This window comes from Mercenaria mercenaria, chromosome 3 (genome assembly GCF_021730395.1).
Source record: "Mercenaria mercenaria strain notata chromosome 3, MADL_Memer_1, whole genome shotgun sequence".
NCBI lineage: Eukaryota > Metazoa > Mollusca > Bivalvia > Venerida > Veneridae > Mercenaria > Mercenaria mercenaria.
This window is the reverse complement of record NC_069363.1, coordinates 47,047,651-47,191,829: the sequence shown is the minus strand read 5'-3', so window position 1 is coordinate 47,191,829 and position 144,179 is coordinate 47,047,651. Positions and strand designations below refer to the sequence as shown.

General features: G+C 35.0%; 2 protein-coding genes across 2 annotated transcripts in view; both read right to left on the bottom strand.

Moving 5' to 3' along the window:
• Positions 1-28,285, bottom strand: part of LOC123524794 (helicase with zinc finger domain 2-like) — a 45,458-nt gene extending 17,173 nt beyond the window's left edge. The window contains exons 1-19 of the mRNA XM_053538373.1: positions 27,382-28,285; positions 26,865-26,960; positions 23,383-23,796; positions 21,922-22,275; positions 18,910-19,067; positions 17,978-18,178; positions 16,352-16,558; positions 15,640-15,679; positions 15,017-15,129; positions 9,729-9,944; positions 8,753-8,789; positions 8,344-8,468; positions 7,999-8,127; positions 7,285-7,339; positions 3,494-6,974; positions 2,890-2,978; positions 2,516-2,680; positions 1,744-1,881; positions 1-298 (exon numbers count right to left, since the gene is read on the bottom strand). The exon at positions 1-298 is cut by the window's left edge and continues 88 nt beyond it. Coding sequence (XP_053394348.1) covers positions 1-298; positions 1,744-1,881; positions 2,516-2,680; positions 2,890-2,978; positions 3,494-6,974; positions 7,285-7,339; positions 7,999-8,127; positions 8,344-8,468; positions 8,753-8,789; positions 9,729-9,944; positions 15,017-15,129; positions 15,640-15,679; positions 16,352-16,558; positions 17,978-18,178; positions 18,910-19,067; positions 21,922-22,275; positions 23,383-23,796; positions 26,865-26,960; positions 27,382-27,952 — 6,887 coding nt within the window. The 5' untranslated portion in view covers positions 27,953-28,285. The remainder of the gene's footprint in view (positions 299-1,743; positions 1,882-2,515; positions 2,681-2,889; positions 2,979-3,493; positions 6,975-7,284; positions 7,340-7,998; positions 8,128-8,343; positions 8,469-8,752; positions 8,790-9,728; positions 9,945-15,016; positions 15,130-15,639; positions 15,680-16,351; positions 16,559-17,977; positions 18,179-18,909; positions 19,068-21,921; positions 22,276-23,382; positions 23,797-26,864; positions 26,961-27,381) is intronic.
• Positions 28,286-59,827: 31,542 nt separating this feature from the next.
• LOC123524793 (helicase with zinc finger domain 2-like) lies at positions 59,828-131,974 on the bottom strand. The gene is made up of 17 exons (XM_053539681.1): positions 130,993-131,974; positions 109,716-109,796; positions 100,546-100,956; positions 99,962-100,234; positions 99,358-99,410; positions 99,035-99,083; positions 96,241-98,857; positions 95,016-96,122; positions 94,650-94,744; positions 89,666-89,830; positions 83,009-83,146; positions 79,862-80,253; positions 72,463-72,690; positions 70,216-70,446; positions 69,278-69,431; positions 65,878-66,045; positions 59,828-65,356 (listed from the first exon to the last, which is right to left on the bottom strand). The coding sequence occupies exons 1-17, from the start codon at positions 131,582-131,584 to the stop codon at positions 64,848-64,850; spliced, it is 7,263 nt and encodes a 2,420-aa protein (XP_053395656.1). The 5' UTR covers positions 131,585-131,974; the 3' UTR covers positions 59,828-64,847.
• Positions 131,975-144,179: the final 12,205 nt, after the last annotated feature.

Here is a 144,179-nt window from a genome sequence, read left to right as displayed (position 1 = left end):
ATCGACGCTTCCCTGACAAGGTGCACATACTTCTTTACTTGCTGTGGCATCGGAGCGTATTTGGTATCTTTAAACATTTTATCCATTTTGTTGATTTCTTCCGCATGTTTTTTTCCCTTCTGCCTGATCAGATGATGAAGAGCAACTTGATATAACACTGGAGCTGTTCTCTGATTCCTTGTACTTCTTTTGGACTGAAAAGTTCTTCCTGGTATGGGGAAGTCTATTGCTTCAATTGACCTCCCATATACCCGGACAAAATTTGGACGAAGATTTCCCATACGATTCAACATCCATACTAAAACGTAATAAAAGAAACAAACAAACTTTATTTTTTTCACTTTTTACATTCAGGATAAAATTTGACATAAGTCTGTCTTTTCAGGTTGGTTGATAAAAATGTAATAAAGGACAATGAAAAAAGAAACAAAGTATTTAGATAAAACAGTTATTGTTTATATCAAATTAAATGTTATCAATTATTTTGCTCAGATGTGACGGAATGTGACGGAATGTTACGTGCATAACATTGTAAAGCTAAATTAAATACTTCAAAAAAGAAAAATGTTTAACAACATGGCAGGTAACCTTTTATTCTAAATTAAAACTTTTTTTTTAACTTAGGAATTTGTTTTTTATAACATTGTGTTGTTAAATATGCCTGTAACTCTGCTAAATGAAAATTTACAGCAACCTTCGGCTAATATTCTGGATCAGCAATTGAAATTGTGTCCATTCTCCGTTTAGTATCTGATTATTGAAATACAACTATGAAAAATGCATACAAAAATCTTAAAGAACACATCTGAAGATGGACAAACTCTTATGTGAAAACAGTTATTAATAAAATAAATGAACATTTTTGACAATTACTTATGCATGATATATATATATATCAAGTCAATATAGAAGTCACTGGTCTGAATTTAATCATATCCCTTAATGCAAACTATCTTTATATATCCAGTATATCATCAAGATCCAGTTAACTTTCAGAGGGAGAAAGACATCTTCTCTGGTCCCATTAAAATGTCACTGCTGTTTAGTGAGATTACAGAGATTTGAGTATATATGCAAATATTGAACCAGTACGAATGTGTAGTACAATTCGGGTGTGTGTATATAAAGAAGCGTCGAAACTAATATCTTATTGGGTTAGTTGACTTGCTGTGGAATGTGCGCGCTCTACTGCTAGGCGCTTTGTCGCAATTGGTCTGGTATATTGTGGTGGTGATTTAGTTCCTATAAATTCTCTCTAACTATAAAGCAATTTAGAATGCGAGCTTGTATCCTAGAGGATCTCACGTATGAGAAAGTCAACTGCTATATATATATATAGAAAAAATAAATAACATTACATGGGTTACTTAACCCATGTAATGTTATTTAATTTTTCTTTCTAATTTACTTGCTCCGGCACAGACTTTTACATTTATATATACATGTATATTTGTGCGTGCGTGCGTGCGTGCGTGCGTGCGTGCGTGTGTATGTGTGTGTGTGTGTGACTTTAATAAAAAAAAAAGGGGGCTTGCTTAACAGACTGATGTGTTGGCAGGACAGTTCACATATCAGTAAGTATTTGTTACATACGTAATTGTATTAAGCATTTCGGATTTGTACTTCTGATTTCAATACTGCCTTTCTCCAAGTGAGCAATGATACATATAACATTTGTCATATATATCTGTCAACGAATATCAATATCCACGATGATTTGCTAGTTGTAAGTAGTATACAAACCGGCAACTAAATCTACGGACTTGTTCGATGGTCCGCAGAATAAAACTTGCTTCCTTTGCTTTCCTTCTTTATGTAAGACATCATTGATTTTGTCAAACAGATAAATCAGTTTAATCCCGGTATTTGTTTTACCCGTTCCTGAAAAATGATATTCCTTAGTCAGTGCTGTATTTTCACTAATTGTTTTTGACGTTACTATTATGTGTACTAATACTTGTGCCTTGTTTTCCCTACAAAAACATCGAACCACCAATTATACTGATAGATTAAGTATCAAAATATAATACATAATGGTTAACATTAACAACAAAAGAAAGAAGAAATACGCGCAAAAACATTCAATTAGTTAGATAGTGTATGCAGTTAAGTGCATCCAATTTCAAAAACTGCTGAAAATTTGAAAGGATCATTTACTGCAAAAAATGTTATTTGAGTTGAAAATTAAGATCCTACCCCCAATTATCTTGGAAAAAGGAGCCAACTCTAACACTTTATGTTAGGCTTAGAGGATTCAATACCATACCATTATTTCAATCCAATGCAAATTATACATTCTGTAGCACTAGGCACGAAAAATCATGATTGATTATGACAATTTATTTAACTACAAAAAAGAATGTACATGATTTAAAGAATCACAGACATTTCTGTTGCCCCTGATAAACTTTGTATAATATCAAAACAAACTAAGCTTTATTAAAAGAAAACCGTTTTGAGAATAAAATTAAATAAAAGTCAAATCTTATCTAGTAAGTAACATAATAAAATATACCAGGTGGTCCTTGTATCAGAGAGAAAGTTGACTCTAAAGCTTTGTCAATAGCTTCTTGTTGCTTAATGTTGTTTTTTGGCAGTGCTTTTTTTCGTAGATCCTCGTTAGAGGCATCATAATACAGGTCTCTTTCAATCAATCTGCCAATATGTTTACGGCTTTTGTCTGTATAATAGACAAATATAATTCAGTACATCTATCTCAACAAGTCAACACAATGTTTCTCTTCGTTTTAGACAAACTGGAATAAGTAATAAAAGAACCAATACTTTTAGCGATTTAGAAAATTCAATATAAATTGTACCAGAAATAAATCGCGTAGGTAAAGTAGTAACAAAGAAGCCTGAGTAGAGTAAGAAAAATCATCTACTCACCCAAAGGTGGCATAGGTTTATTCAGTGCTATTTTTGCGGCCAAAGTTTCCTTTATCTCTGGAAGCATCTTAATGAAACTTTCCGTTCGTCTACAATATAATAATGAGAAAATTTGTTTCAGGAATTTGTAGTTAAATTGTACCTGTATATGCTGATAAAAATTTCAAACCAGCTCTAATCTAAAGTAACAGTGTGCAAGTATCTTAAAGTAATAAAGTATGAATAATAACAAACGAAGGATTAAAAATCGTCACACTTATATGCAAATTAGATGAGAACTTCAGTTCATTATAATACTGTATAATTAATTCATATCAAAATGCTTTTTTTCGCTGCTTTCGAAGCCCACGAACTGACCGTACTTTGATCAATTCATTAATACTTTGCCGTATTAATTTTAAACAGCTTGGATATCCTAAAAGCGAATTTATTTAAACTATTTAAAGTAATGTCTATTTTAAAGACATTCATAGTGTCCTTTTTGGTGCAGTATTCGTAGTAACAACTTAAAGAATAGAGATGTTGAAACTGACACTAAATGCTCTTAAAAGCACAAAATTCGTTTACTGTTGAAGTGCTAGTAAGAAATAATTATAATCATTACCTATCAACCTCCAATTTTCTCAAAACCTCAACGCTACATTTTATACTTGCATCCGACTGATACAGGGATGGTGGCAAATTGGTTGTTTCTTTATGAAGTAAAAATGACACTTTTAGCTTTCCACTTGGTTGTGCATCTTTTTTTCGGCTGACTTTTGAAATTTCAGCATGACCAACCCATACTGAATCCAGCGATTGAGTCCTTGCCACTGATGTATAGCTTGTATTTGGTACAGTTGTCTTTAAACACAACCAATCATAACACGGCATTCCGGCCGAGTTCTCCTCCTCATCCTCATCATCGGATAGTGTTCCAGAAAATTCAATGTTTCTCACTTCACATTCTGGCAAACCAAGTGCAAACTTTCCTTTCCTTCCACTGAAACTTACAGGTACATTGTTGATGCAGAAGTTTTCTTCATTCCGAACTGCTCCAGTTGAGGATTCCATTAACATAATTGGTAACCATCTGTCTAAATAATCATGCACGTTCTTGTACTCATCACATGATGTCCGTATTGCATATCTAAACAGATGACGCACGGGATCGGCCAGGTGCTGAAGACAAAACTTTACGTTGTTCGTCATTCTGTAAAGCGTAAGCTTTGGCGAAAGCAAACCTCTATCAGGCTCTGCTGACACCTGCACTTCAACCGGCTGACCACGCGAAAATGTCATGGAAAATGTTGTATTTGGCTTTAAGTCCAACGAGTTCAAACATTCTGTGCTGACATCATCCAGTCCTTCATTATGAAAAGACACATGAGCATTTTTAATAGCTCGAGACAAGTCTTCAACACGTTCCTCAACACTGCATTTCAAAATTTTTGCCCATTCTTGTAACGGAACAAAGACAACGTTTTTGTGAGTATTTAACTCCAGCTCGTAGCCTCGATCATCTGGCATATTTGTGCGAATATGGAAATCATACAACCTCTTCTTCCACACTGTCTTCACTTTATTCCAATGTGTAATTTGGTCTTCAAGCACCTTTGGTTTTACAGCTACATCTAACAGATTAAATGCCAAATCCATTTCTTGCTTGGAAGCATTTTTAAGGAGCGAGGAACATAGGGTAACACCACTGTCAGAGACCTTGTTCACAAATGCATAAATCATCACTGGACTGTCTCGGAGTTCTGTGGCTAATTTCAATAGATAGCCAGCTTTTCTGTAATTCCGTTCTCTCATTCTCATTGAATTTGCGTGAATACAGATGCGTTCAATATCCTCCATCTGATAAGGACATGTTCTGTTATGAGCTTTTGCATGTATGAGTCTTTGCACAATGACATCTATAAATGATCGTGTTGGTGATGTAAATCTTGTGTCTGCTTTTTTGTAAAATCCAGTTGATTTTAATGTACCAGAAGATATGTATTCAGCTTCATTTTTAATAGCAAGCCATTGTATGAATGTTGTGAGCTGCATCGGATGAAGATCGTCTTCTTGGATATATTTTGCTGCTTTTTTAGGTGCCCCCAGTATTGATTTCCACACGTTTGTTGACAGACTGACATATCGGTTCGTCTTTTGGCCAACGCATTTATTAAAACTTGGAACAGTTGTGCCAATCCGTTTATTTTGTAATTTAAGAATTATATCTTTATACACGTCTGCTTTTCTATGAAAGTCTTCAATTGCCTCATCACTTGGTGGTGGAATGTACTGTAGCGGTACACAATTCCTGTAGTTTCCTAGTAAATGTTGTGTTATTTTCCTGTTGGCCGCTATTAAAATCTCTTCAACCATGCTCTGTGTTTTCACTGATTCAGTCTGAGACTCTGTGAACTCCAGTTCGTCAAAATACTCAAAATCAGATGCGTCACTTGCATATTCTGATCTGCACTGTTTCATTTTGCAAGAAACTTGGAATAGTTTATAAATGTCTCCCCTTACACCATCATCCTTTTCCTGAGAAGTTAACAATTTTTCAGCTTCTTCATATGTTAGATGCCTTTTTGATTTTATGTATGACAGCACAACTTCATAATTTCTGCCCTCCATCTGCATTTGTTTGCCATTGCTTGAAATGAGTAAAAATACCGATATAGTGAGTCTTTCTTTGTTAGGTAGGAGGCTGCATATATCTTCACTTAAAGGTTCTGGCAACATATATCTTTTCTTTCCAAACAAAGCATCAAATGTAGTTGCTCGTTGGGAGGCTTCTTCGTCCAATGGTGATCCTTTTTTTACAAACGCGGACACATCTGATACATGTAAGCCAACTTTGTAACCGTCTTCAACATCTTCGATACTAAATGCGTAATTCAAATCGACGACATCTGCTTGATTAACAGTGAAAATGTTCATTTCGGTTAGATTTGTTCTACCTTGAAGCATTTGCAATTCCAAACCTTCTCCACAACTTCGTATCAAACTTCTTACCGATTCAGTCGTAGTCCTGCTGTACAGACCAGGAATCTCGTACTGGAGGTTAAGGATTTTAAGCCCTGTTAACACACTGTTTACTTTAGGCAGAATATCTATAACTGCTCCCCTTGGATAAATATGACGTGTACCCCAGTGTATGTAGGCCACTACCAGTATATATGAACCCTGATCTGCTGGATTTATTTCTTTTGTTTGCGGATTGCAGAAACATCCTTTCCCCGCATCATATTCATACACCTCGAGCTTGTATGCTCTTTCTCTTTTAGTTTTAAATTGTTTTGCAATGTCCTTTGTGAGAATATGAATTTTGGGTACAGTCTTACACATAGGCCTTACAAGATGACTTTCCATGTCGTCTAATGTGCAAAGAAGCACAGGATGTTTGGTATCTTTGTGCCGTTTTCTATTCCAAACACCAATTACTTTTCCATACCTTTTTTCTTCCTTCTCATGAGTATCAAGTATTTCCACAACAACCTCGTCCTCGTTAAACACTTTACATCCAATCTTTGAGCGCCCGGAGATTTCAATCAAATTAATATGCTTGTTTGAATCGACAGGCTTACAATACGCCTCATGTGATGTTTCAAATTGTATGACACACTTAACGTACTTTTTTGGATTTGATAAAACCTTTCTCTCTAGATCAGCTTTTGGAAGAAGATCGTTGTAAAACTGTTTCCTGTCTAAAACATCAGGATGTTTGTCATCGAACTGCTTTAAGTAAGACGGACCGAGATGTACGCCTCCTTTTAAAAGTTTTTCAGTAGGTGACGTGTTTGTTCTGTTTTGAAGGCTCTGTTCATAGAATGACAATTCTGAGTCGACGATCCCATCATTCTCACATTCACTAGTCGATGAAGCTTCATCAATGTAAGTATAGGTGTCATTATCCGACTCTGATTCCGAGACACTGCATTCGGTCGTGTTTGTTGTTATACTACATTCACTTGAGGTTCTTGGTCTTTCGCTTAAAGATTCAATGGGTTTAGGGCGAGTTCTATCGTGACCATAGATTTTAGTCTCCTTTTCTAAAGGAACAGCTCCTCTAAAAGATTGAGTTTGTTCTGAATAGTCTCTCGCTTTAGCTATAAAATAAATACCACCGAGTACATTACATCTTACGGTTCTCAAAAATGATCAAGGTGAAAATCTAGACAAAAGAAAATAGATAACAATATCAGTCCACATTAAAACATTTCTCAAGAATGGAAGTTCATACCTTTTTCAATATTACTATTCGAAACATTATTCTTACGTTTGATTTATTTTGTACTGAAACTAACATTTACTTTTAAAAGTAGTATGCAACGTTGCTTTTCTCCTGTTAGACTATCAAACGATATTCGTGCTTATTGAATGCCGTCCATGTCAGATGATTTTACAGAAGCTACTTACGCCTTCTATGTTTCTTTTTTTGTTTTTCTGGTATTTTCGGTACGCCTGAGGTAGACTGTAAAGTGTAAAATGATACGTTAATTAATCATCAGAATTCGTGATCTGAATATTTAAAAACTCTGTTGATACGACTGTTAGAACGTATTTGCACTGAGCTTACGAGTATGAAAGAAACACAGTGTCTTTGAACTGCAGTGCAGAAACATTAAATTTTAAAGAATAACACCTTCACATTTTAATCTAACAAGCTGACTTTAAGATTTCAAATTATATGATAATTCGAATTTAGACCTTTCGTCATTATTTTCACATTATCATCTGGAAATATTTCTAAAATGTTTTCTATATATACCGTACGTCTGAATGCTAGCCAGTCTGGAAGAATAACGGTATTTCATTCGCGTTTATTTTCTCTGTGATAGATTTGAAGTGACCTCAGTTTTTAATTTTTGTATCAATTATAACTGAAAATTGATGTGCATTTCAGTTTAACGACATTATTATGTTTGTTTATTGCTTAAAGATTTATCAGTGTTCAAATATAAACTTGCAATTCATAAAGAAGACATTACCACGTATTTCTTGAATACCCTTCGTACTATTTTATTAGTTCATTCGACATTTGATGCATATATAAAACTGAGTTTAATGTGTGTTTTTCAGTTCATGTCTATTTCTTTTGAAATAGATTTCATAATAAATTTAATAACTTACCGTCGATTTAGCATGTGTACCTTGTAACCAATCTTCATCAGGTTTATTTGTTTGAGGCATCCTTTTCTCTTCTATTTTTTTCTTGATTTCTATTTGAAATGTTCGCAGCTTTCCCTCAGTAACAGCATTCTGTTATATTATTCATACGTAAATCAAATACAAGAACACTCTTTTATTCAGAATAAAACTTTATCGTAGAAGATCGTGTTTGTTTCGAAAATAGTTCTTCTGCTGAATTATTGAACTCAGAATGATATCATAGGCATATGATTCTATCTAGAAGATACTAAATGTATGTTGAAGTTATAAAACATTAAGTACAAAGGCTATAGATAAAAGCAATACCTGACAATACTTCAGGGCAAGTGCACTTTTGTCCAGTGCTAACTCAAAATCTCCAGTCTCATAGAGCGATTGTGCCCAAATTTCAAAAGCCTCTGTATCATCATATTCACACATATCTTGGAGAACTGTAACAAAAAAATCGTTCGTTTAATAAAATGCTCATAAATCGGAATTCAGTAAAAGAAAACAGTAAAAAAACATTCTCAAAAATTAGGAAACACTGATATAAAAACATATTTCAGTTCCCTTTATGTGGTTTTACTCTCGGAACTTTGCGCTAAACTATCAGGTTTTAAACTTCACAATGTATTGGTATTGAAGTAAAGTTAAACTACAATATCAAACACTTCAAATCAGATTTATCCAAGCCTATCATTCAAATATTTCAAAATATAGATATCGAACTTACTTGTTATACATGTTTTCCTTGCATCATGATGCAGACCCTGGCAAAAAATAAATTCTTATTTAATCTATATTATTAAAGATATACTTATCATGACGTAAAGTTTAAAACAATGAGGAACTAGAAAAGTCTTTAAAAAAGACAAACGGCGTAGTTGTAATAATGTTAGGCGCATGGAAAATGCAGAATTAAACAGGATGTACAGGCAGGAAAGATTTGGATATGCTTCTATGAACACACGATTCATGTGCAAAACTTTCAACTAAGCAGCAAATTTTAAAGATCTATAGGGTATCCTTTCAGTAATAGAAGGTCAAAATGATTTGACGTTCTGTGCTGATTCTGAAATAATTTCGTCATGGGGTAGAATCACCCATATGTAACCTAATATCTCGGCCCACATATAAATAGTTGGATTAGAATTAAAAATTAAACCGTAGAAGCTTTTGAATCACTTTTGACCCAAACAATCTTAATTACTCGATTCAGATTTTGTAAAACTTAAAGCGAAAAAATCAAATTGAAGTCAGTTGAACATTTGCAGGTTTGGAGAACTTCAATAACTATTAAAATCTTTTTTAATTGGGTAAAGTAATAGGTAAATACTTATATATATGATGGAATAGTGATTTTTCAATTTAATTTGCACATTTGTTTGTTGTTTGCATATAGTCATTACTTTCATGAAATTTAAGATTTTTCAGCTTACCTATGCGAGGTGCGCAACGGGGGAGGAATTATACTTTCAATTTCTCTTGCGATGATAAATTACTATTATTGGGTAACAAAACTAATAAACATTCTCTATTTAATATAAGTCTTCTGATATTCAATGTCATTTAAAACCTAGTAATAACTGGTTTATCTCTTCAGCGCGCAACTGGTCCATGCCTCGATTCCTATAAAATATAAGTCAAAATCCATGTTATGCAATAATATTATATTCTTCATAGAAAATATCCTATTCTTTCATACACACCATGTTAAGGTAACATCTTCCCATACGCCTGAAAGCGTACGTCCTTTCCGGTTGTTTGATGGTGTCAAGTGGTATCATTCGAAATCGCTTTAACTTGTTTAAGAAGTAGTAAACTGTTTCAATATCACTATCTATTGCAAGGGACACAGACCACTGTTTTCTTTCCTCGGCTAGATGCGCTAAGCCGTCTATTTCTTTCAATAAAGGTTCAACATCCTGAAAAAAATTATATTTATGATTTTCGTATCGTACCTGCAGAATGATTATTTCTCAAGTATAGAAACCCCACAAAATTGCGAATGTTTTTTTAATGGTTTCCTCGATTCTTTGTTTACCTGTTCAGAAATCTAAGCAAGGTCAATATACAATAGAAATTTATCGGTTCATACTGCCATTCAAATGTGTTCCTTCTGATCGACCTCAGTGACATATTTCAATGGTGATGCTCTGTGAAATAGTGTTGAAACTCTGATTTCTAACCCCTTGGGTGACAGTTCGAATCCAGGTTAGAGTGAAATCCAAACACAGTCTCCACTAGAATCCACTTATAGGCACCCTTATTGGTAAGACTCCGAATATGTTATTTAATATAGTTTCCAGTCATGGGTTCAGTCCACAACAAGAACACTATTTCTTTATTTTTTCTTCTGTTTTGAATTTGATTTTAATCTTTTAAACATTGTTTTTATCAGTTTGTTGTACAAATGTACAAAAATAAATCTGCTCTTTACAAACACTAATAAATAAAATAAGGATAATGAGTATGTTCGACGAAGACCAGGTATGGCAGACAAAGCGTTGCTGAATTGCATACATGATATTCTTGTTCAACATTTAACATTACTGTTGTCAAATGTTCATACTCATGTTATATGTTACACATTTTAAATATTTTTTTTGTGTTCTGTTTAACGTTTCTTTTTTACTTACGATCAGACTTAATAATTTGCATTTTTTATCTCTGATTTACATTAATACCGTCAGGTTCTTGTTGAAACTGTTCTATTTGAACAGGAAGTAAGTTTGATTCAGCGATCAAAAAACATCCCGAATGATGTTGTCTTAATACCCATAATTTCGATTGGAATGTGAGAATGTAAAACATATGATGTAGATGTATACATTTATGTTCTCCGTTTTTAACGACATTTGATTTACAGATTCTTGTTCTAAAGAGATACAGAACAAAATTAACAACAATGAACATGGATGTACAAAATTAACTATAAGAAAGTGAAACATACAACAAAAAAATATTTGTAATTAAACAAAAAGAACACATACACAATGGCGGCTTTCTTGTTTGGCTGATTTAAATAATTTAAACAATCTTAAATGGTTGAAGCTCACTCAAGGAAAACTGGTATGAGATTATTTCGAAATCGGACAAGCAGTTTCTGCCGAGAATATTTTTTAAATTTCCAGGAAAATAACAACACCCCCTGGCTGCTATATTCTTTTGACAAACTTGAAAAATTTGAATAATTTTGGTCACTGTGAAATTATTTTGAAATCTGGACAATGGTTTCTGACAGGAAGACATGTAGTGTTTTCATTTCTTTTTCCGTTGTCATGGCAACCAGATTTATGTTTTGAAACTTCTAGTAGAAAACCATCCAAGAAGTCTCCATAATATAATTTCAACTTCCATCAAATACGTTCAGAGGAGATGTCGTTTAAAAAAGTGGTTAATGGAAGGATGCCACACTACGGACGGATGAGGGACGCCGGTCGGTGAGAGATCAAATCAAGTTATGCGCAGGTAAAAGATAAAACAGACACATTAAATTTGAACCGTTTATGGTGTCGATTCTCTGATTTTCAATACTAAGGGTCTGGGTGATGGATAAACTATATCTAGAATTTGGCTTGGTGGGTGTAAAGTATTCCTATTTTGAAATTTCATATGTGAGTAAATGTGTTTTCTTTACATATATAGTTTTAAGTATTCTAAATATTGCCAATCTGGATTACATACCATAATACATTGAATACAATGGCATCTTAATACATGTACCTTTAACCAACTGTAAGCTGTTCATCATGCAGATGAATTATTAAGCCCCATATCACTTTTATTTACTACATATAGATATATCGTACTGCAATGTGATATTTTGTGTTATGACGGTATGGTTATCGGTACTGTTGTCGAATATATTGTGAGGTGTTACTACCGGGCTAATGCGGGTTCGAGTTCCAGTTCTAGCTACTAATACTTCAATTTCCAGAGGTGGTGTGGCGGTCATAAACTTTATCGCGCTCGTGTAGTCAGGTTTGCTATTATCACTCTGGGAGAACTACGTTCCAACGTAAGTCATGTCTCAACGATATCATGTGACATATCTCAACGATGTCTGGTTACGGTATCGCTCAATATCACGCGGCTTATATAATTTTCATATAATTTATAATAATTACTTTAATTATAATTTCTTGTGTCTTTGCATGAACATGTATTCAGATTTTAAAAGTAATCGCTTAAATTGATTAAAACATTTAGATTTTAAAAACAGTCGTCTGTTATTTGAGAAAAGAGAAGTCTGCAAATAGATCTTTTTGAAGCACATACGCAACGAAGCAATATATAGTGAGCATGTAATTGTAGGGTACATTTGTATTAGATTTGTATCGAGAAATATGCACGCTTCTACAGCAGAAATACTGCGTGACTTTAGAAAGAATGAATGCATATTTCTCGATGCAAATCTAATATTTTTTTTATAATTACTACACGTGTATTATTCATTAAATCAATGATATATATCTTGTTCTTTAGCCCGAGTTGAACTGAAACTGTCGTGGTTAAAGAACTTAAAATCGTGACGACGTTCATGAATCTATGAAAGTGACGTCACCATTGACGACACGCACCTGATATGAAACTGGAACGTCAATATGGAAAAATATTTGTTGCACACCGGACTGGCGGTTCCGTTGATATTACCAATGCCGGCAAAACTCATCTGGCACCCCCGTGCAAGATGGCTCTCGTTCTGTTAATGACAACTAACGCTTTATGCATGTTTATATATGGTATTGTTTATGTGAACTAAGAAATATCGGGTACCTTGAGAGCTTCTCTCCGTCCCTTTTACATGAAGTATATTTCTCGGTCCAAAAAATGTTGTTTTACGGAAAGAACATACCGTTACGCTAGAAACGATAAAACTGAAGTGGAACTTTGTTATTGTGCTTCACTGAAACGTCATGACGTCACTTCAGCTTATGAACGTAAATTTCCCGCGCTGTGCGTACATACTCTCCTATAAGAAAGAGTGCTGCAAATAAAGTCTTTATATTTGCTTTTTTTTCTTCTATCATTTGAAAAATACGATATGCAAAAATAATCTGTCAGAATAAAACGGTTATTTGTATATGATATGCACACAAAAAAAAAATTCAGTCATGTGTTTCCGAATCGGTTAAAAATATCCGTCCTGAGGGCACCTGCGCCTTGGGCGGTTACGAGTTATGACATCTCAGGTTCCTAATACATTCGCACGTAGTAATAATTTTTATGTGCGGACAAAATGAGTGATACGTCTGCACATGATGACGAAAACATTTGTTACAAAATAGCTAATTTCTGAATGTAAAACTATACGGGATTTTAGTAAAATCAAAAGTTCTCATTGTGAATTTAAAAAAGCAAAGGTATTAAACAGACCTAGTAAAATAGCGAAATGATCACGAATACATACTTGAGTGACGCGAACATATATTGGAGGGAAGAAATAAATAATGATTTAATGAGATTGTTGAAAAGCATGTTTATTTTGTTTTTTGAGAAAGGAACGCAGTAAAATGCAAATTTGTCTGAGATTAAAATAAATGCTTATATTTGCATGACTTTCAATTCAAAGAAAGGAAAGGGGCGATACAGTAAAATGACAAAGTAAAAGAGATTCGAGTAAAAGCACGACTTTTATGAATTTAGTTTGAAAAAGAAAATTAAAAAGGTAATGCAATAAACTGCGTAAATATGGCGTTTCGTAGTAAAACATAAGTTTCGTGAATTTAATAGATAAATTGGGAGATGAAAACAATGCGAAATAATGAAATTTTCAGGAAATGCGCGTGTTAAAAAGGACGAGGAAGAAAGAAATGCAGTAATGTATAAAATTATAAAATTGTAATGTTCTTCCAAGTATTAAAACCTTACATGTTCTCTACCCACTTTTAACATAAAACGTAAATATTGAAATGCATAACATGTATATACTTTTTAAAACTGAATGTATGAGTAGTGTTTTAGCTGAACACCACTATTGTGTAGGAGTCACCGACAGTGCTTACACCATTCCATAATATTTAAATTAAGTAGAAGTATATCTATAGCGAACACCGGAAGATTCTTGTTTCTATTGTAGAGCATTAACTTTACGTTTTAATTTTCATGCTGAAATTGTATGTAATTGTATGCATCTATTTCAAATAGTTTCACACCAGCCTGCGTAAGACTATAATGTGTAAAATGAGAACGATAACTGAGTCGCACCATGAGAAAACCAACATAGTGGGCTTGCGACCAGAATGGATCCAGACCAGCCTGCGCATCCGCGCAGTCTTGGTCAGGATCCATGTTGTTCGCTAACGGTTTCTCTAATTGCAATAGGCTTTGGCAGCGAACAGCATCGATCCTGATCAGACTGCGCGGATGGTCTGAATCCATGCTGGTCGCAAACGCACTATGTTGGTTTTGTCATGGCGCGGCTCAAAACATTTGCCATACTGATTAAATTGTTGTACCTTGCTCAGGCGTAAATAAAATGTACATATGAATTTTCTACAAGTTCAAATGGTAATTATAATGATGAGACTTTGCAACACCGTATGTGAGACGTTGTCACATATTGTCCGTTATCGTTGCGGCCTGTAGCTTACACAAGTTTATTTGTAGCTAGTTCGTTTTATCTTCCGAAATTCTGCAAATAGCGAATATTACTTCCACACATTAAACTAATCTTTTCAGATATGAAAACGTAGAATCAATGCTTTATTGCACATAATAAATGAATCAACAATGTCATACGGAGCGACACCGTAACATTGTCGTTGAGATATGTCACATGTTATCGATGAGACTTGACTTACGTTGGAACGTAGTTCTCCTGGAGTGATTATACACTCGCTTCGCCTGAAAAAATGTTAATAAGTAGATGACAACCGAGTCTTCTAATATCGATAATATAGTGTTTGACCTTTAAAGTTGTTCGGTGAGAAAAGTGTAGACATAATTATTCTCATTATACAAAGTATTGATATAGGTCCAATTATCATAATACCTGACATATTTCACTGGGTGTGCTCGTCCATCTTAAATAAACTAACTTTCCCCAAAGCATATCTGACAAATGCAAGTGTTCATCGTAATCCCACTCAGGATCAAAAACCATCGCTGAAAAAAAGAAATGATTCTGAATTTAGAAAGGTTTACTATTAACAGCGGAAAAGTCTTCTTTACACTCTGGTTTGAAATCAAGTTTGACATAACTTGCTTTTAAGTATTATTCCGGCCCGCCTCAACGGATTGATATTACGTTTTGAATTTTGTTTAAAACAGCGAAAAAGGCTTTTTACGTTGCTTTCTGTGCGTTTTCAAATGCATTAGCATACGTAGAACCACCTATCGCAATATATTAACCCAGAAAAACTCTTTCTAAATGAAAGTCTTTTCTCTGCAAAGCTGCTGGATGGTAAACCAGTATGTGTACTTCAAAGATTTTTCAGTCTCAGTTATGTTGACCATTAGAATAGTAAACCCCATGACAGGATGCCTCCTGGAAAATGTGATTGATTTCCTAATGGGGCGACATTTGATGAAAATGTTGACCTACGCAGACAACGAATGCAATGTTATCAACTGGACGAAGAGGAGCTGTGAAACTGCTCAAGAAACATATTTTACCTGTGTAATAGCACCTTGTGGCTACTTGGGTTTCACTAAGCTAAAAATGAAAAAAAGTGCGACTTAAACGGTAATCACGCAAAAAGTAAAACGAACAAAGAACAGAAAACGGATACATATGTAAATATCGTCCCTCCTCCTTATCTTTTAGTTATTACAAAAAGACGTTTCAGATCAATCTGAACTAAACATATATATTACTGAAAAATAATAAGGATATTGGTGATCATCAAAAGTTATTTCAATAATTTCATTTTAACAAATAGCACAGCTACATCTGTCTAATGACTACAATTCAGCTTTACTTAATTATAAGGCTATTTGACTGCAAAACATAAACAAATTCTATGAGTATGAACTACTTACACAAACTAGCAAATAACATAATTTACCCAAGTTCGAATGTACATATAAAAGTTGAGCTGATTGTTAATGTTGAACTGATGGATTGCCCTGTCAGCCCGTAATTGTATGCAATTCGTACACATCAATGTACAATGTAGTACAACAACGTTTGGAACCGTTACTTTTGCATCTACAATGCAACACTGAATCGATTGGCAGCTTTATTAAGTTTTCAGTTTAGAAATGAAACCACATACACTGACATGTTTAAAATTATGAGATTGTAAATTTCCTTCACATGCACCAGGGCTTAAAACGAAGATAAGGTATATACTTTTACATATAACGTAAGAAATAAGAACTTTACCAAATTGAGAATAGAATAACAGTCCCAATACCAGTCGGTTAACTTTTCGTCCCATGATGCTGATTCCGAATCTGTAAGCAAATTTTCCTTTTCTTTATCAATGCGACCTGTAGCTTCAATGGCTAATTTTCTAGCCTTCTCTCGATCTCCTTCGAACATTGACATTTTACTGCTGTAAATGAGTTCGTCAATGTCACACATCCGTTCCTGAAGGTAAATTCAAAGTATACACTTGTAATTGAACAAGAGGGCCAAGATGGCCCTAGGTCGCTCACCTGAGAAACACACCATAATACACCATAACAGTGTAAACATAGACCTAGTGATGGCATGGAAAAAATATTCTGACTAAGTATCATTAAAATTGGAGCAAACACAAGTATTTTTTTATTTGACCTAGTGACCTAGTTTTTAATCCAAGACGACCCATATTCTAACTTGACCTAGATTTTATCAAGGCAATCATTCTGACCAAATTTCATGAAGATCAATTGAAAAATACAGCCTCTATCACATACACAAGATTTTCCTTTGATTTGACCTAGTGACCTAGTTTTTGACCCCAGATGACCCATATTCAAACCTGACCTAGATTTCATCAAGGCAATCATTTTGACCAAATTTCATGAAGATCAATTGAAAAATACAGCCTCTATTGCATACACAAGGTTTTTCTTTGATTTGACCTAGTGACCTAGTTCTTGACCACAGATGACCAATAACCAAACTCAACCTAGATTTTATCAAGGCAATAATTCTGACCAAATTTCATAAAGATCAATTGGAAAATACAGCCTCTATTGCATACACAAGGTTTTTCTTTGATTTGACCTTGTGACCTAATTTTTCAACCAAGATGACCCATATTCAAACTTGATCAAGATTTTATCAAGGCAATCATTCTGACTGAATTTCATGAAGATCATTTGAAAAATATAGCCTCTATCGCATACACAAGGTTTTTCTTTGATTTGACCTAGTGACCTAGTGTTTGACCCCAGATGACTCATTTTCAAACTCGGCCTAGATTTCATCAAGGTTATCATTCTGACCAAAATTCATGAAGATTAATTGAAAAATACAACCTCTATCGCATACGCAAGGTTTTTCTTTGATTTGACCTATTGACCTAGTTTTTGACCCCAGATGACCCATTTTCGAACTCGGCCTAGATTTTATCAAGGTAATCATTCTGACCAAATTTCATGAAGATCAGTTGAAAAATACAGCCTCTATCGCATACACAAGCTAAATGTTGACGGACAGACAGACAACAGACAGACAGACGCCGGACATCGAGTGATCAGAAAAACTCACCTGAGCAGGTGAGCTAAAAATAATATAGTAATATTGTTTGTCAAATTGTTAGGTGTAAAGAATGCTACATTAGCACAAATATCAATACCTTCTTTCATATTTACAACCAATTTTAACGGCCTCGTCACCGAAGACAAAATATCTAGGTATAAAAGTGTAACATTATTTTGCTGGGTTGCGTTTTGTTCTTTCGAAGGATCTCCTTAAAGATTTTATTTAGTCCAGTACGCAATTCTTTGCTTTTGACTCCATATTTTGACAATATAACTGATTTTCGGCAAACAAATAGATCGAATAGAATTTAATTACATCTGACTGTATGTCGTAATCACTTTGAAATTCTTGATTTTCTGAATTGTTCTTTTGGCGTTCGTTTGTATATGTGTCTTCAGTCTCACTTGTTTCGTCTTCGACCTGGTCCAGATATGTGTGATCCACTTTTGAAGATCCGATGGTATACAAATCATCATTTTTAACTTCTTTGTGTTCATTAATGTCACTAACGTTTTCCTAAAAGCATATCAAGGCACCACATGAAGATTAGATTTCATGTATAATATAATCATGAAATAAGAGGGTCCAAAGAATGAAATGGGTTGAAACACTAAACAAAACGTTTCACATATTAATTGGACAAGGGACCTAACGTATCTACATCACGGGACAACGACTCAGTTTGAACAAATAGTTTTTTCTTCAATTACTTTACATGTAGATTCTTTTATAAATACGACCGGTCATATGGGGTTATTGTTTTACATGTAAGGCATTTTTCAAACACGATGAACTTATTGTTTTCTGTCTTTGCTAACTAACAGAACAAAGGCACCTAATTTGATAAGTACTTTTTATATTTTTCCAGGAAAATACAAATGTTATATAAAGAAATGGTGAAATATATCTGTGCCGAACTCTTTATTTACTTATATTGTTGGGTTTAACGGTCGCACCGACACAATTATAGGTCATATGGCGACTTTCCAGCTTTGATGGTGGAGGAAGACCCCAGGTGCCCCTCCGTGCATTATTTCATCACGAGCGGACACCTGGGTAGAACCAACGACCTTCCGTAAGCCAGCTGGATGGCTTCCTCACGTGAAGAATTCAACGCCCCGAATGAGGCTCGAACCCACATCGATGAGGGGCAAGTGATTTGAAGTCAGCGACTTTAACCACTCGGTCATGGAGGTCCCGCCGAACTCTTTATTGTAAAACACAAAGTTATTATGAAAGGTATTTACATCACACAGTGATTTTAAATCACTTTGCAACTCGTTCATTTCTACGTTGTTCTTTGGATGTTGATTCACATTGCCTGCAGCTTCTTCAAACTTATAAGCTATGCCTTTGTCGTCCTCGCCACTATCTAGACATGTATCCTCTACACTGGTAGACCTGCCTATTGACAATATTTCAATCCATGCAGTAAGTGTATTTAAAATGCTCATATTCAGTCATCGTTTTAATAACATACTTTTCACATAGATACATTCGGCAGTTTATAACAAAAATAATTTATAACCGCCCACACGAGATTTTCAAATACTAGTATTTAATGTAAATAAACATTCAGAATTTCTATAATTTCCATAATTTTTGTGGGATATTCACAGAACATTTTATTTCGCAGACAGCTTAATTAAGTTTTCAGTCAATCGTTCAGCCGTAACACAATGACACACAATATAAAGTAATGCGGACAAAGTATCTCACACCTCTTTTGCTGAAGTAAGAGCACAACACGATTAGGCGGAAAACACTCATATTAACCACTCAATAATATGAATGACTAGAGCGGATATAACAAGCTTAAGAAATGGACATTACAGCAGTATCTTTACAAAATCAATGCTAACAAGAGCTCATAAAACACGAAATCCCTCCATGATGCATTCAGTAACTGCACAAGGAACAGAAATTATTTGGTCACTGTGAACTGGACGTTTAATGTACTGACCTCAAATCAATAATTATGGGTCATAAGTGACCTTCGTATGAAATGTGATCTTAGACCAAAGCATTCTCGTTATTTGGCAAAAAAAGTTCTACTGTTCTGGGTCAAAGTGACCTTGACCTTTGACCTACTGACCTCAAAATCTATAGGGGTCATTTGCTGGTCATAATCAATCTCCCTATCTAGTTTTGTGATCCTAGGCCTAAGTGTTTTAAGTCATCGTCCGGAAACCGTTGAACTGTTCCAGGTCAATGTTGACCTTTACCTTAAACCTACTGACCTCAAAATCGATAGGGATAATATGCTGGTCATGATCAACCTCTTATCAACCTTCATGACCCTAGGCCCAAGAGTTCTCGAGATATCACTCGGAAACTGTTTAACTGTTCCGGGACACTGTGACCTTGACCTTTGACTTTAATGACCTCAATATCAGTAGGGGTCATCTGCTGGTCATGACCAACCTCACTATCAACTTTCATGATCCTAGGCCCAAGCTGTCCAAAGCTATCGTCGGGAAACAGTTTAACTGTTCCGGGTCAATGCTGACCTTGACCTTAAATCTACTGACCTCAAAATCAATAGAGGTCATATACTGTCAAGATCAATCTCCCTATCAACTTTCATGATCCTAGGCCCAAGCGTTCTTGAGATATCATCCGGAAACTGTTTAACAGTTCCAGGACACTATGACCTTGACCTTTGACCTTAATGACCTCAATATCAATAGGGGTCATCTGCTGGTCATGACCAACATTCCTATTTTTTAAGCTTCGTGATCCTAGGTTCAAGCGTTCTCAAGTTATCGTCTGGAAACGATTTAACTGTTCCGAGTCACTATGACCTTGACCTTTGACCTACTGACCTCAAAATCAATAGGAGTCATCTGCTGGTTATGACCAACCGCTCTATCAACTTTTATGACCCTAGATCCAAGCGTTCTTGAGTTATCATCCGGAAACCGTTTAACTGTTCCGGATCATTGTCACCTTGACCTTTAACTACTGACCTCAAAATCAATAGGGGTCATCTGCTGCTCATGATCAAACTCCCTATCAACTTTCATGATCCTAGGCCTAAGCGTTCTTGAGTTATCATCCGGAAACGGATTGGTCTACGGGCGACTGACATACCGACCGACCTACATCGTCAAACCAATATACCCCACCTTCTTCGAAGGGGGGCATAAAAAGACATGATATAAATGTAGTCTCTTGTACTGCTATTTCAGTATCATGACTTCACAATGTTTATACTGCGGAGAGCATATCTTTATGTTTTTGTTGGTATTTATATACTTTTACATATTTATTGATATATGGTTTGGAAAAATCATATTTTTTCATGTTCAAGTGTAGTGTCATAACTGTACAAGAGGGTCATGATGACCCTAGATCACTCACCTGAGTAATACAGCCAACATGTCATCAATAGCACACACACAAAAAACATTCTAACCAATTCTCATGAGTTTCAAACATACAATGCGGCCTCTAGAGTGTTAACAAGATTTTCCTTTGAACTGGCCTAGTGACCTAATTTCTGACCCCACATGACCCAGTTTTAAACTTGGCCTAGAGATCATTAAGATAAACATTCTGACCAAGTTTCATGAAAATAGGGTCATAAATGTGGCCTTTAGAGTGTTAACAAACTTGGCCAATTTTGATCAAACTTCACAGGGATGTTTTTGAAGTTTTGAAAGGAAGTCCCCTTTCAGAATTGCTCAAAAAAAATGAATTCCACTCAGAACTCTGGTTTAATATTTTTGCCAGAAGACTTTATGATTCCAACCTTGATTTCGTTCCGAAGAAGGGATTATGTCTTGACCACTAGACATTCTGGTGCCCCAGATGACCCAATATCGAACTCGTCCAAGCTTTTATTGAGGGTAACATTCTGATCAAGTTTCATTAAGACTGGGCCAAAACTTTGACCTCTAGAGTGTTAACAGTCAAAATGTTGACGACGGACGACGGACACAGGGCGATCACAAAAGCTCACCTTGAGCTAAAAAGTTATAAAATGAAAATTCCACTGTTTAAAACTGTGGCAGTTTCAAATATAACATACCGTTATATCACTACAAAACAGGAATTAAAACGTCTATAGCTTCGTCGTTTAATATTACCGCACCTCAACACCTATCAACTACCGGGTTCAAAGTTCTTTAGATTTATATTCAATGTAAAAAGGGATATATCATGCGACTACGAGCGATAATGTATCTACTTATGCAAGATAATAGCTTCTATATAAGTGTTCAAACTTTTTTATTATTGAAATAAAATTGACTAACCTTTTTCAGACTCAATGCCGTCTTTGACTAACTGTGCTGTGATTGACATATTTTGTATTTTTAACTGGTTTCCAATTTCTGTTTGAATGCGCTTCATTCCATTCTCAAAAACACCCGTTTCAAAATATTCCTGTAGTTTTTGCCGATGTGAAAGTGTTGCACATTTTATTGTCAGACGAATAGAATTCTCATTTAACCTTGCTTGTTGAGAAGTATCTTCAGCTAAATGTATATCGCCTAAGCCGTTTACTCTCGTTCTGTTTGTGTTGAGTGAAGGACTAGAGAGGCTGCAGTGGCCCATATATGGCTGTATGGTGTGTTCACTTGGTTGCACTTGCTCGTCTAAGGTCGATACTAACATGAAATATATGAGACATAAAAAGGCATTCGTCCAAGACATTTAAATGTTTATATGTTACATGTACGTTTTATTTCACCTTTCATTACAGAATATAATTAATAATTTACTAACAAACTAACGAACCAAAAGTGATGGTAATCTTTTTATATTAAATACTATAAGATGCTTTACTACTGTACTGTAGTATAGATATAAAAAGATAATTTTATAATCTGGTGCTCGTGCAAGTGATCTAATGGTAGTTGACCCATAATCATACTTTTAATTAAGAAATAATATATCCAAAACAGTGAATTGTCATTGAATAAAATCATTGTTTGGTGTTCAGATGTGAAGGAATTATATCACGAGGGCGCAGCCCGAGTGATATATAATAATACGAATCTGAACGACAAACACTGATTTTATTCAAAAGCAAATCACTGTTTGAGATATATAATTTCGATTCTAATACGTTATAAGGGATTATTATCTACATCTTGGAATATGTTCACCAAATATGTGTCTGTTTTCATTTTCTTGCGCGCCGCTATGACGATGTTACGCAATAACTGTGACGTACAAACAGCTAGTGCATGTGTTGCAAAATAAGACACAGTTTAAGTCTTCTTTGTTTAATAGGGAAAAAAATCGGGTCGTATTAGAATCGGTAAATTACATGTTCTTATTCGTCTCGGTATTCTCCGTTTTTACGCGATGACAGCTACATTAGCATCCAAAGAATGTCGAATTACCTAACAAGAACACGTAATTATACAGAAAATATCCGAGTGTCATTACGAGTCCAGTACCTTAAACGAATCCTTTTTATACATGAAAAAAAATACAGAACTATTATCTTTTTAAGGAGTATGCAACATTTACGTCTTCTATTTTAATCTTTCTCTAGTAACTGTTATTAAATGAATCTGAATTACGGGAAGCGAAGAAAACGTATTTCAAGGTAAAAAACATTTATGCAAATTTGAGTAGAAGATATTGACCCGCTTTCATCTTTTCAAATAATATTTTGACAAAAATAATGAAAGTTTTCATTGTATTGTACAATGTTTCGCAACAGAAAATATCGTCGGACTGCTTTTTATTGTAAAGTTACCTACCCAGTTCGTCCATGACTCTCCAAAATTCGTCTTTGTCGATTGCGGTTTCCAGTTCAACATCTTCACAACCATCCAAGGATCTAATGGCCGTCTCAAGTCCGGAGAGTTGCTTTGTGAGAGCATCATTCCTATAATCTCGTAAAAGATTTACAAAACTGCCAATTGATGTACATTTCACTACAAGTAAAATACACTTCTGTTCCACTTTGACAATATGCCTTCCCATCTTTAAAAATTCATGGAACGTTTGTTCAACTGCCTCTCTTATGGTATGTAAGGCACCATTTGGTAGATCTTCCTTAAGAGTTGATTCCTTGTTGTTTATTATCTGGTTGAAATGTTTCACTAAAACGCCCAAAACTTCTTTTTCTTTGTCGTTGCTGCAACTGTTCACACTGATGACAATGCCCATGCCTGCATAAAGCATATATAGCATTTCAAAATATGTAAGTACAGCTTTATCACACACATTAAACAAGGTTAATAAACTATTACTTTCAAAGTTGTTATTGATGAATTATAAGTTATGTTTTAGTTATTTTGTTCATTTTTTAATTACACAAATTTACTTTTCTGATGTTATGTGCAAAACTGTATAAACACATGATATACAGAAATAAATGAATATATATAGCACAATCAAAACAGACTGCTGTTACGATATAGTTTATTTTCATCGAATACGAAAGAAGGCATTTGCATTTATATCAAATACGACGGTCATTCTGAAAAATGGCAAATCATGCTGGAATATAGTACACAGTCTGTGTACAGACTTTAAATTTAGTTTATCCTTTCAATGCGTTTACCAACAATTATCCAGTCACGAAATACAAGAGGTGAACGCTGCAGAGTAGTCTCCCCTTGGTATGGTCTAAAGTTAATGAAAAATACCACTCCAAAGTGCATTAATCGATAAATATTTGCATCCAGTCAATATCTTTTTCTGTCTTGAAAAGAGGAAAAGGTCGCAAGGATTTAAATCTGGTGAAAAAGCGGAGTGATTAATTTGTACCTCTTTTTCATCTCTCAGAAACTTTTGAACGATGGCACGTTTGTGAGACCATGAGTTGTCATGGATCAACTAGAGACCGCGAAGGCCATTTCTTGGACGCATTGTTTTTTACTTTCGTTTAACAGCTTTTTTGTACAACAGTACCCTCTGAGTTAAAGAAGATGGAATACAAAACCTTTTTGACACTTTCGGAAAAAGACGGATAAATGAAACCGATTAGAATTCGGCAAGTCACCTGTAAAAGACAAAGATCGGAGATCGCTGGCTGTAAGATATTTATATCATTTTTTAATCATATTATCGTATTTCTCTACGATTTTAATACATGAATTTAGGAATTTGATATTTGTTTTCATACATCCCACAGCATCTAACACATGTTGATTTGTCGAAAGTGGAAACTTTAAAAATAAAAACTTTTGAACAATTATTATGATGTCATGTAAATAAACACATATTGATTTGCTTGCCGGTCAGTCAGTGTATAATGTTATGTTACTCAATAAACGTTGTAAGTTTCGAATATTTATGTTTAAATGCATGCCTAGTGTAAAAATTTGATAGGCCGTATTCATTTTGTCCCAATCATGCGCGTTTACATGTTAAAGCATGCGGGGTTACAGAGAGAATGCTTTAAAATAGCAGTCGAATGGACTGTTTAAGATAAGGGAGCAAATAAATTAAATGCCAGTTGCAAACGGCTATGTTTTCGGTGACATACAAAATTATAAACTCTACACGAAAACTAGAATTTAAAAGTTTGAACTATTCTTTGCTGACGATAATTATATTTTTGTGATAAATCATGTTGCATTTTACATTTTTTTTTTGTATTTACAAATACTGTGGCAAGCTTATGATGCATTCTGTTAGAACATATCCATTCCTTTTGCTTTATTCCATAAACCGACAGACACACATAAAAGCTCATACAGGGGACATGAATTAAATCGAGAGTAATATGAAAACCGCTAATTTTGTTCCAATATTCTTGCATAAAAACTACTTTTTTCACTGAATCCGCCCATGTATAAACGGGAGAAAAATCGTGTGCAAACAAGGCAATTCACGTGCTGTTAATACATGATTTTTATTTTTGAAATGCTTTGCCAGGGACGTATGTATGTATTTCTGCGCAGACTGATATATTTGGCATCTGCATCTTGTTTCTTCCATAATAACCTCTTCTTGTAGCATTATAGACACAATGTAATCCATAGTATGTTTAGCTGTATCAGTTTCCAACCCCAAACGTACTGCCCCCATCAATGTACGCTCTAGCTTCTCTTAGAGTTTACTCCCTTTACAAAGCGTCTGTTCAGTTATTGTAAATAACTGTGAATAAATAAGTATCGCGTGTAACTTGTGCTATTGCCCGTTTTTAGGTATTGTATTAATGACTTTTGTTAGTATCAGTCGGTTTGTTTTTACCTGATTGTTCGCAGAATTCATATAATAAACCTCGAAAGCTAGTCACTAGCTTCGTACTCATCCGTACACTGTTTGTTCGTATTCAAAATAATTCGAATGTAAAGTTGTTATTCTTAAAATAATTGTGTTCCTGTTTATCAAATTTTTAAGTTATATGCAAAATTATATGTAATGCAACGTTTGTAATAACTAAAAGTAAAAATAAGATGCTCAAAAACCTTCAAATCACGCTTTTAGTAGTGTTGTTGTTATGTGTGCCCCGGTTGTGGATATTTAAAACATGTTTACCGTTTCCAAGAACAACAAGAATGGTAAATAAAAAATGTACCGGAATCGTCAAGTCATCACATATGAAAACAATGCATTTAGTCGTCGTGTAATGTTTTTTTATGCAAGAATAGCGACAATACACGTTTGCTTTGTGTATTAACGCCTGCAGAAGCCCTTGGGATATGTTTGTGAGGTCACAAACATATCCCAAGGGCTTCTGCAGGCGTTAATACACAAAAAAACGTGTATTATCCCTACACTCTCATCGACAGAAAATGTGCCATTTCAAAGTATTAATAAATCCTAGAGTCGTGATAAGATTAAAATTACAAGTGGTAGTTATTTTATACACAATGTAAATTGTTTTGCACTGATATTTTATACAGGTTTTTATTTTATGTCTCCTTTCATAAATAACCAAATCAATGTTTACATGATTATAAACCAGCACTCTGGGTTTATGATAACTGAGAGAAATTTAAACTATTAAATCCATGTTGTCAAACTTGACGAGACATTTAACCAAATAAACTGTAGTTACTATTAATAAAAATATCATGTCATGTACTGAATGTTTCAATTAATTTCGAAAAATGAATTTTATAAGCTTGTGGAGCAAAGCGTTGTGCATGGATCATTCAATCTCTGTTAGCACATATTCTGCTGATCAAAGCTAATTTTGCATTTTCTGTGATGAAAATAACCATTTCTTTATGGTTAGCATTTACAGCACAATGGTAGGTCTGTAATTCAGTGAAGAACTTACCCGGGACATCAACAGGTGTCCCCTGTGGCAAGCGTGATTCAATACTTTCAAGCTTTTCGAGATTTCTGTCAAGTTTTTCATTCATTTCCGTCTGGCCTAGAAAATACATATAAAGGTCGTCAGCTATGTTTATTGCTGTAATTTGTAAGGCACTGTAAAAGTTGCACATTTATCAAAAGCTTAAATTTATTCTGTAAAAATCTTGCCTATTAACCCTTACCCTGCTAAATTTCTATAATTGACTGGTCCATCATTCAATTTGGGTAATACCATTTACTATTCGAAGGGGCGTTTACTGAGAATTTACAGACTGAATAGCGAACATTGCAGACCATGATCCGACTGCACGAATGTGCAGGCTGATCTTGGTCTGCACTGGTCGCAAAGGCAGAATCACTTGCCAATAGCAGAATAAAGGTTACTAGAAATACCTTTGAACATTCTTAAACTGTCGTTTCCTCTAAATAATAACGTTTTAATAAAAATCGATTTCCCTTTATAATTGATACTCACTTACCTTGGTCAAGTTTATCTAATTTTTCCATTTGATCGAGTTCCATGTGATAAAAGGTGTGAATTGATTTGAGCGTATCCTCCAGTGTCAATGGACCAGATGCAAATGACTTGATTAGTAGCTTTATTTCATTTTTGAACTCCGCGTCATCTATTTCCTTGAGGCAGTTTTTAAAGCAACATTTTATTTTGTCCTTGTAATCTTGGAATTTTACATCTTCAAGAGTTGGTTCATTCAAATGACAAAGCTTATTCCTGATCTTTGGCAGTTTCTCAACGTACATGCACAAGGTCGGCGTCAAATCGCATGTTTCGATCAATATGTAACAGAACATATTTAAGTCCCATTGTTCCAGATCCGTATTTCCTGTGGACGGGAAATAGATATTTCTTTTGTTTTTACCTGGCTTCTTTTGTAATATCGCAATTTTGTGTCTGGCTAAAAACTCATCGATGGTTTGTTCAGGACTGAGATCTTTAACACGTTTTTCGAAGAACCTTCTCGTGACTTTTGTCCCTCCTTTAACTAAAGTAAGAAGAATCCTACTGTACTTTTCCGTACCCGTTGTAGCCATATTCACATTTGCAGATACATTCTAGAAAGGTTAATCCAGTTAAGAAAATTGCTTTTCGATTGTTTTGAAGGCATCTTAGTTTCAGTTATCCATTCAGTTTCACTATATATGATAACTATTGTTACTGTTAAAAAATCGTAACACGCCATCAAAATGGCGGCATACCACAGCCTCGTTTGCAATATTTAACTCCGTTCGAAAGAAAACAATGTACATCTTAATCGTGTTAATAAAATGCTCATTCAATGTTAATTAATTTGAAATCTAATTTATAACTTAAATAAATAATTAAAACATATTTTGTTTTACCTTTGTAAACAAGTAATTTTGTGACGTTTTCAGAAAATATAATCTATTTTTGTTACTTTTGGTTTTTCTACTTTCGATTTTGGACAGCTAATCGTTTTGTCAGGCGGTAATTACAAACAGCCATACACTACTGTTATCAGCAGTATGTAAACAAAGAATGAGATCGTCAATATTGTCCACTTGTTTTGTTATCAGGAGATTATGTATTCTGTAAATCAAGTATTTCAGTTATTAAGCGACAGACAATAATATTATTAACACTAGCTGTGTTCAGTTTACAGTACACACTACAGGGGCGTAGCTTGACATAAATCGATCTATAGGCACCGATATTCTAGTGGGTGTCTAATGTGCTGAAAAATAATAAAATAAAAAAAACAATTCGCAGCTTTTGCCAAGTTATAAAGATTTTCTCCCTACATGTGTTTATGAAAAAAATTTAATTAATATAGAAATCTAAAATAACAATACATGTTCATGTTATTGATAGCATACCAGGAACAGAAAATATGTATAGATGGCAATGGCAAGAAATGTATACCTACAGGTCTGAGCACTACATAAGATGATCAAAAGTGCTTACCTGCCAGTTAGTTTTGGCTACTGATGGTAGAATTACACTCATCAATTGTTGTTAAGTTTTAAATACATATTTCGTTGTTTTTATTGTAAATGTTTGTTTAGGCATAAATAAATGTTTGTTTCCGGTATCCCGTCCTACCCTAAATTTTTGGCCCGACCCAAATGTTTTATGGCCTTGGAGATCTTTCTTTTCAACTTTAACAAAAAGTTGCAAAACTGCATATTCTATGCTTAAAACATGGTCAGTTAAATAAGAAATCAATTTACTGGTGCTCTAAAGGCAAAACCCATTATTTGTATTCATTTTTTGACACAAAAATAATTTCAGAAAAGTCTCACTTAATAAAAAAAATCAAAACAAAAATTCCAACCTACCCTACCTAATTTTTCTGAGCATGTTACTGGAAACAAAGACTTTTTCGGCGACGCCGTCTAAATTCGTTTTCGTTACCTATGCCACGTGACTTCAGTTTGCAAATCAAACTAATTGATAACGCATTATAGATGATTTATCAAAATGGAAGATTTATGCAACACTCTGCCTGATTGGACGAGAGTGTCAATTTCTTTCACTCTGTTGATTGTGCTACGCTGAGTGAAATGTAGACAAAGCGTTTATCCTAAACGACGCTGTTCACAGTTTTAAAGCTAACTTTGGCTCAGTATATTTAGCAAGAATATTGATATATCTCAAAATGATAAGTAAGTTTAATAAATATGATAAAAACCTGTTCAAATACCAACATATATCAAATTAAAGAAAGAGCTGAATACGGTCTGCGTATCACATGAATAAGGGTGTGATAAGAGTCTTTTATGTAGAGAAGTGCTTTTTAAAAGATTTTCCTTGTTACAATTGTCGTCTGTATATGAAAAAGGTTTCTTGCTTTTATGACTTATCCAGATTGCATATTAAAATGAGTACTTGTTTGCTTTGATATATTTGTTATAAATTATTTAACTGATTTATTATATATGAATATTTTTCTTTAGTATGGTATGCAAATATTGAACTCAGTTGAAATCTGTTTTATTATATATATGCTATATAATGACTGAATCTCATTACACTGAAATGAAGGTACGCTGCATACAGTTTATCTATATGATATGACTACGGTTAAACTGTCGGTCAAACTTTGCTTATGAAACAGAAATATTGAAATAATTACAATTGTATGTTTTGCTTGACCTTCACTTTTTTATGGGTGTGACGTCATTGTCTAAAGATTCATGAATAGCGAATATGCTATTTGTTAAAGCGGGATCAGTTGGCCTATTTTAGAAATAAGTAAAAATAATAAATAAAAAAATCCTTTAATTGATTTTTTCTCATGTATTCTAATCAAACTTGATTTGTAGCATCTTTATTAGGCCCGCAGCCAACTTTGTTCAGCTGGGCCATTTGACCACTTTTAGGGACTGCTAGAGCTAAAACTAGAAATGCCTTTATACAGCGTCTCATGAACAGCTTGGTGGATCTTTGTCATACTTGGTCTGGAGCATCATTATAAGGTCCTCTTCCAAATTTATTTATATAGGAACTTGGGCCCTATTAGGGACCACTATAGCTAAAAGTAGACATGCCTTTCTTCGCATTAACCACTAAAATGTAATGGATTTTTATCAAACTCGATGTGTAACAATATCGTAAGGTCTCCTGCTATTTTGTTACAAATGGGGATAGGGACCAATTTAGCTAAAAATATAAACACGTTTAATGACCTCTTCTCATGAACCGCTTCATGAATCTTCATCAAACTACTGCTGTAATTATTCGTCTAAGGATAAACGAAACAAAATTGCAACCCTACGAAACCTTTGCGAAAAATTAAAAGAGAACCATTTAAATTGTTAAAGTGCGGTGTTTAGTTTTGCAATTTGAAAAATGTACGATGAAAGGTGAATGTTAGATTAAAAATTCATAAACTTCTTTCCTTATTACAATTCGCCGACCATCATTTTTAAAGATATTTCTTGTTTAGGCCTGTTTATGTTTCAATTAAATGACAAAAACATCAACTATTCTTGTTGGAATAACACAAAATAATGTGTTTTATTACAAATATCTAAATTTTTGGATGGTTCGATGGGTACGCATTGACGTTGATGGCGTCACTTTACGTCCGCTTTGTTTGCTGCACTTCATTGAATAAATGTACCCGTAACGTACTTGCACATATATATGCAGTTTTTCAAAGGCCGAAACCCTGCCTGTTGTCTGTTGTAATGTTCAACCATACGCTTCATCGGATTTTGTTTTAAATGATGCCGATTCGATGGCATTGTCAGTCGGAGTGGAAGCGGCCTGTTCGCGATAATCAATCGAACGCTCCAGTGACATTGCGTCGTCCTCTTTCAGTTGTGTGATGTATCCCTAAATATGTTTTTCATAAGTTTAACGTCACATCGACATAATTATAGGTCATATGACAATTTTTCAGCTTTTCATGTTTGAGGAAGACCCTAGTTGCCTCTCCGGGCATTACTCAATGACAGGCGGACACTTTGGAATACCATCGACCTTCCGTAAGCCAGCTGCATGGCTTCCTCACATGACAGAATTCTAAAACCAACAAAAAATCTTTATCACTCATATTTTTTTATTTCTCTTGCACACATTTTAAAATAAAAATATTTTAATATAATTTATGTTTAGATTAATTGTACATTTTATACGATATTTATAGAAAGCACTTTTAATTTATCATTGTTTACAGTCTTGCACAAAATATCTATTTATCATTGTCATTGTCATCATCGTCATTTAGATGATCGGCATGACATCAGTATTTTGTCAAATAGAAACCGCTTTCACTGCATACTCCAAAGCTTCATCTGGTTCGAAATAATAAAAATCTCTTAGATTAGTGGCTGTCATTAAAATAGCTCTATCAATAAAATTGTACCAAGCAATTTTCTCCAAGACATTGTGATATTGACTTGTCATGTTTTTCCGTGATTGTTTTTCGTTTAGTTTATTATCGCTGATTTGGTCTCTGAACGTCTTTCGAACACTGGTTCATATTGTTTAAACGATTCCTCTACAAGACTTATCCAAGGATAAACACTCTCATTTTCCTCCATATTTTCTCCATCATTATATTTGGTGTCCATTTCTTTATCAGTCTGCTTCTGACGAACTGGATAATCCATCATTATCTATGTCTAATTATGTCCGGAATTCTTATGACGAAACATATTATGCGATCCGGTAAATTGTTTCAAATGGATATCACACTCGAACATCTCCTTCCTATGGTGTTCCGATAGGGCCATCGTGTTAGAGCGACCCTGCGATAATATGATGTGACAACACGTTGCGAGAGCACGATAGCAGGATGCGATAACACGATGCAATAGCATGACAGCACGATGCGATAGCACGACATTAATATCGCATTATCGATGCGTATGCTTATTGTCGTGCTGTTGCACTGTGTTTTCGTGCTATCGCATCATATTGTCGTCCTGTCGCATCGTGTTATCGTGGTGTCGCGGTCGACAATATGACATTTTAAACATAACGCAACAGCATCGTGTTGTCGTAGTGTCGAGAACGACAATACAACATTGATATCGTGTTTTTACATTCCGGTTAGACCACTGGCGCCAGACCAGAAAGAAAATGCCTCTGTACATGTTATACCCTACCCCTAGGTATTCTATAAGAACCATGGTCATGAACGGGAAAGAGCACATATCCATTTCAATCGTACATTTCTCATCTTGAACGCGCAGTTCAGTGAATGGGTACCTAGTATATTGAAGAAGTGATAATTTATCTTCCATCGTGCACCAGTAACATTGTCTCAATATTCAATATTGCTGAGATTATCAACATATTTTATGCTTTCGACAACGTTACAGAAAAACATGCTTGACCTTCTCTAATGAACATCCGGTCTAGAGGTCACGGCAGTGTGCATATGTTTGGCGAAATGTAAATAAACAAAAACAGAATTTTAAAAAATCACAATTTTACACTAAAACTCGAAATGATGAATGAAATTCATCTTGTATATGATCTTTAATTTGAAATCGTACATTGGTCTGCATCTGTTCTGTTTATTTTATTCATTTTGCACATTATACTGCATTTTCACATTTTAGCGAACACGTGTAGTAAAATGACGATTGACATACATTTTTACAACAGCCAATCAGAATGGTTTTGTAATCTAGAACGGAACTTCACCAGGGAAGTTCAAGCAAGTTATCTGTGTAACGTTGAAATAAGTATAAACTACGCCTTGTTTTTCTAAGATAAGATGTATTGAAGAAATGTGACCGGTACACAATGGAAGATAAATTACCACTTCTTTAATATCCACAGTACACATTTACCGAACTGCGTGTTTTAGATATGAAATGCGCGATTGAAACGGGTTAGTATATTTTCCCCTTCATGACCATGGTTCTATAGAATACCTAGGGGTAGGGTATAACATGTACAGAGGCATTTTCTTTCTGTTCTGGTGCCAGTTGGTTAGACGAGCCGAAATTATTTTCCTCAATGCTCTGCATTTCAGTGCTGCAAATTATTTAATATAAAGATTCTTTTCTAAGCTGATTTAAGCTATTTTCGTGTCAAAGTTGATAACTATTTTGATTATTGTGTTCAGACGGTTTACTACTTTTGTAAGGACGACTGCGAGTCGCAGGCAGGGAGAGAAGAGATATCTATGATTAATAGGCTAAAGAAAAAATCGGTAAAAAAAAAACGTGTATTCGGAGTTATGGAGTGTTTTTTTCAGGAATGTGTAATGTGACAAATGTAATTATACGTACTACCCAAGCAGGCACAGCAACGTTGAACCAACGTTGAATAAACGTTGAACTTCAACGTAGAATTTTGGTTGGATTTACATTTGATTTTGAAAGTTGAAACAACGCGTTGAATTCAGGTTGAAGTAAACCAAGTATTATTTAATTTAGGTTGAAAAATTATTACTGATTGTTAGATCCTGTATTGTCAATGGTTGATATATCTATAGACTTGAAAGTTGGTCAAGGACTTGAGTAACTACTAAATTGGGATTGGTTAGACGTTGAAATAACGTTGATTAATGGTTGAGGACTTATTCACTTCTTATGTTCATGATTTTAAAAAATTCAAACTGCATCAAGTCCAACTTTATGTCCAGTAATCCTCATTTGAGATCATAATGATGTGCAGCATTTTTCTGAAAGTGTAAAGTCATCTGGCTAATTATTGATAAATCATTCCAACTAAAATTCAAGTTATGAAATTTTCATTACTTGAAATGGCCTTCATAGTTGATTTCGTATGTTCAATTTTCATGTCAGGTTTACTAAATACTCTTCCATAGCCATTATACATAGAAACAATAAATGGGTGCTATATTCAGAAATGCATCTCAGAATAATATCTAGTGTACTTATTAGTACAAGGAAGCACGAACAGTCCTTCATTTTCCTTCTCACCAACTATTACATGTAAAACTATAACATTAAAGATGTGTACAGCAATACCAACAGGATTGTGAGAGAATTTTGTTTGCAAAAGGAATAATAATGTATAGGATTAGGATATCAGGGGATAAATGACCAATAGGCACAAAGGCAAGCAATCCCTTAAAAGGTTACACACTAATCCTATTTATAAAGAGCTTATGGTAGATGAATGCTCAAAAAAACATGACATGGGGCTATATTCAATCTGACTAAAGTACTTGATCTTCTAAACGAAGATCTGAGAACGACCCATTCACATACGTCTTCTGTATATTTTGGATTTCCAGTATTGCTATTTTTATTTTAACCAATTAGATGACTTGTTCGATCGTCAATGAGTAAGAAAAATGTGCATTCATTCCAGGGCTCGAACCTGGGACCCCTCGCATACAAAGCAAGTGGCCTACCGACTGAGCTAATCGGCTATCTGACACATTACGACATAAGAATTGTAAATATCAAAAGTCAAGGCTACAGGTACATTTGCATAATGTTGTAAGTTAGGCTATGATTGGTTAGCTAAAGGGTCGTCAGAACGAGGCTATGCATAGGTCGTTCTCAGATCCTATGCGTAGCGTAATAGGAGATGTACTTTAGTCAGATTGGGGCTATATTCATAGTTGTTACTCTAACTTACACTTGACTCAAACTTGGGTAAGTATCGCTCAAATGGGCCTCGAGTAGACCTTGCGAGAGTGTGAGTGGAGTTTGAATGTCATTTTCATAAATCCCAGTCAATATTAACTTTCGGAAGGACAGCTCGAGTAATGGTTTCATTGTACACAATGGATTTAGCGGATTATAACGGTTTATATGACAATAACCTCAATGGTATGCAAAAGTGATGATCGTTATTTTTTTAGTCGGAAGTTGTCATTTTATTGCTTGTCTGTATGTTTGTCCGTCCGCCCGTCCATTTGTTTTGATAATACGTTCTTCATACCTGTCATTCATTCCGTAAGGTTTTGTGTGGCTAATTTTCTTTAACGAAGAGATAGAATACAATAGTAGCCACATAAATACCCATATGTATGAACGTTCGTCCATCCGTCCGTCAGTCTACTCATCTGCATTAATAGAATGAAATTTATACTTCAAAAATCCATGAGTTTATTTTTCGCTGAAATTGAAATTTATTACTACAAGTGAATTATGCGCGTACCATTAATTGTTGGTTCCCGAAAGCCAGCTCGCGTAAATTTCAATTATTACAAATATATCATTTTCCGATGTCATTTAAAAAAGGAAATTTAATAGATATATTTTTTTTATAACATTAAACTTGAGGGAATGCTTATATTTTTCAGTATGAATTAACCGATATCTCGGCTTGTGAAATGTTAATATTTGTTATTGTTCACTCTCGCATTGCTATGCATGTTTAGTATATTTTGTTCTTATATGAACTGTACATGTTCAAGTTATATCAATAAATTACTGTTCTGTTCTGTTCTGTTATTACGACGTGTGTTTCCGGGAGTAACTGATGAGCCTCAATAAAATGTATTTAAAAAAAGTATAATATTTTTTTTCCAAAATACCTTATACAAATAAGTATTTTTATATACTTTCGGTTTACATATATACACGACACTTTTATCTTACCTTCAATTGAATAAAATATTGTAAATTTATCATCTAAACTTTCATTATAATATTTGAGAAACACTCAAGTATCCCCAGAAACTCCCTCAACATTCACTCACTCTCGGAGTTGACTTGACTGTCACTCACCTTAAGTTTATGAATACAAAGCGAATCTTTCCTGAGTAAAGACGTGACCTTTAGGCAATTTATTTGAGTGCACTCAATGAGTGAGGTTGGAGTTTTGTCTATGAATATAGCCCTTGATTTTGATAAATATAGTATATAATTATATATTATAACATAGTGACCGATAGAAAAGAGAAATTGTCTGCAATCATTTTTCGGTGTTTGTCAATTTATTTAAACTATTTTGCGCACCTTCTCAAGTTGGAATTGCGTTTAAGTTCTAATTTACCTTTTATTTACGGATGTTATTTTGAACTTAGAATATCTGAGACTTATTTTTTGAAAATCGAAGACACTGTTAAAGAATAACTACCGTAATTAAGTCGAAATATATGCCAGTAATTATGAATTTTATTAACAACTGTAAAAATAACTAGAAACACACACTTAAGAAACATTAAATAACATGTATTTCAATGTCATACCGGCATTCTGAATGTACGAGTTAGTTTAGTTAGTATTGATCTTGAAACAATTTTCAAAGCAATTCATTTTACCTTAACCTTGCAAGAAGTTTGAAACATGACCAATATTCAACGTTGATTCAGCGTTATGTAGCGACCAAACTACAACAGAGCATCTCCTATAGTTGCTGAAGGTTGACATTAGGTTGATCAACGTCACGATCAAGTCTCAACGTTGATACAACGTTGATTCGACGTTGTGTGACTGCGGAGTTGTTACGATTGTGCAGGTGTGGATTTACATATAAAACATTGGGAAAACTATGTTTGATTTTACATGTACTTTATCACGGAAATACGGATATATATATAGATCTAACAGTAGCGGATTAGGAGACCACGTGTTTGTAAACAGCTGATAATTGAACAGCTGGGGTTGACTTGGCAATAAGTAAGTCTAAAGTACGGGTTCAGTTTGATGTGGCTAGAGGTAAAAATATCAACAGTGTGACACTGTATAATTAATATCGAAACATGCTTGTTTGTAAAACAAACATCGGTACAAATTTTAGGATGCACCTTACTTGCTTATCTGTCAGACACTTTATGCTCATCTTCTTGGGCATATTTATTCAAATAGTGATTATGACGCTCTGTATGTTTGCGGAGACTTTAACTCCCGTATAGGATCCCTGTCTGATGTGCGTTATGATATAGATCAAATACCAAAAAGAAATGTTATAAGACAAAGGACTTAATCAGCACGGCCACGAGCTAATAGAGTTTTTAATTGAATCAAAGATGTGTACTTTGAATGGGCGATTTTCACCGAAGATGGATAATTACACCTCTGTGTCACGAAAGGGAAAAGCTGTAGTCGATTATATTTGTGTCCCGCTAGACTGCTTTAATACCTGTCACAAATTTGAAGTTTTAACAATGAACTCTTTTGTTGAAAATCACGATCTGCACGTATTATTGGGAGATCGGTCACGGTTACCAGATCATTCCGCATTGATTGCTGACTTTAATATCTCACACCATCATAATGTGGGTCAGACTGTATACACTGATCTGGAGATCAAACGCCCCCGTTTCAAACTGAACAGAATTCCCGATAATTTCATGGACAGCTGCTTTGATTGATTTAATCTCTCAAATAGAAAATAGCAGAGAACTTCAGTCAGACGTTGATCAAATTTATGATAACTTATGTGCGGTTATATTATCAGAAATGGACAGAACTGTGCCAAAATATTGTTCCGTAAGAAATAATAAAAGGTTTAAAAATAAGAAACCTTATTGGAATGATGAATTATCCGGACTATGGAATGATTTAATTGCAAAAGAGAATTATTCTTGAAATGTAAAGAGGCTAGAAGTGTGAAAATAGCATCAAGACGGGAATATATTTTAGCCAGAGACAAATTCGATAAAACTCTCCGAAATACGGAACGCATATACAGAAATTCATTAGCAGACGATATTGAAACAATGTCAACCACACACCCTAAGGAATTCTGGGAAAAAATAAGTTATCTTGGTCCGAGATCGAATAAATCAATTCCAGTACAAATCGTTGACTGTGATGGAAACGTAACCTGCGATGAAAAAAATTGGTGTTAGAGAAATGGAGAAAGGACTTCAGGAAAATCTATACAATGATGTTGATAATACGGAATTTAATACGGAGCATTTTGAACGTCGAAAAACACACACAACTCCTTTAGAGAACAATATGGACGACCCATTGTATACACCAAATGATTGCTTAAATAAGACTATTACCACTGAAGTGATATGTTTAGTAGTAGAACAAGCAAAATCACAGTCAGCATACGGTTATGACAATATTCCATACGGTGTACTGAAATTTCCACCAGTAATAAGTGTACTTCATCAGCTGTTTCAGCTTATATTTGACTCAAGTCTGATTCCATCAATATGGAGAAAAGCAATTATCTGTCCAATTCATAAAGACCCAGCATCTGATCCCCATGTCCCAAAGAACTATAGAGGTGTGAGTCTGCCATCTTGTGACAGTAAATTATATAGTACTTTCATGAATAAACGTTTAACACACTACTTAAGGAACACTGCTACTTGCAGACGAACAAAACGGCTTCAGGAAAAACCGTTCATGTGAAGATCATGTCTTCACATTGAGCGGTATAGTTCGGAACAATTCGACTGTCTTCGCCGCCTTTATCGACCTTCGGAAATGTTTTGACTTTATCAGTCGTGAAATGATGCTACATAAATTACTCCTTAATGGAATTGACGGGAAGCTTTACAAGTCTATTAGGAATATATATCAACATTCTATCTCCTGTGTTAGGATTAATGACAAACTGACAGAATGGTTTGACTGTAAGTCTGGCGCAAAACAAGGGGACAATCTTTCCCCGACACTATTTTCCATCTTCATTAACGACCTCGTGAAGGAAATTAATGATTTGAACATTGGTTTCGATATAGGAGGGAAAAAGATATCTACATTACTTTATGCAGACGACATTGTTTTATTGGCAAAGTCAGAAGACGATTTGCAAATACTGTTAGATACTTTACACAATTTGTGCAAGCGGTGGCGTGTCTTAATTGACACTGAAAAATCAAAATGTGTTCATTTCCGGAAAGGTAGAACATTAGAGACGAATAATGTTTTCAAAATAGGAAACAATGTCCTAGAAATTGTTCAGACATATAAATATCTAGGAGTAGTATTCAACAGAAACGGAAATTTCATGTACAACGCTGACACTCTCGGAAAAAGTGCAGGGAGAGCACTCGGAAAAAACCATTTCTAAAGTTCACCAGTTAAAGTCTCTCGGTATCAAAACCTTTGAAAAACTGTACTTCTTGTGTGTAGTACCAGTACTGGATTACTGTTCGGGCGTTTGGGGATACCGGAAATTTCAATGTCTCGAAAACATTCAACATCGGGCAATCAGATATTATCTAGGCGTCCATAGTTTCGCACCTGTACTTGCAAGCACAGGAGACGTCGCATGGCTCCCGGGAAACTATAGACGGTGGATTAATATTATCCGTTATTGGAACAGACTATTATCGTTTAGTGAGAATCGATTGACAAGAAATGTATTTGAAATGGATTACAGATTGTGTACAAATAATTGGTGCAGTGATTTAAAAGAAATGTCATCCTTAATTGGTCTTGACGTGTCTTTCAACAACAAAACCGTTATCAATCTAGACTTAGCACTCTCAAAGATAAATCATTATCACAGTTGTATATGGAAAGACGGTATTGAAAGTGTGTCTAAATTGAAAACTTATGTTTCATTCAAAACAGATTTTGAGACAGAAAATTATGTTAAGTTAAATCTGAAAAGAAATGAACGATCCCTTCTCGCCCAACTAAGATGTCGTATTCTACCACTACGTATTGAGACTGGCCGGTACATCGGGGAACGAGTAGAAGACAGAAAATGTCGTTTTTGTAATGATCACTGTATCGAAAACGAGACACATTTTGTGATATGCTGCTCTTTCTATAGACACATACTTCGTGAATATTTTAGTGAACTATATGGTACAACTGACTTCGACTCAAAGACTGATTCTGGAAAATTGATTTATTTGATTAATAACAAACCTCGCACACTGGCAAAGTACATTGTCAAAGCGTACTTGTACAGACGTCATAGTCTATATGGATAATTTGACTTTAAAAAAGTAGAGATAATATTACTTGCATCGTATTATTATGAATAGATCAATTTCAAGTTTGAACAAACATATTACATCACTATTATAATTTAATATTTCATTTTAAAGACAGAGCTATTACTACATTATATATTTGTATTCATTTGTGACTTCATGTAATATTTATGATTACTTGTTTAAAAGTGACTTATAGGCCCATTGGGCCGGGTGTATTTTATTTGTATTTGTATGTCCTAGTTATGTAAAACTGTTTACACATGTCACTATAATAAATAACTTACTTATACTTTTATTATCAACAGAATGTTAAATTTGTATTAAAACATGCTTGTTTATAAAATATATGATAGTATAAATAGTAGAGTACACTTTACTTTCTCAAATGTCAATTTATTTTGTTAAATATCAACAGTGTGTTTAATTTAAATTAAAACATAGTTGCTGGTGAAGTATTTCATCAGTATATAATATATACCACAGTTTACTTGCCTAGGCCTAAAAAAGATTGTTTGTTTCCGATAACATGCTCAAAACAATTTGGGTAGGTTGGTCGGTATTTTTTTTTTTTTTTTTTTTTTTTTTTTTTTAATTTTTTTTTTTTTTTTGTGGGGGAAGGGTATTTCTTTTTATTGTGGGACTTTTCGGAAATTATTTTTGTGTCAACAAATTAATACAAATAAGAGGTTATGCCTTTAGGGCACCAGTAAGTTGATTTCTAACATCACTGACCATGTTTAAAGCATAAAAAGTGCCGTTTTGCTACTTTTAAAAAGTTAAACAAAAATTCTCTAAGGCCATAAAAGTTAAAGGTAGGTCGGGATACCGGAAATAAACATTTTTTCTAGGCCTTATATATAGAGCCACATTATAGCTACTATAAGCAGTATATTTGAACTATATAAAACATATTTTTCTGAAAGCACAATGTTCTTGCTTACTAGCCTGTGTCATTACAGCTTTTAACTTTCAACAAGTAAGATAAGATAAGATAAGATATGTTTATTTAAGTCTCACTTTGCATGATAATTATACACATATACATATTAAAATAACATCAGACTACATTAAAACATGCAAACCTTTCTAATCAGAAATATGAGAGACTATAATCTATTCACAAGTACATGTAGCTAAAATATTTAAGAATTTCATACTAACTTTTATAAGTATAAAAAGTTTTAGTAAATTTTTTTTAAAACTGTACGACCAAGTATGTTTACCGATTTGTTTGTAAAACATTTATCAGTGCAAAATGTAGATTACATTGTACCTGTTACTTGCTACATTATTTGTTTTGTACTGTCAAGACATATTTGTAGAAACATTATCGGTACAAAATATACGAAGGCAACGTTATATTGCTTAAATACCATTTTTTAAAAATACAAACAGTATCGTTAATCTATATAAAATCAAGTTTGCCGAGGCTGCCATCCCACATTGTTATAAGATCAACAGAAAGTTTAATTTATATAAAAAAAAAAACAAGTTTGTTCATAAAACATTTACCATTTACCAAAACAATAAATTTTTAATATAAAAGAACTATTGATAATGCTCGAGTATAGAATGTGTCAGATTAAACACTCGATATGCTATTTATAACGATATGGTCAATTTGTCAAAAATACTTTTTGGTGAAAATTCTATATAACTAAAGATCTGACATGCTGCTTTAATTTCGGTTAGAAAGTGTTTTTTTTTTTTTTTGTTTTTTTTTTTTTGCTATTTTTTTGACATTCATTCCTCCTTTGTCAAAAGTAAAAAGTGCAGATTTTTTGTTTGTTTATTGTTGTTGTTTTTTTTTTAATTTACTCAAATTTAAACAAGAAAAATAACTCTCATTTCATTGTTCTAATTGTCTAAAATAAATCCCAGTATAACAAGTTACATCACATCAATAATTTCACCATTTTTTCAAGAATGTATTTAGTCAGAACACATTGTAACACTGACACACTTCCCTAACTTCAGTCTAGACTCAATTGTGCAGGAAAAGAGAAATATTAGTAGGGTTAAAAACAGTATAAAAGCAAGTATATATAGTAATTATGGTTGGAACATCGATGCAGCCAGTGCTGATTTGAATCCGAAGATTGCTTCAGCACTGACTACATGAGATGGTAAGATGTTCCACTCTACCACAGTTCTGGGGAAGAATGAGTATTTGTAGTAGTCAACTGTGGTAGAAGGTATTTGCAGAGCTAAGTGATGGTAATGTCTAGATTGTCTTGTGATTGGAGCGAGATATTGTTTAGGATCGACATCAACATCATTATGAACCATTTTATAAAATAAAACCAACCGACTATATTTCCTTCCGGATTGGAGGGAATTCCAACTTAAATTTGTTAGGATATTTGTGCCCGGGGTCTTGCTATAATTATTTACTACAAATCTCGCAGCTTGCCTCTGAATGTTTTCTAATTTATCTATATCCTTCTGATGATACGGATCCCAAACACTGGAACAGTACTCTAAAGTTGGTCTAACAATGATGTTATAGGCAGCTGTTTTGGTACTACTCGTAGCAGAATGTATATTACGTTTTAAGAAACGAAGGCTTTGACATGCTTTACTAGATAATTTGTTTATTTGAGGGGAACCAAGATAAGTTAGATGTTACTTCTACACCTAGGTAAGTAGCTTGACTGACAACAGACAAAGGCTGATCATGTAAGGTATAGACAGTATTCACTGGTTTTCTGGATCTAGAAACATGCATGCTATGACATTTGCTCACGTTAAAGGACATCTTCCATTTCTGCTCCCATAATGACAGACTGTTAAGGTCCCGTTGCAGCTGAGCTGAGTCTGCCTGTGACTTAATTGTTCTGTCATCTGCAAAACGACGCATATTGGAAGATACAGAACCCGATAGGTCATTTATATAGAGCAGGAATAGTAGAGGTCCAACGACGGACCCCTGAGGGACACCTGACAAGCTAGATGTTGCCCCATCTAGGCATCTACCACCACCCTTTGTGTTCTATGTCCTAGGAAAGCTAGACCTAGCTAATCCATGTTCTGCCTCAGTATACACCACATACACATAGGCTGCGTAGCGATAAAACGTTATTTTCTTGAAGGGTATTTCTTATATTAGGTACCTATGGGTATTTCTCTATTGTCATATTATTTCGCCCCTGAGCCTTGACGTAGTTATTGCGCATGCGTATAAGCGCCGAAAAGATTGCCATGGAAGTTCAGCGAAGATGATTACTGGAATACATACTGCGTAGAACATTATTATCTGGACGAATAGTCGTTCATGCATATCTATGAACGATATAAATTAATGATATATTCTATTAATATATCCAATTTTTGGTGTGGCTGGTACTAATTCACAGTAAAATTATTAGCATTATATATTGTATAAAGATACGAAAGGGGAACCAGCGTAAAACTATTACTGGCTGTGTTATCGCTTCGCAAGTAAATTTGGTTATATTAATGAAGGTAAGTATACAATTGTACAGCTCTTCGTGTTGAAAAAAATAGTGTTTTATCTTAAACTATCAGAGATTTTTCAGACCATATGCATTATGACCTAGGTTTTGATGCATTAGAATGCTTGCTGGTGCGTAGTCCTACTTTTTAGCTCGACTATTCGAAGAATAGTCTAGCTATTCTACTCACCCTGGCGTCGGCGTCGGCGTCGGCGTCGGCGTCACACCTTGGTTAAGTTTTTGCATGCAAGTACATACAGCCATCAATTAAAGGCATATAGCTTTGAAACTTATTTTTTCTTTTTCTAGGTCAATTACCAACCTCTCTGGGTCAAGTCCCATAACTCTGACATGTATTTTGAGCAAATTATGCCCCCTTTTGGACTTAGAAAATTTTGGTTAAAGTTTTACATGCAAGTTACTATCTCCAAAACTAATGCAGATATTGATTTGAAACTTCACATGTGTCTTCGGGGTTATAAAACTAGTTGATAACAGCAAGTCCCATAACTCTGACTTTCATTTTGGCCAAATTATGCCCCCTTTTGGACTTAGAAAATTCTGGTTAAAGTTTTGCGTGCAAGTACATACAGCTATTTCTAAAAGGCATATAGATTTGAAACTTACTTTTTCTTTTTCTAGATCAATTACCAACCTCACTGGGTCAAGACCCATAACTCTGACATGTTTTTTGAGCAAATTATGCCCCCTTTTAGACTTAGAAAATTTTAGTTAAAGTTTTACATGCAAGTTATTATTTCCAAAACTAATGCAGATATTGATTTGAAACTTCACATGTGTCTTCGGGGTTATAAAACTAGTTGATAGCAGCAAGTCCCATAACTCTGACCTTCATTTTGGCCAAATTATGCCCCCTTTTGGACTTAGCAAATTCTGGTTAAAGTTTTGTGTGCAAGTACATACAGCTATTTCTAAAAGGCATATAGATTTGAAACTTATTTTTTCTTTTTCTAGATCAATTACTAACCTCACTGGATCAAGTCCCATAACTCTGGCATGTATTTTGGGCAAATTATGCCCCCTTTTGGACTTCGAAAACTCTGGTTAAAGTTTTACATGCAAGTTTCTATCTCCAAAACTAATGCAGATATTGAATTGAAACTTCACATGTGCCTTCGGGGTTATAAAACTAGTTGATAGCAGCAAGTCCCATAACTGATATGCATTTTGGTCAAATTATTCCCCCTTTTGAACTTAAAACTCTTTTGATATTTAACCTTTTTGGGTAATATTTTCCTGCTTCTGGGACAATATTTCGAATAGTCGAGCTTGGCTGTCTTACGGACAGCTCTTGTTGTAATTTAATTGATGTTGTGGCATTCTCTCGTAAGAAAGGTTAAGAGAAATGTGAGACATTTGCAGAAGTCAAACATTGTAATTATCTATTATATGTATATAAAATGTTGACCTATTTGTGGTTGTTTATATTTTTATGTAACACGTGATATGTATCAGCCAATCAGAAACAGTCAGTTGTATGGTGAAACGATTTCATGGTTGTCTTTGTCGAAAGAGAATTGTTTGAGAATCAAAAGGAATCTATGAATGTAAGTGTGTTTAAATATGTCTATTTGCGTTTCTGTATCGTTTTTGTTATGAATGTCAACCAGAAGAAGGTATTTTTACGTTAATGATTGATTTATGATGAAGCTGGAAAAATGGCCTGGTCTTTGCGCGTTAGTACAACTTGTTGTATTGAGTAGATTCTTGTGTGGTCATCAATGTTATGGTATAAATAGTTATTGACTTATGACTTTTTATACCATTTAGTTAATTTGATACTAAATATGTGTAAGCTTGTTTTAGTTGTTGTGTAAAATTGGAAAGAATTGCAACGAAATTACGCGGAATTAGAGGAAGTCGTACGTGTAGATATCTGAGAATTCTTTGCATTTGTGGTTTATATGTTTGGTAGAAGAAGTAGTAGTAGTACAAGTTAAAGCATAGCAAAAGTTCCTTCTATGGCACATCTATATAAATATATAATGATCATCTTGTAAACTTTTGGTTGCAATGTCTATTTTAAATATTGGTCATCAGTGTGTGGAACCCCAGGATCGGACACAAGGACAAGACCATTCTACCTTATTGACATTCCGTATCCCCACGTCTAAGCGCCCCGGGGCGTTACATTTTGCACCAAGGGTGCGTTTATTTCTGTACCAAATACAAAAAAAACTAGAATTTTGAAAAAGAACTATGTTGTTTTCTACTACCGAAAAATGTCAAGTCCGCTATTTCCAAAATATTTACGCTAACATACATGTAAGTTGTTTAATCCTACAACAAAGTAAATCCGTTACCACTTTCAGTTGAGTAAATACAGCAATTAAGAGTAAATACGGCAATTAAGAAACATTGACCCGGTCAGTCCGCATGTAGAGTACCATTCGATGCGTGAACTTGTTGCGCACAATTAGAGGGTCGAAATGGGGTTTCTTTTCGGGGGACAATCAAAATCCCCTTGATCAAAATCCCCTCCACTGAAAAAGGACATGGTGTTACAAAATCCCCTTCAATTATTTGAAGTGGGTATCAAAATCCCCTCTGTGAAAGTACCAGGGGTTTCATTATCCCCTTCATGAAAATGTTAGGGCTATCATAATCCCCTTCATGAAAATTCTGGGCTATTAGAATCCCCTCTTTCAAATTTAACTGGAGGTAATGTCTCAGTTTCTCGACAGAGATAATTGAAATGGGCTGTGATGCTTTTGTTTGATGTTAACGAATATCTATAACAGTTGACATGTATGTAGACATGATTATTTATCCCCCTTTTGTGAAAAGAATGAGTAAAAGTTTATAGACCCCTTGACTTTGAAGTAGTTTTAGATTGAAAGTGTGGCTCTTTATTCAGTCAAACAATTTAAGTAGTGTTAATTGGTGCAAATTGGTTGACATACACTAATTGTAATTTATTGCCATCTATAAATTATCATTATAGATTAAATACATGATGTTTAGTTGGCACTTGTTTGTCAATTAATATTGTTGTTTATTTAATTTAGAAAATTGCGCTACTCTGATAATAACTTTAATAAAAAGATAAGAGAAATGTATTATTCAGTTTGTTTAATATCATTTTTCACTTCCATCATTTCAGTTTATCAGTTTTTGTGCCCTGCCCCCACCCCTCTACCCCGATGAGTGGTGGTGGCATATAGATTTGGTCTTGTCCGTGCATCCGTGCGTCCGTCCGGGCTAACAAATTGGTACTGGATGGTCTAGCAGGTTAGGGTTTGGACTATTTGTTTATATGACAGTCACTTTGAAAAGTGTTCAAAAGTGGGTTTATGTGACTAATTTTTGGGTTTATGCGGCTAAAATTTAACATTGTAAAGTCACTTAAGTATCATACCGTGAGTATGTCCGTCCTTTCGTCCGTCCGTCCGTCCGAAGATCGTGACGCGCCTAGCTCGAAAAGTATTTGATACAAATTGATGAAACCTTGCATGAGTGTTTATCATGATATGAACTTGCGCACCTCCTATTTTTCGTCTGGCTCCGCCCCCTATTTTCAGAGTTATGGCCCCTGAAATAGTCAAAAATGCACATTTTCACCTTGTGACACGCCTAGCTCAAAAAGTATTCGATATAAATTGATTAAACCTTGCATGAGTCTTAATCATGATATGAACTTGCGCACCTCCTATTTTTCATCTGGCTCCGCCCCCTATTTTTAGAGTTATGGCCCCTGAAATAGTCAAAAATGCACATTTTCACCTTGTGACATGCCTAGCTCAAAAGTATTTGATATAGATACATGAAACCTTGCATGAGTCTTGATTATGATATGAACTTGCGCATCTCCTATTTTTCATCTGACTTCGCCCCCTATTTTCAGACTTATGGCCCCTGAAATAGTAAAACATGTGCGTTTTCACCTTGTGACACGCCTAGCTCAAAAAGCGTTTGATATAGATTCATGAAACCTTGCATGAGTCTTAATTATGATATGAACTTGCGCACCTCCTATTTTTCATTTGGGTCCGACCCCCTATTTTTAGAGTTATGGCCCCTGAAATAGTCAAAAATACACACTTTCACCTTGTGATGCACCTAGCTCAAAAAGTATTTAATATAAATGGTTGAAAACTTGCATAAGACTTTATCATGATATAAACTTGCACACCTCTAATTTTTTGGCTGGTTTCACCCTCTATTTTTAAAGTTATGGCCCCTGAAATAGTAAAAATAAATGCACTTTTTCACCTAATTATGTGTCTAGCTCAAAAAGTATCAGATGTAAATTCAGGAAACCTTGCTGGAGTCTTTATCGTGATGTGAACTTGCACACTTGGCAGTCCTCTTGAGAATCTTAGCTCATATTATAGAGTTATGGCCCGTGAAATAACCAAAATAGTGGATTTTTTGTTTGTGATGCTCAAAGCTCAAAAAGTAAAGGGCCTAGAATAATGAATCCTTTTCATAAAATGATTGTTGAGGCTATATCCCATTAAGACTGCAAACATTTGAATTATTGGCCCTCATTTATGACAAATGTACCAGTGGGGGCACACCCTGTGTCCTACAGACACATTCTAGTTTAACTCAAAGTTCCATGTGCTTATCTTCAATATAATACTTAAAGTTAGTCCATTGATTATCATCACTTTATGAAAATAGGAACCACACAATTCTTCAAATATTAACTTGAAAGTTATCATTGTTAATATTCTATTCAGTAGTGGGGATTTCAATCAAGAGGATTTTGATAGCCCTGTAACTTTCATGAAGGGGATTATGATAGCCCTAACATTTTCCTGAAAGGGATTATGATACCCCTGCTATTTTCACAGAGGGGATTATGATACCCCTTGCAAAATTATGAAGGGGATTTTGTAACAGCCTTCTTTTTTCAGGGAAGGGGATTTTGATATACAAACTTTGTTTTCACATATTGACCATGCATTCGAAGGTAACGATGTATGTTAACCTTTGTGACAAATAAGATGTTTGGCACGTTTAAAATAGCCACTTTTCCATCCTCGGGTTTAGTAATATGTAATCCACGGAGCGCGTTCAGTCAGAGAGTCGTCTCAATTAGGAAAGAATAATTTTAACGTCAGAGGTTATTTCTAAGGTCACGGAGTTTGATTGGCCAGCTTGTAATTACAACAGCTTTCTAGGTCAGTTGCTTTGTCAAGTGTGACTTACCAATTCGAAGTTTAGTCAAGTGTTACTTACCAATTCAAAGTGTTCAATAAGCGTATGGAAAATGTCTTGTTTTTGGCTCGGAATTGTGTATTTAAAAGGCAGTTTTCTGTTTGACCTAGTTATGCTGGTACCCGGCTGATGACGATGTTATCCCGAAAAGTCGTTCGTGCATCTGCTATTACGGGTGTATGACGGGTAATGAGTGATTTTGCGAAAGGTTTTGAACCACTAAATTATTTTTGGCTGTTAAGCGTTGAGCATGCACTGTCTTCCTAACTGTTGTCATTTTTTTAACTTGTGACAAAAATAAATGGGTTATACAAGGTCAAAAACAAGCTCACTACATTATATCATATAAACAAAACCTTGTTGACAATTTACATGTCAGATTTTTAATTAAAAAAAAATAAAAATGTATTTCTGTATGAAAGGTAGGTATACTTCATAAGTGGCTACATTCAGTTAGTCTCTTTCTCTCTCTCTCTCTCTCTCTCTCTCTCTCACTCTGTATATATATCTATCTAGTATCTTTCGAGTATTATAGACATAGGATGCACGTCGACTTGTTAGTTAAGGTGAAAAAGAGTTCTAAAAGACTGATGGGTCCAACATCAGCTTAAATGAGACGGCTAAAAGAATGTTAGCATGGTAAGTGTGATTAAAAAAGAACAAGCATTATAAGGTAAAAGATAAAAACATTGCTCTCTGGTCTTGTACTGTGTGGTTGCTACAGCCACCTTGAAAGCTTCAAGGTCAGAGATGGTCAAGGTTATTCCACAGTACAACTGAGTGTGGAAAGAATGAAAATTTATGGTCAGGTTATTCCACAAGGTCTTTTTCTGGCTTGTTAAGATTTTCCTGGAGGATTTTGTTGTCATTGAGAGAATTGATATCATAATAAGGTAGACTACATTATCGTCGACAAAGAGTCGGACTTGAGACTTAATAAAAGATGGGAGATCGTTAATATAAAATAGAAATACAGAGGACCAAGGATGGAATCTTGTGGAACACCAGCTGTCTGGACTTGTGGACAGACACCATAATCTGGAAGTTTTAGACGAAGCCTTATCAAAAGCTTTACTGAAGTCGAGCAGAATTAAGTCAGTTTGTTTACGATTGGAAATGTTGTTAAAAAGCTCATCTGTTAACTCAATCAGTTGAGTGTCACGATATCTCTTTCACAAAAGCCACGTTCGAGGTCATAAAGAATGTTATGTTTAGAAAGGTGGGCAGAGACATTGGAGGCAAATATGTGTTCTAGTGTTTCACACAGTTAATGATATAAGCCGATAATTTGCCGGGTCACTTGGGTCCCCCTTCTTGAATAGCGGGCAAACAAAAGCCTCCAGTTTGCTGGAACAGTGCCTGAGGGGATAGATTTTTGGAAGATTACCACTAGAACATCAACAATTTCATCTCCAAAGTTCCTTGAGGACAACTGTACGAATACGGTCTGGTCCTGCAGCTTTGTCTGGCATTAGGTTAGCTAGCAATTTGAGAACACCCATTCTATCGATGGAAATTTCAGACATTATGGAATAATGGCAATGTTTGGAAGACTGTCGAATTCTAAGTTTTTAGAGTCAATTTTGTTTCAGAGAAAGTGATGATTTGTTGGTAAATGCGGATTGATAATTATAAGTTTGAAAATGAAATAGAGTAGTATACAGTGTTTGTAGTTTTATAAACCAGTGAAACCTAAAAAAGGTAATTCCATAGCTCTGCATAGTACTGGTAAGTAAACATTGACAGACTATCTCCATAGCTGAGGGGTTACATGCTCTTCACCGATGTGGATTACAAGTCCTGCTTTGGTGTAGAAATCTTTCAGTTGAAGAATCAATCCTGGTACATGGAAGGTAGGTGGTTCTAACCAGGTGTCTCAATGGAGGTGGTTCTACCCAGGTGTCTAATGGGATAATACCTGCAGGCACACATTATGTATTCCTCCAACAACATCAGAAGTTTGAAAAATACCAGTAACACTTTAATTCTGTGAATGTGACTCCGCTCACAATACAATGAAAAAGAAGATTTCCAATGTAATGTCACTGAATATTCATGAATAATCACAAAATCAGGTCAATGTCCATGTCAAGAGACAAGAAAAAATCAGTGTACAGCAATAGACCAAATCAGTTATTACCATTTCTGGAGCCCATCATGAAGTCTGGGAAAAAACTGTAATGACAGTTCTTGTACAATTCCTGTCAACGTGGCTTGTGTTATGGTTCTTGCTGTGTAGGCAAAGAGCGACATGCACTCCGGTTCGTTTTATAGTCTGTTCCACTGATCTGTCTTAGCAATACAGAGTTCATATGTAGTATAAACGCATGGAAGAGTCTAGCGCGCCACGATAAATTAGTGGCTTACTACCGTTTGCTAAACCAATCGAAAGCTAGTCAACCGTAGTTCCGTTGCCTAAAATGGCGGAATGCAATACCTTGTATTTATATCTATCCTTAGACCAAATTTTTAAGATTCTTTAAAAAGCGAACGATGGACATACCATCAGTGCAACCAAGTGCCTGTGGGAATTGTATTTAAATTGCTCTTCATTTGACTTCCGTTTAAAAGTTTGTGTGCCTGTCAATATGCTTGAAATCGTTTTCATTTGCTCAAAATTAGAATTTCCACTTATCTTTTCTAGCATTTTCTCCATATCTGTAAGCATTGATTCTTTCGTCTATCATTGCCTGGATTCTAGAATTTTCCATTCTCCACCGATGATCAATACTGGTATGGTCCGAGGTGTCCATTGTTCCGGCTTGTAACGATGTCAACGCACAGAGTGAATCTCTAGAACTAACTTCACACCCCATAAACGAATGTATTCCCCCTCTTCCGGTTGCGAGTGATCAAAACAATAAACTGACAGCTAAAAGTTGGAAAAAGACCATTTTAAAGTGACTGATATGCTTTGATGGTATGTATATTTAAACTTAATTGGAAGCTGGACATGATTTGTTTATGTATAATGTGTTAGTCTGATTACAAGTAAAATTATAGCAAAAAAACTGGACTGACCACTAATTTTGTCCATAAATTGTGCATTATTGGAGTCAAAATAAAATCACTGATAAAATCTTCAATTTGTTTATAACCGCCAACGAAAGAAGATTCGGTGTGAATTCCTGACTGTATGCATGTTTGCTTGAGTACTGTACAAATGTTTGCGACTTTCGTAAAAGAGTCTGTATGCCTGTTGACTACCCGCCGTGATTTGACCGTTATTTCTCATACATTTATACTTACCAAATAATACACAGCTTTCGATTTAAATGTTTCTTTAAAATATTCTGAATTTGCCGATGATATTAAAACAAAGACGATGTAGAACTTACGCCATTTTTAAACCAACAGAAGTGGATTGAGCCAGGCTTAGCAATGAAAAGGACTAAATCCGCAAGAACATATTCCCGGCGTGTGTAGCCGTTATCACTGTCAAATGCAATCTATTTCAAACATGAGAAATAACGGTCAATTCACGACAGGTAGTAAACACGACGCGGCTGTATGTCCAGCCGCAGGGTACTTGCAGGTGCAATAGTTTTTAGGATCATTTTGTTGACAGACGGACAGACAGACACACGGACAGACGGACGGGGGTCAACCTATAAACCCCTCCTGTCTCATCTCATCGGCATTTTATAGTCTCTCATGATTCAGGTAACATTTCTTCGCGTGACGTCCATAGGTAATCGACCGACGGTTGATTTCTTGCATGACATAGTATATGTCTGTTAAACCAACACGGAATAATTGCATATAAACGATTCTGAAGCATTCAATTTATTAAACGGATCGCGGGGTCGTGAGTTCGATCCTCGGGCGGGGCGTATGTTCTCCGTGACTATTTGATAAACGACATTGTGTCTGAAATCATTAGTCCTCCACCTCTGATTCATGTGGGGAAGTTGGCAGTTACTTGCGGAGAACAGGTTTGCACTGGTACAGAATCCAGAAAGACTGGTTAGGTTAACTGCCCACCGTTGCATGACTGAAATTCTGTTGATAAACGGCGTTAAACCCAAAACAAACAAACAAACAATTTATTATATAATTATATAATCACAGACCCCCCATCTCCACCCCCATCCCCAATGGATAAGTACATTGCATAGCACGAGGAATTCGACATTAAATGACATTATATACATGACGACTGATCAATAGAGACGATTTGGTATTCATTTTTTATTTTATTTACGCCCTAAGAGGACAAAAATCGCCTACTGTAGTCGCAAAATGGAATACAGTGTCTGTCGCAAGTACGAGTTCAGATCAAATATCAAAATTTGCAAGTCGGCATACAGTGAATGTTTTCTTACCGGCTAGATAAAAAGTAATTTCTTTAAAAAAACGCAACAGATATGCAACATCTTATTTACATATAGTTATGGAGTATACATGCTTATTTCAGAAAACATCACGGATTATTGGATTGCAGATCAATTTGACGTGTTATTCATCAGTTTCGTGACTTGGTCGAGTGAATTTTCATGCAATCGAGTGTGATCAGTCAACATTTTGCAAACATTACTTGTCTGTTTCATCTATTATATCACCATATACACATATTTATGTTAGACTTATCGTTAAACAAACTTAAATACACATACCGTGTAAAGCCAAATATGTAATTAATTTTAAGACGAATTTTTACCTTCGGCCTGTCTGTTTATTGTTTTGATCGGTCGCAAGAGGAAGGGCGTGTATAGGAGTATAGGCGTATATCATTTATTCTATAATAAAGAATAAGTTCCGCAAGAAAACAATGGTAGAGGGGCATCACCCGGTACAATCCATAAAACCAAGGTCACGGGGACAGCTAGAAAGCTGCTGAGTGTAGATTTCACCCCAGTGGGCGGGCCTACGCCCATTAATAACATGCAAACACTTGGGAAAATTACAGGGAAGAAGAGAACGAGAGAAACATCTCTCAATTCTTCTTCAGGGAGTCCCGCCAACAAGGCTCAAGCCATTTCAGACTCAGCTGACGGGTCCCTGGAGCTATCCACAACAAGGCTCCGCTCCCTTAGTAATGTCACGTACCCGGTACCTTGTCCGGTACCAAGTGCTGACAATTCCAACTCAAGCGGAAGTCCTGGGAGGCTTACCATAGATAGTAACCCCCCCCCCCCCCCCCACCGGCAACAGAGGATAACATCCACCCTGATGTAACGGCCGCAGAGGGGGAGGGAATACCTGATACGCCCTAAACACCTACTCTACCAGGGTTGAGGGCCCAACAAGGCCAGCAACCAATTCAGGCCACAGGTACACCTGACAAGGATTTATCACCCTGTGCAACTGGTACTAATCACCCCAGAACATCGTCACTATACGATGATCACCCTGGTGTATCTGGGTCCAACTCAAACCAAATGGTCCACATGGTCCACCCCCTACATTACCAAGGCTGGTCAACGTAAATAATCAACACCAGGGACAAACGGTTCCCAGAAATAACGGGACACCACCCTGTTTCAACCCCCACTCTAATGAGCAATCGGCTCATATGTCGGTACAGGCTGACATAGAGCAATCCCTAGGTAATCCATGGTTTACTAAAGGGTCTAGAAGGTCAACAGGGAAAACAACGGTGGGGGAAGCAATCACCATGTGCTACATAGCGATGACGCTGCGTGCTCTTGCATGTGTCTTCCCAAAACAAAAGCTGCAGGAAGTATCTTTTATAGCTTATGCAGGGGGGTCATTCATCCAGGACCCATCCACGCAGGGAGGGTGCCCCGCCTTCAAGATAAGGAATGACAAGCTGGACCTTACTAAGCAATTTACTTATGAGAAATACGATTTTGTACTAGAGCCACTGAACACAGATAAACGCTCAAGACAAAACGTCAAAACAGAATCAAAAGGTGTCATTTACGTTAAAGATATCAATTATAATGATAATATTAAGCAGTTTGCCAATGAAAATAACATAAAGGTATACTACCGGGGATTCGATAATAAATGGGAGAAAGGTGCCATCATCAACAATCAAACTTACCTTTAGTACTGAAAAAGCACCGCTCCATGTAAAACTAAATGATGGTTCAAAAGTCCCAGTGTATCCTTCCTTGCTGTCTCCCCTTAGGTGCAACAAATGCCAAAAACACGGACACTCCGCAAATAAATGCACAGGGAAATCGATCTGCCCTTGCTGTGCAGGACCCCATACACATTATGAATGCCAGTATCTTAACATGAAACAATGTGCAAACTGCAAAGGACCAAGTAGCGCTGCCTACAAAGGTTGTTGGCATACATCAATTACTTGGAAAGCATTAATAAGAAAAAATCAATTAAAAATGAATATGAGGTTAGAATGAAAGACGCTGGTCTCACACGTTCAGAACCACCAAAAACTATCACTGATTTACATCAACTAAGTTACAGTAATGAGTACATGCACAAATCTCAAGTAAAATAGATCCTAAAACGCTTAGCATCTAAACTTCAAGATCAGCAAATGGATGACCATACACTTGAAAAAAAAGGTTGATGATGCCATGACACAAGGTAGCACCACTTCTGAGCACCAAGCATATTCAAATCCTGCATGTGCTAGAAAAACCCCTACCCCACTAACCCAAAATCTTAGAGGCAGTGCTCCAAGATACCAAAACAAAGGGTTTTCTAGACCCTAACATTGTAAAAAATAGGAAGACAGGCAAGACAACAGGCCCCAAGGGGATTCTACCTCCCTCGGTGGGTACCAGTAATATCTCTTAAGCCAATCATGTACCAGTAGGCGTGGTTTAAATGTAATGCATGTATGCCACTGACCAGAGTTAGTTAGTTATATGATAGTCGTGAAATGCAGTACCAGAAACAATGCAATTAAACCAATAAACCAACTATGTTGTCTTCCTATATCTCGGAATAAAAACCTAACACCCCGATACATTACAGTACCCCACACCCACCACAACTATCCCACCGTCACCCCTATTAAGGGCCCAATTAGGTGACATCATAATTCAGTTTTAAACAACAATGTAGTAACAATCATTTAATTAATTAATAAAGCCCGGTGTAAGTTCCAAGACGGCAGGTAATCAAAAAATTTAAGAAAATGTCTCGGAACGCCCGGGGGTTTGCAGGGGACAAAAAACACAAAGGTCACAGAACTAAACAGCTTCCTTAAATTATCTAAAGATACAGTCCATGCCACAGAACCTTATCCCCACCAAAACTTTATGATTACGACATAGCAACATATCAAAAACGTAAAGATCACAATGGAGGCGGCACAATAATATATGTCAAAAAGGGCATCGAATACACAGTTGAAAAAATCATTAATACAAAACGAATATGAAGTAAACGGCATAACAATATTTGGTCACCGCAAAAACATAACAATCTACAACTATTATGTACCACGCACGTAATATAACACTGAAGAGCATTATAAAAACACGTTCTCTAACTTACGAAACCACTCGGTAATTCTGAGATATTTCAACATTAAAAATCCCCTCTGGAATCCCCCGGACGGAAATATAACTAGATTAAGTAATTGTCCAAACCGTGGGGATTCAGCATTAGACTTAGCTGTAGTTTCTCATACTACATTTTTTGGAGTTATTAATAACACTTTTGGCAGTGATCATTATTAGGATTAGAATGTGTAATAAAACAGAGGTGATTCATACCACCCGAAAATATAAAATAGGTAAAGCAGACTGGGACCAATATCATGATTTCGCAATTAGGCATTTTCAGTACATCACTGAGGGAAAGACGGTAGACGAAAATCACACGCAATTTATTAATGAAGTTTATGATATTAGCAAAAAAGGCAATTCCAATGGTCAAAAATAATAATAAGAAGAAAAAGGTTATACCCTGGTGGACTGAGGAATAAACAAAGGGAAAATACAAGGGCAAAGTATAGCAGAAATAAAACTGAAGGAAACCTCCTGAAATACAAGTCACTACGTAATAAGGCAGTAGAGATTATTAAAAAGGCAAAGAGCACCAGTTTTGAGAACTACATAATGCAAATAGATCATAAAACAACATCTAAGGAAGTATGGGACGTTGTCAATAAATTAAGAGGCAAATCTTCAAGTTCCATATGTACAACGAACCGGTGGTCATGGATAAAGATAACGCAAGTTTCCTGGTGCAACATTTATAAGAAAATTAGCAGCAATAAGAATTACAGTCCTGAATTTATGGAAACCGAAAGATATAAAGAGCAACACTATGATCTCTGCAAGGAAAATAACACAGACCCACACGATGATAAAGAGTACAATAGATCGTTCTTCTTTTTTGAATTAAATATGGCCCTTGGTCAGTGCAATAGCTCTGCCCCAGGTGAAGATGCGATCCACTATGATATGATCAAAAATTTACCCATAAATGCCAAAGAAAGATTTTTAAAACTATAAAATCAGTCTTGGAAAGAAGGTACTACCCCAGAAAGCTGGAGTGAAGCCATCATAGTGCCAATACTTAAGCCCAACAAGGAAACAACTAACCCTGCATCATATCGCCCCATTTCCTTAACGTCAACTCTTACTAAGGTCATGCAAAGAATGATACATGTAAAACCAAGACTGGAAACCAATATTGAAAATAATAATTTGTTCTCCATTTATCTTATTAATCAGGATATAGGAAAGCCCATTCGTGCGAAGACCACCTCCTTCGTTTCGAAAGTAAAGAGGCCCATCTTTTTACTTACTAGGCATATTTTTGGACCTAAGAAATGCATTTATTAGGCACTCGAATAAAGGGTATCTCCTCAATTTAATATCTCTGGGCATTAAGGGGATAATACAATGCCTACATGAATTGCAAATTTCCTGGAAGGCAGGAAAATTAAGGTCAAGGTCAATGGCCAAATGTCGGATACAGTAGAACCCGACAATGGCACACCACAGGGAAGTGTGATTAGTCCGCTGATCTTTTATCTAATACTGAACACTCTAAACACGGCTATAGATACATGCAATATACATAGTACATTTATAAAAGGACAAAAGGTTCTCAATGCCATAGAACAATGGAGTAATGAATTGGGTTTTACCATAAATCCTGATAAAACACAAGTACTAATGGTGCACCGGTAGCCATTACGTAAAGTACTGTCCAAATCCATTACAGGATTAGTGTGTAACTTTTAAAGGGATTGCCCCATTGGTCATTTATCCCATGATGTTCTAATCCTATACATTATTATTCCTTTTGCAAACAAGATTCTCTCACAATCCTGTTGATATTACTGTACACATCTTTAATGTTATAGTTATAACAGCTGGTGAGAAGGAAAATGAAAGACTGTTTATGCTTCGCAATTTTTGGAAATCAGTTTAATGTTTTATACCAGTCAATATTTTGCCTAACCTGTTTGTCATATGGCTTTGAAACTTTGACCACTTGATTACCATCATAGTCTACATATGTCGGCAAGACTACAAAACCAGGACAAGGACTTTAGCTCAGTTATGGCCCTTTTTTGACATAGAAATTAGTTAAAATCTAATGTTTGGAGTGGGGTGCATGATCGGGGTGATGGGGGTGACTGGGTGGAGTAGCGTGGTGGGGGGTGGGTACAGTTTCACATGTTGATAAATATTCATGGAAGGTTTGAAAAAATAAAAAAATGAAAGGAAGAAATACTGGGCGGTGACCTGGTGAGGGTACAAAACTTTACATGTTGATAATAAATGTTGATGGAAAATAAAAGATGATGGGGGATGTGGATGATCAGGGTGATGGGGATGACTGGTTGGAGTAGCGAGGTGGGGGGAGGGTACAATTAAAAAACGGAAAGACATTTTTTTCGGGGGGGGGGGGGAAGGTGTGACCGGGTGAGGGTACAAAACTTCACGTGTTGAAAATAAATATTGATGGAAAATAAAAAATGAAAAAAAATGGGGGGGGGGTGCATGATCGGGGCGAAGGGGGTGACAAGGTGGAGTAGCGAGGTGGGGGGAGGGTACAACTTTGCATGTTGATAAATATTCATGGAAGGTTTAAGATCAATAAATATAAAAAAAATTGTGGGTTGTGGGTGGGTGGTGGGGAGGGGACGGGGTGTGACCAGGGCAGTGGGGGTGACCTGGTGTGGGTACACAACTTCACTTGTGGATAATAAATGATCATGGAAAAGAAATTAAGGAAGTTTAATAAAATTCTACCAATTGGTTTGTAATGTACAAATATGTGGATTTTTAAACAATTAACGGGCAATTACTCTGAAGATACTATAGAGATCCTGACGGAATTGAGTGTGCACTAGTCTTCAAAATTGTGTTTATCTAAATTTAACTCAAGTTGAAATATGTCAGAAATTGCACTTATTATAGTACCCTATATAGTTAACACTAAATACTACTGAGGGCCATAACTCTGGTGTAACTTGGGCAATCTGACTGAAACTTGACAGGCCGCATTTCCCTATAGTGATGATGATGTATATGAAGGTTCATTCAAATATTCCAAACCACTTCATAGATATCGCTCCGGACGGACGGAAAGACGGACGGACGACGCCAAAACTGTATCCCTCCGCCATCGGCGGGTGTTGATACTAACTTCGTAATATTTACAGACACTTTTACGTAATTCCACTTTTGGTTGTTAAATTATGGGCCTTAATAACAATTTTATAGCAACTTAATTTAAGCGCCTATGACGGATCAGCTGGCAAATCAAACTACATGTCACAGCTAGTGGATATGACAAAACCATAATCAAGCTTACATAGCAAAGTTATTCATTATTTGATTCCGGTGAAAAATTGTACCAAATATAACTAAAACGTCAATCTTTACAACTGTTTTGCCATATTTTCTCTAACTTTAAAGATGAAGAAATGTGAAAATTTGTTGCAGTTGCATTTCCTGTATTACTCGTTCTGTTGTTTTGTCGGGGCGACATAATAGAGACAAAACAGCAGCGAAAACGAGAGAAGCAAAATATCGTTGTCGTTGTGACAGGGGCGTAAATACGCCAGAACAAAATTAACACAAAGCAGCTGTTTACAACAAAATAAGTTCAACACAAGAAGTGGTGTATGAAAATGTTATTGATAAACAAAATAATATACATGTATTGTAACTTTTAGCTAGATTTCACGAAATAAATCATCAGTTCTTCAACAAGTACAGAGGTTTTCCTGAATGGCAGCTTTATTTTAAACAACACAGATAAAAAACATATTCTAAAGGTCTGTTTTGGTGTTTGCAGGATCATTTTTTAATATTAATGATATCTTTAATAATTTTATGACCAAAAATGTATGTTTCCATGTGTGAATTTCTGACCCATGAAAGATCTTGAAAAAGAAAATCGAAATATTACAAATAATGGTAATCTTGCTTTGATGAAAGTTTTTTTTCCTAAATCTATCTACAAGTTAAGTCAAAACATTTGATAACCAAAATGGCTAAAATTTACGATCAAAATACTTTTTCAAGATAAATTCAAAACTAATCAAGATATTTTGAAAATTAAAAAGTTCCTGTAACCAACTTTGGAGTTTTTTTTCTGGATGTATAATATGAATTGTATTGTTTTATACCTAAAGAGAAAACAAAGAAAGGCTTTTAAGGAAAGAATGGATAAAACAGTGCAGCTACTTACGTAAGAATGAACCATCATCCTGGGGTTGGGATAATATTTAAAGATTAATTATAATAAAGTGATCCGTCAACGGAGTACTGCATTAAAAGGAAAACAAACTCTTAATTAGCCGAACGCATAACAAATTTCAATATGCACAAAAAACAGCAGTGGCAAGTTGCCAGAATACACGCCCGTCACAGCAAATTACACTTGACTTTTGAAATATTCTTCTTATTAAGCAAACTACATGTCAAAATCGAAGTCCGTAACTCCAAAGCAATAAAGACTATCAACCTGTTTTTCGAGCTTTGCTAAGACAATATGTCCATAAGTATTCTGAGTAAGTTTGATGACTTTTGAGTAAGAACTACTTAAGTTATTAAAACTGGTAGACACTGTTATTTTTAACGTTCTCGTATACCAGAGTCTACCACGCTCCCTGGTTCGTCTCGGGATTTGGTGAACTTCTGATAGATGAGCATGGTTTTACAAATTCAATTAATTCAAGGGCCATAACCTAAGTTTAACAGGAATTATCCGGTTGGTTATCGATTTTATCCAATATATTATGCTCATAAACATTGTGACCAAGCCTAATGAACATCTAGTAAATACTACTCAAACTGTAGGGCGGACACAGTTTTGGCAATTTTTATTAATTCAAAGGTCACTACTCAAGAGCTTCTGGAACAATCCAGCTGGTTATCGAACGTGGCCAGGATATATAGCCATACATGTTGTGACCCAGTTGGTGAACTTGGAGTAATAACAACTCAAGTTAACGTTAGAGAGTGGACGCTGTAAATTTTCACAATTTAAGTAATCCAATGGCGATAGCCCCAAAGCCTCTGAGACAGTTCAGCTGGTTATCTAACTTGACCGAGATATTATGCCCATAAATACTGTGGCCCAGTTTGGTAAACACAGGACAAAAACTGCTCAAGTTAGGGAGCGGACACAGGGAATATTGACAATCTTTATTAACTCAAGGTCAATGACTCCAGACTATCTTACACAATCTAGCTGGCTATTGAACTTGGCCATAAACATTGTGACCCAGTCGGTGAACACTGAATAAGAACTACTCTAGTTTAAGACCGGACACTGCCAATTTTAAGTGTTGTTTTGTAATTTAAGGGCCATATCTGTAGAGTGTCTGGGACAACCCACCTGTTTACCAAACTTGGTCGAGATAAAGTGCCGATAAATCTTGTGATCAAGTTTGGTGAACACCGGATAATAACTACTTTCATTGGAGAGCAGACAGCTTTAGTTGACGTTTCACATGCATACGAAAATCTTTCAAACATCAATAGAACTTAAAATATTTCATTATACACAAAAATGAGAACTTAGAGTGGCATTTCAGGGTATTATGAAAAACTAGAAAATTACATTTTCAAGTTTTACATGCATAACTTAATTTATAGCAATATGTTGAACACATTTGGAATATTAATTAGATACATTATTAATTAGATAATTATATACATCAATCGCAACATTTCTAATTGACAACATTGTATAACTACAGAAGACAAACATTTATAGCTCAGGTAACTAAACCTATCAAATAATGACAGTTATCAAAAATGTCTGAATATTAACATATTAAGTGTAATTCAACATGTGTAGCTATCAATATAATCTAATCTAAGATTTCATGAGCGTACAACATATAATCAAATAGTTTAGTTATATAGTGGTGCATGTAACTGATTAACATTCTTAAACAAATCTAGCACTAACGATAATTCACAGTTAGCTAATGGCTAAACACTAGAATATATACTGTGCATCATTTGATGAATCCAACTTTAAATAAATATACCAAATACTATAAATCATGACTAGCAATTAAAAAATTGAAAAAGGAATAAATTGTGATGACTGAAAACAGCTAAATACGAAACATATACTAACTTTAAATGTAAACATAGTATACTCTGATAGCAAAACTTTCACATTGAAAAGGAAAACTTTAAAATACTATAATACTTTTTAGAAAAAAGTCACGATCAAAGCACATACTATAAGTTATGTACAATCTTCGTTGACATGTTATAATATGCTTATGGTGAAAATAAAATATATGACGAGGGGCAACTCCTTCCTCTAACTTATTCTACAGTACAGGAGTTAATTATTAATTACAAATATTCATGATTATTCTAAAGTTAGCAAAAAAACCTGCATCAAACCATAATGCCATACAAATCATCATACTGATATAATTGATAATGCGATTAACTAAAAATGAACAACATTCAAAATAAGCAATAGTTGTATTCTGAAAGAAAAAGCATGTTTTATATACAATTATAGCGAAAACACCAATTTTACTTGAACCTCGGAGCATAAAACTTGAACCTCGAAACATTAAACGAGTACCTTGTTTGCGACTATAAATTTCCCTCGAGTTAGAAAGTTTCGATAAGAGCTAATAGGGACAAATCCGCAAAGTAAGTCTGATGAACGGAATGAATAACTGGGTTGGTTACCGTTTGTTTCTTGTTTGTGTCATTATTTCCTGGAATAACTCATCAAGGAACTTAGAGGAAAGCAATATACAATGTTTTCTTCACACAAGGTCGATGAAATATAATCATATAGCGTTTTCTCCACACAGAATCAATCAAATATGTTCATACAGCGTTTTCTTCACTCAGAAACCATCAAACATGTTTATCTTAGGTTATTGTTTCCATTGTTACCCCAGGAACGAACTGTTAAGGGCGACTTTGAAACAGACGACAGCGACAATGGTCGTCGCATTTTCCTTGTCTTATAAGGTTTATAGACACAGAATATTGATTTGCTCTGTAGAACAATTTCTCTTAAACTTGCCATGATTTTACTGAAATCTAATGACAATTTTATGCTAGGCACCTTAGAAGCATTTTCATCATGAAATAATGCAATATAAAAACATCATGGAAACTTAGTTCATACACCACCACTTCAATAATTGATCTCATATTTTGCAGTTTGTTTGTCTGACTGAAAATATTTTGCTGCGCCAAGCATGGCATCCATTTTTTTATTAATCAATCATCATGTTTTTTCAATAAAATGTAGATAACATATATTGAAAAGTGTCTCGGTGTTTGATGCAGCCATTTGAAGTGTGCCGATGCTATATAGAATCAAGAATAGATGATATTTAGTGTGTTCATGTAATAAAGAAGTGCGGCGGAAACAACAAAATTCAAATTGATCACCTTAAAATGATTTTAAAGGGAAAGGCAATGTTGCTTTGATGTTAAATCCATCTGCTGGGATTTCTTTAATCATTTAAAGAAGTGAAAGAATTTTCAGAATCGACTTAAAAATGAGGACGTTATGAGCATTTGAATACTTGATCAAAATGGCGGCCATTTTGTTTCCATGGCAACAAAAAACAAAAAGGCGGATTTATTGAATTTCTGCCTCCATATCAGATTTTTTTTAAATTTCAAACTGCCATATCTTTTTCAATAGTGGTCCGATTTTAAAAATTCTTTCAGCGTTATGAAAGGCTTGAAGCTGGCTTTCATATGAGATTAACTAATTGTCAGGTTTCCCTTAATCCTTAACCGAAATCTATATATTATAAACATCATGGCGTCATAATGAGTATGCTGGCAAACTTCAATAGTTAGACATGTAGTTGCTTTATAGATTTCTTATCTAATTTTAGTTTTAGATGGTAGGCGTATAATTTCATGTTCTTGTAGGTATAAATGCTCACCGGTACATATAGTTACTTCTCCGATTTTTGTAATTCGATTTCTTCGGCTTTTCCGTACCGATGAAAAATTCAATGTAATAATTTAATAATTTCATTATCTGATACAGTTGAAATTAAATATACTGTTATTTTATAATCCAAAATCAAAAAACCTGCCGTCTCGGAGACTTGAGAAGTGGTCATAATTCTGGTTTCTTATAAGAGTGTTACCTGTTTAGTTTCGACTCGTGGGTTTCCTTCATGTAATTTCACGAACATGCTTAAATATCCGCTGAAGTCTTAGCACTCTTATGGTCGGAACGGATACCGGATTGAAATTATCTATATTAAGACTTAATAGCCACAGGCAAATAAATCATTACAAAATAAATGTTTGAACACACTGACATGATCACAGTTACATCCCTGACATTCTTCCGTAGGAAATAGATAAATATAAATATATCAATCTGTATAAACGGATGCGTGGTCACTCATTGATTTCCTTCAGCATGTTCTAATGTTATTATTTCCTTATATTAACTCTACAATGAAGCACAAGAATTTGAAGATCATTTTGTTCTGATAAGAACTTTTTAGAAATATTCATTTTGCCGCTTGGTGATATCAGTTTTCTTTTAAATATTTTTGTATGCCTTTTCAATGTTAATATATCATTATCACTAGTTAACTGCTAATAACCGCTTATTGTGTTTTTTTTATTTTTTAGGCGGTTTACGACGATAAACAATTTTCCATTCATTATCCTCCTCTTCTTCTACAGAATTATCTGTATCAACCAAAGAACTGCTAACGGAAGACGTGGAAATTAACGATGGCTCTTGGAGATGGAACGATGTCGCTGTTTTTCTTGTAGATACTCTAGTTTCACGTCTAAGGCACGGCCATTCGTCATATGTTAAGGACAGTCGATCTGCAGGTAGCATTTTGGGAGCTTTTAAATTTCCCTTTGTGGGTGACATTTTATATTTTGGCCCAGTTTTTGGAATTGCGCCCATCGAATCATAACCGGCTCTTTTGTTATCTGTTTGTGTTTCATGCAAGGTGCCTCCATATCTTTCAAAACTACGTGCTTGTGCTTCGTCCATATTTTGCTGTCGCGTTCGCTTAGGTGGGAATTCGCCAGGATATTTCACACATTTACGTTGTTCATAATGACTCACTAGCTTTTTCCAAACCGGGTCACATTTTAAAAGGTTCTTATTACCTGAAATTTAATGTATAAACACTAGAATTTTAACATGGAAAAAGTTTTGATAATCACAATGCAATTGAAAATGATAATGGTAATGCAAAAAAAAAATATAGATCGTATTAAAAACATGCTGCAAAAAGCTCGATGAATAATAATAGAAAATAATTGTTACCGTTTATTCAAATTCAATTTTGTTTCACGTCTGTTTGTAAATTTTACATTGTCATTTCAATAGCATTAATTAAAATGACAAAAAATGAGATTTTTAATGATATAAATGCTCACCAAAATGTTTCAACAATTCTACACAAAATCTAGCAAAGAAACAACGGTATCAAGTACCACTGATTACCTAAGAAATAAAACTAAACAAAGAGATTCACTACTTGTGCATTCTGTTTCAATTTATGCATCTAACGATATAATGAGATTTCCCACTAATCAAAAACATCATTGTTTCATTTGAAAACAAATGTTTTGCCTGTCGGTAACTAAGGTAGCAACCTAGGAAAGTATATGGTGAAGGTACTAACCTATGATTATAAGTCCCTTTCGTGCTCTTGTTAAAGCAACGTTGATCTGATTTGTGTCTGTTATGAATCCTAGATTGTGTTTACGCCATCCAATGGTCGAGTTTGTCTCAATTTTATACTCAGGCAAAGAACGAACGGTACTGAAAATCACGTAGTCCCATTCTCCTCCTATTAAAATAACGAAATATACATGACGATAAAAGTATACTTGCTTTTGAAATTTATTAAAGCCATATAGAAAAAATAACGCTAAACAAAATTGTTTTCGTCTAGTGTTCACTTTTATTTTAAAGAGGTCGTAAAGTAAAAGTTATTCGCCTTGGTTCCGTTCAACAACAATTCATCAATCATTTTGTCTCTTTGTTTGAGCTTTTTGGCTGACGGTTTTACAAGTTTTTTTTTCTTTAAAGTCTTACTCAGCAGATAAAAATGAGACTTCTTTTAAATTTTTGGTTTTTACACCAGCATCGAACGGGTGTCCTTCCCACTTATGACATTGTTTTATGTCAAACAAAATATGCGAACTAATTCTGCCACCGTGACGGATTTAAAGCAGGGGGTCGGACGTAAAGTGTTGTTGTGGGAGTCTTTATGTGAGGAGTTGTTGTTGTTGTGGGAGTCAAAATGGCGGAAAATGACGTTTTTTTTGTCAAGAATGTTCTAAAAACTTTGTAAGGGTAACTTTGTTTGTAGTTTTCTTTTTATTTCAACAAGGCCAGTCTATAGAGCTATGTTTTGGCTTAAAGCGGCACCAATCGTTGGCTAAATAGACTTAAGAAAAAGTTGTTGAAGGCACCAGTTGGCTGACTGGGGTAATATTATGAAAGACCTTCACTTTCTTTTCTCCATTTTAACGTATCTAAACCCTACTCAGGCCTTTATGTTATTAACTATGATTAATGATTTGCTAATTAAGAATTCATCCAATTTTCATGCTCACAAATACATTTATTGCCGTTTTTTTCACTTTATGCATGTTATGTTGTTGTGGGGATGACTTTATGACAATTTTTTGTTGTGGGTAAATATTGATGGGAAGGTCCTGGGTTCAGGTCTGGCAAGAATGAGTCTGGGAATCATTGAAAAGTGTAAGCTGATTCAAAATTAAGCAGTGTTATGCACATATTGGTAAAAGTGAATATGTCTTTGATATTTTTCTGCTGGATGGGTAGAATTTTAAAAATTTAGCCCGGAAGGATAAAATATGTTACAAGTATTATTAAGAGGTCAATTCTCGGTGGAACTTATACATGTATTGGAAAACGTTTTGTTAAAAGGTTACACAAAAAAAACAGTTAGTTGAATAGTCCCTATACACAATTTACTAAACACACTTAATTTTACATCAGATACAGGTATATTTGTACAATCTTAAGAAGAAGGTTTCAATATATTATTAAGTTCTGACAACTGACCTTAAAATAATTATTTTTGACAATTTTTCCAGTTCTGGATTGATTTGCAATTAAGTCATCTTACAACAGCAGAAGAGATATAAACACATTCGTTTTAAAGGAATAAGTCTTTATTTTGAGCAGTATGGCAAAACACCAACATCTTTAAAAAATGAGTTTTAATGTAAATATTTATTAGAATCACGCTTTGCTGTTGACCAAATACCACAACTTCAAAATATTGATAAATATGAAATATTGTCCAAATTTCAATTTGTCTGCAGCCAATTTGGATTTAGGAGAGCCAATTCCACGTACTTGGTTTATTGGTGAGCTCTTTTGAAAGAGACCATTTGACAGCAAGATACTGTGACTCCCATATTAATATACATTTTAATTTTGAAGATTTTTTGTTGTTGTCATATTGCTCTAAATACAGACTTGGCCCTTTAAAGTTAAACTTTATTTGAGCATCATAAGAAAACGCCTAAAACTGACTGATTGGGACAGGTTTTGAAATATCATAGGTGAAAGCAGATCTAACTGAAAGTTGTCTTTTTCAATTGAATAGGCGTTTCTCGTATCTTTGATGGTGTTGACAATACTTTTATCCGTTTTCTGAATGGAGATGGTGAAACTACAGTTCTGTAAACTACTGCTGGTCTTGGAGGGTTTAGACCCGTGTATTCTTAACATGGTGATGGCTTGCATTTTTTTTAATCTTGGCATGATGTCTGCAATATAATATATCATAAAATGCATGCCCATTTGATTGTATGTACCTTTAATGGATGCAAAAGACAGGAATGTTTCTCCTAAATCAAAACTGGCTGCAGACAAATTGAAATTTGGACAGTTATTTCAGTGTATTTTTCATATTTATCAATATTTAGAAGTTGTGGTATTTGGTCAACTGCAAAGCGCGACTGTAATAAATATATACATTAAACATCATTTTTATGAGAGTTTGTCATTTTGCCATACTGCTCAAAATAAAGACTTGTTCCTTTAAAGCGAATGTGTTTATATCTTTTTTACCATTGTAAGATGTATTAATTGCAAATCAATCCAGAACGGGAAAAAATTGTCGAAAATAATTTTTTTAAGGTCAGTTGCCAGAACTTATATCGAACACTTCTTCTTAAAATTGTACAAATGTACCTATATCTGTAAGTAAAGTAAATTGTGTTTAGTAAATTCTTTAAAGGGACAATCAATTAATTGTATTTTTGTGTAACCTTTTAACAAAACGTTTTCCAATACATGTATAAATTCCATCCAAAATTGACCTCTTAATGATAATACTTGTAATATAGTTAATCCTTTCGGGCTTTTTTATAATTCTACCCGTCAAATAGAAAAGTATCATTAACCAATATGTGCATAACACTGCTTAATTTTGAATCAGCATACACTTTTCAATGTTACCCAGACTCGCCAGACCTGAACCCAGGACCTTCGCATCAATGTTTACCCACAACAAAAATTTGTCATAAAGTCATCCCCACAACAACATAACATGCATAAAGTTAATAAAAATCAGCGATAAATGTATTAACGAGCGTGAAAACTGGATGATTTCTGATTTAGCAAGTGATTAAATATAGTCAACTACATAAAGGCCTGGGTAGGGTTTAGATAATTTAAATAGAGGGAAAAAGTAAAGGTCTTTAAAATATTACCCCAATCAGCCAACTGGTGCCTTTAATAACTTTTTTGTTCTTAAATCTATTTTGACAACAATTGGTGCCAATTAAAGCCAAAACATAGCTCTATGGACTGGCCATAATGAAATTAAGAAAAAATTGCAAACAAAGTTACACTTACAAATTTTTTAGAAAATGCTTGACCAAAAAAAGTCGTTTTCCGCCATTTTGACTCCCACAACAAAAACTCCTCACATAAAGACTCCCACAACAACACTTTACGTTCGATCCCCTGTAAAGAATAAGGCGAACAGAAATACAAATGACATGAACATAATACTATTTTAAATGAATGTCTACCTTGGCTAGACACGACAGTGTTGACAAGGTAATTTGTGAATCCCTCTTTCTTTAAAGTTTCTTTCATTTCACTGCACTGTGCATTATATTGTGATATAATGTTGATCGCCCGAGGGGAGATATTTTCTTCGATCAGATATCTGTAAACTTTTACCTGTAAGTGAAACCATTAAGCATTTTACTGGATAATTATATTTTTTACAATTTATCAAATGAATATAAAATTTAAAAAATGATATTTTATATTCTCGGAACAAAACATTAAATGCAACCGAATAATGGCGGATATATTAGCCGAGCTCTTTGCAAGTAGACAATCTGGTTCTTTAAAGCAGCATGCCTCCAGATCGTTCGACAACCAAAAAATTTTTTTTTCTAGATATCTTGAAATAAATGCTATATTTCTTAAGACTTTAAAACTTAATTACTGAACTTTTTTGTTACGGAAACACATGAGAATTTGCTGTTTTTACTAGTTTTTACTATATTTTGAAGTCATTATTCGCTACTTCAGCTATATCGCTATTGGTTACGACGACGGGAAAATGTCTTTATTGCCGCGGCGGTTCGGGTCCGATTCCCGACGCGGTCATCTTTTTTTTTATTTGGAATTTTTAAAATATTTTAGAAACAAAAATTCATATTCTAATGTTTATAATAAGACCAAACTTCAATTTGAAAGAAAGATTATTTCTTAGCCAAATCTGGAGGCATGCTGCTTTACGTGCCCAGCGAATAGCACAGACACACGCGATGCCGTTTTTCCTAGGAAGAACCAGTACAGACCTCTTGGTTAGATGGGAGACACTCAAGAGCATCTCAGACATTTCTTGTGCCTGGACCGGGACTAACGTGTAATTACTACACCTGGCTTAAACCTCAAAGCTTATCAATTAAGCTAGTATGAAAGTTGACAAACTGAAATATCTATTACATACAACTTGATTAATCTCCTTTATATTGCTTCGGGACTGTTCATTTCCCTCGTCCGTATTTACTGTGAGAACCGCTTCATCTCCTTCAACATGTAGCAGTATATGAGGATACTCTTCTTGTCCCGTTTGGTCCGTTGGCCAAATATTTCTCCTTTCATATTGCCACCGTCCTCGCATTGTACGTAACTTGCCTTTGTAAAAGTGTTGTGATGGGAACTCGCAAAGGCTTGGATGCTGCATTTAACGAAAGAGAAACAAAACAGAATTGTAAAAACGACAAAACACTTAATGAAAAAAATTATTACACAAAAAAGATAACCAAAAATGCTGACTGAATGACTTCCAAAAAAAACTTTTCTGAAGGGAAATCTTTTGAATTTTATTACGAGCATTGACTCCAGCCAACGGACTTTGAAGGCTAAAACAAAATCTCGGCAGTTGACGTTTAAGAATTTAGAAACGACTTATCCATGTATGAAAATTATTTCATTTTTGCAAAGTTTAGATATTAATTCATTATTATTAATAAAATATTATCTTTCTTTTGAGATACTTAAATTTGAAAAAAAATAGCTTGTAAAATTAAAGTAATTCAAAGTTAATGGAGCCAATTTGCAAAATTAAATGTTACATGTACTGAATTTTAAAGTAGATAATAGACTCATGAACACTTTTTTTTTTCATCTATCTATAAAATTCAGAATTAATTTTTATTCTTGAGTATGTCAAAAGAAGACGTTTCTGTAAATATTTTATCAAAAGGCGATAAAGCTACAATATAACATCTTCAAGTAATTTCAGAATGACAGAATCACCAGAGCGGCTCTAAGGTTCCACGATTGGACAAGGATAGATTACACAGTATACTTTCAGACACTATCATAAAACTAATGGTAGGAAATATCCTTTCCAGATGGTTGGTAATATTGGAATGAGATTGAAGTACTTATATTTAATATCACGAAACTCAATAAAACTAGAAGTACAAAATACAATTATAGGGGTGAGGTGGGGCAATTGGTGGAGGGACGGGGAGGGGTGGTTTACGGGATTCTCAGAAACCAAAAGTTAAAATAAAATGATTGAGTGTGTCCAAATATTGGGTGGATGCGTGAGTGGAATGAAGGGGTTGCGAATAATGTTGGACGGAGCAAATGACCGAATACTAAAAGGTAATATCAAGGACACAAGAAACTAAAAGTGAAAGAGTAAAAGTCATTTGATTCTAGGTGGGTCGGATGTGAAGGTTTGCAGAATGGACATGCAGATGTATATGAACAGCATATCTATTTTTCGCCTTTGACTTCACAGCAGAGAACAACAAAATATATTAAGGAATCACAAAAAGAAGTAACCAAAAGAAGTATAAAATGTGACCTTTGATCTTTAGCGTCAGAGAAACTAACTCGCTGACAATCGCAAATAGAATTATGTTGAGTCGAAAACGTACAAAAAAGGGGTAAAATTTTATCAACATTACAGAAAGTGTTATGGATTCTATGGCATTAAATTGGCATCATGATGGGAAAAAAATAAAAGAAGATTCATTCAGTTGTAACGTGTAATTTTCCAGACACTAACACGCTGACAATCGCGAAAAGAATATTGTTGAAAAAAACGCGTTATTGAACCTACGTCTGGTAGTCAGTATTATTGCGGGGAATGCATGTGTGAAACTCCATTTAAATGTTATGAGTAATTACTGAGATACGAACTTACTGCTATTCGTCCAAAAAGGTATCCGCACACGATGCCGATGGCAACACCAGAAGTATAGCAATAACTATTGTAAAATGCGTCACAGCGAATACAGTGTGTTAGGTTTAAAACCATATAAATTAATCAGAGGTCTGAAACTGACATAATTTAATTTCTTTAAAGAGAAATGTTGCGACATCAAGGAATCGTCAAACGATTTCAGTTTTAGTCGACTCAATAATTGTATAAATGGACTAGGAATAAATATGTTATGCCACTAATGAATAGAAGGGTGGAAGACCATCGATACTGGCTTGGATTTTCATTCTGTGAAGAAATATAGGCGGGCGAACACACTTAAAGGATGACAGAAAAATGGATACTAATAAAGGTCGTCCTTGCCCTGGGAATGAAATGAGATATAGAGAGTTTAACAGTTACACACATAATATATAATACTTTAATATTGATAAAAAGACAAAATCGTTCAAACATGAACTGCAATTCTTTTTATTTAAAACAAATATAATATGTACATAAAAAGTGTCTCACCATGCGGTATTGTTCATCAAGCATTATGAACGGGGCTATGCTTTCTTTAGTTGTTGCGTATCTTTCAAACAATGACTTGTCAAGGCCCAGCTCAGCAGCTGCCTTACACTTTACAATTGGTCTTAGCTGCTTGTGATCACCTATCAATACAATTTGTTTGGCTTTCGTCGCGATGAGTGGAACCATGCACTGGGGCTCTGGACACATTCCAGCTTCATCAATAATTACCTGAATTGTTTAGTGACAAGAATAACAATCCCTTGAAATGACATATAATTGGTCTATTATAGACAGACGCTTTATTATACAGCTGCGTTAACTTATAAATGGCACGTGTAACATTTCGAGATAAATTGCAAACCGCTGCTATATTCTAATAGCAATAGCTTCACACGGAGAAAAAATGTCTTATTTCCAGAAAACTGATACATTGTAAAATAATTATATAATTTATCACCTTTTTGTAATAATACACAGAATTTTGATATGGGATTGAGGTCAGTCAAAACTGTTCAGTTTTGAATACCTGTTATCAATCGGATATTCAACATTACGGCTTTGTTAGGATGAGCTAAACTGTACATGTATGACAAACGATAAAATTTAATGTCTATATTTAATGATGTCCAAACAAATGAAATACCAATTGGAGGTGTGTTTAATGCATTGTCAATGATAATACAAGAATAGTAGATAGTATAATCTGTCTACCCTCATGATTTGATTTGAAATTTGAGTGTTAATAAACGTTCGGATATGTAAAAATTAAATTTATCTGTTAATCATTAGCTCATTGTACACCATTCCATATTGAGAGACGTTTGGCCGTCCTAGAATTTAAATTGATTTGAATTCGAAATTCACCTACTGACTGGAACATAACACAGCTCCTTAGATGGATTCCCCATGCCGCTTAATAGACCGATTTGAACGATATAACGTTTCATATCTCTAAATCAATCACTAAGTTTTATGTAAATACAAACTAAAATCACTCCATAGCAAAAACAATAAGGAATCTAGACATGTAATTCTTGTTATACTTTTAAAACTTGGCTCATCTAACTAAGCGCATGAAAATAGCAGTTCTTTTTTCTAGTATTTAAGCCCATCAAAAACAAATATTTTATTGACTTCAATACAATATTAATTTTGGTAATTCTTTTACAACGCGATGATAAACACCTTTGCATTGTATTAATGTTTCAGAACTAAAATCCATTTAAATCATTAACAACCTCTCGTTGTGATGTTATCACTTTATGAAAATGGTTGTGGTGTGCAACTTATTTCAAAATATTATGAGGGAATATTAATAGGTTAATGCGGCTGATATATAGTAAATGTATCTGCATTAAGATATATTCAAGTATTAAAATAGACTTGAAGTTAGTCTTTATAACAGTGCAAAAGACATATTCAATCGTCTAAATTGGATATTAACTTAAATGATATATTTTTTCTTTCTATAGCTTTACAGTTGATTTTTGTGTCAATTATGTAACAGCAGGCAATCAACACTACCAGTGTTCCTGGATTTTGTACCAGTACTTGTTCTCCGCAAGTAACTGCCAACTTCTGCACACGATTCAGTGGTAGAGAACGAAATGTCTCCTGACACAATGTTTATTATCAAATCGTCACGCCCTATGATCAAAGTCACGACCCAGAGATTCGGAGATCTGGGGCCGTATTCATAAAGCATCTTAAGTATAAGTATAAGAAATTGATTATTTACTTAAGTATTACTTAGGTTAGAAATTTATTTTACTTAAGTATATTTGTTATTCATAAAACAACTTAATAAGTAATTCTTGTTTTTTACTGTGGACGAAAACATTATAAAAACAACATTATTTCTGACAGATACAACAGGCACAATTATGTTTAAAGTGCTTTTATCTGAAAACAACACTTTAATCGTACTCACCACGCTATTTTATTTTCTGACTTAAGTCATTTCTTACGTATCTTAAGTTTTAGCTGTTTTATGACTAGAACTTAAGTTTTTACTTAGACTTAAGTTGAAATCACCACAAACTTAAGTAAAAACTTAAACTTAAGTCAAAACTTATACTTAATATGCTTTATGAATACGGCCCCAGCGCTAAGCAGGAGTGTTTGTTCTAGCTGGATATATTTTTATCACATATACTAAAAACGTTAACCCGAAATTTTACAAATGCCTTAGTAATGTTTGCCCATGTCTTTTTTGTCATCAACTGTAAAACGTTAAGTGTGTCCCGCTTTTTTGTCTGATTTGGAATCCACGAGTAGACTGTTTTAGTAATAATGACAGTTAAAACTACATAAAGATTATGTATTCGTGCCGAAAATGAATCACTGTCTGTATGGAGTTTATCTAACAAGTATAGTTTACCCTTGTTAAATTCCATGCTTCATTCAATTTGATCTAAAATAAAATAACATGTTAACGAAAGGATGTTTGTGCTTATATGTACTTCAAAGTAAGATAATGACTTCAAACTCTTCATTTAATCGTTTATAAAATATCATAATGACTGAGGTTTTCTATATCTTCTATACAAGCATAGCTTGACTTTACCAGATCTTACGCCCAAGTTACTCTGCTAATGGCATTGCTTCGTTCCATTTAAATCTAGTCATTCTTTTTCATATACAGCTGTCACATCAACTGTATGTATTAGATTCAATTGTTAAATGTTACGATTTAATAGACTCCGCATGGGCTAGCTGTAAGACAATTATAAGTTGAATACAGCAGTTAAAATTTCTCGCTTCGCTCGCACTCGATCGAAATTAACATCTTAAAACTGCTGTATTCAACTTATAACCTATACTTGCATACCTGTTATTCCGGCATAGCATTGATATCCCAAGATTTTAATTGCATGCATTGCACGCCCCTGAACAGACACAAAGTCGATCGTGAAACTTATTGTTTTGAATTTCTTAAATCTTTGAGTCGTTTTAAGAAACAAAAAAAAAAATACCAAGAGCAATTCTCGCCATATTATGCCTGGTCAGTTTCTTTTATTTGAAAATTATTGATATAGAAAATTGCTCATCTATAGAGGTAAATGAGTGAAAAATACATGTTTCTTTATGTATCAAACAATTTGCAATTCAAAGTGTGGACGAATGATTAGTAACAGGTACATATTACTATCGTGCGTAAATATGTACCTGGCACTCATGAATTTTCTGTATATTTCCGAACTAAATAGCGATATTACTAGATCTATGTTCATTACTAAATGGCCAACATATCGTATGACATGATGGCTGAGTGGATATAAGTTTAGCTGCCAATCTTTTGAGTATGTATTCAGTTGTAGATTTTTTTTTTTTTTTTTTTTTTCGTTTTTGTTTTGTTCTTGATTGGTGTTAGCGCCCCTATTTCAGCAGTATTTCAGTTATGTAACAGCGGGCAGTTTACCTAACCAGTGTTCTATACCAGAACTAAACTGTTTTCCGCAAGTAACTGTGCCAAATGAATCAGTGTTAAAGGACGAATGATTTCAGATGTACTGTATTTCAACCAATCGCAATGAAGAGCAATCATATGTAAATGTAAATTATTGTAGACATTTTCCACCATGAAATATCAACACCATCTTAGATCTACAAAAATTGCTTATCGCCTGTATATGTATTGTCAGGAATAAAAATAGAAATACCTAAAAAAAGGAAAATAAGTTCAGAAATAATGATGTAACAATAAAAAAAGAACAGATAAATTCGCAGACAAAGAAAATGGTTTGCAAGTGACTTGCAACTGACTTATAGAATCTAAGTAATAATTCACTATGCACAGGATTCAGAGATCGTACTAGTACGTCGCTGTGTCATCGGTTGCCTTTAATGGTTATTTTGTTTAATAAAATATTTTCCTTTAAAATTAATCGCATGAAATAACGTAACCGCTTCAATATATAGGTTGAGATAAGTCAGTGCTTCCAAGGTAAATAATTAGACGCAACAGAATAGACATAGACTCATTCATTTAAAATCGACGCATCCGAAAAGCACTAGAAAATTAAGAAATTGAGGAACATAATTCTAACCTTTCTTATATGTTAACCAGCAATATATTAACGTACTAGTAACTTGCTAGGTAATATCGGATTTCAGATATATGTATCCGAAGTCAGACCTGATTTAAAGAGCAACCTGCTTAAACAAACACGATCGGTCGGTCCCCAAAGGGTGTCGGATACGGCAGGATGCACCGTTATCCATTCTCAAGTTTTACATCAATGTATTATAATTCATCATACAAAAAGATTAACAGAACTCAGTGAGGATTAGTACGTTTATTTATTTAATATTGCTTTTCAATTCTTCGTAAATTTGTTTTGTTATTATATTTGACGTCGCTGGATTGAAAATAACGACATGTCTGTTTTTGGTAGTAACCATTTTGACGTTTGAAACAGAAGTTCTGGGAATTTCTATATTTCAGCAGAAAAAAAGTGATAAAAAGAATCTTACATTTATACTTCTGTTTGAATTTACTAAGTAAAGGAGAAAATCCGAAAACTGTCCATTCTTTCACATAATGGATAGTTTGAGGCTTTTCTCTCACTTAAAACATGGTCCTCACGAAAAAGTCAAGATTGTCGTTTTATTAAATAATTTCTCTAATATTGGCCTCTTTAAGGCAAAGACAATTCATTGATTTGTGTCTTTGAATTAAACGGAATTGAAATAAAATTGCATATAAAGATTTATTGCAATTAGAAGATTTTTAAACGTTTATGACATTCAGTGCTGCTTTTTAGAAAAAGTTTCAAATAGATCTAGTTTTGTTATATTTGAATGATTCGGAGAATCTTTACAAATTTAAAACTTAACTTGGCCTAAAGATATGTGCATCAGTTGTTGTCCATGCTTTGTTCGTGCTGAGTTTGCAGTTATATATATATAGATCAAGTAATTTAATACAATGATTGATCCAGGTGAAGACATTCTAAAATGTATGGGTTTTTTTAAATATTAGGCAGCATTTTTTATCAAACAATGAAACAGACGTGCCGAGAAAATGCTTTTTACCATGAAAATCGTTTCTTATTCACTTTACATGTACTGAGTATTAAGTTATGAAAATGAAATGTAATTTGGATTTATTTCTGCCGTTCAAATTCTGTTTTTGATAAGTTGGGAAGGAAAACCTTGCTGCTTGTTTTAAAAATTCTACAACAGCATGTATGCATTTTTCTTCTCTTCTTTAAGAACCAAGTAAAACTGTGTATAATTCTAAAGGTCTCCCTGGATAAAAGAAGGAAGTTCTTGGATTCCGGAGACGTCTTTTATTATAATATATCATAAACAAATGTACTTTTAAAAGGAAATCTCATGAAAATTGCAAAATTATGTTTTGCAAAATTTACTTGTAGTTTTCGCCTTTATGACTGGCATGAGAAACTCCTAATATCAAACATAAAGAAATTTGCAATTTTTAATTCATCTGGTAAAACAGAAAATGGATTTATTACATCAAACTTCAAACTACAAAGTCGAATAGATTCATTACTTTTGGCATATTCTTTGATTTTCATTTTGCTGATAATCTGGGGCCCGATATTGGTCAAAGTCATACGTTCCCCTTCAGAATTTTTATTGCAGCTACAATTTCTGCAAAACGTTGCAGTTCATATTTAGAATTTTTTTAATTTGATAGGTTGATGTACTCACAACTCTCAGCGCACAAGGTTGTTACTATGAATGTCCATTATTAACCTGTAACTGTCCATTCTTAAAGTACCCATTATTTTAAGAATGGACAGTTACAGGTTATTATTCTATATCTATTTTATCTATCCAATCGCGAACGTTCATTTGCAACACGTGACCGTACAATGTATTACGGTATTTGGATGCACGTGCGTACAAAAATCCTGTATTTTCTGTATTTGGACGCACGCGCGTACAAAAAATCCTGTATTTTCTGTATTTGGACGGTTCAACAGTCCCATGTTAAACATACGATAAAGCCCGAAACGCGTGAAAATGTTCCGAATGTAAATCGGATGAAGTAGGCGCTCTAGAGTTTGATTATGCGTCTTGAAATCTGGATTTAATTTGAGTTTTTTTGTTAACAACACACAAAAACGATTCAAGGGATAACAATGCTATCTGATTTAGATACTAAAACGTTCGTTAATAATCAAAAACTTAAAAATACAGTAAAAAGGATCATCAGATGTTGAAATATTTGACAAGTCGCTAAAAGAAGCCGTTCCGGACGAAACCTAGAAATTGGTATCAGCCCTGACTATCTGAATAGCTACCTCAGCAGTTTTTATTTAACGGTTAAGAAACAACAAAATGGAGAAGATTATGAATGGCAGCGGACGGGCGGTCAGCATCCAAAACATGTCTGCTCTCTAATTCAGTTTTCATCGGATCTTCACCGAACTTGCTGACAATGTTTGTGGGCATTTCATCTCGGCCAATTTCGATAACCAGCCAAATTGTACCAGGCACCCTCTGATTATAGTCCTTGAATTACTCGAAAAACGGGGAATTTAGCCTCGCCGCTCTTTTAAGTCGAACAGTTTTCATCCGATCTTCGCCAAACTTGCTGACAATGTTCGTGGGCATAATATCTCAGCTAAATATTATTACCACCTAAATCGCCAAATGGCTGTTGTAGGGAGGTTGCACCATATACTTCTTTTTTAATGCTGATACGCAGAAAAAACAACATTCAATGAAGTACGTATATTACGTATGAAGTGAAATAAATATAGAATAAGATTATTTAAGGCTTAACATTGTTCTGTATAATATATATTTGCACTCATACCAAGCTAGGAAAAACTAGAAAACCTAAAGGCAGGAATACAATATTCAGTGAAACATTTTTAATTTAAACTATTATTATAGTAAGATAAAATAGATATAGAATAAAAAGGTTATTTAACATTGTACTGTACAAATCGAGATATATTTGGACTCGTACCCAGCTGAGAAAACCATATTGAACTCGCCCAGCGGCTCGTCCAATATGGTTTTCTTAGCTGGGTACTATTCGTCCAAATATATCTCCGTATTGTACAGAACAATGTTAAAGAACCTAATAATAATGGACGGGTATAGTAAAATAATTGTGTGTATAAAGAGGTATCGGTACAATACCCTATATAATGGACAAAACTAACAAAGGATTACGCTACAACCGTGTTTTAATCTCAATGAATAAAAATAATAAAATGCTTACCACAGCCTAGAATTTTACTATTTTATCAAACTCGTTTAATTCAGTACGAAAGACAAAAATGTAAGATCCTCTAAGTAATAGCGTCTGTTCGAGAATACATTAAGATCATTTTATGTTTTTGACTTTACATAGGAATGAATGTTTCCAAAAGAAATCATTTTTACAACATCTGTGAGAAAAAAAAATAGTTACCTGGTGTACATTTGCAGCCTTTAGAAGTGTCGGGTTTGAACCGAAACCAGTAGTGCACAAGATAACATGATGTTTCTTGATTTCGTCCTTGGATGCTTTTGCCAAAAGTTTCATATAGGATTTTAGAGTCTTTGAATCTGGCTTTTCGCGGTTGCCGATCATCGTTTTGAATTTTCTGTCCATCTCATTGATTTTCTTGCATGTTTCGCTTCTGTTTTTGCGTATCAAATGATGCAAGGTAACGGATTGTAGATCATCATCTGCTGTGTGTATCTTGTTACCTCTTGATTGGTATGAAACTCCAGGTATCGGAAAGTCTTCTACTTCTGTTGCTCTTCCATAAATACGCACAAAGTCAGGCCGGTAATTTCCCAATCTATGAAGCATCCATCCTGTTTTAATGAAGAAAAAAGAAGTGTGGAAATCCCATCAAAACCAGGTTTTCAAACTTTGTATCAGATCAACGGGTTTATTAATAAGTTTCATGTTCTATTATACATATTTGACTGCATCCAAACATGCCATTCAGAAGTAAAGATATACCAAACGTAGATGTGTCAATGCCATGTAAGACTCATGACTTATGTCATAAGTTTGTCCTTGACCATATAGCAAAGTAAGGCCAAGACCAGGATTTGAATTGTTCATTCCACATTATAAAAGGTGCACTAGACCAACGCTTTATTCCACTTCACAACAGTGGAACTTTCACAGTATGCAGATCAATTAAGTTATTCAGCGAAATCAATTTTCCAATTTTAGTAACAGTGAGCTTGTCTCGAGTGACCCTTAAATATATTCCCAGACAAAAGCTACCTAAACACAAGATGCTGACAGCATGTAACCCAAACTAAAGATATTGAACGTAAACCATTTTTCTATTAGTAATAACAGTGACCAAAAATACAGTCCAAAGCCAGTTCTTCATATAAGCTTGCTATACATCAAGTTTGGTGAGAGTAAGTCAGTCCTAATTAACTTATAATCTCGAAACCATCCTTGTGATTAGCACAGGAAAAAATGTAATTTTAGTAACTGTGACCCAATGGCATTAAAATGACTTTTTATCACAAAAACAATTAGGTGCAGGCTGGAATCTGAACCGCGATCCATCTGTTCCAGAGCCCAACGCTCTAGACCACTGAGTCATAGATGAAATTTTAAACTCTGCAGATTAGTTAAGTTATCCTATTCCAAACAGAAGTTATTGAGAGAAAACAATTTGTTTTATTTTTAGTTAGAGCGACATTGTCCCTGACATGAGTGACCCCCAAATAATTCCAAACTTTGTTTTCGATAAAAGCTATCTACACATCAAGTTTGCTGACAATAGGTTATCCAAAGTGAACATACTAAGTGGAAACCTTTTTATATTTTCAAATATCACCTAAAGCTAATTCTTCACATAAGCTTACCGTACACCAAGATCGGCGACAGTTAGTATATCCCTAGGCCACTAAAATCATCAAATCAGAAACCACCCTTTTGATAACCACAGTGAGAAAAATATTTTTTAGTAACTGTGACCCAGACCTTTAACCCAATGACATTAAAATGACTTCTTTTTTAATCACACTAAAAAGGCGCTCAGTGGGTGTTGAACTGTGACCCATCCATTCCACATCACAAGAAGTAGCTTTGCCCAAACGTTCTAGACCACAGCGCCACGGTGGAAATTTCTGAGTATGAACATTAAATCAGTTATACTGATTTTAAACCTGACCCAGGTGATTCCATATGCAAACCCAGCCATGGTTTTTCTATAAGGTACTTATATGCCAAGTTTGATTTCAAGCGATCAATCAAAACTGAAGGTTTTGTTTGGAATTTGTTTTTTTTTCTTATTTTTAGTAATAGTGGTCTTGATCCTACAGACCCTAAATTCAATCCCAACATTGGTCTTATTGTATACTATATATAGGTCATGGTTCATGTCAATATCTCAGTCCAAACTAAAGTTATTGAAACGGAAACCAAGTATTGACGCCGCCCATCCTTCCAACGACATCGCCAATCTAACAACCAAGTCTTCAACCTTTTGATAAACCTGGTTAAAAAGTAATATAAACTGTCTTTTAGAACATTTGTAAAGTAAACACGCAATGCGAAAAAAAAACAAAATTGGATAATCTGGATAATTCAATTGTATTTTAATTAATAAATTGTACTTTGTATAATTTCTCTTTACATTTAATAAGAAATCGTACACGGAAATGCGTTTTGTACACGCATCTTATTAGATATTCTTGCACAAATACTAATTTTTTCACTGGACCCAACCATGTATTAACGGGAAAAAAATCGTGACCAAAAAGGCAATTCATGTTTATTTTCGAAATGCTTTGCCAGTTACGTGTATGAATTACTGCTCAGATCATGACAGATGGCCATCTGGTATCTGTGCCTTGTTTCTTCCATAATAACTTCTTTTTTGTAGCATGAAAGATTAAATGTAATCCATGGTACATGTATCTTTTGCAGTATCAGTTATCAACCCAAAACACACTGTTCTCTCCCCTACAAAGTCAACAAAGTGCGTACTAGCTTCTCCCTTTATTTACTCCCTTTTGAACTGTGCGATTGTTTGTTTTTATGAATAACTCGAGTGTAAAATTATTATTCTTGAAATCGTGTTCCTGTTTACCGAATTTTTAAGTAATACGCAAAATTATCGGAAATGTCATGTTTGTAATAACAAGAAATGAAAACAAATCGTTTAAAAACCTTTAATACAAGGTTGATTTGAGAGCCCCGGGTACTGAGATCCAAAACATGTTTAGAGTTTCCATTGACTCTTCCACGCGTTTATACTACATATTATTTCTTCCACGCGTTTATACTTCATATCTGTATTGCTAAGATAGATCAGTGAAACAGACTTTCGTTTTCAGGAAAACAGAATGGGAATTAAAAATTGTACCGGAATCGTCAAGTCATCACACTCATATGAAAACAATATATTTAGTCTTCGTGCCATGGTTTATTCAGGAATAGTGGCGATACACGTTTGTTTTGTGTATTAACGTCTGCAGAAGCCCTTGGGATATGTTTTCTGTCTCGGCCACAAACATTCCCGCTGGCTTCTGCAGATGTTAATACACAAAAACGTGTACTAACCTTACTTTTAATGTGGAAACAAAAACATACTTGCAACTAAATCAACCGATTTATTTGACGGCCCACAGAAAAGAACTTGATATCTCGGATTTCCTTCTTTGGACCAGATGTCATTGATCTTGTTAAAAAGATATATCAACTTAATTCCTGTGTATGTCTTGCCAGTGCCTGAAATACATTAAACTATGTTATACATTATATTTCGTAACAATAGCATGTTTAAAAAAAATATAAAAGAAAAAATATGGCTTCCCGCACGTATCCGTCAAATATTGTTTGGACGGTTTCTGATGAAAATAAAATTGTATAATATGCATTGTACCCTCGCTGCTAAATACAGGTGCGTTTCAATTATTTTGTACATACGTAAATCTTGAATATTAAGATTTTGTATAAAAATATAATAATAGAGATTATAAGTATGCGATTCCGAATATCATAAAGTTTTACTCTATCATTAGTATCGAAAATCATTATAACTAATATTTCACTAAATGATTAAATATCATGTGAGCAAATGAACGGTATCCTGTGAAAATACTTTATTTGATCCAATCACCATACTTTCTGTGACTATATGGAAAAACATTTTATTGTTTTCTTAAACATGCAATGTGCTATAATTAACATGCAATGTGCTATAATTTTGAAAATGTGGTTAATGAACGAACAATACAGACATTTATTATGCGTTATGAATATGTTTCCTACAACAACATTTTGACCTTAGGAAAACACATCATACTGGCCTTTTAGCTCGACTATTCGATGCTTCCCCATTTAGTTTCTTTTACTAGCTGGTATTTCAGTTACCAATCCTTGGAATGGACTGAAACCTCACAGATGAATTGAATTGCAGTTCACAGGTTTCATATATCTGCTTTTTAACAAAATAATGTCACATTTTCAACTAAGCAATTATTGGTGTTTTATTTATCTCAACAAGGCAGTCTGAAAGACAGCTAAATCCCCCTCCACTGTCATGGATAGTGAAAGGGTAAACCATTAACCTTGAGCTGTGACCTTGACCTTGAACTGACATGGCTGACCCATAATTTCTGCTCATTATCTTGATGCGGTAATTATTTGACCCAAGTTTCATGAAAATCCTTCAAGGGGTTTACGAGATACAGAGCTCAAACGTTTGACCTTGAGTTGTGACCTTGACGTTGAGTTGACATGGCTGACTCATGAGTTTTTGATGGGGTGATCATTTGATCCAAGTTTGATGAAAATCCTTTAAGGGGTTTCGGAGAGTGGACACAAAATGGAAGGCTCAAACCTTTGACCCTAAGTTGTGACCTTGGCCTTGAGCCGGCATGGCTGACTCATCAGTTCTGCACATTGTCTTGATGAGGTGATCTTTTGACACAAGTTTTATAAATTCCTTCAAGGGGTTTAGGAGATATAGAGCGGACACGAAATAGAAGGCTAAAACATTTGACTAGGGCTGTCATCGATAGAAACGATATCGATGTATCAACGATATTTTTTTGTCGATCGATTATCGATTCCCATTTTCAAAAATCGATATTTTACAGAGAGAAAACACTATCCAAATAAACACTCAGACCCTAAAAAACAACTTATGTTCACAAAGTTGTAAATTTGGATAAATGCTAAAAAGGAGTGAAGGCAAAATAAAAATGAAGGTGTTATTAAATTTTATTTATTTCATAAATACAAATACAACACAATCAAACAGAAATATGAAAAGTAGGCAATAAAACTAAAAATAGCATTTACAGGAAGGTATACAGTATGCATTTGAACAAATAGGTTGTTAATCTAACTTAATAATCGATATATCGATGTATCGTCGATATTTGTCTTCTGATATATCGGTATGGTCGATATAACTAAGACCCTATCAATGGCAGCCCTACATCTGACCTTGAGTCGTGACCTTGACCTTTAGCCGGCATGACTGACTCTGAGTTCTGCACATCGCCTTGATGAAGTGATTATTTGACCCAGGTTTCATATGAATCCTTCAAGGGGATTAGGAGATACAGAGCAGACACAAACTGGAAGTCTCAAATCTTTGACCCGGAGTTGTGACCTTGACCTTGAGCCAACATGGCTGTTTCATAAGTTCTGCACATTGCCTGATGAGATGACCATTTGACCAAAGTATGATTAAAATCCTTCAAGGGGTTTAGGAGATACAGAGCGGACATAAAATGGAAGGCTCAAACCTTTGACCTTAAGTTGTGACATTGACCTCGAACCGATATGGCTGACTCATAATTTCTGCAGTTTGTCTTGATGAGGTGAACTTTGATCCAAGTTTCATGATTGTCCTTCAGGGGTTTAGGAGATACAGAGCGGACACGAAATGGAAGGCTAAAACCTTTGACCTTGAGTTGTGACCTTGATCTTGAGCCGACATGCCTGACTCGTAGGTAATGCACATCATCTTGATGAGGTGATCATTTGGTCCAAGTTTCATTATTATCCTTCAAGGGGTTTAGGAGACGCAGAGCGGACACGAAATGGAAGGCTCAAACCTTTGACTTTGAGTTGTGACCTTGACCTTGAACCGACATGACTGACTCATGGGTTCTGCACATCGTCTTGATGAGGTTATCATTTGTCCAAAGTTCCATGAAAATCCTTCAAGGGGTTTAGGAGAAACAGAGCGTACACAAAATGTTACGTAAGGGCGGAAGGACGGAAGGACGGACGGAGACCATTCCTATAACCCCCACCACTCGTAGCGGAGGATTGAAAAACACGAATGGGAATTGATTGAAACTTTTCACACCTGACAACTGTGATGATCCGACATGAAATGCACAGTCTTTTTTATATATTTACAAAAATATACCCCTTTCCCGACTAAGCAGTATTTGGTTTTGGATATAAGTGGGTTTTTGTATGTAGGCTGGTATCTCAGTACTTACTAATGAGAATGGACTCAGTACTTAACTAATGAGAATGGACTGAAACATCACACATTTTTCCACTGTGATAAGCTGAGATACACTGCACAGGTTCAATAAATCCTTTTTACATATTTACAAAATTATGCCCCATTTTCGATTTTAGTGTTCATTAAATTAACTTTCTTTAGTGACAATGTTGTCGAATATTTGAGCATTGCTGTCATCCGACAGCTCTTGTTTCACTTATTATCTAAAATATTAAAAAGATAAAATGATGTACGACGAGATTATAAAAGTTTCACTTTGTAAAAGATATAATTTTTCAACCATGCAACCTTTCTTCTTAGGAATATGAGAGTCTAGTATCTATATTTTGGTCACAGGTTGCTAGATACTAAAATACAATTGACTTCAGAATCAAAACGTAAGAGTGTGCACATTTTGATACACACTTCTTCTTTTGAGTCAGATAACCTATGTTGATGAAGTCTAAGAAAACTGTAGGACCAAGTTAGTATAATATAATATTAACACAACTATAACTAATTGCATTATATAAATACAGGCTATTCAAGTTTTTTATGAATATCTGATTATATCACGAAAGCCACGAGTGAAATATGTTTTTTTTTTCATACCTTAAGAACCCGCCCGCTTAGCTCAGTAGGTAGAGCGTTGGTCTACGGATCGCGAGGTCGCGAGTTCGATCATCGGGCGGGGCGTATGTTCTCCGTGACTATTTGATAAACGACATTGTGTCTGAAATCATTAGTCCTCCACCTCTGATTCATGTGGGGAAGTTTGCAGTTACTTGCGGAGAACAGGTTTGTACTGGTACAGAAGCCAGGAAAACTGGTTAAGTTAACTGTCCGCCGTTATATGGCTGAAATACTGTTGAAAAACGGCGTTAAACCCAACTCAAACAAACAAATCATACCTTAAGATGAGAAAAAACATATTCATGACAAAAATTGAATTTTCCATTTATTATATACGAAAATGGCTGAAAACGTCCTTTGTTTACATTTAGAAATATTGACAACAACACCCTTTTTGCCTTTTTGTGTAGCCGAAATCTTTCTTGTTTTTTATAAATAAATGATAAACATTAACATTACAGCATCAACGAAGATATAACACTCAGATGATTCCGACTTGGTGTGTTTATTTTCTGAAAGTGGTGAAACGGTTTATTCAAAATGGGTATAATATTGTTTCAAATTCACCAAAATGTGAAATAAATAAAATTTACAAAAAGATTTTGTGTTTGAAAATTATACTATACAAGAATCTTTCATTGTTTTTGCTTAAATTTAGAATAAAGAATCACAAATTCCCTTTTGAAATAGGTCGCAGTCAAAATATTGAAATATTTCGTCAAACGTGTCACTTTTGTAAAAAGAAATCGTTTAGGTGATGAATTCCATTACTTGTGTGAATGTCAACATTTTTCAGATGAAAGAAAGAAAAATTGGACTCTAATTGTATTAAGTTAGATCAATTAATGAATAGTAAATGTAACAAAAGAACTTATTAAATTGGCTATATTTTGCAAGACACTTTTATCTAATGTCAGATAGTCATTCTTCTTTAAAACAATACAACCTTTTTATATGTGTGTGTGTGTGTGTGTGTGTGTGCGTGTGCGTGTGCGTGCATTTTAGTTACTTATTTATTATGGTGTTATTGGTATGATAACATGGTTGTAATAACCCATGATCTAAAATAAATCTTGAAATCTTAACGAATAACGAGTAGCGTCCCTTTGATGAGGTTTAAATGCTATGAACTCGTATACATAACAGATAAAATTGACGATATGCGGACAGCAATCATTTTCAATTTTATATCTTGGCATTTGCAAGGCAGAGAAATAGTTAATTTCATTATTCATATGCAATTATTGCTCCAAATGATCCCGAAAGCACTGCCTAACCGAAAGCACTATCAAAGGATAGTAAAATAGTTCCGGAAAAGCTGTGGAAATACAGAAAATATGTTTCACTGCAGTGTAAATGTAGAAATTATGCTTCACTGCAATATGTACATCATAAATGGTTTTTCTTTCTTCTTAAAATACTTAGACCACTTCACGGCTGAGATATTTTAGCATTATTGCAATACACAATTTGTACTAAAATTGTGTTTCCATTAGATAATTCCCCATTATCTATATGAAAATAAGGGATGTGTTTTGTATTATTTCAACACTGTAAGTTGCTTTAATAAGTGACAAATGACTGGAATAATAGAAATGTTTACGTGATTTGGATAGACAAAACGATAGTCATGTAACGAAATAATCTTTTATTGTTTCAATTTATGAGTTGTAAGCTTCATTATAGAAGAAGTGCCATTTTAGGAACGTCAAACTGGAAGGTAGAAAGAACAGCAAACTTTGAATTAGGTCTTGAGTCATCATACACCTGTCAAAATTTGTCATTAGCTTTCACGATCTAACAAAATTATTTTTATCTCTTCATTCTGCATATGCATTGTTTTCTGTAAGTATTGTGGTAGGGCATGGTAGTGTGTATTTTAATTTACATTCCACATCAATGTTTTTGCTCATAATTGCTTTGTTGAGCTCACTGAAGTCATATAAGAATTTCTATTGTTTTGTTGTTGTTTTTATTTTTCTTTCTTTTTTTTCAAATAAAGGTATGTCATTAAGATATAAGAATTGTTTTGTTCTGGATGGAAAAAGGAAACTATTTAGTTGAATTATAACATACTGAGTTTTGGAAAGAATTGAATATTCTTTGGGGTTTTTTTTTTTTTTGTCATTCTCTGGAAATTAAAAACGTGATATCACCTTAAACAGGTTTTTGCACAATTCCTAGATTTATTAGCAAAAACGCTACTTTTCAGTATCACTTAAATATGTGAACTATATTTTCATTATGCAAACTTCTAAAAGTATTTTTTACGAATAATACTGCAGTTTGGGTAACGCAATAAAACATGGGAGTTTATCATCAATTATAAAAGTACATTTTTTTTCAAATACTCATCATTATGATACCACTGACTGCCATATGCTGCCCCGGTAGCCTTGTGGAAGAGCGACCGCTTCGAGTGTTGAAGGCTGTGGGTTCGATCCCTGGCCGCACCATACCAAAGACGTAAAAAAGGTACTATTAGCATCCTCGCTTGGCGCTCAGCATTAAGAGGATAGTACTAGTCCGGTGTCAGTTTATTATGACCCGGCGATAATCCAGTAAGGCAGCACTATAAAGTTAGGCATTGTGCTCACTGCTACAAGAAGAATATGTCTGAAAATTGTTGAAAAAGACATTAAACCCAAACACACACTGCCCTATACAAGAACATTATACATGGCAATTCCTGGTAGCATGGCTATACAATATGAACATCTGTATCCGGTTAATTATATATTAACCTTTAGCCTCCTAACGGTAAGTGATTCTGCCTTTGCAACCAGTGCAGACCAAGATCAGCCTGCACATCCATGCAGGCTGATCATGGTCTGTACTGTTTGCTATTCAGTCAGTATATTTTCAGTAAAGACCCCTTCTAACAGTAAATGGTATTGCCCAAATTGAATGACAGACCAGTCCATTTTAGAAATTTAGCAGGCTAAAGCTTAAGAATTCACGAATCTAAGTCGAAACATAGTTGTCGAAATTTCTAAACAAAGGATGACTAATGCAAAATTACAAATATTTCTGTGTGCTTATGTAGCTGAGACTAAATAATTTTAGTAGTTTAAATAATTTTGTATTATATGGATCTTGCACTACATATCAATAACTAGAATTTTGATGATAAAGATTACCTGGTGGTCCTTGAATAAGGGTAAATTGGTTTCTTAGCGCCATGTCTATTGCTTCTTGTTGTTTTAAGTTATTCTTCGGAAGCGCTTTCGACTTCGGATCTTTACTATTATTCGAGAAATACAGATCACGTTCGATCATATTTGATAACTGCTTATGACCCCTACCTAGATACAATGTATAAATACAACAGATAGAAAACATATAACTGAAATCAAACAATGAAAGGTTCATCTTTTTCCGAATTTTCCAAGGCATATGTGGTAAAGTACAAAATTAACTACAGAATATTTATGTAGTGGTTGTAAGTTCCAACAGCCTTGCTGTTGGGTTAACCCTTTAGTGACGTGGTTAGAGTGTCCGCCTTCAGATCACGAGGTCCGGGGTTCGATCCTCCGTAGAGTATGTGGTATTTTACTGTAATTAAATTTCATTTATTTTGATGCAATTCTTTTAAATACCTCACTCAAAGGACTTGGTACGGTTTACTTTGAACATGGCCTTTCGTGCAAATTGCTAAAATTAAAATTGCAAAACGTATCATCCTTTTAAATGATAAAACTTAAATCATTACTTATGGAATCTTTAAAATTGACATATTCAACCCCACTGTCGAAATGAAAGTATCCCTTTATGCGTCATTCGTTATTCAACCTTATGAATAGATAGACAAAGTTTCCGTTCGGATCGTTTTTAATAAAATTATCTTATGCAGGCGAAAATGACACTGTTATATATATTCAGGGCTGAAACATTTTATTGATCACTTTATGAAAAACAATTTGATTAACGTGGGGAAAAACATCCTACCTTAATTCCCATAAGAATAATTTGGTAATTCAAAGCACGACAATGAACTAAAGAGATAAAATTTTAATTGTGTTGTTGATGGTATATTCCTGCATAAAAACTATTTTTTAACTTGATCCGTCCATGTATTCACGGGAGAAAAATCGTGTGCAAACAAGGCAATTCATATGCTGTTAATATACATGATTTTTATTTTTGAAATGCTTTAAATTCCCAGGGACGTGTATGTACTTCTGCGCAGATTGACGTCTCCTGTCTGTGCCTTGTTTCTTCCAATATAACCTCTTCTTATCGCATAAAAGATGCAATCTAGTCCATAATGTTCTGTTGTATCAGTTACCAAGCGTGTAACTTGCGCGATTGTTTGTTTTTTGGAATCATTTTAATCATCCTGGTAAGTATCAGTCGGACAGTTTTTATTTTATTTTGCAAAGACATTGGAATAAAAAAAGAGAAAGCTTGTGACTACGTTCGTACTCATCCGTACTTTTAAATGTGTTCGTATAATTGGAATGTAAAGTTATTACTTTTGAAATTTTGTTCCTGTTCACCAAATGTTAAATGATATGCAAAAATATGGTTTTCATGTTTTTAATAATGACAGATAAAAATAACGATTAAAAACCTTCAGTACATGCTTTTGGAAGTGTTACTGACTTCTGAACCCTGGATATGGATATTTAAAACATGTTTACCGTTTCCAAGAACAACAGAATGGTAAAAATGTACCGGAATCGTAAGTCATCACATATGAAAACGATTCATTAAGTCGTCGTGTAATGTTTTTTTATGCAAGAATAGCGACAATACAAGTTTGTTTTGCGTTTTAAAGTCTGTTATCCCTACAATCATGGCCCTGAATTATTGCTGCGCAAAATGTATAAAGTTGCTGTCTGATACTTGTGCGAATATGCATATGTGCAGGAAAGTAATTCTTATTTTAATAAGCGTCTTAGGTGTCATAAGAGTTTAATGATTTTCACACTTTTAGCAGTACACTATGTAATTTAAAAATATATTAATATATGTGTGGGAAGCAACTTGATTACATATGTTTTTTCAGACAAAGTTTAGCAGACGCTTATTAGAACGTATGGATCCTTTTGCATGTAAATGCTTAGAAACAAGTATATAATCTCAACATCTCTATTTAAAAATGCTCGAAATTCTCCCTAAAAAGTCCCTTTTAAGAACTAAAAAGAAATACTTGCGTTTCATTTAATTAACCGCGGAATATTTTTTGGTTTTAGAAGAATACCGCCAAAGAATGTCAGATGCGGAAGCAGTGTTTTGACTTAATTTCGAGGAAAGCTGCTAACAAAATCTCAGTTTGTTTTTTTTTTTTGAAGTTTTACTATCTAGCGATTGTACTTCAATCATGAAGCTGAAATATTTTTGTATTGTTTTGAATTACCATTAAACATGTATTCACAGACGTAGTCGTTTATTTTTGGGAGAAATTAGTGGCCTGTACTTATTTAAGTCTAGAAACTTCGGGTAAAAATAAAAACACAAAAAAGTAACTTTAATCAGTGTTATCACAACAGTTACAGTTTCATCCCTTACTGTCCGAATAATGTCAAGATGTCACATTTTCTTGTAGATAATTTTTGCATATCATTGAATGTTCAAGTTTTCTAAGACATTTTCTACGAGAATAGCAGACTTAATACCAAATCAGAAACCACGATCATGTCTGAAAAAAGCCCTTATATTGATAAGTGATTTTACAAAATCTCGTTACTGGTCTAGTCAGCTGCAAAAAAAATCTTGTAATAAATTCATTGTGTATGCGATGGAGAAAGTCACACAATCGTACATAGAAAGCAACTCACAGGATAACATTTACAAAATTAACTTATTCTTCATAACGGACCTGACACTACAAAACCTGAAATCATGTATATTTTAACGGCTGATATTTTTTCAAGAACTAAATGGTTTAGGAATTTAACCGCCACTTGAAACTCTCAGTCTACTTTCCCGCCAAAATATTACATGTCTTTAAATAAGCAATTGATTGGTCTTTTAACTTGTTTGAAGTATCTCAATAAACATTTATTCAAGTAGATGACGCCGAAAAGTACTTGTTTGTATTTGTACTAGTTTAAACGGCAGTGCTATGAATTGCGGAGAAGTCATGATATTAATTCCGGACAATGCTAATCACCCGAAGGACCAGCACCTAACCACCCTCCCCCGTAGGGCCCGCACCTGACCCCCTCCCCCGCAGGACCCGCACCTAACCCCCTTCCCCGCAGGACCCGCACCTAAACCGCCTCTCCCGCAGAGCCCGCACCTTACCCCTCCCCACATTTGTATTCATGATGCGGGGCCTACGTGGCCGAGTGGTTAAGGTCGCTGACTTAAAATCACTTGCCCCTCATCGATGTGGGTTCGAGCTTCACTCGGGGCTTTGAATTATTCATGTGAGAAAGCCGTCCAGCTGGCTTACGGAATGTCGGTGGTTCTACCCACGTGCCCGCTCGTGATAAAATAACGCACGGAGGGGCATCTGGGGTCTTCCTCCACCATCAAAGCTGGAAAGTTGCCATATGACCTATAGTTGTGTCGGTGCGACAATAACCCTAACAAAAGAAATAAGTAAATCATTCATGTTGCGAACTTGCGTGTATGTTATTTGCTTAAGCCAGGAATAAAGGTTAGGTTACATAACCAGCGTTACGTAACTCATATTCAAACAAAATTTTAAGTTGGTACTCGTGTATAGTCATAAGTAAGATATATTTATGATGCAGACTGAAAAAAAACACGAGTTTCAGCTGCTTTTTAAGATAAAATATTAGCTTTCAAACATTTCTTTTCGGTCAGTTTATTTCTTAAAATGAACTAGATTAAGAATTTCTGATAGGTGGTTAATTGATTTTTCTTTCACTTAAACTTAAACCTAAAATAAGTTAGGAAATATCCTTTCATCTAAGTATCATTCATAATAAATGCATTTGCAAATAAATTAGATGATTAAATATAATTTACCTGTAGGTTACTGTAACACGGACAGTAAACTGATACTTTCGAGGCGGCGCTAATGACCGGAACTACACGAGAAATGTAAACAAAGGGGGTGGGTTTGTTTTACTTTCTGTAACAAATTTAAGTCCTTATGGTTTTTTACAAGTTTATCAGTAAAACTTTCAGTAAAATCTATAAGTTTAAAAGCATGATTAAATATACAGCAAAGCAAATATTGAAAATAAAAGTGTTATTCCGAGAATACACAAAATTTGTAATCATATCGATTGCCAAAAAGCTTTCCTTATTTAATGAAATTCTAAATTTCGCTGGTTATGAAGACTGTTGTCGTATGGGAAATTTTCCATAAATTGCAAGTATCAAATGTATACAAGTAATGACGCTATGTTCGAGTTCCATTACATTACATATGTAACAACTGAGACAAGACGAAGTTATATATCTAAATGCAGTTTAAGGAAAGCAGATCATTTGCTTATAACTTAAAAGCGTTGAACACCTTGATATTAAATGTGCCTTGGCTCCTACACTGGTTTTAAGCGCTTCCTCTGTCCTGGCATAGGGCCTGGCATAGGGAGAGGAGTTGGGACGTAACTGGTACGTAATTGGCTCACCCTTTTATAGGGGTGACACTCTTATAAACAAGACCTTTACCTTTACCTTTTTACATAGACATGTGTCCACTTGTAAAATATGGATACGATGACAACATTTCAAAACAATAAAGTTTAAGTTGTTGACACTTGTTAAAAAGTTCAGACAAAACTTATTTGGGGTTAGATCTTCGCAAAATCTCACAATCAGGAAGCAGTAAACTTTTACGAATAGAGGATCAATCATCTACATGACAAGGTAAAAATGAAAGTTAATCCTTTGCAAATATGACAAATATCACTGTTTTTTCTGTAGTTACATTGCATTCGGGTTTTCTCACAGAAACGGCGTCATCAGCGAGGTCACATCTGGTAACGTTAGTTATTCTTTTCGCCAATGCCTTCTGTATACTTGCTTATCAAAATATTTATTTTTATTTTTTCCACTATTTTTAGGAATTTTTCTTTAGGAAAGCGTACCGAGCCCTTTAAGAAAGACTTAATCAGTCCCTGATTGATTCACTTACAGTCAGATCTTTCTATAAACTATGCAAAGTTCATAAACCAAGTATATTGTGTTGAATCTTACCTAGAGGCTTTAGTTTTCGTTTTAGAGCAACATTTACAGCTAACACATGTTCATCATTCTGGTCAGCCAAAATCCTTAAGTAGCTCTCTATTCTCCTGTAAAATATTAATCAAAATAGTCCAACAAACAGCGTTTAAAAGACGACTGATATATCAACATTATGTTTTAAATATTTATGAAATAGAAAAGTGTATACTCCACAGGTCGCTCAACACGACAAAAATGACACAGCTCTCCTGAACAGATGCAGTCTAACTGAATCTGCTATCAGTGTACTTAGTCGAGGTTTATTCTTACAACGGATCTTCTTTCAGACATTTGAAACTTCCACATAGTATGTATATAATAACTTAAAGTATCTCTTACCGGTCAACCTCACTTTTTTTTAGGATTTCTATGCTGCATACATTATCATACTCTTTTCTTCCGATAGCTTCCTTCCTGAATCGTTCAGTTTTTTCATGAAGCGTAAACGAAATGACAAACACCGCTTCAGCTTTTCCATATGTGTCTTCATTTTTCAAACTTATATCTGTTACTTCTGCATGGCCAACCCAAACCTCTGGAATTAACCTTTTGTCAGCTTGTGACTGGAATTTAGACCCTTTACACTTAATACATAACCAGTCAAACACACGACTTTCATCTTCTTCACCGAAAATTCTGTCTGGTGACCCTGACAACTCTATATTCCTTTCCTCACAAAAGTTTACTGGAAGCATCAAACTTCCTTTTGTTTCATTTTCAACCTTTACCAGGACATTATTGATAATGCATCCTTCTTCGTTACTTACAGCATTTACAGCCGATTCCATTAAGACTATGGGTAACCACTTGCTTGCATACTTTTTCTTGCTTTCATACTGGTCAAGAGTAGGCTCTGTACTATACTTTGCCAAATGTAAAACTGGATCATCAGTGTGTTGTAGACATAGTTTAACACTGTCAGTCATTTCCATTAGCATCGGCTGAGGTACAATTATACCATGTCTTGGTTTTGCAAACGTTTGAACATTCATAGGCTGTCCGATATGAAACAAATGTGAAAATATCGTATTAGCTTGCATCTTGGAAGACTCTGTACATTCCGTAGAAACATCATCTAAGCCACTGTTTTCTGTCTGAGCCGTAACTTGTCTGATATTTCTTTTTAAGTCCTTTTGATAATTATCTGCCGCGTTTTTCACAAGCCTAGCCCATTGCTGTAATTTGATAAATTTAACCTCTCTGTAAGGGTTTAGACTCTGTAATGTGACGTTCGGTTCATCAGCACTTTCACAACATTTATTCTGCTTCCCATTTGCCCTATCTGAAATGACAGTTGGTTGTTTTCTTATGTCAAACAGGCGTTTCCTCCATTTACAGTTCACGCATTCCAGTTTTGTTACTCTATCTTCAGTTAATACTGGTTTAAATCCCATGTCTAGAAGAGTGAAGATACCTCTGTATCGCATGTTTTTACTAATTCTTGGACTGATCTATACTTTAACACTCTTGTCAGAGACTTCCACTTATGAAAAGCTCTTATCGCAGCTTTTTACCTAATTCCTTTTGACTAATACTTCAACACTTTCGTCGAGACTTCACTTACTTCCTTTTGTAATTCTTATGAATAGCATTTCCTCCAACAGAATTTACGTGCAGACATATTTCCTCTACTTCACTCGCTGTATGAATTTGTTGAATTTCATGCCGTTTCAGGTAAAAGTGCAACATTCTTTGAACAATAATATCTGTATACCTTCTTGTTGGAGATGTACAGTGCGTATAGACATCGAATCCATGGCTAAAGTTTTTTATTTCTTCACCTCCAGCACTTGAACAACGGTAGTTTGAGGTGTTCTGTATAGAAAGCCACTGCGCGTATATCACGGACTGCACGGGATGTAAATTGTCGTCAAGAATCGTCTCTCGTCCAGACAATGCCTTTATTGTTTCCCAAACAGCATTTGTTACCATCACCTTTTGTGGTACATCTGACTGCAAAGCGTCCTCAAACATTGGCTTTTTGAATGGGCTTATTTGTCTATTTTGAAAATGAACTAAGACGTCCAAATAACTTCCATATTTTTGGCAAAATGTTTCCAAATCTTTCGTTGATGGAGCTTGTTGTGTATATACTGGTATGCTTATATTATGTCTAGACATTACCTCTGCTACTTTCTTGTTCACAATTATCACTAATTCCTCGACACAGCATTGTGTTTCAATAGTTTCTTTTCGACATTCTTCTGTTTCGATTTCACTTTCGCTTAAGATGCACATTGATCTGCCTAAGCGTAGCTTTCTTGCTGAATACATCAGTCGAAAAAGGTACTTTAAATCATTTTTAAGTTCATCATTGCTGTCATCATCATCTCCTTTGTTGATAATATGTTGAGCCTCTTCGTATGAAAGGTTCTCGCAGCATCTTATAAAAGACAATTCAATCAGATAATTGTGTTTTGTAGTTTGCAGTTGCCTCCCATCGTTATTTAGAAACAGGTATATCGAAATAACCGGTCTCTTCTTGTTCTTTAGGAGACTGCAAGTTTCGAAGGTTATTTGCTCCGGTAACATATACCTTGATGAACCGATGCCCGAATGAACTGTCAAACCTCTTTTGTAGGCATCTTTATCAATTGGTGAATCTTTCTTGATGTACATGGAAACGTCTGATATATGCACACCAACTTTGCAACCATTGTCGACTTTTTCTAAACTAAACGCATAGTTTAAATCTTTAACATCGTGACGATCAATGGTAAAGGTACGTAGATTCGTTTTATCTTGCATGTACTCCTCATCCATATCGATTATGTCTCTTTCTCTGTTGCTCTCAGTTATCGCGACCATTTCCTCTACCGTTTCTTTGCTGAATAGTTTTGTGACCTCATATCTTAAGTCTAAAATAGCTAAACCTGACGATATAGTATCGCCACATGGAAATCGCTTAATGATGGCACCTCTAGGATAGATTTGATTGAGTTCCCACGAAATGATTGCTACCAAGAAGACACATGAATGAATTTCAGCATGACTGAGCGTTTCAATTCTAGGATTACTCAAAATTTCCGCACGTTCATCGTATTCATATATTTCTACTTTGAATCGCATTGCCTTTTGCGTCTTGTATCTCTGCTTTATGAGGTCATGTATAACATGTATCTTTGGCACTGTTTTACACATTGGGCGGAGAATGTGGCTTTCTGCGTCATCCGGCGTGCACAGGAAAACGGGATGCTTAATGGCTTTATTCTGACACCGGTGCCTTCTAATAACACCTAGTACTTTTCCGTACCGTTTCTCTTTTTTATTTTTGTCATCAAGTAACTCAACGACTACTTCATCTTCGTTGTATGCTTGACCTATCTTTGTTCTTCCAGAAATTTCAATCCTACCTAAATATTCTCCTGACATTTTGCACGTCGGTGTACAATACGCTTCATGTGATCCTTCTAAATGTATTATGCAGGGTATGTATAGATTTGGATTTAAAACTGTAAGTTGCTTCAACTCTTCAGGGTCCTTGAACTTCTGATAAAATGCTGGATATTTGCTGGTTTTAGACCTAAACTGCATCATAAATGACTCGTTCAGCTTAATGCCATGTTGTATTAAAACTTCGTCACAAACTTCGCTATTAGCTATATCTAATTTTTTCTCGACAGTTTCAAGAATTTCAACTTTAGAGTTTTCTGCTGTAGCCTCTAATTCTGCTGGGACATATTTTTCGATGTCAGCCTCTTCATCTGATGAGTATGAACAAATTGACTGGACCTCGTCACTTGTAAACATTTCGCTTATTGTATGTGAATCAAAGATGCTAGAGGACGCTTTCATATCCGTTCCAAAACCGGAATCGTCTGCATGTGAAAAGCTGTCAAAAGACCCACAACTAAAAGACCTTGAAACAGGTTTGTCAGTGCTTGCTCCGGTAACATTGTATTGATGAGGAGACAGAATTGGTTTGGCAGGCTCTTTCGTTGAAAACCGTAACATAGCTTTGCTTCCAGCTTTCGTGTCGTTTTCCTCTACTGACGGTAAATTTCTCTCATCATGAATTCTAGATATTGCTGTCTGTTTTGTTCCGACCTCTTTCATCATTGTTATTTCTGTTTTAGCTTGCAAGGTGTGTGTACGAGATAGATCTGATACATGTGTAACTGCTGTACTCACATTTACTGGCAGGCCCGCAACAGGCTCCGTACTAAATTTTCTTTTTCTTCCTAAAATTGATGACAGTGTAACAAATAAACAAACTGAAAACATAATATTCTATTACATCCCTCTTCGCATAAAACACAATTATAAATATTAACTGGACTTTTTCATCCTACGACACCACAATTCATATAATGGTGTAGAAACACTAAACAGTATATACAATTTTATTTTTTACATACGTTTCGATTTTGTCTTCTTCGCCTTGAAGGTTTTGTAGCTGGTTCCGATCTAAAACAGAAAGACGTTATTAAGTAGGAAAACTGTAATTTTAGTGTTATAAACGCTTAAACCCTTAAATTTACAGGTTGTTCAAGATAGGTAAACAGTTTAAGTACATAATTTTAGTACGTGATTTTAAACATAACCATTACTCTCAGTAATATCGCATGTGTTTCCTTTCAAACCAAACGGAGCTAAATGACATAATTTGATTTTTACCAAAAATCATTTCGTTAATACATAATAGGCAATCAATATTTGAGAAAAACTGAAAACAACCTACACTGGGACAAATCATCTGGTCTGGAGGCGAAACTGCTGGTAAAGAGGAATTTGCTGAAAGCAAACAAAATGTTAGGTTTTACACTATTTTAGTTATGAATAAATACCAGTAGCGTTACTTTCAAAATATCATCTATCATGATATAATATTTGGTGAAACAGATCTTGATGAAATAGTAAGAAACGAATTCACTATAATATTGTTATGGTATTGTTTATCATTCATATACTAATGACATAGATTTCGGAAGAGTAGGAACTTGTCCCTGGTTAAAATGTACAAATATGAATATACGAAAAATTTCTTCTCATAAATTTCTTTATAGCCTACACAAATATGTATACAGTGTAAACATAGTTAAATTGTAAGCATTGTCGTTTATAATATTGAAAATATGATACACAGAACGTTTTGTGTCAAGATTGAAATATGACTGTTTTATAATGAGGCGATTAAAAAATCCTTTTCATGAAGAAAAGCTTAATAATTCTCTACATATGAAACCGAATGCTAATTTAATGACAAATCATCTTGTAAGTAATTACTGATACTACAAGGTAAAAAAGCCGTAAAATTCACATTTTAAGAAAAGAAAACATTTTACCTGTTATAGAAGGTGTTTCAACGAGCTCAGCTTCAATCGAAATATTTGTTAGACACAAATCCATGCATGCAGCTTTCTGGATATTATTCATATTCTCTGTAACTCGGCCAGATTCAAATGATTCTCTCAGAGTCTGAAGTTGTCGATATGAAATGGTAGGTATTGATATTTTCACGGCATGGGACATACCACAGTCCGATTGCTTCCTTTCAGTCGTTACAACACTTCTCGTATTTGCTTGCGAAGTAGATACATAGCCCTCAACTACTGAAACTGAATTTATAACAGAAATTATTAAAAATATAACATGTCCATGCATTGTCAGATATACATACTGTATCTTAAGCCAGCTGAAATAGTATCTGACGAAGTAGAAACATATACACATTATTCGTAAGATTTGAAATGTCATTTGCCGCATATGAAAATATTAGTTCATGGCATTGTCATTGTTCCAATATCCGACTTATATTAACTAAATATCTCAGTAGTGATTACTATAAACGTATTTCATTTGAAATTAATTGAAGTAATGTCATTGTTTCGAATACTAACTGAAATCGAAAATAACATGAAAGTGTTACCAGTCTTTTCGATAACCTTCCAAAATTCATCTGTATAAATAGCGACCTCTAACGTGATGTTTTCAAATTCTGGAATCTCTTTCACCGCTGCCTCTAGTGGCTGCACTTGTTCATTCAGCTTTCCACTGATGCAATCTCGAAACAAGTTCACCAAGTGTTTCAATGACAAGCATCTGACCCGCAATAAAACGCATTTACTTTCAGTGCTTGTGATTGACCGCCCATTTGAAAAAAATGTCTTCACAGCCTGATCCACTGCTTCCCTCAGTTTGTGAAAGGACTCGTTTGACATTTCATCTGCGAGTGTAGTTTGCTTATTTATATTCTCGTCTATGAGCTTTTGCAAGCATTCGGATAAACGCTTCTCCTTTTCTGTATTGCAGTTTTTCACCAATATTACAACATCAGTTTCTGTAAGAAAGATTATAACTAAATGAGTTTTCATTCTATGAGTTGTACTAAATCATCACCATTATAAAAATGACACAATGTATTGCACTCGGAACTAAATATGAAAAAGATCATTTTCTTTTCAGTTATGCATATGTAAAGTCAAAACTTATATCATAAGTAAAATTAAAATTACACTGTCATGTAAAGTCTCAAAATGATTATGATTTTGATTTTCATCCATGTGGATTCGAGTTTTTATCACTGAGGTTTCGAGTGATTAAAAGTGGTGTTGTATTTAAAATTGTAAAATCTATACTTTTAAATTTTTGACGCATGACAGTACAATTAAAATTTTTATATTTTCTTTCGAAAATTTAATTCAACAATCAAATATTGTTCTTGAGAATTTCAAATCGTTTTTTCAATACATAGTGCTTCAAAGTGTATCAATGCATGCGTATATGCGTTGATGTATTTTATAATTATGTTTCTCTGCATTTGCATTCTGAAAACTCACTCGAGACATTGGCTGTATTTGAGTTTTCAGAATGCAGATATAACCAAACACCTAATAATTATTTTTTTTTTGCATTTAATATTCTTGCTTTATGTTTTTTGATTCACAATGATACTTTTTTTATAGTTTTCAAGTCTCTACTAACCGAAAAGAAAACACTACACTGTCGTTTTTCAAACCAAGTTAACATAACCTTATCTTTGTTATATGCTTGAATATATAATGATATTCCTGATTAAGTGTGCAAATCCGGACGATTTTCAAACTCGTCTACCGTTTACTTTTAAGTTTTTCTACTGAAATAGTTTGAACCATTTCTTGAAATAATTTAGTATTGTTCGTCGCGAAATGAAAGTTTCTGACGGACGTTTTGCTTGATGGTCGTGTAGAAGGGTTTCCAGCATTACTGATCACGGGAATTTCCTGATATTTCCTAAAACATTTTCCAACTTTATATAATAAATACATAAATCATTAAAAGGTATGAATGGCAACCTCGTTAACAGACCCAATTAAAGCAAATTTGTTTTTTTTTTATTTGCATGTGTTGTTGGCTTGTAAAGGATCTTTTGGGTTAAATTATCTTTCAAAACAACAATTTTACATGCGGCCTAAATTATAACCACTGTATCTAGCTTTATGCTAAAATATATGTTAACGCCGATACCAGGAAGTATGAAATGTGATGTACATTTCAACCGACAAAAGCTGTACCTTTAATTGTGTTAAAACGTACAAACTGCGAATCGTCTTATTACGGAATACGGAATTCCATAAACGACAGCCTACTGCCAGCTGTCAACTGCTACCTGCCAACTGCTTACTGCCAACTGATAGCTGTCTACTGCTAGCTGTCAGCTGCTACCTGCCAATCGCTTACTACCAACTGCTAGCTGCCTACTGCTAGCTGTTAACTGCCTACTGCCAGCTGTCAACTGCTAGCTGCCTACTGCCAGCTGTCAACTGCTACCAGCCAACTGCCAACTACTTTATAATGTCCCATTGTCGCGCTAAGTCTTGGCAAAAAATATTGCAGTAAAATTGAGTGTCGTTTTTCATTGTCTAGTGTCGTATGCCGTGTCGTGTGTCGCGTTAAGTTGTCGTGTGTCGCCCTAAGAACGCGACCCACGACATTTAACGCGACAAACGACAATGTACAACGACACTCGACATTATATCACGCAAATGTCATGGAATTGTTGACTGTCGACTTAAATTGCTTAACCACGACACAGGACATTCAACGCGACACACGAGAACGAGCAACGACACACGACAGTCTATCGCGCAAATATCGCAGAAATATTGCATGTCGAAGTTATTTTGGTCAAATGTTGTTAATATACTTTTTTTCAAAAATTGGTCATTTTTAATCAAATATTATGACAAAAGTACTTAAGGTCGTACAAGGTCACCGGGAAGTGTTCGAACATACATAACATGACTATTTTGACTATATCTGAGAGGTTTTCGATAAAGTTCGAGCATTTATGACCAAAATATATACCCATATCATATATGGCTGTGTAGGTATGGGTTCTGGCTATCAATTCAGACCATATTCAAGTACTTTGGATAGCTGTAGGGGTCGGGGCGGGACATGTAAGGTCACCATTTGGTCTTCTAAGTTCCTATTTTGACCATGTCTAAGAGGTTTTGAACCGGTTCGAGCCCCTTTGCCAAAATAATATATCTATATCATACATTTTCATGTAAGTGGGAGTCCTGGCTATTGACTGAGCCCCTTTGCCAAAGTAATATATCTATTTCATACATTTTCATGTAGGTGGGAGTCCTGGCTATTGGCTGAGGCCATGTTAAAGTACCTGGGGAAGCCCTAGAGGTCAGAGCAGGTCATATACGGCTACAACGTAGGTTTCGAAACGGCTTTTTTACCATGTCTGGAAGGTTTTCGACCCAGTTGGATCCCTTTTGACCTAAACTTGTGTCACTTTTATGGTCGACTAGGTACGGGTCCTGGCTACAGATTAAGACCATGTTCGAACACCTAGGTGAGCCATAGATGTCAAGGGAGGTAATACATGGAGGTACGGTATTGTAATTTAAACTGAATTTCAATGGATAATGACACTATGTTAGATATCGACCCTTGTTTGAGTCTCTGTAACCCAGGAACCTACCTATACCATATATGAATATGTTTCTAGATGTGTTAGCTTTACATTTAAGCTACTTACAAGTCCATATGGGTTCAGGACAGGTATCAGAAAATGACAAAATTTGTTATATTCGGTAGAGCGCTGGCCAAGACTAAGCTGGCCCGGCCCGGGGAGTCGTGAGAATTGCTCAAATGGTGTCGTTGGACTCAGTGAAAATAGTGCTTGAGTTTTCAGGACTACCTTCACTTCTCTGAAAAGTTCATATTTTGAGAATATTACCGGACTTTGACATATGACCTTTATCCCTAGCCGACCAGGTTCGAACCCGACTTGACCTGTTTCCTCTAGGTACTGGCTTGCCCTTTGTAACAATGTATCATTTATTTAAATCGGACATCAGGTTATGAAGATATGAACACGATAGAGACCACATTTTGCAATTGATATTTTATACATAACCTGTTTTGGCATAATATCTCTGTTCTTTTCGAAAACTGACTAGATCTCATCATGGGTTCTAGAGTAATGGCCCCTTAAAGAGCAAATATTGCTAGTTTTGGCTTGTGAACAAGATAGAGACCAAATTTATGACCCTGTCTTCATGAAACTTGGTCAGAATGTTTATCTTTATTCCACGGCCAAGTTTAACACGTGAGCGATATAGGGTCATCTTTACCCTCTTGTTTATATTACCTTTAACTAACATACCGCCAAAGTTCGCTTTAGCACTTGATTTTACTTTTAAGTTATCATTACTTATAAATGACAGTAATTTCAATTGAAACATAAATCTGGAGATATATTCCTTACATTGCATTTGTAAAATGATTTACATACAGTCATGATCTTTATCATGATTTAACACCAGTACATGAATTACTCATTGTATATAAAATGTCAAACTCCCTTTTTTAATTATTTAACAAACCGCATCTTGAAACTGAGTGAAAAATTTCGGATTCTTTGTTTTTATTTGCCATTATTTTTTATGAATGGTCATAACGACGGGAACTGTTTCTGTCTTTTTTGTTTTGGGGTTGGGGATGGGGGTAACGTCGAACCGACACAATAATAGGTCATATGGCGAGTCAGGTTTTTTTTAGAAATAACAATTATTTCGATATATCGTTGTTTGCGGCCATGGATCTATTTCACAAAAGTTCATAGACGTCATCCTATGTTCTAAGTATGGACTTCCATAATAAAAATATTTTCATAGAGTATAATTAATATCAATTTCAAAAGATGTGCTTGATACAACTGTCGTGATTTTGTTCTACTAGGGTTCTAGAAATAGCTTTGGAGATGGATAAGATGATTTGTTCTCTATTGAATATATTTACAGGTATTGATTACCCGTCTGAATAGTTAAAATAAATTTACTTCAAATTATTTTCGTGAAACACATTATATCTAAGCTCGAGCTTTGTCTAACGTAGGCATTGTGAAACGTTTCCCAGCAGTCTAGGACTCGATTTAGTTCAGTCACATGGTGAAAATAGCGTGCTATTTGTGCGTATTGTGGGAAAATGTATCAAAGTTTGTAGGACGTGCGGCTATGGTGTCTTATATTTAAGAAATAATCAAGGCCTTCCAGTGGTTGGTCGTCTAATTTATCACGGATCAGAGTTCAGATGCGTAGGAACTGAGCCAAGAGGACGTTAGCCCGATGAACAATGGTAAAATAGACGACAAACCACAAGAAAACCTTGACAGATTTCATTCTTGCATGGTCACTGGAATATTTCAATTATTATAGCAAGTTTGCTTGGTGTCATATATCCAAGTAGCAATAAACCAGTCGTATTGAGGCAATTTGACGTCATTATTGACGTCATAATGCTTTCTTGAAGGTCCGCGCGTCAACCGTGATTTATCGCAGAAAATACAGAGCTTTGCTTAACTAGCAATCAAACCTAGCCATGTTAGAATCATAAATAAAATAAAGATAGGAAAATTAAAATGTTCCACGTTATTTAAATGGCCGCCTTTTCACGGAAAATATAAAGAAAAGTGAGGATCAAACACGTTAATAAATATTTTTCTAGTACATATGTGTTTATATATTTTCTGGTCCATTTGGATCATGAAGTCCATTCAATGTTTTGGAGAACAGAGTTCTGCTTCAGCCGGTATTAGGGGACGTGATGATGTTCCACGTTACCTCTAATGGACAGACTCAATCAATCCGAGTCTTCTATTATTTTTGCTTGATTGCGTTCTGTGTTGCCAAATGATCTTCTTGTAGATTTTATTGTTCATCATTGTTTTTTTTTCCTTTTTTTACATTTTATTCATTTGAGGAGGTAGGTTACCTTAATATTTGTATGTGCGCATGTCTAACCGGAAGCTAACGTGACGATTTACGACGACGTTTAAGACAAACTAAATGTGTTTGTATATCCATTCTTCTGAAAACAAATCATGAACCTGTCTCTGGTCTGATGCTTTATGTTTTAATAATGCTGAAATAATGGATAAATTGCCGCAGAAACGCTTCAAAACAATGTTGCCTTAAAATGACGTCATTGACGTCATGACGTTACGTGTCAGTTACCGCGCAAAATTAATAGCTTTTATTTTGAAAGTACCTTTTAGTAAATCTATGCATTTTCTTTATTTGAACTATTTTCAAACAGCCATTATTTGTTGAGATATTTTTTATGAGTCTTTTGCTGTGAATAATAATCAATATTTTACTTCTCTTTTGGAGTTATATTGAAATGTTATGCGGAATGTAAGAAAATGGATGATGGTAACCAACGTTATTTGGAATATAGTTCGTTGAAAGGTTACTTTATACGGCCATTTTCAAATAAAGAACTAGCAGTTTGATTTGTTATACCTATTTTTCAGTTTCCGTTGATAATTTGTTACTTATATACTAAAATTAAGATCTAAAATTGTTCAAATTTCAGTAAAAATTGTGGTTTCTTGAATTGAATTGAATCGAAGCCCGTGACCTATATATCTAAATGTAAAATTCAAAAGCGTTGACACTGGTCTATTTAAGGAACACAGCTTCGGCTTTTTATTTTCATTTCAACAATATCCATGAGAATAATAGCAGCAGGCTGAACGACTTTTTCCATGAGAAATGCCAGACGAAGGGTACTACTGTAAGTATTTTAAGCTGTGGAACTTGTAAGAATAAATGCAAATAAGACATAAATATAACTTCCGTTAGAAATGACATGTTGTAAAGCTATAATAACAAGAAAGATCATTTTATTCAATATTTTTTTATAAGAAATTACGACAAAAAGCAAGATCTAAGCGATTTTAAACATCTCTGTTGCTATGGTTACTATAAACTTTAAGAAAAATAGGGCACCATGTAATGTGCTTGGTATTTTGCTTATAATATTACCCAAATATTCCATATTGTTCATTAACAGAATGTCACTGAAGCCGTCGAAAACCCCGTTTTTTTATACATAATTGTTTAAAAATGAGAAAAAATGCGTTACCATGGAAACACGAGCCCCGTGACATATGCATTTTAAGCGTATAATAGAAAGCTAACGCGCATACTAGTAAAATTATCAATTATGCAGACTTCAACGGATATCAATGAAACTAAAATACACTGAAAAAGTGTTAAATATCCGCATTTTCCTTCTTCTTTCAATATAAAATATCTTTGGAGGGTCATGTTCTTCAAACCTGGATAAAAAGTGAACTTAAAGGAACAGAGATAAACGAAATTGAGATTGTAGCAGCTAAAACATCATATTACACGAAATACAAAAAATTACTGCGGTTCAACTGATTTGAATTTACCCTGGTATCAAGGTAACCTACCTCCTTCTTATATATACACAGATTGCACATGTTATACATTTTAAACACTTACAGATATTGTATATTAACAATGTATGTTAGAAAAACGAATGAATAAACATACTGCATAACAATAAAATAATATAGCCAATATTAATACAGTGTGTAATCTGATAGAGTTTTTGTTTTATGATGTGGGGATAGAAAATTTGGAAAAAAAATATCCAAACTATTGTGAGCAAGAATGTTTGGAAAGTACAAGTTTTACGATATTATATTCTGCGTTTCTGCATATACATATACATTCGTATATAAATATAAGAGTTAAAGTTATAAAGTCATACTATTTTATGTTAAATATATCTATTTTGTCTTTCAAAGTTGATATTATTCGTTCAATACCAATACGCCGTGTTAGATAAAGTTTGAAATATTCAATTTCGGGTATATTTTGGTTATACTTTCATTACTTATAAAATATTTGGCTAATATCAAAATAAAGTTAACTATATATCGCCTCATTTGCACAAGCTGAAATGCTTGTATAGCTCTTTGCGTTGTGGTGTTAAATGTGTCAAAGGTTAATTAAATTGATCAGCTGACTACCTGGACAATAAACATGTATTCTTAATTAGCATTTGCAAGGTACCCGTATCAACATTTATTTCAAAGTGATCGAATATATTCAGCTCATTTAACACAGTATTCAACTTTGCTTACAAATTTCCCTCATATATACATTTTTTTTATTATTACACTGAACAATTCATGTCTAAGACCAATTTGTTCTTAATTTTCAGTACAATGATGTTTTCATCGAGAAAATAAAATACTACTTCATATTCATAGATTTGTGCCGCCAGTTTAATTTGGTGGCCATAATGAGAGCCCACTACCATAAAATATATGTCAAGGAATACACTAAGTAAATAAAATAGAAAAAAGTGGAAACTTCACAGGTCGTTCAACACGACAAAAACGAAAATGTTGCAGGCTCGGTTTGATTGAGCCTGTTCATGGACGGTAGTGGAAATGCATGCTACCGTCCACGCCCTCTAGCCCCTGGTTGAGCAGAACTCAACATTTACACATGCTAAAAGTACAAAAAGCAATTCAGAGACATCCGCAGATATATTCAAACGGCAGTGAACATGGAACCTTCAATGATACATGTGTTGAGGCGTGTAATTCCATGAAGAGCGGCGTTTGGTCCCCAGATAAAATAATGGGTTTGCCCCAAACGAGAAAACAATGGGCAGAACTTAACAAACTGGAATTTAGGAAAGGGATCTGAGGTTATACACATACATACCATACTGTGTAAATATGTTACGTTATTGTGATTTTTAGAAATATTTGGCAGGACTACAGAAAACGGCAGACAAGTCGGCCGTTTCAGATAATACAGCAACTTCCATTCAGATAATATACTAAGTTTGGTGCTTTTCTCATAAACGGCACGATTTTATGAAACTGAGTCACCCTATAGCTGCACTATTTAGGAGTACAATGCTCTGGTAAGTTTGCATGTAAATGAGAAATCGGGAAAGGGTCTATCTGGAATGCACGCCGCTTTGCACGGTCCTTTACTATGGATTCTTTAACCCTTGAATGGCACATGTTAATGTCTCTCACCATCATGTGACCATGTGATGTGGCACTTGGCAGGATGCTATAAATAGCAAGGTTTGGCTTTCTCTTAATATTTATCTGATATTATTTTGCAAAAATGTACTAATTTTGCCAGCCTTTTTTATTGTCTTTTTTTTACAAAACGTTTGTTTCAATTAGTTGTCATTGGCTTCGTACTTCGGTAACTTCAGTTTAAACTTAAAGCTGAAATCTGGAGGCGAATCCGACTCCCAGCTGAAACGTAACTACTAAGTGTCTTAATACATATTGTACGCCGCTTTACATAAGTTCGTTCCAAATTATTTTGGTACCTTTCCCGTTTTGTACTTAAGTTTATCAATACAATTTCTTGGGAGTTAAAAGCCAGTTTCATAAATGCTTGATTTATGTGCCCTTCCACCATTTAAAGACAGCGGCTGGGCCTATGCCTTTTTACTAGACTGCACTCTTGTTAAAATCCTGTCGAAGGACGGCCAGACGGACTGACAGACAACGCCATTTCATAATACGTCCTTTCTTGTCAAAATATTATGAAAAAAAAAACTTTCTTTAACTGCTTGAGGTGTTTAATCATAATCGTATTTATGTGTATCAGTATTGTTAACTAAATAATTTATACTAATTGTTTACTGTTACAGTGTACTAAACAGTATTAAATTCTTTTTTTATTTGTGTGAAAACTGATTGTGTCGTTCAGAACAATAAAAGCAAAACAAGATACTGACCTGGCAATTCTATAGCTGCTCCGTCAGTATTTTTTGTCTGCTCAACGATAATGTCCAGTTTATCAAGTATGGCCTTATGATCTGCAAACAAACCCGGAGAAAAATCACTAAAAGTAAACCGTCATAACTATATACATGTATCTCTAGTTTAAATTTACTTAACTTGTCATAGAGATTTATTAATATGATTTAAAAGTTCATCCAATAGCTAACAAGTAAAATATTGAAAAAATCAAATGAGCCTGAACATGTTATAGTTAATGTAAAAACCTAGAATGCTTGATAAAAAAAAATATTAAATAATCATAACAGTTTCTAGTCTGATAAAAGGCACTATGAATAATACTGTACGTGTGTCTACAGGACTAAGGGTAGTAATATGGTTAAATTGTGCTTGTGTAAAGTAGTCTAAAGATGTCAAAAGAACATAGATTCTAACTTGTCTAACTTTGTAAAAAAAAAAATTATATTTTGTATTGGAGGGTCGCTTTAAAACACTTTTTCACTGTCAGAATGCATTCTGCGTAAGATGTGACGGGTTTCATGTTTATACTCAAATGATATTTAGGTGAGTTATATGTGTACTTCTGGCAATCATAGAATCTTTATTTTATTCCTTTAATCACTTAAAAAGGATGTTTATAATTCCATTCATGAACATCGTGAATGAATTATCAAGGATGAAGCAGTCCAAATTTAGCCTGTCTCCAGTCATGTGAGATCAAGTAGAGTTTATCATAGATTCGAGGCACATTTGTATTTGTTTCTCATACATGTATTTTTGATAATGTGGCATTTGCTTTGTTTCAAATAAATAGTGTTACAAATAGATCAGAAGTACATTATTAATAGCACGAATTAAACTTGAGATACCTATAAAGTAAAAGCGGTGAATGTTAATATTTCACACTGAAGTTTGGTTTTGATTTGCATGCAAACTGTTTATAAGTTTTATAAATTTACATTTTGTACGTGGCATTTCAATCGACAAAATGTAAATTTGGGGATTCTCTGCTTTATCTTAGCTCTAAATGAATAGCATTGAGGTACACAACAGTTGCCTAAAACAGAAAGTAAATCTACCAAATCCCGCCCACACCAGACTTCTCAGGGCTTTGATTGTATTACGAAACCAAAAGTAGGGCTTTAATGCGCGGACAAGAAATATTATGCGAATTTTATGGTAGAAGACCACCACTTACTGGCACTTCACTAGGAACTATTCAACCCCTCATTCCTTTGTATTATTTCCTCAATTTGTGACCGAATTCTCATAAAAAGTATGTGTAGGAAAATGTGGTGTTCTGCAATGATACTATTTACAATCTAATGTGGTCCCTTTTTATATGAAACAAAGAAGGTTTTGAATTAGTGACCACCTCTAACCTAAACACGCCAATAGCAATAATTGCGATATGTTTCTGTTAGGCAATAACACTGATGTGCAATATAGACCTGCTTCATTGTTAAAAAAATAAAAAATGAAAATATTGTTTGGCCTAAAATGAGTAAATGACAAACATCATACCATCAAACGCATTTTGGTAGCCTAAGTTATTCGTTATCAAAATAAAATTGCACATGATAATAATTATATACTGTGCTTTATATCCTTTTAAGAATAAGCTGATACGTTTTACAATTATTTATGGTCTGGCGTCATGACCTTACAATTTAGGTAAGATGGCTAGTTTCATCGTTAAACAGAGAAAATACTAAAGTGTGCATCCGAACATAATGTGAGCAAACACAGCCGACCAACAATCCATCTTGACTGTTTATACCTAAATCCTACGCAGAGCTTCAATGGGCAAATAAGGCCTTCCCATTTACACAAAAAAAAATTATATAAAACGCATATCTAACTCAATGTGCAATTGCTGATACCGAAACATCTAAACGACTTCGTGCTGAACAAACGTTGAACACCGGTGGATGAAATTATATGGACAAGCTTTACAAGTAGAACATAGTTTTGCGATACGTAATTTATGAAAATTTCAACAAATATTTTGTGATACTTAACCAATGTAAAAATGTAAATATTCAAGATTCTTGTTTAAGGTCTTTGGTAGGTTCCGCTCGTGCGGAGTTTTGAGCTTTTATTCATCATACACTATTCTTCTCCAGAATATAGTCACATGTATGAAGATGTTCAGAAGAAGTAGGTGTAGCTTTCCAGAGACGAATTTACACTTTATATATTTCCTTCGTACTGAAGTTCAACCGCTGTGTTTGAAAAAATAAAGTATGTTACATATAACATATAGTAGTTTGACAGTCTGTTGTATATTTTGCGAAAAGTACTGATGTTTTTTCCACAAAATTAATTATGATTTATGGTATAACATTTGGGTCGAAAGTCTGCTTTACCTACCATATTCTAACCGCTGATGAATTAATTATGATCTCTGAGTTACATTAATAATCACAAAATAAATATCACTCAGACAAAATAAAAAAAAAAAAACTTAAAGCGACTAACCCACACATTGTGAATTGTGATTTTTAAAATAATTCATCACCGAAAGGCAAAATGCGCCACTTTTTCATACATCTACATGACACTTAATGGGTGATAAGTTTCTAGTTTCCAGATTTACGGGAACATTCGAGTTTTCGCAGTTTTTCTCACGCATTTTTATAAACCGTTGCAACGCTTTATTTTGTAAACCTTGATATAAATATAGAACGAGACGCGACAGAATTTTATGACACTTTCATCACGTGGGCATCAAACCATATACTTCGCATGCGTATATTTTGCTTCCGTTACTAATTATATAGCGGATACGTATTTACAGGTATCGCACAGTAATGTGTCGTTTTTGATTAAAAAAAACAACAATCAGTAGCACTCTCATTTAAAGTAAAGATATACGCTGAATAACATAGTTGGCTTGATGGCGCAGTAGGTTGATTGGAAGTATACATGTTCATTTTATAGTGATAGTTTTGACGGTTCGAACCTTGCATTCGACCAACAATTTTTTTTTGCATTACATACTTTGTGTAAGTTTGTTTTCCCTGGTTTCGAATTCATTGTTTTATTTCTTATTTTCGCATAAAATCGCTAGTATCTTTAACTCAGTCGATACTGAAATTATGATCGGACAATGCTTTTATTAAAGTGAAGTGTAAGATTGAACTAACCCGTACAGGTTAAAAAATATCACAGGAAAGCTTGAAATGCATAAGACCATATTAAGGCGGAATTACGTGTCAATAGTGATGTATATATTAAAATTAAAATTTAACGGGTCTGGAAATCGAACTCCCAACGAAAAATTGTGCTACGAATACCGTAACCGCTCGGCCAACGAGAAATCACTGACTGCCTCGTAAACGTATTGACACTCATTAATCTTCGCCAATATTTTTGGGGATTTTCGTTAGTTTACGCAATATTTGTATCCTGAAAATATCTATATTACTGAAATAACCTTTATAAATAATCAATGACACGATAGCGTGGAGGTAAGGTGTCTGACTTCCATGCACGTTACCCCGAATTCAAAAACATCTCAGACCAATTTCTTTAAAATAATTCAGTGTAATTTTAAGTTATCGATATTGCTTTTATTCTTACAACATTAACGTAACATATTTCACAAATTCTGACTGTTATTTCTTGTATTATTGACTTTCTTGAAACGCTGGTGACAAATACTTTGTCTTTTTATTTGAGAAACTTTTACAGATTTTTATTCATTTTGTTCCACAACGATTAACTAGACTATAAGTGTATTTCTTTAAAGAAATGGACCATAAAGTTTAATCTGATACGAGTGGCAATTTTTCTACTTGTAAAGGTTGCAGATAAAATTTGAAAAAATAAGATCAGATGCAGGACTCGAACCAACAATTCCTAGATTGTCAGGTAGACGTTTTGTCAACAGAGCTACTTGCACATGCGATATTAGTTATAAAGAAATATATATGCAATGGTTATATCGCTACATCGGTATTAAGCTTCGGACACCGAGAATTAATTTACGCAAAGATACGGAATATTCTTGAGTGCAAGGTCAATACTTACGGACAATAATGTACTGACTTCATTTTATATTATTGTTTTCTTTGGTTACATTTTCAAAACGCCATAACACTACGCGATACCTATACTTCTGCGCTCAATTGATTATCAAAACTTATCATGTTCTCACTGTCACCTGATGTTTGCAAGGTGCTCGCTTAATATATTTATTATCGATGGGTATAGTGCGTTTTATTTGAACTGGCGGGGCGGAGTTAATCTCTGGCTAATGCAAATGATGGTAATCTAAAAATAAACGAGCAAAATAGGTAGAGCTACGATGGGTACAGTGTAAGGTAAATGGCCAGTGAATAAAAAATCAGGTTGCCGAATATACTACATATATCCTGCACAATATTTACATTAAAAAACCGGAAAAGTGGACAATTACGCAAAACTGCCGTTTCAAGCATATTCTTCCATATTATAGTAGAAGGTATAACACGTTTGCTTTGATTTAAGGCTATAGTTATTATCTACGTTTCAAAAATGTTTGGCCACAGACAATGGTACTTTTATAATATTATGGTACGTATTAGGGTCCAAAATTGGCAAATATACCCTGTCACAACTCTGGGTTGCTTACTTTGGTCTATAAACTCTACGAGAAAGATTCTTTTGTATGCAGTTTTTGCATGTCATTGTATAGGTGACATGTACAAAAACAATTAAGCAAAAATATTTGAGCAGTTTAGAAACATAAAAAAACATTATTTTAGCGATATTGTCTTGTCACAGAAATCTCTGTGAACTACGTTACCATTTTGAGCTGAACATTTAAAAATTAATGCGTATATAGATATGTACTATGATCAGTGTCGAAGACAGTCGAGACATAGAAAAGGTACAATAAGAAATTATTTCGTTCATATGTTTTGATAAAATTTCAAAACGATCCCCTTAAAATCGATACCCCGTTAATTTTACATTATTTTGTGAACTACGTTACCATACATTACTGCTATATGCAATAAAATCAAAGGTATGCCTATTTCTCACTAAATACATATTAGTAAACAGTATTATATTAAAGCAAAAATGTTTTACTGTGCATCATGTTTATTAAGTCAGACAGACTTAACCTATTTTTTGTAAACTACGTTACCGTGAACTACGTTACTATTAAATTAGCGAAATGTCTAATATTTAAACCTAGGACTAATTTCTTGGGGAGCAATACACATGGGGACTGACTACACTTCACGGTGTTCTGTGTAAACAAGGATGGTGCGTCCCGTCTGTGATTTCATCAAATAAAGTAACATAACAATCATATTTTAACCAGTCGTCGTTTAGTAACAGATCAAGTAAGTTAGCTAAATGATATATATAATTTTTCTACAGTTTCTGGTGGTAATATGACGACTTTGTGGTGTATTACTGCTATATTAAATGCAAACGTAAGTATAATACATGGAGAGCATGCTGGACATGGTAACGTAGTTCACAAAATGGTAACGTAGTTCACATCATTTAATTTGTCATCAGAATTGTTTTTATCATTTCAAAAAATGGCGTTGCATTGTTGTTTCATAGACTTTAACAGACTTAAACATTATGTCACATGTTTAACGTGTATTTCTATCATAAGCAAGGATATAGTTCTTACAAATAAGCATTTTTGTGAACTACGTTACCAAATACACATACTACTCGACATAAGCTTCATGTCCTTTTCGTTCAATTTTCTTTTAATTGAGTTACATCTAGTTCATATTCCTTTACTTTAACTGTTTATACTTTTATTTGTAATATTAAGCGTAAAGCAGCACTTAGCGCACACTTGATCAAAACACTCTCAACTGAAATCCTTATACATAAATGTTGGTTACACTTCTTACTAGTTATATAGTCAGCATTAGCTATGCCCCCATACATTCCTGTTTTTATTGTGATCTCTAGTCAATATTCGTTAACTGTGGTAACTGTACGTTTATTCTGAATAAATATGGCAGGATTCTTTACATCACAGCTAATCCAATTATTAATAAGTGGATTCATAAATTTCATAATCCACTTTTCTTAAAATACTGTAAAGTAAGAATTTGTGAAAATATAAGATGTATAAAATTACTGTATTGCAATATAAAATTGTGAAGAAAGTATTTGGCTTTAGTTATAAAAAAAATATGTAACATAAATTAACAACAACGTCACATTTAAAGTTTGCAAACTATAGAATGGTGAACTACGTTACCAAACACCATTTATTTTTGTGTCAACGTGTATTGTAGATTTTGCTTCTTTTAAATTCAAGTCTTGGATTATTCATGAAATGAAGTCATAATACCTATAATTAAATGTATTGTCCTGTATTGAAACATTATTTTGCCATCCTCAGTTAAACTTCGAAATAAGATATTTAGAAAATGTTGTAAAACAGAGATTTTTTTAAACAGACACATTTTAAAATGCAAAAAAAAAAATCTGACAAAATATATGTCTGTGGTAAATATGTTCTCTTAAACAGTTTTTTATTGTTTCAGTAAAATGTTAGAAAAAAAAAGTCGAGTTTTTTATGTTATTCTAGTGGTCATACAGGTATAATGAATGTATCCACTCACTATGTAACGTAGTTCACATAACTAAATTGGTATGTACAATGCTGTTTCAAAAGAAATATTTTGCCAGTATTTGCAATTTTTTAAATGCTAAATTGGGTAGCAACAAGGAATAATCTGACGAAACTAAACGCAAAAATAGCTGATTTATGAAAAAAAAATACTCAACAGATTTTCTCAAAAATTGTCCATATTTCTGGTTTTTTGATGAATAATGCAATGGACCATCGCAAAACCACGCCCCGCCAGGTCGATTAAAATGGACTATATACAACTTTAAAGGTGGATTTGGTCGTCAGTTATCCGCTTATTCTGTTGCTGAAGTGAAAGCACCGTCTGTAAAAATTAAAAGTAATCAAAAACAGCTGGATTTTAACTGTAAATTGTTAACGCTCGTTAAGAAGCTGTGTGCCTCCACCGCTCAGTCATAGGACGAAGGAGGTTGATAATTTCTTACAGAAACAAACTCATTAAACTTGCGCATAAGAAAAGCTGGATTGTCGTTGATTTATACGAGGAGAACGAGCTCGCGGACAATGCTGAAGATAGCAAACGTATCAGGGAGGCAGAAAAATCAGCTATGCTCATTCTCAAAAAGGAAAGCAGTCAACTCTATCCCTTGCCAGCGGCTCCTGTCGTTCCTGCCATGGCTACTGTTTCTAACATGTACAACATTAGACAGCTTTTTGGCAATTTTCTTCTCCACGCCGGGTTCCCATCCAACACGTTCTGGCGTCCAAGAGGTTCGAGGTCATCCGACTAAGATTTTACGTGCGGGAAATTTGGCCACTTCCCATCTCAATGCCAACACGAAGTCTACAACTGAGGAGTCCAGCCTGACGGAAATCCATCACCTCCTGATCAGACGCTTTCGGGAAACAGTGATCAGAATCAATCCTCATTTCAAGTTTCAAAGTTGAGTATGCCTTGAACTTGTTTGATTTTTATTCATATACATTCACGGCTGGTAAACAACAGAGCTACCTCTTGCAGATGTATATGGTAAATCGCTCTGTCGCATCTTCCGAGCTAGTGCATGTCGCGAGTGTCATCATATTTTTTGCATTTTTACAAGCATTGTATCGAATATCAAAAAAATCGAGGAATTGTAGACGATGTAGATATGATCTAACATTACAGAGAACTTAAAGTTTGCTAATTTATTCTTGATTTGTGGTCGTGGTGATGTTTACCATCAAGTTGATTCAGTAGTGAATTTGGCCGTTTCGTCATGAAAGCACTTCCATTGTCAAATATTTGCATTTTTACTGATATTAAGAAGCAAACTGAGTAGGCGTGAGATAGCTGTAAGGTGTACAGTGTATTTGGAAATCAAATATGTATCGCAAATGGCTTGGGAATAAAAATATTCACCTTTCATTGTGAGAGACAGCTCTCTCCTGAAGGAGATAGTCACTACGCCAAGGAAATAGCTCTGTGTTCATTAACAGTTTTGAGCAGCGTTAAATGTAACAGGATAGTAGTTATGTCCAGTTATGAGATACAATTCAATTATCACGTTTTTATATTTATACAGTATTTGTATAATACATATTGCTTTATATTTTCTTATATAGATGGAAGACAAATGATTTCAGACACACTGTGAAATAGTCAGGGGGATCAGAGTCAAAGCCCATGATCAACAGATCTGCATTCTCACTATTGACCTAATCGGTCGGGCTATATTTTCTTAGAATCGGCATGTGCTACTTTTTCTATAAAATAAATATATTCAGTAAGAGAAAATGTAATACGTGAAATTATCTTGTGAAAAGCAAGGGTTACCTTATTTTTATGATGACAACTTTAGTGGCAGTGGCTCTGAAACTAGTTTACACTACGTATTACACTTGTAAAATCAAATCTGAATATAATGATGCCATAATTACTTTGCGTGAGGACACGGCCAGTTTGTTTGTACGTATCGGTAAATAAATGTACTTTGTACAAATATCAGGGTCGCTGTGACTTCATCATTGTACGAGCACGTTCAAATGCACTTGTGAATCTAAAATCTGAAGTTTTAAACAGTCATCTGATTTATCAGCTAAATAATATTTAAAGGACAACTTTACGCAGAAGCTAATCATCGTGCATTTAGTGTGTGAACAATGTACTCATTAAATTAGCAACCACAATTACACATACAATAACTGACAAAATGACTGAAATGATAGAATTCTATATTTAAAAACTAACTGTATAATTGGTGGCTATTTTAATTTCTTTCCATCTATCTTTTATCTCAACCAATCAGACGCGTTTGACAGAAAGGGACTGGTCTTCAGATTTTGTGTACGATTATCTTTCTTTAGAATTGAAATTTTGTCACATTATGATGTAAGAGAATTAGCATCATAAAAATGCGAAATAAAAAAAACAACACGCCCGAGCCGGTAATCATCCAGATAAACAATCTGATCAAATTTCATGAAGATCTGGTGTAAAATGCAGTCCTATTGCATACACAAGGTTTTTCTTTGATTTGACTTAGTGACCTAATGTTTGACCCCAGATGACCCATTTTCGAATTTGACCTAGATTTTATCAAGGCAATCATTCGGACCAATTTCATGAACATCAATTGAAAAATACAGCCTCTATCGCATACACAAGCTAAATGAAACTGAAACTGAAACTGAGTAATTTGATTAAACGCCTATTTTCATACAATGATATATTCAATGGCGTTGTACGTAATAATAATAATAGTAATAATAGTTATTATAACAATATTAATAATGACAATAATAATAATTACAGCCTTATTGTTACAAACAGTCATGACCGCACCCCTCCCCGTGAGGTCATTTTACCCCTTTTGCCAATACCAGTGCTGAAAGCATCTGGTACGCCCAGACGAGCTGCATATAGAGGTTCAAACTCCCCGGTTAATGGAGCCATCATATACTATTTGAGAAAGAAATACTACACACTACCCTACCCATAGAGCCTTACCAAAACAAACAAACCTTGGAGATATAAATGTTGAAATGTAAAACCTTCTACAAAAATTTAAGAACTATCACCGCTGTTTTTGCATGATAAACAGTTATCAAAAATTTAAAACAATGCCGCGAAATCTCTGAAATACAGTGTCTTAAGATTGTTTTTGGAATGTGTCAAGTGATTTACTTTTGTTCTAATGGCAGTTCATTCCAAAGTTTTGGACCAATAGTACAGAAACTTCTATCATTGAATGTTTTGCACTTGTTGTGTGGAACAACATAGCGGCATTCAGAATTTTCAGACGATCTCAAACCTTGTCTACTAGGAATATACTCTGTAAGCAATTCTGTTAAATACAGAGGTGCTCTGCCAGTGTGACAGCTATACATGAATGAAAGTATCTTTAACTCAATTCTTGCTTTCACCGGCAACCAATGTAAGTGGTACAATGCTTGTTTAGAACTGTCAGATTTCCTCCTGTTAAGGACAAGTTTTGCGCACATGTTTTGAATACGTTGCATCTTACGCACCTCACAGTTAGCTACACCATACAGTATGACATTGCAATAATCCAGATGTGAAATAACTAGAGACAAAACTAAAATTTCAGTAGCTGCTTTTATTAAGTATTTTCGGATGTTCTTAATTCGTAAGTAATTCAACATGGCTGTACGACATTTGCAATTTACATGATCTTTAAAGTTCAAGGTTTCGTCAAGAAATGCACCGAGATATCTAATTGTGCTTTCACGTTTGACATCATCACCAGCAATGTTAATGGAATTTGTTAAACAGTTGTTCAATTGAGGTCTGCTGCCTTATGAAAAATCTTTATCAAAATAATACTTGGCAAATTCATACATATGTATATCAAATGGAACAGTGCCTGTATATTATTTCGAAAGAGGACAAACCAACGAAAATATTGTAAACTTTTCAATATAACATTAAAATTATGAACACAGAGCTTTCTTACGGAAACACAGCTATCTCCTTGGCGACATGACTATCTCCTCCACGACAGAGCTGTCTCTCATAACAAAAGGTGAATATTTTTACTCCAAAACCATTTTCGGTACATGTTTTACTTCCAAATACATTGTATACTTTACAGCTATCTCACGCCTACTCGGTTTGCTTCTTAATATCAGTTAAAATGCAAATATTTGACAATGAAAGTGCTTTCATGACGAACTGGCCAAATTCACTGCTAAATCAGCTTGCTGGTAAACATCACCACGACCACAAATCAAGAATAAATTAGCAAACTTTAAGTTCTCTGTAAAGTTAAATCATGTCTACATCGCCTACCATTCCCCGATTTTTGATATTCGATACAATGCTTGTAAAAATGCAAAAAAAAATATGATGACACTCACTTTTGTTGACGTTCTTTTATCGCGACCCGCACTAGCTCAGAAGATGCGACAGAGCGATTTATCGTATACCTCTGCAAGAGGTAGGTCTGTTGTTTACCAGGCGTGACATTGTAATGAGCATAAAGAATATTTTGAATTTCAAGAAAGTCAGTCCTTATCTAACGTATCTGAATATGTAAAGGACAGACTTAAGAAAAATTTAGATTTTCTGGAAAGATATTAATGGAAGAGCTTATATTATCGATTTAAATAAAAACGGCTATAAGATTCCTTTTATACATACGCCTGATCCAGTCATTCTTAGAAATAACAAGTCTGCATTCAAAGAAACCGTACGTCAAAGAAATTTAGAAACAGAACAATGTTTGGGTCTAGAAAAATTCAAGGCACTGTTCTCGTCATAAAATTTAGATACAAGGTTTTAAATCCGATGCATTTAATTCAAATAGTCTAATACTCTTCTTATCTTATACAAAGGACTTCGGACACTTTCTATATGAATTTGCCTACTCCAAGAGTGAAAAATAAACCACTAAGTAATAAATATTTAATTACAAATACCATCAAAATACATATTTGAGACTATTTCTCAAAGTCAAATTTTCAATATTTGTTTCATAAAACGATGATTTTTTGCTCTAAATAGAATTACGTACCCAGTTATATACATATAAAAGCTATTTTCCTTTATACAACATTGTCCCCCCCCCCCCCCCCCCCCCCCCCCCTCGCATGCATCAAAACCATATTTGGCCAGCATATGTAGATATTAATTATACTCAGTGGAGACAGTACATTTTAGCAAAAAATATAACTACAGGGTGTTCCCAAATGTAAACCAACCAATACTTTTTATATTCATTTTAAATAATTTGATAGTCACATATTTTTACAACTGTTTGTAACTCAAATAACATACAAATATTTGCAGAGCGTACACATAGGTATGTTATACATGTATATTGTATAATAGTGAGAGAAGCAAATACTGTGAATTCATTATTATTTCTTGGGTTAAATTTTCATAGGCTTATCCTGGTGTTTGTTTCAGTAGATTGGCAAGTGTGCGCTGTAAAATACTAGCAACACACCAGACAATCTTCTGCATGCCCTCTCGCGACACGCACGCCACTAGCGATGAGGAAGTTATTTGCTTTCCATTTCTTTTATTTATTTATTTTTTTTTTTTTTGTATTTTTTTAAATGTATTTTTCATTTCTTTATTGTTTCATCTTTTTCTGTGCGTTTATATTTATTTCTTTTAGACACATACTAAATGTCAAACGCATTCATTACTTCATGTTCTTCCTTTTGTGAAAACTGAATTAAATTTGTTCTTTGTGGCGGACTAGGCCTAAACACCATAATAAAGAGGCAATATGTGCACAGCAGTTAATCTGATCCTGACTATAGTCTATCTAACAGAAATAACGCTTGGCATTAATAGGCTGTGATGCATAGGTCAAGAACAGTGGCTTATTGGCAGGTCACATTCAGTGTGATGCCACGAAAGTGATGAGTCAAGTCGCTTTCCATGCAGATGGCATATACAAATACGGCTAGACTCGGAAAAGAACTGAAAGGTCCAGCCGAGTTTCAGGTGGAATTTTTATGCAGCGACCTGCCCACTTTAGCCCTACAAATGACAAATTACGAATGTGCTTTGCCCGCAACTTCAGCCCAAATTTTCACAACATTATCTTTAGCAGGGTTGCAGTCAGACTCATCCTGAGTTTACTTTTTCCGATACAGCTTCCTTATGCAAGCCCCACAAAGAACTGTCATTTCGGATACAACTATTATTACATGTTTAAGCCAGATATTGTCTGCGCCACTAGTACTTATCCCCAGCGAGAACCCACCCTACGGCCTTGATAAGATAGCTGCCTTTTCTTAGTATTAATGTTATACAGCACACACGTATCTGCCATCACTTATATCAGAGCTATACAGACATGTACATGTACTTAAATAACGTACTGAACCACTGTTACTGTTACAGTAATTAAACTGACCGATCACTTATACATGTATATCTGTAGCATTCCTATTCACACATGTAATGCATCAATAACTTTACATTACGAAAAGTGTATAGATAAGAAAGTAAAGTAAGTTTAAATCAAGTACAGTTTGTTTGCAAAAATATCGTTCTCTTTTTTATTTATTTATAGGATTTTAATCTTAAAATGTTATTTTTTTCCTTAAATAAACAGAATTTGCCATTTTTTCAGTTGGAATTCATATATTTGAAACTTCCGTAAAGCGACGACATTATATTTTTACGGAAATTTAACATTTTATTTTTTCAAAACAAATATACCCTGGCCAAAACATCTTGATAAGAACAGATACAAACCAGTTTCTGCTGTAATAAGTTAGCTAACACATTGGTTTATATGTGATTCGAAACGATTTGGGTATTTTTTTAAATACTTAGTGAGAATTTTGCATTCAAAATGTAAGCTAGAAGCATATGATAGTGTCCGAAGTCCTTCGTGTTTCGCGTTGACATTCGCTATAATAGATGTGGTTTTCCACTTTTAGCCTAAATCCCGTGATTCACACCTTTACATTTAGCTGTTCTTTATCTGATATAAATTGCTAGCATATAGGTTACGGCTGGGCATTTTTAGTCTGTGTTCAGACCGTATGTTTTGCTCATAGGAGGCAAATCCTGAGACTATTCAAATTTTGTATAATTATGTCCCTTTTCTTCAGAAATCAGAGCCAAGACTGATGAAGTATATAAAAAAAATATTTTTTCTAAAAAAAAAAGGATTATCTAGTCGGTAGCCAGTCTAGGCATTTTTGTTTATAGTGGTTAGTCAAACAATATAGTGGTTAGTCAAACACTTTTAATATGTATTACTTTTGGTCATAGAAATTAAGAATTTCTTTGGGATCTTAAGTCTACAAGTATAATTACATGCAATCGGGTTGGAAATGTGATGGGAGTTACATGAAATTATTCATTACTGAAATGAATTTTCATAGTACGTTTTCGTATAACCGTTGATGCGTAATATTTTTAGAAATAGAAGAGAGAATGGGCTTTAGTTGAGTCAAATAAAATATAGTTTCAAAGTCGAGTTGCATAGATTTTTTATTCTCTTATAAGTAAAGCTCATCGTAAGAAATCGGTGGAGAATTGTTTTCCCACGAGTGGCGCTCAGCCCAGGGAACAGAATCATTAATATAATAAAAAGTTTGAAAATTTTATCCCACGAGAGGCGCTCAGCCCGGGGGTTTGTAATTTTATGAACAGAATCATTAATATAATTAAAAGGTTTTGGGGTTTTTTGAAAATGTTTGAAAAGTTTATCCCAAGAAAGGCGCTCAGCCCGGGGGATTGTAATTTTATGACTTTGCAGAATGTTCACCAAGCGAATGTGTACAATAAGAACAACGCACGAAATATCAGCGGTTATATACTCATTCTATGAAGTAAATCAGTTCGTTTCTTTAATTATGTCTCACCCCCCCCCACCCCCCACCACGCCTCTGGGGGAGATGGGGGAGACATATTGTTTTTTCCCTGTCCGTTTGTCCGTCCTTCCGTCTGTACGTCACACTTCATTTCCGAGCAATAACTGGAGAACCATTTGACCTAGAACCTTCAAACTTCATAGGGTTGTAGGGCTGCTGGAGTAGACGACCCTATTGTTTTTGGGGTCACTCCGTCAAAGGTCAAGGTCACAGGGGCCTGAACATTGAAAACCATTTCCGATCAATAATTAGAGAACCATTTGACCCAGAAAGTTGAAACTTAACAGGATGATTGGTCATGAAGAGTAGATGAGTCCTATTGATTTTGGGGTCACTCTGTCAAAGGTCAAGGTCACAGGGGCCTGAACATAGAAAACCATTTCTGATCAATAACTAGAGAACCACTTGACTCAGAATGTTGAAACTTCAAAGGATGATTGGTCATGAAGAGTAGATAATCTCTATTGTTTTTGGGTCACTCCGTCAAAGGTCAAGGTCACAGGGACCTGAAAATTGAAAACCATTTCCGATCAATAACTAGAGAACCACTTAACCCAGAATGTTGAAACTTAACAGGATGATTAGTCATGAAGAGCAGATGACTTCTATTAATTTTGGGGTAACTCCGTCAAAGGTCAAGGTCACAGGTACCTGAATATTGACTATTTCCGATCAATAACTAGAGAACCACTTGACCCAGAATGTTGAAACTTAATAGGATGATTGGTCATGAAGAGCAGATGACTCCTATTGTTTTTGGGGTCATTCCGTCAAAGGTCAAGGTCACAGGGGCCTGAACATTATGAAAACCATTTCCGATCAATAACTAGAGAACCACTTGATGCAGAATGTTGAATCTTAATAGGATGATTGGTCATGAAGAGTAGATGATCCGTATTGTTTTTTGGGTCACTCTGTCAAAGGTCAAGGTCACAGGGGCCTGAACATGGAAAACGATTTTCGATCAATAACTAGAGAACCACTTGACCAAGAACGTTAAAACTTCAAAGCATGATTGGTCATGAAGAGTAGATGACCCCTATTGTTTTTTGGATCACTCCGTTAAAGGTCAAGGTCACAGGGACCTGAACATTGAAAACCATTTCCGATCAATAACTAGAGAATCACTTGACCCAGAATGTTGAAACTTTATAGGATGATCGGGCATGAAGAGCAGATGAGTCTTATTGATTTTGGAGTCACTCCGTCAAAGGTCAAGGTCACAGGGGCCTGAACATTGAAAACCATTTCTGATCAATAACTAGAGAACCACTTGACCCAGAATGTTGAAACTTCATAGGATGATTGGTCATGAAAAGTGGATGACTCCTATTGCTTTTGGGGTCACTCCTTCAAAGGTGAAGGTCACAAGGGCCTGAACATTGAAAACTATTTCCGATCAATAACTAGAGAAACACTTGTTCCTGAATGTTGAAACTTCATAGAATGTTGGTCATTTAGAGTAGATGACCCCTATTGTTTTTGGGGTCACTCCGTCGAAGGTCAAGGTCACAGGGGCCTGAACATTGAAAACCATTTCCGATCAATAACTTGAGTACCACTTGACCCAGAATGTTAAAACTTCATAAGATGATTGTTCATGCAAAGTAGATGACCCCTATTGTTTTTGGGGTCACTCCGTTAAAGGTCAAGGTCACAGGGGCCTGAACATTGATAACCATTTCCGATCAATAACTTCAGAACCTCTTGATCCAGAATGTTGAAACTTCATAGGATGATTGAACATGCAGAGTAGATGACCCCTATCGATTTTGGGGTCACTCTGTTAAAGGTCCAGGTCACAGGAGCCTGAACATGGAAAACAATTTCCGATCAATAACTTGAGAACCACTTGACCCAGAATGTTGAAACTTCATAAGATGATTGAACATGCAGAGTAGATGATCCCTATTGATTTTGGGGTCAGTCTATTAAAGGTCAAGGTCACAGGGGCCTGGTCATGTAAAATCATTTCTGGAGAATAACTTGAGAACCACTTGACCTAGAATGTTGAAACTTAAAAGAATGATTGGACATGCAGAGTAGATGATCTCTATTTATTTTGAGTCACTTGATCAAAGGTCAAGGTCACAGGAGCCTATACAGTGACTTGAGAACCACTAGGCTAATAGTGTTGAAATTTAGCGGGATGACTGGACATGTAAAGTAGATGATCCCTATTGCAGCCAACCATCAGTGTCTCTTTGACTTTCGCTCCTATTGACTTCTTGCCTATAGGACTTTGCATTGGGGGAGACATGTGCTTTTATACAAAAGCAATTTCTAGTTTTTGCAGATACTTTAAAATTCGGGGTTCGGAAAGAGTTCCATAAGTTACTACCACAAGTTATTTCAAAACAATTAAAAGTCTCGTTCCTTAGGCAAAAGATTTATGTCGAGTCGTTTTAGATAGTAAATCCGAAAACACTACAAAATGCTACATATCTCAGTGTAATAAGTGGATTTCTTGTACTAGACAGATGAACAGAGATAGAATATATCCAGCTTTTGTTTTTCATGTTGTATTTTGATTCAAAGCGGATGTTCACCTTCCGTCATTGACCAAAAATATTTTGTTTTGAAGTGGATACATGATCTTTTGGAATCCAGAAATCCGTTCCATAGTTAAAATCGTAATTTCTTTACGGAAACTTTGTGGCGCTTCAGTTAAAAAAATCAGGATATCGATTGGTATCATTTAAGATCGTTAATGCTTGATGTACTAGGATTTGCCGGATTTTTCAGAATTTCCAAGGCGTGGTGGCGCCACATCAGTGCCATGAACAGCCTGTATATAAAAGAAATTAAGCATTTCCTGGAACTTGTGTTTGTGAGAGACTATCCGAATTTAATTCATCATAAGCAGACAGTAATATAAGTCATATATTGATTATTGTATTGCACTTATTCAAATTTACCAAGTTGCATCTATAAACATTTCTTACAAATATGGTTTTCGACAGATGGTAATTACTTATAATAATCCGTGTTTGCACTGCTTCTCAGTGGAGAAAATTAGGTGTCTACATTATGTTTCATTCCATAAAAAAAGCTCATGTAAATTCCGACTTCTACCTAATTAGTATATTTGCTTAATAGTATTGAAGTTAGATTTCAAACGTATCTTCGAAACTATATATATAAACAATATAATTTTAAAGTCAATTTCATGTTTTCCGTTCTTTACATTTTCGACGGCTCCCAGGCGACCTCAGGCCTAAATATAGTCCATTTTAATCGACCTGGTGGGGCGTGGTTTCGCGACGGTCCACTGCATTATTGTCCAGGATATGTAGTATATTCGGCAACCTGATTTCTTATTCACTGGCCATTTACCTTATACTGTAACCTTCGTAGCTCTACCTATTTTGCTCGTTTTTTTAGATTACCATCATTTGCATTAGCCAGAGATTAACTCCGCCCCAGATTATAGGCTTTATCCATTTCGTCCATATATGTCTTATCCTATGTATTATAATTTCAGAAAATTCCTTGGAAGTACCTACAAGCGAATTTCAGAATATTTATTGTAAAATTACCAGGACTGCGAACTAGATCGAAGCCACGCTGGAATAGTTATTGTTCTTATTTTGTCATATTGTAATATTTCACACCGTGTTTTAATGTGATCGTTTTTACTGTTTGCTTTTCAATTTTGGGAGCGTCTAGAATTTTATTTTATAACCCAATTTGGATTCAAAATTAGGGAATCGTCGGACAGTCGAACTTACTCGCCGCAGTTCCAAAGCATGGGAGTAAGGAATCCTCTTAAAGGATATGGCATTTTTCTGATGTCGCGCGTCCCCCTCCGAGGACGGAGTAGGGTTGTGTGCCCCGCTTTCTGCAGTCCGACTTTTGTTTCCAAAAATCTTTTGGTTCTGACAATAATGACAGTAAAAGAGTACCGAGTATAATTAATCTATTTATTAAAAGAAATAAGGTTCATTCAAGGTTTGGTTGTACTTAAGATCAAACTGATTTCATTCAGGCGTTTTATAGTATATGTATGTGATAAATGCTTTGTTATACCCCCCCCCCCACCCCCCCCCCCCCCCCCCCCCCAAACATTTTTGGCGGGGGGGTATATAGGAGGCAGTTTTGTCCCGTCGCGTCCCGTCGCGAAATCTATTATCTCAGTTATTACTAAATGGGTTTGATTCAAACCTAAAATAGATGTTCCACCTTATTACCCACATCATGTTACACAAGGTGCATAACTCTGACACCAACATTTCATGAATTATGCCCCCTTTTACTTAGAATCTAAGGTTAATTTTGAAGCATTTTCACTATATCACCGTTATTACTAAATGGATTTGTCAAACTTAAACTAGATGTTCCACCTTATCACCCGCATCATTTGACACAAGATACATAACTCTGACACCAATTTTTCATTAATTGTGACCCCTTTTACTTAGAATTTAAGGTTAATTTTGATGCATTTTCACTATATCTGTTATTACTAAATGAAATTGATTCAAACTTAAAATAGATGTTCCACCTCATCACCCACATCATGTGACACAAGATGCATATCTATGACAGCATTTTTTCATGAATTATTCCCCTTTTACTTAGCATTTAAGGTTAATTTTGAGGCATTTTCACTATATATCATTCTGTTTGGCTTAGAACCAAAGGGACTTAACCTTTTTTAACTTTTGTACTGAGTTAATTCCCCTAAAGTTCCAAGAATTGGTCTACTTTTAGAAATTCTATTTTTAGATTTTCAATATTTTAGGTATTTTTCTAACTTTTTTATTATTAGTCCTAGGTAAAAAGTAAAGACATTTTTCTGCGGTAACATGTGTCGGTAAGGCATTTTTTGTATTCATTTTTAGTGTATCTCTAATATTAGAGATTTTTATATTTACCTTATCCCTCATCCTGGGCACATGTACTAATATAAATTATAATATGTGCCGTGGAAGCCCAAGATGAAGTACTCCAAAGACGAGTAAAAATTTTCTTTAAGTACGTTTTATATTATTCTAAGTATTTTTAAAATTTCTTATGGTTGCCATTCTTCTGTGACAACCATATGGTGGGGGTATAAGTCACTCCTGTTACAGTTCTAGTTTAGAAATTGAGATTGTTAAGGCTGGGTTAATAAATAAGCGAACTCAGGCCTAAATATATACTGTTGTTTGTTGTTTATTTAAAGGTGTATGCTTGGAGGTTATAAATAATTTATGCTCGTTTGAGTGAAACGAATTAGAGCATAAAGGTTTTTATCAACCGGAAAACCCTTATCAGAAATTTTAGATGAATGATTTTATTATTAGGAAAACAACGATTTTGGACAGAATTCGATGAAAAAAACTTTGTTAGAACATTAAATATGCAACATAAAGGTGAATAAAGGTAAACGTTTGATTTTATTAATTCTCACACAACGATGTGTGGGTTAGTCGCTTTAAGAGAAAGAGAAAAAAGAAAAAAATACAACAGGGATAAAAGTAAACATGAATCATAAACGATTTTTCAACCGTACTCCTGCTGTCCCCTGAAGTACTGCCCTTTATTCTTACTTGATGTTTATCCTTGATTAATTGGACAAATATAAGAAACTTATCAAGTTTATCATCGGCATATACCTTTTTCATTATTTAAAATATTATAATTAAACGTAAACAGCAGATTTAAATATTTGGTGTCGCGTGTTCGCAAATCAATATTTATTTTATTTTATGTTAATAAATAAGTGATTTGATATTGGCCCTGTTTTTTGTCCTCGGGACAGTCGTATTGGCCCTCGGCCTCCGGCCTCGGGCCAATACGACTGCCCTCAGACAAATAATAGGGCCAGTATCAAATCACTTATTTCTTGACAATTTTATTAAATAACTCGTGTACTTAAAGGATTCCAAATTTAAACACTCAATTTATTAATTGTAACAAAGAACAACTCTAAAAAAACACAACATATTTTTCCAGACTTCCGCATTGATTAAGTGAATAAACGCTTGTATGTGATTTGGTGAAAATTTTACGTTGTAAATTTAGCACGCAGCGGTTACATACCACTAAATCGTATTTGTCTTTTTTTTTTTTTTTTGTTTGTTTGTTTGTTTTTTGTTGTTGTTTTTTGTTTTTTTTGTTTGTTTTTTGTTTTGTTTTGTAAGCTAAAACTATGAAAGTTCCGTGCTTAAACTGTCAACGTTAACTGACTTTAAAACAAAGTGGCTGCCGTTTCCGAACTTCCAGCTGCGAATCTATATCATTTTTTCGGCCCTGTCTAATTAGCCAGTCAAATTCCTTAAAATGCGGGCTTTATATCTATATCACTTTCCGGCCCGGGACCGCTGACTGATATAGATATTGGCACTGTTATAGAGGAGGCCTTTGTATTATTGCACGAGGCAAATGCTGTGTTTAAGGGCTAATAATTAATAGTTATTTAATAATTGAAAGAAATAAATTGTCAAAAACTATTAATAGCTTAATATCTACATTGAGGGAAGTGTGCAAAATACTACTGCAAAAAGATATACACGTTACCCTGTATGGTATGTATTCAAAGATAACATAATGTTTATCGCGTTGCCCTGTGTGATATTCAAAGATAACATTCTGTTTGCTTTGTTTGATATTGTAAATTGTTAACTCGTGTAATACATTAGATTTTATGACATGAGTTTCGTTTTGAAGAAGATTACGTATGAAAAAGCGCATTTGTCATTTAATATTTTCATATTCATGATGATTCAATGTGCTTTTTGTCGTAAAATATCAACGAAGTTTCACGTTCTTTAAGATACGATTAAGCGATATGGTTCGAATTTTTCACAAATATCAGAATAACAAATATCAATGGAGAATTATTTTTTTGTAAATAGCATGTAAGGAGGCCTTACCTTTAGTGTGTTCAGAAAGCACTTCCCTAATTTCTCCCTCCATTTGAAAAAATTTATATATTTCCTTATATGCATCGGAAAGAGAAAGTTCTCCATTTTTTGATGAATTCAGTATTCCTATGATTTCATCATCGAGATTACCGTCTCCTATTTTCTTCAGTGTTCTCCGAAATATGACCTCTAGTTTATTCATATTTAAATTATATTTCACATCATCTAGACTAGGTTCGCTCAAGTGACTTAGTTTGTTTCGAAGTTTCCGAAGTTCACGTACATCCACTCCCGTTTCTGGATCAAGTTCGCATGCCTCCAACAGAACATGACAAAACATACTCAAATCCCAGTGATTAAGATTTGTCTTATCTAAAATACCAGGAAAGTAAGTCTTTTCTTTCTTTCTGCCTGCGTCATTTGCAAGAATCTTGCCTTTGTTTGAAACTAAAAATTGATCGACTGTCCACGGCGATTGAATATAGTCCGTTGGAGTTAGTTCAGATACACGTATTTCGAACAACCGCCTTGTTAGTTTTGTTCCGCCCTTCATCAAGCTAATGACGAGACGAGCATGCTTTTCTGTCCCCGTTGTCGCCATGGTCTTTCGTCAGTGTATCTTGAAAACTACACAAACCTGCATTCGTTTTTGTTCGGTTGCCATAATCAAACTTATGTTTCTCTGTCTTTTATCGGGTCGCTGAGCTATTGTTTCAAGCAAAGAAAAATATACCACAGAACCTAAGAAATAAATATAAAAAAAAAAAAAAATAGACAAACTTTACCATATCAATATCGTTGCAAAAGAAGATATCTCGCCGCCATATTTGCTAGTTTAAGTTTATAAACAAATCTTTATTCACGAAAACACGAAATTGAATATATAAAATTACTAATAAGTGTTTCAAATTTAGCTACATTTAAAATTAACAAAAAAATATTAGCTTTATATTTACCAATCAACTCTATTCCTCGTTATATATGTTAATGATCATGCACTACCACAATATCGGACAAGTTGGTACATAAAAATAAACGAAAGGCGTGTCTAAATATAGTTCGTTTTCCGAAAATGAAATTGAGACAGTCTATCGATCTAAGGTATAATGTCACACGGACAAATAATACCGCTGGAAAAAATAACCCTGGTCGCTTTTTTCGTTCATTTCTATTTATATGAAGCCAATTGGACTATTTTGTTAAGGAAATATGACCTCTAGTTTATTATGTATGTATATGTATGTATATGCATGCATATATATTTATTCACATACACAGAGTAAAAGTAAGTGTATGCTAAATGCATATTGACTAACTTGTTTTGATTTTTATAATCTATTGTTTTAAATGGTGATTCTTCATATCTGCCAATGTATGTCTGTGATATTTAAGTTATTTGTTTGTCTTGTTTGTATTATGTACTGTGTCCTTAAATAAATAATAAATAAATAAATAAGGAATGGGATTGGCTTTTATTTACATCTTCTGGTCTGATTGAGAAATTCCCTGTTAGACAATAAGTTACCTACGCATGAAGTAGTTCCATGACCTCCGTAAATCAGAAATAGTGCAAGTCTGCAGAACTTTTAGAAATAGCTTTTGAAATACAATTTTATAAAAATTACATGCATTTAACTTATTTTAAGACATATCTGTCTTAATCTAAGATTCATAACAAAAACAAAGCGTATGAAGATGCGGAAACATAAAAATCCAAAGAGATTCCTACTCATCCTAGTCCAAAGAGTTTTCTTAACGCCCATTTGCGAAAGACGTTCGCATATTAGCCCCGCCTTTTTCGCATTTCTCATTACCTGTACCATACCATAGTTCAATACGTAATTTAGGATAAAAGTTGTATTTCCGTACTTTTCCGTACGGAAAAAGTCCGTGTTTTTCATTAACTTCAAATACTTGTAGAATATTCCAAACACAAGATATTTTAATTAAATAACTTTTATAAATTAAATCTAAACATTGTCTAAACAGATATATGATTTGTATATTTTTACCGCCGACGGTTTCGTCTGGGGACCGTCTCAAAATGTATCATTTTTCGTGAAAATATGCATACTTCTTCATATATTAAATAGAGGGGTGGGCCTTGTCAGAGGAGTCATATCTTCAGAACCTGATGTTCGATTTTAATAAATGATACCTTGTTGCAAAGGGCAAGCCAGTACCTAGAGAAAACAGGCCACGTCAGGTTCGAACCCGGTCGGCTAGGGGTCAAGGTCATAGGTCAAAATCCGGTAATATTTTCAAAATATGAACTTTTCAGAGCAGTCAAGGGAGTCCTGTTTTCGGCCTCTATCAAATTTTAATTTTCTTCTCTTTCCATCAGCAGGTAACTAGGTATTTCCCACACAAAAAGAATGTTTTCAGGTTTCTCTTTCAGTCTCCGCTGAACCCCCTTTTCCCCTCCGTGTTTATTAGGTTAAAGCCACTCTTCCAAGGCGTATTTAGATTTGTGGATTACCTCCCGTGAATACTCTTCAACAAGAAGAACACAACACAGTGCTTCAGGTTTATTTTTCGGTATGTTTAGGTTAAGTTTTGTGTTTTTGAGTGTGACTTTGTGCTGTATCTCATACAGCCAAAGTATTCTAGGCAGCAGTAGACCCTTTAGATGTGCTACAATGCTCTCGATAGCTAATCAGGTAGGTAAACTCGAAAGAAAATTCAAGAAGGTCACCAATAGAAATAGGAAACCCACAGACATGCCCTCCACAATAGTCCTTTTATGTTTACTCCTCCTTGCGCTATCCCGTGATATCGAGAGCAATCCAGGGCCTATTCAAGCTGAAGCTTACTTGGAAGGTAACTCAACCGTTTTCCCCTGTGGTAACTGTCAACTGCCTGTCACCTGGAGTTGCAAAGGCCTCCAGTGCGACATGTGTATGGTATGGTACCTTGCAGATTGCCAAAACGTTTCCGACTCCCTTTACGACATCCTCGAAGACTCATCAGCTGGGGTAGCAGTCTGGAAGTGCTCACTTTGTGAGAATATAAATGTCTCAAATGGTTCTGTCCCCAGCCTGGACTCATTCGAAACATCGAATCCCTTCGCCAACCTTGATAACTCAAACGTGAATGATATGTCTTTCTCGATGGCCCACAATTCCACTCCGAAGCGTCACCTCCCTCCCTTCCCTTCGTCACTTAAAGTCCAGTAATTAATTGCAGGTCAGTTGTAGACAAAAAACTTGAATTAAGTAATTTAGTAAATTCCACAAAGCCCGATATTATGATAGGTACAGAGTCCTGGCTTAAACCTAAGCATCGCACTAGTGGGGTATTTGACTCAGACCTAGATTACTCTATCTTCCGTCGCGACCGAATCAAGCAGGCAGGCGGAGGGGTCTTCATTGCAATTAGAAACTGTATCACAGCCCAAGAAATGCCCGAACTTCAGTCCGAGTGTGAGGACCTTTGAGTAAAGTTAGACCTGGTAGAAAATAAGTCCCTAGTTATTGGTGCTTATTACAAACCATATGAATTAGACATTGACAGTTTCGCAGAATTTACTAAATCCCTTGAAAAGGTTAATAAAAAGTTTTCAAATGTCTGGGTGGCCGGGGATCTTAACCTCCCAAAAATGGACTGGGACACCAGCAGTCCATCCCCTGAATGTAAGCACCCCACCTTCTACCGTCAGGTTATTGAAACATTTAATGATTCAAACCTAACCCAAATGATCAACTTACCAACTAGAGGAAATAATATTCTAGACTTGTTCCTTACTACAAACCCAACTCTAGTAAATCAGGTCAACAACATACCGGGCATCAGTGATCATAATATAGTAGAAACAAAAGTCAATACATCCGCAAGGATATGTTACCAGAAGCCTCGAAAAATTCCCTTGTATAAAAAAGCAAACTGGCAGGAAATAAAACAGTCATTAATTGACTACCACCAGGTTATGACCAATGAAGGTAAATACTCTGCACTAAACACAGAAGAGTTATGGGAAAATTTCTCAAATACCCTAAACAACCTTGCAGAAAAATGGAGTCTATCCAAACAGTCAACTATAAGAGATCACCTTCCATGGGTCAATCAGGACATTAAGAAACTAATCAGAATGAGGAACAGAGCTTTTTAAAAGGTTAAGAAAACTAGCTCATCTTTTGATCGAAAGAAATTTCTAGACTTAAAGCATCTAGTGCTGAAAAAGGTCAAAGAGGCCTATAGCCAGTATCTTGAGCACATCCTAAACTTGAACAACACTGATGCCTCACTCCCAAATAAACCAAATACTAAGAAACTGTACTCGCTCATTAAACACTCTAGACAGGAATCTTCCTTTATCCCTCCCCTTAAGTATGAAAATAAACTCCATCTGGATGATCAAGCTAAGACAACAGTACTGAACAAACAGTTTCAGTCTGTTTTTAGCCCCAAATCACCACTAAACCTCGCCTCGCTCAGCAAAATGAAACTAACTCCAGATGGAAATTCTGTCCCTACTATGCCAGTTATAATATTAGGATAGGCACAAATGGTATTAAGAAACTTCTCAACAACCTGAACCCCCATAAGGCCAGTGGTCCTGACAAAATCAAGCCCATAATACTTAAAACACTCTCTGTAGAACTATCCCCCATCCTTGAGGTCATATTCCAGAAATCCCTGGAGGAAGGATCACTTCCATCCCAGTGGAAATCCGCATATGTTGCCCCCATTTTTAAAAAAGGTGATAGGTCAAATCCAGTAAATTATAGGCCAATTTCATTAACATGTGTCCTATGCAAAGTTCTTGAACACATTGTTTCCTCATCTATTGTTAAGCACTTCACCAACCATGGTATTCTGTATGACTTACAGCATGGATTTAGGGAAAAAAGGTCATGCGTTACTCAGTTAGTTATGTTAGTAAATGATCTGGTCACTTCAGTCTACAATAAGAAACAGGTAGATTTTATACTACTAGATTTTAGTAAGGCTTTCTACAAGGTTAGCCATGAGAAAGTCCTTCTAAAAATGCACGAATATGGAGACAGAGGTAACGCACTAAGATGGGTCGAAGGCTTCTTAGATAATAGGATCCAATCAGTAGTCCTAATTTCCTAAATGGCACTACCTCTGATGCCATCCCAGTATCATCAGGTGTCCCACAGGGGTCTGTACTTGGTCCCCTGCTCTTCCTAGCTTACATAAATGACCTCCCACAAAACGTCAGTTCCAAAGTCCGTCTATTTGCAGATGACACGGCAATATATCTAACTTTGTCATCTGCAGACCAATCTGTCACTCTCCAAAATGACCTAAAAATTCTAGAAAAGTGGGAGTTGGAGTGGGATATGGAGTTCAACCCCTCCAAGTGTCAAGTGATCCACGCCACTAGAAGGAAACATCCTATCCCTACCCAGTATTACCTACATGGAGTCCAACTTGAATCAGTTAGCTCAGCTAAATACCTAGGCGTGGATATCTCAAATGACTTATCACGGGACAATCAGATAAACAGGTCAACCAAGAAAGCTAACCAAACCCTAGGGTTCTTACGAAGAAACATTAAGGTCAAATCCCAACCCATTAAGACCATTGCTTACCAGACTCTAGTCCGACCCCAGCTCGAATATGCCTCCGAGGTTTGGTCGCCCCACACCCAAATTCAAATTGACCAAATTGAACGCGTCCAAAGCAGAACCGCCCGTTGGATCAAGACCGACTACGGCCGTACTTCCAGTGTAACAGATATGCTACACTCCCTAAACCTTCGTCGACTGGATTTAAGGCGTATAGATTCTAGGTTATCATTCCTATAAGATTCATCATGATCTGGTTGCTATCCCAATCGTGGATTACCTGACCCCAATGACCCGATGTGTCCGCTATGGCCATTCCCTAAGTTATAGGTTAATTACTGCAACCACTGACTATTACAAGTTTTCTTATTTTCCGAGAACAGTGTACCATTGGAACCACCTTCCCCCCAGTGTCGCTCACCTCCCTACCCTAGAGCAGTTCAGTGCTGCAGTTTGCGGCCTTGAACATGCCTCGCCCTAGTTATCCTGCAAACTCAAGTTTTAACCTTTTTATATCACCAAAGTTATTTTTAGTTTCTTCCACAAATTTTTATCACTATATTCTTTCTCTTTTTGATTTTGACGCGCAAAACGTCTACGTTCCCGCAAGGGGTTTGACGTGAACGGAAGATAGATAGATAGATACCTATCTAATAATATAACATAGTGGTATATGCCGGGTTACGGGGATCCAGCCGGGTTAAAAAACGTCCAAATTTGATCAAAATAATGCTGTTTCGACTCCAACAGTCCTCCATATATTACATGTCCTGACCTCAGATGGTGTCAAATAAACCCGAATGTGATTTTGAACAGTTGCTAGGACCCGTACTAGTCAGACCATGTGTGGTAAGTGTATATGGGATGTCACAGAGGCTCGAACCAGGGTGTAAACCTGTTAAATTAGGTCTAAATACTGATTTTTCATTGTTTCTCCATATTTCACCTCCTGTGACCTTTAGGAGTTATCCTTTCACCTATCTTGAAATGTAGATAATATGTAGCTACAATATTAAGTACCATTTATTTGTAAAGGGGGCTGTTTGTCTTCTCATCAGATGAAATATCAATCAAAATAGGCCCATTTTTTCAAATATTTTCTTTACCGGACATCCATTTTTTATTCCCTGTGACATCATTTCGTGTCCTAGAAATCCGGTTATGGTCTTATTTTGTAGCTACGACATTTACCTACATTATATTTTAATCATAATGATATGTCTGGAGCACTGGACATAAAAAATTATAAAACCCGACCAAATTTTGATTTTTCTTTTCGTGGTTTTTTGTACATATTCATCAGGTCAAGGTCACTTCACCGAGGGTCCGAATTTATTCATCACTAATTTGTTTTAAAGATTGTACCTAGCACTTACTAATAATATATAAAACTTTTATTATTACTGTCGTAAATGGTCTAAAGAATTACCCCAAACATTGACTTTTTTCCATATTTTTTTCTAAGTTTTCCAAAAATACCCATCCCTACACCCATTAACAACCAAGAATATTAGTTTAAGGTAAGATATTTTATTTTTTAAGGCAGTTCCGTCGATGAAATCGATTAAACTTGATTTCCTGCCAAAATAAACAAAATCGGAGACAAAAAATATTTTTTCGATTTTGTTTAGTTTTTGCAGGAATAGCCGGGGGGTCGGGGCGGTTCGTATAAGGACACTATTTGGTCTTTGACAATGTCTGAACGGCTTTAGACCAGACACCGGTTCCAACCCCTATGACCATGATATGTACATGTATCATACATGGTCGTGTAGGTATAGGTCCTGGCTAAATATTGAGACCCTGTTCAGGTACCTAATACAGCCCGAGGGGTCAGGGCATGTCGTAGAAGGTGACTAGGTAGTGTTCGAACTTTGAAAATCTGCTTATTTTGACCACGTCGGAAAGGTTTTCGATAACGTTCGAGTCTATATCAACAAACCATATACCCGTATTATACATGGATGTGTAGGTATGGGTCCTGGCTATCGATTGATGCCATGTTCGAGTACCTTACATAGCCGTAGGGGTCGGGGAGGGTCGTTTAACGACACCATTTGCTCTTCTAACTTCGTATTTTGACTATGTCTAAGAGGTTTTCGACCGGGTACGAGCCCCTATGCCAAAAAAATATACCTATATCATACATGGTCATATAAGTGTGAGACCAAGTTCAAATATCTGACACACCAGTAAGGGTCACGGCAGGTCATATAAGGTCACCACGTAGTGTTCAAACTTAGGAAATATGACAATATTGACCATGTCTGAAAGGCTTTAGACCCGGTCTGAACCCCTATGACCATGATATATACCAGTATTATACATGGTTGTGTAGGTATGGGTTCTAAGATAGCCTGAGGGGTCAGGTCGTACAAGGTCACCGGGTAGTGTTCAAACTTAGATAAAATGACTATTTTGACTATGTCTGAGAGGTTTTCGATAAAGTTCGAGCCACTGTGACCAAAATATATACCCGTATCATACATGGTCGTGTAGGTATGGGTCCTGGCCATCAAATGAGACCAAGTTCAAGTACCTTGGATGGCCGTAGGGGTCGGGGCGGGATATGTAAGATCACCATTTGATCTTCTAAGTTCATGTTTTGACCATATCTAATAGGTTTTCTACAGGGTTCGAGCCCCTATGCCAAAAAAATATACCTACATGTAAATCATACATTTTCGTGTAGGTGGGAGTCCTGGTTTTTGATTGAGACCATGTTAAAGTATCTAGGGTAGCCCTTGAGGTCAGGGCAGGTCATATACGGCTACAAGGTACGGTTCTAAACGGCTTTTTTGACCATGTCTGGAAGGTTTTCGACCCGGTTGGGTCCCTTTTGACCTAAACTCGTACCACTTGTATACATGGTCGACTGGGTACGGGTCCTGGCTACAGATTTTTACCCTTTTTTGAGTCTCTACACCCCAGGTACCTACCTATACCATATATGAATATGTTCATAGATGACTTAGCTTTACATTTAAGCTACTAACAAGTCCATATGATGCCATCAGAGCTCAGGACAGGTATCAGAAAATGACCAAACTTGTTATAAGCGGTAGGGTGCTGGCTAAGACTAATCTGTCCCAACCCGGAGAGCCGTGAGAATTGCTCCAATGGTGTCGTTGGACTCAGTGAAGGTAGTGCTTGAGTTTTCAGGACTGCCTTGACTGCTCTGAAAAGTTTATATTTTGAGAATATTATCGGACTTTGACCTATGACCTTGACCACTAGCTAACCGGGTTCGAACCTGACGTGGCCTGTTTTCTCTAGGTACTGGCTTGCCCTTTGCAACAAGGTATCATTTATTCAAATCGGACTCCTCTGACAAGGCCCACCTTCTATTTAATATATGAAGAAGTTACGCATATTTTCACGAAAAATGGTTCATTTTGAGACGGTCCTCCGACGAAACCGTCGGCGGTAAAAATACACAAATTACATATCTGTTTAGACAATGTTTAGCTTTAATTTACAAAAGTTATTTCATTAAAATATCTTGTGTTCGGAACATACTACAATTATTTGAAGTTAATGAAAAACACGGACTTTTTCCGTACGGAAAAGTACGGAAATACAGCTTTTATCCTAAATTACGTATTGAACTATAGTATGGTACAGGTAATGAGAAATGCGAAAAAAGCGGGGCTAATATGCGAACTTCTTTGAGGTTTTACTGTAAATTATGACAAATAGAAAACCATGCCAAAACACTTTGGAGTTTAGAAATTATGCAAAATCTCTTTGGACTTCAAAAGGTGTATTATATGTGAGGTTTTACTGTATTTAATGTTAAATAAAAGACCATGTAAAAAACTCTTTGCAGTCTAAAAATAATGCAAAATCTCTTTGGACTTTCGGAAGTCATCATTCTGTGAGGTTTTACTGTTAATAATGACAAACAGAAGACCATACCAAAAACTCTTTGGAGTTTAGAAATGATGCAAAATCTCTTTGAACTTCAAAAGGTGTATCACATGTAAGGTTTTACTGTATTTAATGTTAAATAAAAGCCCTGCAAAAACTCTTTGGAGTTTAGAAATGATGCAAAATCTCTTTGGACTTTCGGATGTCTTTCTTTGAGGTTTTACTGTATTTAATGTTTGATAAAGGACCATGTCAAAACCTCTTTGGAGTCTTAAAATAATGCAAAATCTCTTTGGACTTTCGCATACCATACTGATGTGAATGAGGTACTACTGTATTTAAATTTAAATAATGATCATGAGTTTAGTAATAATGAAAAATCTCTTTGGAGTTCAAAATTGCATCTACCTTTAATGTTAAACGAAGACCATGCCAAAATCTCGTAAGAGTTTAGAAATAAGAAAAACATCTTTGGAATTTAGAATGTCCTCTGTTTGTGAGGTTTTGCTGTATTCAATGTTAAATATCAAAATGTCTTCGGAGTTTAAAAATAATGCAAAACTCTTCGGACTTCAAAATGTGTAAGATTTGGAAGGTTTTTATTGTAAAAAAAGCTAAAAGTTCCACTATATATTATACAATGGTAAACACCAGAACGGAAAGAAAACTGATCGCGAGATTTTTTGTTCTTTGTTTTTACTTTCTTTCTTCTCTTCTTACTGCAACAAAGGCCAGTGTCAGTGTGCCTCGTCTTGCAATGTAGATTGATTATACTGACAGTACTGTACGGTAGTGGTATTTTCTTCTTACTACGCTTAGTGGGTTTACATGGAGTAATCATAAAAAAGTTCTGCATAAACTACAAATATAGTAAGAACTATACTTCATAAAACATTTGTTCCAACTTTCTGCGACATAAATATATACGCCCATCTTTTATTCACCTTCATTATTTAAATTTCAATAAAACAAAAAAAGTTACAAAACTCTTTGGCGTAGGCGATTTCGAAATCGCTTTCTACTTTTGCGCTTCCTATGAAGATGAGCGCGCTTGTTTTGATCACGTGACGAAAATAAACCAAATAACCTACAGAAAAATAGTGCTCCAGCACCATCTTCTTCTTCTTCTTCACAGGTAAATTCCTTCAATATTGATTGAAGCACCTCTCTTCAAGAGAGTTATATCCAATTTGAATAAAGACCCAGCAGAATATAATATTAAAACATCAATATTTCATGCTCATGCCTTTATTACACTAATTTATGTACACAGATTTTACCCTGACCTATATGTCACTAATCCTTCGGAATGTATAGTCTTTTTCAAAAAATGTCTTTGTTTATTTTTATCTTAGTTTATTTTATAGTGGTCTGTTTTAATGATAGGGGTTTAACAAGTGGGCTAGTTGTAAGCATTTTTTGCACTCTGGCTGTATGGAGGTAATTGATTGCACACTGTCTTGCACGTTCAGTCCTTATCTTGGACTTATTGGACATCGTGATGTGTGGCTTAAGGCTTCTATGTGTACAGTCCACCAACATTTGTGTTAATATTCTGATATCATGAAGTAATGAGACCTTGTCTGGATGCATTTCTTGCAGAATTTCCTGTAGTAGATCAATTCCTTTGGTTCTGGCAGTATCAAGGCTTGGACATCTAGTTAAGAAGTGTTCAATTGTTTCATCTTCTTGATTACACAGGATACATATGCTGGATAGTTCTGTCTTATTAAATTTTGCTGAATTTGTTTGAAGAGTATAGGTACCTGTCGCCAATCTTGATTTCAATTCCGCCTGTCGTACTTCGTGGTCAACAGGTTTGATGGATTTCCATATATTGTGTGGTTTCTGGGTGGGTCTATCTTGTATTTGGAGAAACTTAAGTGTTGTTTTCTGAGCAAGTTGCTGATCCCATATATCATACCAGTACTTGTCAATTGCGGTATTCACCATTGAATTCCAACGTTCTTTTTTTTTGGTGGATTATCAAAAAGAATTTTTGACTCTGGTAGACTGTACTTTTGTAAAGATTCAGTCACTGTGTTTGCCAGGGAGTTTCCATGACCGGCTTTCATGATTAATTGTCTTGACAGGATGCTATACTCCACAGAACCTTTCAGCCTAGCAATATTTAGAAATGTTGAGAATCTTTGCTTATCTATTACAGATTCTATTGGTTCTATGCCAAGAAGGACGTGGACTCCTGCAGTTGCTGTTCTTTCCGGTAGTCCCTGGAAATGTTTTATCATAAAACGTTGCTGTCTTTCCAGTTTTTCTATGTCAGTATTTGAAACTTTTAACACTTCAATGCCATATAAGGCTCTGGGCAAGGCATAAGTTTTCCAAAGCTTGTGCGCAACCAAGGGGGATAAGCCTCTACGAGCATGTAGCCCAGGTCCCAACATACCATATATTGCTTGTCTTGCAGATTTCAGTCTATCATCAGTATTCACTTTATTTTGAGATGTTCTTACTTAACCAAGATGTTTTATTTCCTTTGATTGCTGTAGTTCTTTATCATTCATGAATATCTTTTCAGGTTGTTTGTTTTTTATATTCAAAATTTCGGACTTGTCCGCATTTATTATAACTTTATCTTTCATTGTACGGTATTCAACAATTTGTACCATTGCTTGTAGATTCTCATTTGAAGTGGCTAATAATGCTGTGTCATCTGCACAGGTTGATGCAGCCACCGAGACCTCTCCGAGATTTGCTCCCAACTCACTTACTGATAAGCAGTCTAGTGTGTTGTTGTGGTACGCCTTGTATAGTGTTGTTGAGAGGGTTGCGTCTTGTTTCTTCCCTTGCTGAAGTACGAATTAATCCATGTAGACCTATAATCCAAATTGAAAGAACGGGAACGTGTTATATAACACATTAAGGTATCCGATCCATAAAAAGCGCTTATCACTTCGGCAGTTATCGGACGATTTCGGTGTCTTCCGGAATTTTCATTTATTTGATTTTTTTTACATTTTTGAATATCATTTAATAAAACCATTAATAAAAAGACAAATACATAAAGAATTTTCACCAATAGTTTTCTTTTATCAAAAATTTACGTAATTCTCGTCTACTCTCTTACGAGATGCAATGGCGGCGCCCATAAAAAAAGGAAGTGTCTAGTCGTCCGGTAACCGGACGCCTAGCCTGCGTTCTAGTCGTTACCGGACGACTAGAAAATCCTCTTAGGATTTGCTAGCCGTCCGGTAACCGGACGACTAGAACGCAGGCTAGGCGTCCGTTTACCGGACGGCTAGACACTTCCATAAAAAACATTGCGAATGTCGATTTAAAAAAAAAATAAACAATGATAAACGTTTCACCTGAGAATTAACAGTCTATCGTGTGATCAGATGGTACGATGGGCGCCAAAATATTATCATTTATCGTGCTAACAAAACCTGTCGACTCTTAAAATGCTATGAAAACCCCAAAACATCCGGGTTGAAATCAATTCGGCATGTACAACACTACAGTACAATGATCAGATGATATAGAAAATGAGGCATCGAACACAACAATTGTCCACGAAACGCTTGATTTAGGTAGGTGTTTATTATTTGCTTGTAAAAAGTCAATGGAATAAATGTTAATGAAATTATGTATAAATTCTTGAACATTCTTACTGGTATATATAATCAAATGGTACAGTATACCACAAAACGGGCAATGTTCCCCAAGGCAGTAGCTAGGGGTCTGCTAACTAGACCTTTAATCCCGGAGTCTATAGGTCCGGTAATCAATACGACTGCCGAGAATGGCATTACAAAGAGGAGACTATATTTA

Excerpts from the sequence above, each read along its gene's own strand:
- LOC123524793 (XM_053539681.1), bottom strand. The coding sequence starts at position 131,584 with ATGGCGACAACGGGGACAGAAAAGCATGCTCGTCTCGTCATTAGCTTG. Across the intron at positions 100,235-100,545 it reads GAAGGTTATCGAAAAGACTG|TTTCAGTAGTTGAGGGCTAT; the intron begins GTAACACTTTCA and ends TTATAAATTCAG. Across the intron at positions 70,447-72,462 it reads TTGATGAACAATACCGCATG|CATCCAAGCCTTTGCGAGTT; the intron begins GTGAGACACTTT and ends CGTTAAATGCAG.